The sequence below is a fragment of the Phoenix dactylifera genome, unplaced genomic scaffold (assembly GCF_009389715.1).
Source record: "Phoenix dactylifera cultivar Barhee BC4 unplaced genomic scaffold, palm_55x_up_171113_PBpolish2nd_filt_p 000319F, whole genome shotgun sequence".
Classification (NCBI taxonomy): Eukaryota; Viridiplantae; Streptophyta; class Magnoliopsida; order Arecales; family Arecaceae; genus Phoenix; species Phoenix dactylifera.
In genome coordinates, this window is record NW_024067788.1 from 379,484 (window position 1) to 523,662 (window position 144,179).

General features: G+C 39.3%; 2 protein-coding genes across 4 annotated transcripts in view; both read left to right on the forward strand.

The window, feature by feature from the left end:
* Positions 1-417, forward strand: part of LOC120105602 (pentatricopeptide repeat-containing protein At1g03100, mitochondrial) — a 4,875-nt gene extending 4,458 nt beyond the window's left edge. The window contains exon 2 of one of the 3 annotated variants that reach the window (XR_005507949.1): positions 25-407. The gene's annotated coding sequence lies outside the window, so the exon portion shown is untranslated. The other 2 variants (XR_005507950.1, XM_039118202.1) reach the window with 2 other exon arrangements.
* Positions 418-7,601: 7,184 nt separating this feature from the next.
* Positions 7,602-80,314, forward strand: LOC103695874 (cycloartenol Synthase-like). The gene is made up of 16 exons (XM_026800692.2): positions 7,602-8,009; positions 15,059-15,244; positions 15,435-15,524; positions 15,612-15,806; positions 15,896-15,980; positions 31,510-31,676; positions 32,608-32,796; positions 34,148-34,261; positions 69,568-69,690; positions 69,783-69,905; positions 69,974-70,072; positions 71,418-71,474; positions 74,655-74,701; positions 74,822-74,965; positions 75,127-75,304; positions 80,183-80,314. Exons 1-16 carry the CDS (start codon positions 7,812-7,814, stop codon positions 80,312-80,314), a joined length of 2,127 nt encoding a protein of 708 aa, XP_026656493.2. The 5' UTR covers positions 7,602-7,811.
* The last annotated feature ends 63,865 nt before the right edge of the window (positions 80,315-144,179 follow it).

Consider the following 144,179-nt stretch of genomic DNA (forward strand, 5'->3'; position numbering starts at 1 on the left):
TAAACGTAGCATTCTTTTGACTAGTATCAGCTGAAGCATTCTACAACGAGGGCATGACTTGGATTCTGCTGAATCACTCTCTTGGTGTTATTTTAGTGGCAGAAAGGAGGGCAATCTTTATTGTACTATGATTTGCCTGATAACCTAATTTGGCTAAATGCTTCCATCAATGGCTTCCATTCATGATGCAGAAGTTCTATTGGCTGATTTGTTATCCTGAAGAAATGGGTTCAATAGAAGAATTTGAGACCAAATAAGCTACTTTTCATACAAAATAGGAAAGATAGACAGAGATCAGTGGTATTTATGTACTATTGTTTTATACAAATACAAACTTTTATCATGTTCAAATTATTTGGTTATATGCATCAAAATGTATATTGCTTTTTAGCGTTGAATGGACTTCAGTTTTCAGCATATCTGGTTGTGAGTATACAGAATTCCGTTGAGTGCACTTGTTGTCAGAAAGAGTCAGCAAATTCAGGTAGAGGCCCCACCCGAGGTCACATTCAGGTGTGGGTTATTTGAAGGTTGTTTAATGCCTAACAGAAATGCCTCAGGGGTATTGCCATTTTGTTCACACTGGTCTGATCTTCTGTACTTGTTTTTAATTAGATAGTCTTGAAACGTGTAAGAGATGGATAGTTCTAAAGGTGGCAGTTGATTGACATCTTGACGGTTAGGCAAATATATCATGGGTTTCTTTGGAATGTTAAAGTGGTAGCAAGCTAATAATTTTGATTGAAATTGGATATAAAATACGCCTGATATTAAATAGAGGCAAGGGTTATTTATCTGAGACACATCTGATTTTGTTCAAATTGGCATCGAAGTTGTTAACCAAGGAGAGTTGCAAATTATTTTGGGAATTTTCATTCTTTTCTCTTGCACTAGCTCTTTCTCCCTCCTGATATGATGAAATGTATCACCCTGATATCAGGTGCTAGGACCTGACGGTTGTTAATCTTGTTTATAATGCTGTCACGCTCCCGCCTCTGCGAGGCACGTAAGGCACCTAGTGCCCATGTGGGGGCCACATGAGGGGGAAACACGGGGCTTCCCTGCCAGATATTGTCCGGTTCTGGGGCTTCACGCAAGCGTATTTCACCCCTCTCCGGTTTTGTTTTCCACCCAAAACGCGTCTGCAGGATTAGGAGACACCCGCCTCATATACCCAGGCTCTAGAACGAGTCTTTCCGATGTGGGACTATTGGGCCTCACACCCTTCCCTCCATTGGACAAGAGCCGAGGACGCGAGCCTGGGCATATGAGGCGGGTGTCTCCTAATCCTGCAGACGCGTTTTGGGTGGAAAACAAAACCGGGGAGGGGTGAAGGACGCTTGCGTGAAGCCCCAGAACCGGACAATATCTTGCAGGGGAGCCCTGTGTTCCCCCCTCATGTGGCCCCCACGTGAGTACTAGGTGCCTCACGTGCTTCGCAGAGGCGGGGGCATGATATTTGGTATCAGAGCCGAGGACGGCTCTTGTCCAATGGTGGGAAGGATGTGAGGCCCAATAGTCCCACATCGGAAAGACTCGTTCCAGAGCCTGGGCATATGAGGCGGGTGTCTCCTAATCCTGCAGACGCATTTTGGGTGGAAAACAAAACTGGGGAGGGGTGAAGGACGCTTGCGTGAAGCCCCAGAACCGGACAATATCTGGCAGGGGAGCCCCGTGTTCCCCCCTCATGTGGCCCCCACGTGGGCACTAGGTGCCTCACGTGCCTCGCAGAGGCGAGGGCGTGACATTTGGTATCAGAGCCAAGGACGACTCTTGTCCGATGGTGGAAAGGGTGTGAGGCCCAATAGTCCCACATCGGAAAGACTCGTTCCAGAGCCTGGGCATATGAGGCGGGTGTCTTCTAATCCTGCAGACGCGTTTTGGGTGGAAAACAAAATCGGAGAGGGGTGAAGGACGCTTGCGTGAAGCCCGAGAACCGAACAATATCTGGCAGGAGAGCCCCGTGTTCCCCCCTCATGTGGCCCCCACGTGGGCACTAGGTGCCTCACGTGCCTCGCAGAGGCGGGGGCGTGACAACATCTATTATATGCTCTTGATTATTGCATACTTATTTATTAGATAGATCTTGTATGGTTTATATTTATTGATGCATGGATTGTTTCGATTTTTGATTTGTCGTAGACGTAACCGGCACGATAAATACTTAAATGTTGAATTCATGTTTTCAAAGTATATATCCCATGCTTAGAACTATTCTATCTAATTAATTCTTAATCAAGAATCGCAAAATTTAATTGTTGAAAATAGCATTGTCAAGGGAGAATCCAGATCCCTAGCCTTATCTATATTTTTGAACTTTGTTTAATTATCGATTATTCTCTGCTTTTGATTTCTGAAAATCAACTAAAAATTACATCTAAAATTACGCTGATAATACCTATACCGTTTCCTAAGGATTCGATCTCGGATTTCCGAGTTTTACTACTTGTGCGATTCTCCTGCACTTGGAAGAGCAGTTGTATTTTTGCATCATTTATATCTTGAATGTATTATTGTAAAGGGGGAATTTGGATCCCTAACCATCATTATATTATTGAACTTTGTTTAATTACTTATTATTCTCTACTCTTAATTTCTTAAAAAAAGGGCTCAAATCACATATGAAATTACGCTAATAATACATAGGTCGCTTCCTGAGGAATCGACCTCGGACTCCCGAGTTTTACTGCGATTCTCCTGCACTTGGGAGAGCAGTTTTGCGAATGCAACAATCTATGACATTCATATAAAATGAAGATACTCATGTGGAATTGTTGTTGAAAATATAGTATTATCCCAATTTTAGTTTTTTTAGTATATTTGAAGTACCTTTGATTGGAATGTGGATTATTGTAAATGTAATATTGTTCTGCAGTAATTTGAACTTTTATCTAGCCTCCTTGGTACTTCAGGTTTGTTGATTAGTTAATTCAGTTTGTTTTGAATTTACCTTGCTCAATCTGTTTTTGATATCCCCTGTTAATAATGATTTTTAAGTCTAGATAAATGGTTATTATAAATTTTCTTAATAAAATTCTATTATTAAATTATGCATTCATATAAAAGATTATGCATTTTCATATTAAGTCCAGCTAAATGCATTATTAAAATAATAAATTAATAAATCAAAAGAAATATTTGATGACTTGGAAACGTAATGGTTCTTCGACTGGTCTGCTACTCATATGCAATATTACTTACCATTTGTAGTAAGCATTCATATAGAACATTCATCATCAGCAGTATTGCTTATGCATAATTCAGTCATAGATCACAAGCATTCATATAAAATGATTCACCAACCTACTAGATAAAGAGAAAAGAAAGCATGCATAATTCAAGAATTAATAATTCTTGCTTGTTCTTCTAATTGATTGCATTAAACTCAACCCTATCTTTTTTCCTCAAAAAAGGATGCAGCTTTTTTTTTTTTTTTTTGAAGAAGCAAAATTTCTTATATACTCATATCTCTTCAATGATTCATTTTTTGTCAAAGTTTGCTCTTAACTTCTTGGACATTATGATTTTCTCAGTTCATTCTTCAAAAGGTAAGACAATTTCATTGGTGTGAATAATTAAGTATCTACCACTCGGTTGGTTTTATGCTTTTCAACTATTGCTTCTTCTGAAAAGAACTTGGCCATTGATTAATCACTTAATTTTTTCTTATCCTTCTTTTATATCTCTAACAAACAAAAAATCCATGCAATGCATGATGTAACTTATAATTATTTTAACTGGACAAGAGGAATTAAATTTATTTTAGATTATGTTATCGAAAAACCCATTAGTTTTAACAAAATGTCTTGTCTGATTATAGGGCATCTTTTTAATTTCATTTTTCCAATTTTTGAATTGATCTATTTGTTTTGAGGGCATCAACTGCTGGAGCTGGGTAAAGTCTCTTATCTCCTGGGTTCGATCCCATTCTTGCATCAATAATCAGCCAATATTTTATCTAATCAAGTTCTTAAAAATCTTGTTTCTGACGGTTTTGAATTGCTTGATATATATCAAACACATTTGATGGTTCTGATATATTATCCAATTATAAGGTCCATCAGACTGACATAGCTATCATCCGAAGTGCTAATAATAGTGTTGGGTGCATGCTTGTGTCTCAAATAGTCTGCTAAGGAAGCTGTCAGAAGTCTCCATTGAGCAAGCAAGCAGCCAGAGCTGTAATTGAAGACTCATATTTGCGTCTCATCAAATAAAAAAAAAAAAGAAAGAACGGAATCCTACTTGGGCACAAGTTGCTTGAGCCAAATATGGTTTTAGTGGCACTTGAAAACACTATAGGAACCATATCAACTTTGGAGGGAGCAGCAGCAAACTCTTCATTTTGTCTTCAGCAAATTGGAATGTCGATATGGTTAAATCTCTCTTCCCAAGGAAATTGCAGCTAGGGGTGGCAATTTTTGACCGGATCCATCAATCCGACCTGCGAACACCTCGCTTTAAGCATCTTTGGGTTTGATCGTAAATGGGTCAACCCATCTAAAGCTATTTATTAAATCGGTTGGGTTCAAGTTTAAACATTTGATCCGTTTAACCCGTTTTGACCCATTTAATAATTAAATTGGGTCATAATCTGACCGTTCAATCTATTTAGAACCTGCTTGACCTGTTTTCGATATGTTTAACCCAACCAACTTAATCTGTTTAAATTTATTTAACTAATTGAAAACTTGTCTAACCTGTTTAACTCATTTTACCTAATTTGATCTGCTTAATAAATATGTTATGTTGGTCAAGTCTGGTTACCTATTTAATAAACAGATCAGATTTGAAATTTTAACATGTTTAATAAGCAAGTTAGGTTTGGGTCGATGAATTTTTGACCCGACCCAATTTCCACCTCTAATTGCAGCTAGAACTCTACAAATTGGCCCAATCTGGATTGTTGTCATATATTTTATTGGTTCTATTGTTTTGGAACTTGTATTGGAATCAGTTGTCAACTACATTAATCCTCCATGAGAGAGGCATGGCAGATTTTAACGTGGAAGGCATGTTGTGACTTATCAGAATTTTGGATTAGGTACTGGTTTGTGTTTTAGCCGTTAACAATAAAGAGAGATTTAAACATACATTTATATGTTAAAATTTAATGAACAATTTTCTTTTGTGAAATTTCTTTTGATTTTTTTGCATTTTTCTATATTGTATTGTTGATTTTTTGTTGACTCTAATTGTAGCCATATGATTTTGATAATACTATTAACCACAAATTTATTGACCTATGTAGAAAGCAATTCCATGCCCTTGGCAAAAAAACCCATGGTAAACAAACATCAACCAACACCATATGATTCTCCTTTTTTTTCACCACTCTCCTCTAAACGTTAAATCTCTTTTTTTTTTCAGTTCATCAAAAAAAGTTACAGAAATTAATAAATAAGGCAGCGGCAAGTTCCATCACTAATAAATAAATAAATAAATAAATAAATAAATAAATAAATAAATAAATAAATAAATAAATAAAAACAAAAAACTCTAAATAGCAATGTAATAATCTGCAGTATATATATTTGATAGGTTTTGCTCTATTATTTTCCAATGAAATTAATCCAAAACTGTTACGCAGCATGGCTACCTTGCTAGTTTTACATGAATATTAGTTGGAGATATCAATAAACAATCTCAAGTCCAACCAGCGTTTCAATGCAGGATTGGTGAGTTGGGCTCCTGTCGTGGGTCCAATTCACTTTATTTCTTAGGCATCAAATAGGACAAATAGTTAGTTACGTAGCGCAACATTTATTGCAACTTATCAATTCCATTCATTTACTGATGTGCCGATTGGAGCACGCCTAGCAGCACTAGACATGACATGCATGTGATCGCACCATGATTATCTTGGTATCGTTTGGAAAGCATCCCTATCACCTGATTAAGGTGGAAAAAAAGTTGTTAGAGTAGGGGTCCAAATTTATTTTTTTATTTAAATTTATTTATATAGAGATTAAAATTTATGGATAGACAAATAGCTGATCCGTATCTGAATATCCGATTCTAATTGTAATTCTATTAGTTTTACGCAACATTCATAAACTTTTAATAGTTATTAACTTGATTTATTTTTACTTAGTTATATCTTTAATTCTATAGTCATAAAGTCTAATCAAGCAACTTGTATCCATATTAATTTCCATATTTATAGTATGTGACTCGTATCCATATCCATTTAAAATAAATATGGATATAATTTTTACGTCTGACCAACATCCTTATTCATATTTATATTCATAAAAAAATGAATATCGATATGATAATGTTCGGTTCATATCCGATCTTGTTTCACCCCCATCATGAAGGTTGGTGGTTGGTCATTTTTTTGGATAGCTTAGATGTTTAATGCCCCGTTTGGCAAAGATTTTGGTATGCCAGAAAGTACTTTTTAACCATCCAAAAGTACTTTTAGATGGAATAAAGTCATCTAATAAAAAAATCGGAAGCTGTTTTAGCTTTGCCAAAAAATTGAAAATGTTTACTTGGGAGAAGATCCAAAATGGAGCTTTTTCGGAAAAATATTTTTAGCACACGTTGGAAAGCTGTTTTAAATTTATAAAATTTTCTTTTTTAGACCAAAATGCTCATGATAAAATTATATAGTTACAGAAAGTCTCCCTTTATATCATAATGCACGAAGAAAGAAATCAGCAGGAGTTCCAACAGACAAGGAACCCTAATCGACTTTGGCTTTCTCCTTTGCCATGTGATCAAGGTATTATTTCTTTTCTGCATTTATTTACCAATCATTTTGAACCAAAAAACCATTGAAAAAAAAAATCGTAGAATCTCACTTTTGCAAGTATGATTGTATGCCTTTATATTTTTTTCTAAAAATTAGTTTTAAAAATATTATATTATATTATAAAAATAATATTATGTTATATTATATTATAATACATTGATATCTTATGTTATATAATATCAAATTATATTATATTATTATGCTATAATATATAATATTATAGTAACTATATTAGAATAATATTATATTACATTACAATAATATTATATTATATTATATATTTATATATTAATATGTATTATATTTTGTTATGATCTATTGTATAATATTATACAATATTTTTTATGATTGTTTTATCATACTAAAATATTTTTTAATTTATTTAAAAAATATATATTAAATTTTTACTGTACTTTAAAATATAGTTACCAAATAATAAATAATTATATATATATATATATATATTAATTATAGCATGAATAATTAAAAAGTACCATCAGACTATAAGATAAGTCATAATCATGCGGTACAACAATTATTTGTACGCCACATCAACAGTGACGCGCAACTACTGCAATTAGTTGACTGTTGCACACTTGCGTTAATTTGCCATTCCTCCAACAGCATTCTAATGGCTCACCTAAAGAAATTATTATTGACAGAATGACAGCATCGTATGATTCTCTCTCAGCAAATCTTCCACTATAAGTGAAGCTTGCCGGCAATCTTGAGAACTCCAAGCAAACAAGGAGCAGGGAAGAAGGAGAAGAAAAAAAAAAAAGAGAGTTAGTTGTGTTTCTTCTGTTCTATTGTTTCTATTCCGTCTTCTTTTATTGCACTGCAGATCAAACTGAACCATAATTTTTGATTCTTTTTTCTTATCACGGCTTTATTTTATTCTCCTGTTTATAATTCTGCCCTCATCGCCTATCAAACTTGTTATAACATAGTAAAAAGTATTGTGCATAGTTCAGCAGGCTATTGAAATTATTTTAGATGCGACGGGTGGTTCTTTCATTTTGAATTGGTAGGTACAACCTTTGATTAAAAGATGTGGAGGCTAAAAATTGGGGAGGGAGGCAATCCAATGCTCCGGACGGTCAACAACTTTGCAGGGAGGCAGGTATGGGAGTTTGATCCAAATTTGGGTACGCCCGAGGAGCTTGCTAAGGTTGAGGAAGCACGCGAGAACTTCCGCAAGCACCGATTCGAGATGAGGCACAATGCAGATCTAATCTTACGAATGCAGGTAATTAAATTATGATATTAGCTTTTCCTTGAAGAACAACATGCGTTACATTTTTAATGGAAATATGTATTGTGACAATCAGCACGGACATATATTTAGTTTCATATTGGCTATACACTGAACAAATCTTAGATACTTATACAAGATCAAAAAATCCAAATAACATCTTCTAGTTAGTTTTTTCGGATGAAAACCTAGATTGTTACATGTACTATACTTAATTCGATCGCAGATAATTTTATCATATACTGAAGCGGAGAATTATGGACATGAGAGGAAAGAAGATAAGAGAAATGGAGTTTCTTTTCTCTCTCCAAATATTTTCACTTGGGGAGAGATTAAAATTATGGACCGGAGAGATGCAGTCAGCTATGGTGGCTATTTGTTCATAGTGGACGTAAAAGGGACCTCTACAAGTGAGTTCGAATTTATCAGATGTAGACGAATGCATCATGTTGTGTGCAAGGGTGCAGTTTAGTAAACTTGAAATTTGTCAATTCCTATGTTCAAAACCTGAATAGTTCATACTTTGAAATCTAGCCTTATGGGTTAAGTATGAGTTTGAAAGGAAAGCTCAAAATCCAAATACTATAACTTAAATAAAACAATTTCATTCAGGAAGTTGATGATCTTGATAAATTCCTATGGTAGGTCAACGGATTATAGGAGTTTTTAGCTTATCATAGTCAAAAAAAAATCTGGAACTACTAAATGGGCTATTGGCATTCCCACTTCAAAATGATTTTTTGCCTGCTGCATGACTCATATGGGAAGGATTTGTATACATACTACAAATCCTTGTGGGGACTAAAGATAGATTCTACCATGTTGAGAGCTAGCCGTAACCCAAGCTGACCTGACCACCAGTTGAGATTTCTTCAACCAAAACCTATATCATGATAAATTGAGATTGCATTGGGTTAGACTAGTTTTAGGTCAATTGGGTTGTGTTGGGTTGTGTAGGTAAAGATCGGACAAAGGTTTCTTTGTTAGGTTAATATTGAAGATTGGGATGTCGATCGAGTTCATTTACACAATGTTATAATTTATTAAGGCTAAAGATTTTAGATATATAATATGTGAAGCATAAACATGAAGTTAGCTTAACACTAACCAACTGGGTGTAAATGCAACTTGGATCCAACTGGTATTAGCTTAACACTAACCAAATGCAACTTGGGGTTAGATTAAGATTATAAGCTAAAGTCCAATCCAAATTCATGAAACTTCAATTCAATGAACAGATTAAGATGGTTGGGTTCAGGTTTAGGCATCTTTGGTCTCTGACCACTAGAAAAAAGACCCTCAACAAAAAGAAAAGATAATAGGGTTCATAGTGGACTACAAAATGGTTGGATAATGAATGGTATATTCATATTTTTTTATGCATATTCAATGTATAAATATATAATTGGATAGTAGTCAATTTTTAATTTTTCTTAATAGATAATAATATAAGTCGATTATTACTTTGGATACAAATTGAACCTTTTGAGCAAAGCTAAATAAAGAAAACTAAGATGCTAACCAGCCTTAGCTCAGCTGCTTAGAAGCCCCATCCACTTGGAAGAGGACCAAGGTTCAAACCCTAGTGGTGGCATCCTCATATTTCTTTAAAAAAAAAGTGACCACTAATATTAAATGATAAATTCATAAATGTTAAGAAAGTGTCACAATTTAAGCATTTAACTATAATTTCAATAATCACAAATTGGGAAGCTTGATTTAGATTACAAAATCTAGATATGTAGATATTTTCAGAGAAAGGAGAATCATAAGAACCTTCTACGGAGAATTCATATAATTAACAACCCTCTCTCTAGTCATTATGAACATGTCAACTAGAATGCAACACGTGCAATGTATATACTTTCTAAAAGATTTTTTTGAAAAAAGATCATAAATAGTAAATGTCTAAGAAAGGATTTAAGTTAAGCCTTATATATAGAGAGTCCAAGAGAATTTCCTTTTTATAGTAAATACATGTTAGGCAATCCGACACTTAGCACACTTCTCTAAGTTTTTGCAGATATTCATGTATCAAAATCCAAATCTAAATAAAAAAATGACATTCGATTACCTGAATCTGCATATAAAAACCTTAAAATTCATACTTGTATTCATATATTTGACATTTTTTTTAATCATATTCAAGATTATATCCAAATCTAATTAGATGTATATTTTTGTTGTGTGCCTCCAATCAAGTCCGACTATGTATTTGAACCTAGTTGAATAATTAGTGCTACTAGAACAACTCCACTAAAGAGCTATAGTTTGGAGTGCCTTATCTTATCCTCAAACCCCATATATATAGAAGTCTAGTTTGGCTAAAAGTGGAGGATAAAGTCACTTAATCAGCGGGTTACAGGATAGTAAACCTTGGGTTAGCCAAAACTCTCTCATAAATGCACCAATATTGTTTGGTTCAATAAAAAAAAAAATCCCAATTAGCTGGGTTAAATGGGGTAACTTGGAGAAGAAAAGGAGACTTAAACTATCTCACCTTTTCTAAGAGTTAGGCCCCTAGTTGGTTCCCTAATAAACCAACACAAAGTTTTTTTTTTCCCACTTTTATTCGGCTATACATATGCAGCCACGCAACTTTTTGGACGCTCAATTATCCTCCAATAATGAGGGTTACCTTTGAACTTTTACATAAACTAAAAACTATTTCTTTGGTATTTTATTCAAATTTAACGTGGTCAAACAATTTAGAAAGAAGGGATTGAATAGTTTACGTAGCTAAGAAAGAACAACTATCTCTTGGTTCAAATATTCAAGTTAAGATTATTCTAGACTAAGATAGCCTGGATTATTCCTAGGTTAAGTGGGATAAAAGTGTTAGGAGGAGAAAAGGTAACGCAACTACTGTCTTCCAACATTTCAAAATATCTATTTTGCCTTCTAAAGAGGTGATTTAACCCAAGTGCTGAAGTAAATGTTTAACTAAATAAGGTACAACAAATGGAATAGAAAGCGTTGATTCTGACCTATCTCCTAAACAAATATAGCTTCTATTAGTCATGTTAATGATCAGTGTTGCTTTATTAAAACTCCAAGCCTAGTGGGATAAAGTGACAAAAAATGGAAGACTAAGGATACCATTCTTCAACTTTTTGGATGTTTGACCATTTTGGCTCCTACCTAAATAAGGAACTATTATGTTACTTTCAGATAGGTAGGCTACAAAACCCAAGTCCAGATAATAGTTAGATGAAGATCCATTGTAGCTTTGAAGGATCATGTATTGATTAGATCTAAGAGCTTGGGAGGGGATGCCTCAGGGTGGTCTACAATTAAATCACAACACTAATGTCACACCTCCGACCCAAATTTCACAGCAATCCCCGCATACTTATAGAGAACTCTTCCTGCGAGCATGTAAGACATCTCATCATGATATCAGAATCTAGCAACAAAAATAATTTAAATAATAATATTTAAATTTTAATTAAATAACAAAATTAAAAGTCCTACAAAACTAATAATATTTTAAAATCTTGCATCAACTCTAAAATAAAATTTAACCTAAATAAAAATGTCAAAATCTTATCTCTAATCGCTCTCCCATGATAAATCCCCAAGTCGAGCTATTCGGATCTTTAAAACAGTAAGAAATTGTATAATGAGCTAGACAGTCCCGTAAGTAATGAATACCTTAACTAGATAATTTATATAATAACATAAAATATAAATACGAATTATAATGAGTCAGTATAAAGACATAATTAATTCTGTTTCAAAACAAAAATTCATTAAAATTCATATCTTTTAAATATTTATATACATAATAAATAAATCCGATTCAAAACAAATCATATTCAATTCAATAGCCTTAAACTATGGCCACATTTATATCCTGTGGCTAGTCCAAAAATGGAACCGCACTTATATCCTGCAGAGTGGGCTAGAATACCACACTTATACTATATGGAGTAGGCCAGAATACCATATTTATATCTTATAGAGTGGGCTAGAATACCACATTTATACCTTATAGTAGAGCCAGAAACAGAATCAATAAGCTCAATAATAATCATAGTGCATAACTAGGTTGAGAGTTCAAATATGATACATATTAAAGATCTTTTTACAAAATAACATATATATCATAATCCAATCAAAATATGCATATACGACGTAAGATCATTAAACAATAAAATAACAGTCTAGAAAATATTACTCTGGATTATATATCTATTTTTTTCATTCGAAACACCATCTCATAAAATTCATAAATCACATATAATCAATTAACAATTTTTTTGATGTAAAAATAATATTATATAAATAAAAAAAAATCTAGAAAAGGTAGATCATTACTTATTTTGCATGAACAACAAGCAGGCAATCCAACTAATCCTGAAATCCTCCTTCAAAATCTAATATCCAAAATTATATTATTATTTTATTAAAATTTAATCATGATTAATTTAAGACTAAAAATTCTAAGTCCCAATACCCTTGTAGGCTGACTAAGAGAAAGTTTGTGACATCTCGGTCGGTCCAATTAAAGCGGAATTCATCTGATCATGCTCAGACTAGGATATAGGTGGTTCAATAGAGATCATGGATGACTAAATCTTACAGTATTTGGCAAGAACCAAAATAGGGGCTGGCACGCTGTCCGATGACCCTGAATCAGATTCCTTCATTTAGATCGATCTAGAAATCACAAAGAGTCATACTTACGGAGTCTAATCAACTCTAGAGAAAGAGTTAAAAAAAAGAGAAAAATAAGAGAGAGAAAGGATGGGGAAAGGAAAGGAAAGAGAAAGAAAGGAAGCTTCTCGCTCTCACCAAGGAAGAGGAGAAAGAGTATGACTGTTGGTGGTGCCCGAGGTTAGGGACCTATGGCCGACCAATAAGCGATTAGCGGCTGGCAGTGCGAAAGACGGTAAAAAATAGGGGACCCCTCATGTCATGAAATAGGGCAAACTGGGGTCAGGCTATGACCATAATCCATCATGGGGGGTTAGGAGGAAACCCCGACAATGAACGCCGACAGAGGAACCTGCCGAAAAACAAAAGAAGAAGGCTAGTTTTCACAAAAATAGGGGAAATAGGGCTATATCACTTTACGACCAAAATCTAGCGATAACCGGTTGGAATCAAAGCTTCCAAGGATGACTGAAGAAGGAGAGATAAGCTAACTAAAGGTTTCCAGATTCTTACCTGGCTTCCGGCAATGGTTGGTAGCGGCAACGACGTTGGAAGTGGTCGACATTCGAGGAGAAAAATCAAAGAATTCCAATGATGATGTCGATCGGGGACTTGGGCTCTTCGATGTGGTAGAAGAGAGATGAGGGGGAAGGCTCTAAATAGAGTCGGAGAAGGCTAGAATCCACCCCTAGGTTAGATTCGATCTGATGGGATCAGGAGGAAGAAGACTCCCAATCTAAATAGAGCTGGAGAAGGCCGAAGTCCGCCCCTGGGTCGGATTATGTCCGATGGGATCGAGAGGAAGAAGACTCCCATAAGAAGTCTTCTTCCTTCTTCGCACGTGCCAAGCACATGCGATTTGTTTTTTTTTTTTTTCATTTCTGGGCCAAATCTTTTCCAATTGGGCCCAATAAACTAAGGATGGGGTTTTACAACTAATGATCTTTCTTTATTTAAATACCATTATATGTTGTAGCTCGTTTTGTCTTACATTTCAATTTCTTAATGAAATGAATGATAAGGGAACCTATTTTCTACTTAAAAAAAGAAAAATTAATGAATGAGCATGCCAGCCCATCAATACTACCATTAAGAGTCGAACAAACAAAAGAAAAAATGTAAATGCTATCATTAATAGTCCCAAAATAGTGAAATACAAAAAATTGATCCCATAATTTGATTAATTGTATAGGGATAATGGAAAAGAATAGAAGAATAAAAATTTGAAATTTATAAGAAACTACATCAAAATGGGAAGGAGGGAGAGGAAAGAAAGTGGATGAATAACAAATTTCTTTTTCCATGTGCATTGCAAATGCCAAATGCTAGTATATTAGCATTGAGCACTTGAAATGCAAGTGAGAGCATCTCTATTTGCTAAGAACTGATTATTTAGACACATTGAGTTCATTGGCCTTCTCTCCTCTTAGAAATTAAAATAAATGGGAAAGCATAAAGCAGCAGGAGTTGGGCCATTTGAATTTTCTTTCATTTTATTATTTAATTTTTTTTTTCACTTTTCTACTATATCTTGACATCTATAAAAATTGAGAGTCTCACATATTTATATTGTATATAGAAATGATAGTTCCGTAATCATGAAATCTTCCCTCTTAATTTTATTTATCATTTTTCAAATGAGAATACCCCTCCTATTTATCTTTTTTTAAAAAATATTAATGAACCCATTAGTTTTCTCACCTATGTTAATTACCACAAGCACTCATTCTCATGCTTTTCCAATCAAGTTAGACCCTTTTCATAAAACTCTTCAATAGGTTGTATTAATTTGATTCCTAAATAAATTAAACTCTTTGATTCAACTCCTAAACAAACTGGACTCTGTTATGCACTTTCTCTTCTCTTTTCCTCGAATGTGCATTGCACTTGCCTAGTTACTGGTATAACTAAAACAAGAAATATATTACCAATAAAATTCTGGCTATGAAAAGAGTCAAGTGACAAAATGGTGGGCTTGGTCATAGAAAGCCTTTTCCAATAGGTAATAGAGATGCAAGGAGAATATTAAAAAAATGCATTAGAGATGATTCAATAATTCAGAAATTCGTTTTGAATTGGATCAGGTACCCATATTTTAGCCAGGATAAGTATGTTGCATGTTTCTATTAATGAATGGGTTAGCTCGGTCCATCAGCCACTTAAAGTATTGGCCAAACTTCAGCCTAACCTGAATCAGACTCATTTACATGCCTAGCCATAACTAGATTGGTTCATGTTGGTTGATGATGTAAGTAAAATCAAGAGTGATTTTGTTGAAGGTTCAGATTTTTCTTTTCTCCATGTGTGTGTGTGTGTTTTTGCAAATGTGTTATTTTCATCATATCCTTTACTCTAAGATATGATTTTTGGTTCTTGATATGCAGTTTGAAAAGGGGAACACAAACAAACAGACTCTCCCCCAAGTCAAAATAGGTGATCGTGAAGACATCACAAAGGAGGCAGTGCTAGTAACCTTAAGGAGGGTCATGATTCGTTATTCCACTCTACAAGCTCATGATGGGCATTGGCCTAATGATTTTTCTGGTCCAACGTTCCCTTTACCTCTTTGGGTAATTTTTGATCTAAAATTGAGAAGATTTTTCCAATGCTCCATTCAAGTATCTCTTTCCATGTAGACAAAATCACCGAAAAATATAATCTTCTCTAAGAATTGCTTAATCAGCTATGAAAATGACTAGTTTTGTAGTAGTATGGCTGGAGTTATTATTATAATATTGTTTTATATAATTTTTCATGCAGATTATTAGTTTACATGCTATTGGAGAATTCAATACAGTTTTTTCATCGGAACACCGTAGGGAGATGCTTCGCTATATGTACAACCTACAGGCATGGATTTTTTTTTTATCTGAAACCCTTGAAATTTAACTAAGCAAAGACCATAAACTTCCTAAGAATGTATATATGAAATTGTAGAATGAAGATGGAGGATGGGGCGTTCAGTTTGAAGGTACAAGCAACATGATTGGCACATCCATGAGTTATGTTGCTTTGAGGTTGCTTGGTGAAGAGCCTGAAGGTGGAGATGGGGCGATGCTGAAAGCACGAAAATGGATACTAGATCATGGTGGTGCAACTGCTATATCAGCATGGGGAAAATTTGCCCTTTCAGTAGGAGATGAGACCTTTACTTTTAGAAAATCCGGTGATTCTAATCACTTGAATATATATTTGATGCCATTGTACTATTATGACTGCAGATGCTTGGAGTATATGAATGGTCTGGAAGCTACCCTTGGGTCCCAGAAGCATGGTTACTCCCATATTTCCTACCATTTCATCCAGGTTCATGTTCCTTCTTTGTTCCAGAAAGAACTCTGCCTTTTTTTTTTCTTCTTTTGACAAGGATATAAGAGTTAAAAAATAAAATAGATATAATAAATCTATCTTGTCATTTGTCTTCAAAATTTCTATCATAGATGGAATTCCAAAATAATGCCTCTTGTATTTAATTTACTTTCTTGAGCATTACCCAAAATGTGAACCCGATTTCCATCTCCAAACTTGGTGCATAAGAAGCACACTGAAAGCTATAGGAGAGTTAAAATATATAATCATACATTCTACCACATATTTATATTTTGAACTTTTCCCAGGCTAAAAACATGATTCTTTCATTAGTTCAAAACCAACTATATCACAAGCTCTTGTGATAGGTCAAGGGTATCATGCCTGGCCTTTGAAGCCCTGCATTTTGGATTTTTTTTTTTTTTTTTTTGTTTTTGATAAGTCAACCGCAATGGGCTAGAAAGAACTAAAAAAGCAACCAAACCTACCTTAACCATTAAGGAAAAAGATAGATTATATAAAACACCTCGTAAGACATCTCATAAGATGCCTCTTTAGAAATAAAACCTAGAATAACAAACAATATTCTGATAAAACCACATGAATGCAAGCAACTCAACCAATCCACTCCAATAAATGGTATGCTATTGAACTTTATGCCATCCCTTACATAGCCAAATAAGCCAAATGCCATTATGCTTAATGGGTTAGTTGATATGTGTTGAGCCACTTCATCATGTGATTATCTTTTTTAGTAGAGTCGAAGCTTTAGATGAAACATCCTATCATAATTTATTAAATAATGGAGAGGTCTTTGGTTTTTGGAGGCCCTCTTAGGGAAGGCATAGCTTGTAGTATTTTCTACACCATGGTAACTTCAATAGAGGAGTTAGCTTGTGACAGTCTTCTCGTAGAATTAGTACGAAGTCACCACAAAGTTTTCAAGGAGGTATAAGTGGATAACAAATGTTACTATTCTTGGATGTAGAGTGATTCTTAGGGTAATAAGCCTTAAGGAATAGCCAAAGTTTGTTTGTCTAAATAATCTTCTATTTTTATCTATTTTCACCCAGAGCAAAAAAGATCAATTTTAGGCTTAAAACAAGGGAAACGAGAATATATGGATGATTCTTACATGCTTTAAGGAAGAGGGATGTGACTAAGGTGTAACCATAAGGAGTATATGGAAACTTTTCACCATTTTTTGCATCACTTTCATAAATAGATTCCAGGTTATACCTCTTGATAAGAAATGAACATACGTTCTTCTTCTAGCAAACCACAGCAAAATAAGCCATCTATGAAGCTCCAAGATATTTTAGTATATGTCACTTGATTGTAAATGCGCATAATCAAATCAAAATCTATATATATGCACAACCATGGCTATGTTGTTCTTCAAAAAAATACAAATATAGTTAGAGAGTTGTAGTCTTAACTCAAACTTAGAGCCTCTATAAAGAGGAGAGCTACACCAACTAATTACGATGTGTCTAATGGGCATAAGACAAACTAGTTTACTAGAGCTTGCAACTAATTTAACTACTATGGAGTAGATCTTTGATAAGAATATTAGGGTTGTCCTAATTTAAGTAATTAAGTTTAGATTTAGCAAAAGAAGAAACTATATATGTAATTGATATGCAATCTATACAAACTCCTCACAAGGCCTAATTATTTCAAGTATGTATTTGTATTGAAATTTGGAGATCCATCATTTACGTCATTATTACAAGTAAGTATCTATTGGAGAAAGTGAGAAAAGGAGGACAGGACTTAAGGTAACACTAATGAAAGTGGTGAGAAGAGATAAATAAAAGCTTAAGATAAAACTAGAGGGAGCCCTAAATAGGAACACTTGGTGAAAGGTGGATCCAAATACTTGCAAGAAGGCTTGATGTTAATGGTTATGGTCATGACAATGAACTTTTCCAAATTATTTTTTTAATATTAAAGCAAAGGGAATGGCAACATATGAATGATTCCTATATGTGTTGAGAAAGAGGGATGTGACTAAAGTGAAACCATAAGGGGGTATGAAAGATTTTCACCATTTTTTGCATCACTTTTATAAATAGATTTCGGGTTAGACCTCTTGATAGAGAATGAACAAAAGTCCAATTGAATGAGTCCAACTGGCATTAAAGACACTAGTCTGCTAAAGCTTGCAACTTATCTAACTACTATAGAATAGTTCATTTAAAAGAATTTTAGGGTTGCCCTAATTTAAGTAATTAAGTTTAGAGTTTGCAAAAGTAAAAACTATATATGTAACTAAAATGTAATTATACCAAACTCTTCACAAGGCCTAATTATTTCAAGTATGTATTTGTATTGGTATATAGAGATCCATCATTTAGGTAATTATTCCAAGTAAGTATCTATTGAAAAGGAGGAGAGAGCTTAAGGTAACACTGATAGAAGTTGTGAGAAGAGACAAAATGAAGTCCGAGATAAACTAAAGGGAGTCCTAAATGGGAACTCTTGGTAAAAGATATATAAATCCAAAGAGGGGGATCCAAATAGTTGCAAGAAGGCTTGATGCTGATGGTATGATATGAAATAACTTTTTCTTGTGAAATTTTTAAACTATATTGTGCTAATTTATTTTAAAATATCAAATAGTTTTTGAATTATTGTGCTAATTGATTTTAAAATATCAAATAGTTTTTGAATTCCTTCTTTTATGGTTAAAATATAACCATGATTATCTCATTTGTACAATCTTTTTCTAAGCATGAAATTTCTTGCTTTTGTTTGCCTTTTGTTGCACTAGAGATTAGCATTAAGGATCACTGAAATATATCTTTTATATATTGGGCTTGCAGCTTTTGAACAATCTTAGTATTGTATATGATCTTAATTAATGGCCCAAGAGGCCCTTTAGGAGGAGGCATACGGAAATATCTCTAATCTTCTATTTTATAGCTATATAAAAAGTATTTGATTACCTTATGATGATTATCGGAGAACAAACAATCTTACCTCATGGACATGACAAGGATATTTGCTAGAGCTAAATCTATTTTCCTATAGGCAAAGAGGACTATGAAAATTTTATCTTTTTGAAAAAGAGAGGATATCTTCACTGGCTTCACTCTTTTGGTCACCTTTGCCATTTTGGCATATTTCCCTTATGCCATCTTCAATAATAAATATCATCGATTCCGAGATAGGCCCTTGATGAGTGCACGATATATTGCTGTTGCAAGTCATTATAAAATAACTTCGTTGTTATACAAAGTTAGTCACATAGGGGCTTGGTCACTATCTTGTTGATAGACATGCTTTAAGATACCTTGGAGACCCTCACATGAACCATCATAGCATATTCATATAAAAGTATGTAGAAATACACACACAACAACTTTGAATTTGAGGAATATTCCATTTTGATTCTATCTATCATTTTTTTTCTTTTCAAAATATCCTTATAACTCCCTTAAATACATAAGTAATTTCTATATTATTTTAAAATTCAAATAATCAAATAATTTGTATATTGTTTTTAAAATTTTATTATTCTCTTTAAAAGTTGCTTGCAATGCAATCTCAAATTTTATATTTATGTTTCTTCGCAAAATATATATTCATGCATGTAATTAATCATTATGTGTCTATCTTTCTATATAAATGTACAATGTAATTTATGAAATATTTTTCCATTTTTTGCAAATGACACCGAGTTGCACATAAAAGAGAGAGAGAGAGAGAGAGATAAAATATTAATAATTGAATATTACAAAATATTTTGATTTAATGAAAATAAGATCAAAGATAAGGAGACTTTTGTACTAATATTCTAATCTAGATACCTAGGCAGCTATCTATGCGATAGGCCAAGTTCCTTTCATAAGGTTGCCTAGCCTATTTAGTAGCTACAACAAAATTAGAGAGTCTAATGAGAACCATTTTTTTAATTGTAATGGGCAGTTCCCCATCATAGTGTTAATTAGACCATCTTACCATATAATAAGATAGATTAAGCCTATGCTCCCACCTTGATGCTCCACCAATCCTTATAGACTTTAGAATGACATAAAATAGTCAAGCTAGATTAGTTCACTCTTTTTTAAAATATAATGAAATACCTCTCAAGTTGTTTCCCCAAGCATGTAGACTTAATTGAGCTATCCTTCTCTATTAAGCCCCTCACCCCCTCCCCCGAACAAATTCTAATGGCAACACCTTGTACTGCTTGATCAAATAGATGAGGCACAAGTTAATATCAAAACTTGGAATCTATTTAAAAATCACACAAAATTTTGGAGGAATATTATCTTCCTAAATATTTAAGGCTAACCCCATAATGTCTAAGGAGAATTAATAAAATTATCCCTATTCAAATGTGATCAGTTGTTATTCATAATGTGAAATAATATCAACAATGCAAAAACCAAATTTCATGTGATAAGAGCTTGTTGTTTCAATAATCTTAATTCTTCTTTACTCTTGTGTCAATTTTTCTTATTGAAATCTCTTTTCTTCTTTGCTCTTGATGTCAAATTTTCTCATCATCTTTTCCCAAAAGATAACCACATGTTTTGATGGTAAAGTTTGTCTCTAGTCATTGGTTTTATAACATTGATAGTCTAAGTGGCAATAAACGGGTTTCTAACTTGAGAAATCATAAAATTTGAGGATATAAATATGTAAGTGTGTCGATATGAATTATTCAAAAAAATTACGTTTGTCTCTTTTCCTTCGCTCATTCACAAATAGGGCCAAATATTATCTTTATCCTTATATATATAGGCTAATAAGTGTTGTCTAATCGCATCATATGATCGAAAGTTAATTACATTAATGGCATCAAATAACTTTGTTGCCCAGTAGATATAGCCCAAGAGGGGGAGGGGGTGTGAATTGGGTCTTTTAAAACTTTTTAACTACTTCTGAACTTTTCAATTAATTAAGATAAGTTGTATGGATGCACAATGAAATTTAAACTTAGCAACAGTTTGATTCTAATCTGATCAAGATTAAAACTATTAAGCAACGGACTCAATAAACGATTAGTCTAAGTTTTTCCAAGCATGCAATTCAATACAATAAATCTTAATGCAGTTTTATTAAATGAGACTTGATTAAACAATTTAAATATACTTACAACTAAAGGATGTGTGGATAAGAGTTAAGCAAGCAATTCAATTAGACATTTATCTAAGTAAGTAAGTAAGAAAATTAAACAACAAAGAAGCATCACAAACACAACAAAAGTATAGTGGTTCGATGCCAACTGCACCTACATCCACTCCTCAAGCTCTCTTGGAAATTTCACTATAATCCTAAGACTACAGTCCGGTTGTTTTACAAGCTCACAACCTAACTTGTTGTTTTTCCAGGATCATAACGAACCCAAGTTAGTTTTCCCAGGCTCACCAACCCAAAAGCTATCCCGATTGTTTTCCGGGTTCACAATCAACCCAGTTGGTTTTTCCAAAAGCTCACTAACCAAAACCTTTACAACGTTTGTTTTTTGGGCTCACAAACAACCTAGTTAGTTTTTCCCAAGGCTCACCAACCAAAATCTTTCCGTTTATTTTCCGAGTTCACAATCAACCTTGTTGATTTTCCCAAAGGCTCACCAACCAAAATCTTTCCATTTGTTTTCCGGGCTCACAAACAACCCAGTTGATTTTTTCCAAAGGTACACCAACCAAAACCTTTTTCCTTGTTGAATCCTCCTGATTCTACAACTTCCAATTTAGGTTTGAAAGAACCTTTACAAGTGCAAAAATTGAAAGAATTAAAGCACAAAAGCTATTGCTCTACAAATAAAATAATAATTGAATATGGAGAGCAATAGAAGATGTTGGTCGATTGATTGCAGTCATAGATGCTTCACCAACTTCCAGAGCTGTAGACTTGATGTTGAATGCTTGCAATAAGACTTTTAAGGCTTTCACTTGGTTGCTCACTCTTATACTTTGGTTTTTGGGGCTTTTTTATAATCTGGACATTTGAGCAGTGGAGCTCTCATTTAATCCATATGGTTCCCTTGTATTTATAGCTTAGAAGTCCTTGGAAACTGTTTTAGAGCCGTTGGAGATGAAAGAGCCGTTAGAGATGAAATACTAGCCATTGGAGCCGTGAAAAACTAGCCGTTATGCGTCCCAGCAGTGCTCGAGTCAACTTCCGCAGACCTTGAGTCAACTCGGCTGAAACAGGAGTTGGCTAGAGAATAGGAGTCTGCTCGGCACTGTAGTTGGAGTCGGCTCGACACTATAGCTAGAGTCGGCTCGAGCATTGTAGCGCTGAAAACTGCTTTCTGTCCTGACTGAGAGAGAGAGTTGACTCGAATGAAGTAGGAGTCGACTCAGCACTGTAGCTGGAGTCGGTTCGTGAATAGTAGGAGTCGGCTCGAGCACTGTAGCACTGAAAACTGCTTTCTGTGCCATTGCCCTCCAAAGTGCTAGAGTCGACTCTAAGCTTCTAGGAGTCGACTCGAGAATTATTTTTTTGAATTTTTTTTTAGAATTGCTCCTCCAACTTGAATTTTTTGTACTTGAAACTTGGGCCAATGAAGTGTGGCTTTCTTCCAACTTTTCTTGAGAACTTTTGAGGCCTTCTTGCATTCTTCCAACTTGCTATATTCCTTGCAAAACAAATTATCTTTCTTCTTGCAACACAACCATTAGTAATTATACTTCAAGATTTTGTGATCATCAAAATCAATCTTTGGATCAACAATCTCTCCCTTTTTGATGATGACAAAACTTGGAGTATATGCAATATAAAATAGATTATGTTCTAGAACTAATGCATAGCTAAGTTACATGAAGTAGAAAATATGTATCTTTAAAATATACTTCATGATAATGCTTTAGATTTAATCAGCTTAACCCAATCAATACATTTCAATCTAAGCTGATTTATATTCCATTCAAAATACATAAAGTATTATGACATGTAAAGCATTATGAGCATATACTCTTACTCAGATATTTCTTCCCCTTTTTGACAACATCAAAAACAGTTGCAAAATAATGAAACATTAAGCGCAAAATAACAAATTATACTAAGATATTTCTCTTCCTTATTGTACTCTGATTTTCAGTCGATGCATGTTGAATTGTTGCAAGAATATGAATCATATAACTCAAGGCAATAATATCAGAACAAGAGTAATGAGCATAGATCAAAGCCAATTAAGATGATTCCAGAGCAAATTATAATGAGAGCACATCGAATGTGATTCCAAAGATAGATTTCAAATCAAGTGCAAATGGAATCTTTTTCAGGTTAATTCAAAGAGTATCAAGAATGATATTCAAAGAAAGCATGAATGAAAATCCAACCTCTTTCTTTTTAAAAGATCTTTAAAAACAAGTACGAAAGCTTGTTCATTTAAGATCTTTGGCCCAATATATTAAGTATATAGCAACATGAGAGCAATCTAATTAATTTTTAGAGTATAATATCAAAACATATATATTCGAAAAATATAACATCATGTTGGATCATTAATTCTTAATGACTTCAAAGTTTGTCGCACAAATACCAAAACATGAATTCATGCAATTTATGATATATCTTAGAGCATACATAAAATTCAAAGCTTTGAAAGTTCTTTTGGAGCTTTTTTAAAGACTTTCTTTTACTCCTTTAAAAAGAATAGCATCAAAATCAATTAAAATGAATTGGTACAGGATTGAAGCTCTAAAGTGCAAGCCAATAAGAACTCATTAGTAGATTCCAATGTAAATTTTCGATACCAAGACAGATGAAATCTTCTTTAATTAGTTTTCAAAACAAATAATTTACCAATTAAGTACGGATGGAAATCCAACTTTTAAAAGATATTCAATGAAGCACAATGTCTGATACCAAAATATGCTTGAATTGATATCAATTTTAAACCAATTAGACATTAAAAGTATACTAAAAGTCCTTTGCCAAATTTACATAGAGTAATCTTTAATGATTTAGCATTTAAGAACATTCATTTCTTCTTTCATCTATGTAAGACTCTTGAGATCTATTCATGCTTTTCAGATATCGACAACAATGATCATGAATCAAACATAAAACATTATGTTCCAAGCTGATTTCAAATTATGAATATCACAAAAAGAAAAATGAAATTACTATTGGTAAAAATATGTTTCAATCAAATTGTCCAAGCATGGAGCATTACAAATTATATTTAGAGAAGATCTTTATTATATGAATATTGAAAATACATAATCTAAAATATTATGTCACATGCACAACATAATATGCATATGTTATAACATTACGTATTAAAGCATTAAGAACAAACATGTCAAGGATCAAAATCAATTCTTTTCAAATATGCTCCCCATATTTAAATATGTAATTTTAGTATTAATTGATCCAATTATAATCCTTTCAGTTTGAGTGTGATCTTTTATGAAATAATGTCTTATTTTCATGTAATTAAATATAGAGAGCAGAATTGGATTCTTCATTAAATTTTTGACATTAGAATCATTACATCTTTTGAGAATCTTGTTTGATGTCAAAACTCTTAAGTATTTCATTAATTCATAACCTTAGATTTTATTTTCTTAACAGATTTTTTTGAGTCTTTTGATATCAATTAAATGTGATTCATTAGAATTAATTTGATATCTTTGCATATAAGTACAAAATGAGCATACAATTTGGCCTACAAGCTGTATGATACAATAATACAGCTTCAAATAATAGAATTTACTTTGCTCATCATTTTCAAACTGTATAAGATGGGTCATAGACATACTTTTCTTCATGCCAAACTTCTATAAGAATATTCTTGTGAATAACTTACTTTGGCCAATGAAGATCTCTTTTCTTGTTTGTCTTAGTTTGGAGTTCGAAAGGAAAGTTATTTCATCCATTTTACTCATTTCAAACTCACCCTACATGAACTTAGTAAAAAATTCAAATAAAGCTTCATTAATAGCACCATAAATAATGTCATCAATATAAGTTTAAGCAATTACGATATCAAAACTTTTTTAATACATAGTTTTATTAATATTACCTTCTATCAAAAAGTTACTTAAAGTTTTATATCATGCTCTTGGTGCTTGTTCTAAATCAGATAGTGCTTTATCATGTTTGTAATAAATATTTTTCAAATATAGGTGGTTATTTTTACATAGAACTTCTTAATGATATAACCATACAGAAGTGCATTCTACACATTCATCTGACAAAATACAAGGATTATAAAGCAGTCAAATAAAAATGGTGATCTTTTGGCTTCTAATCATGCAAAGATTTCATCATGATCTATTTCATCTTTTTTTAATTGACTCTTTTAGTAATCACCAATTCGTCTTCATTAAGTACAATTTTGAGAAACTCAATTTTGTTCCAATTATAGCCAATTTTTCAGATTTTTCAACAAGATTTCAAAATTTCATCCCTTTTAAAAGATTGCTCACACAAGTCTCACAAATGTGCCGAGTATACTTTGCTTGTTTTGCTTTTACTTAAGATTTGAGTATTTATTTTTACTTAGCTTTTACTTGCCCTGAACAATGTTCATTTTCTTTTCTTTATCTCTCTCTTTTTGTTATTTTCAAGTGATTTACATAAAAGAGCAGAATAAAAAAATAATCTAATATGTTGCATATCATATAAATGTATATCATGCAAGTAAGCAGCATTTTCATTATGCTCAAGGATCACAAGTTACTTTGAATCAAAGTTTGAAGCATAAACTTGTGTATTTTATGGTTATGCATCGCATAGGCAAAGGTATTTTTCAATTTAGGCAAACCATGAAATAATCTCCAAAAGCATAAGTTAATCAATACATACGTAGACATGATATCAAGAAATTAGTAATCAAAGACTTTAATCATGTCACAATAGGATTTAAGTTATTGACCTTGCTCAGCTAATTTGCAAGAGAGGTATATGAAATTACCGATTCATTTTGTATTCTTCAAGTCAAAACCTACTAGATTTCTTATGTGTAAACTTTTGGCTGAAGAAGGTCCTCTCTCTTGTTTGCATGTAAATATTTATTGTACCTTATGTGGAGGTATTTTTCAAGTTGAAATCTCTCATTTCTTGCTCATAGATGCTGCATTATTAATAAAATCTTTTTCTTTCTTGAAGAAAAATTATTAGTTTCTTCAAGATACAAAATATTCATACAACATATTTCTTAACTAGATAACTCAACATAAGATACGATAATAATTGAATATTGAATCACTCTACTTAAGAGATTGCCTAAATATAAGCAAGCACAAGTCACTTGAACTAAAGAGATAGTTTCATGAAGCAAGATAGTTCAAGGACAAACATGTGAGGCAATAGGAAGATTCATCAAGATCAAATCAATTTCTTATTTTTAGAATCAATTTAGCTTAGATTCTATTTGCTTAAGATAATTATGAATTAGGTATACAAGTTAAGTTCTAATCAAATTAAACAGTTGTCTCTATCAAAATTTTGATTATGATTTAGCTCTCAACACATATAATCATGTTTCAGGAAGATAAGCAATCTTCTTTTAGAGCAAATAAAATTTTTATTTTTGACTTATGAGAGATAGTTCAAAAGAATTAATATTCATGCTTTAAAAGATTTTTATGCTCAGATTAAACATGACGAGTTAAAATTAATCAGCGAAATTTGAGATAATTTTAGAGATAGATATTAATCATGGATGCAATGATTATGCTCAATGAAATACTTTAAAGATCAAATTTATTATTTTTGAATTCTAGAATAGTCTTGAAAATTACTTGTAAGAGGGAAAACCAATTCGTTATTGTAAAATTTTTAAGTGAGTTTCTCATTATGATCGTTACACATTAATCATTCATGATTGAACCAATCTGAGATGATTATGATTTAACATATATTGCACACATGAGTCTTATAGGGCAAATCATAATACATTCTAAATAATTACTTAAGGAATGAATGAAACAATGATATCATGATAAATTGCATTCATACCTTATCAAAAGATGAAATAAAATTTTATAAGAATTATGCTCAATAAAATTTTAGCATGAAGGCATGAAATCAGCATCAAACATTGATACTCGAAAGAGAATTTAGATTTTGAAAACTCAAAGTAGAAAGTTATAGATATTCATTCACTGTTTTCTTATCATCATGCACTAGAAGATTTCATAATAAGATTGTTGAGATAAAATTTATCATACATATAAGACATTTAGTAAACATTCAATAGCATAATTTGAATTTACAAAGTTAAGCATGACAATCTAAATTATATTCACAAATGATGAAATAAATTTCATTTATAAGTCACGTATCATGGCACCTAGTTAAGAGTTTCACATGAGTTTCAAGGGCTGCTTGACACATTTACAAGATAATCTTTGTTATTCATTTTAGGTACCCAAGCTTGCTTGGATCTTTGGGAGTTAGGACATATGGTTCCTTTTGAAATCCAAATTTGTTTAATTGTAATAACTTTACTATTTGATTTAATTGTGTTAGAACTATAGGTAAAGTTGTTATGCCCATTCTTTTCATGTTTGAAATAAGTTATCTTATTTGATGGTTTGATTGACGAATTTATAATTTTTTTTTCTTTAGAGGTTCATTGTTAAGCAAGGGAGTCAAGCCAAGTTTTGATTTATCAAAAACAGTATGTTGGCTTTCAAACATCATTTTTAATCTTTCTGAACTTACAGTGAATTTGTTAATAAGAGATTTCAGTTAAATAACTTCTTCATTAAGTTTTGATTTTCTTTAATTAAATTTTGACTTTTTTGAATCAATTCTTCTGAATTTAACTTTAATCTTTCATTCTCAGAATTTAATTTGTCTTTTATTTTAGCAATAGAATTTCTTTCTTCTGAAATTTTCAGATTTAACTTTTTAAGATTTTTGTTCTTCATAGATAGTTTTCTAAATTCACCATACAAATCATGAAAAACATTTAGTAGTTCATCAAAAGAGAATTCTTCTTAAAAATCACTAAATGTAAAATCAAATTCAAATTTTACCTTATCTTCTTGTGCCATGAAGCATAAGTTAGTTACCTCTTGTAATTCTTTGGAGCTGATTTTATTATTATTGCTCCTAAATTTTATTTTTTTGCTTGATTTACTCTTGGTCAAGGCTTTCTTGCTTTTTATCTCTTTCTTCCTTTCTTCTTGCTTCCTCTTCTTCTTTGTCTTCAGGAAGCTTTTGAATTTTTTGGTGTTTGAGGATGGATCCTTGTTTTCATTACTAAATTCTTCATTTGTTGTTCTTTCTTTCTGACTGGGAGATTCAAAATTTTTTTCTGTAGATCACTATTAGTATGTAATTGAAGCACATGTGAACTAATCTAGAATTTGTCATAAATATTTTTTAAAGTATCCCGAATCTCCTTAACAAATAAATATGCAGAAATTTCATTAAATACAGTTTCATGGATAGCATATTATAGTATGTTCATAGCCTTAGCATTCAATTGTGCTAAGTATTTTTCTTTAATAGCTTGAGAGAGTGTGTGAGGGCCATTTGTTATGATATTCCATAACTCATAGTTTTATGATTGAACAAAGATTTTCATTCTAGCTTTTTATTGAATATAGTTATTTTTATCAAATAGTGGAGGTCTATTTGTGAAAAGTCCCTCAGTGAATAGTACATTATGCGGGGCTGCCTTCATCTTTGGCTCTAGTCGGTTAAGACTACAAATAATAAGAGAGCCCCTTCTTTGATTCCACTTGTCGCCCAGTAGATACAGCCCAAGAGGGGGTGAATTGGATCTTTTAAAACTTTTTAACTATTTCTAAACTTTTCAGTTAATTAAGCTAAGTTGTATGGATGCACAGTAGAATTTAAACTTAGCAACAGTTTGATTCTAATCTGATCAAGATTAAAACTATTAAGCAACAGTCTCAATAAACGATTAATCTAAGTTTCCCCAAGCATGCAATTCAATACAATAAATCTTAATGCAGTTTTATTAAATGAGACTTGATTAAACAATTTGAATATACTTACAACTAAAGGATGCGTGGATAAGAGTTAAGCATGCAATTCAATTAGACATTTATCTAAGTAAGTAAGTGAGAAAATTAAACAACAAAGAAGCATTACAAACACAACAAAAGTATAGTGGTTCGATGCCAACTGCACCTACATCCACTTTCCAAATTCTCTTGGAAATTTCACTATAATCCTAAGACTACAACCTGGTTGTTTTACAAAGTCACAACCTAACTTGTTGTTTTTTCAGGATCACAACAAACCCAAGTTAGTTTTTTCTGGCTCAGCAACCCAAAACCTATCCCGATTGTTTTCCAGGTTCACAATCAACCCAGTTGTTTTTTTCCAAAAGCTCACCAACCAAAACCTTTACGACGTTTGTTTTTCAGGCTCACAAATAACCCAGTTGGTTTTCTCCAAGGCTCACCAACCAAAACCTTTCCGTTTATTTTCCGGATTCAAAATCAACCTAGTTGGTTTTTCCAAAGGCTCACCAACCAAAATCTTTCCGTTTGTTTTTCGGGCTCACAAACTACCCAATTGGTTTTTCCCAAAGGCACACCAACCAAAGCCTTTTTTCTTGTTGAATCCCCCTGATTCAACAACTTCCAATTTAGGTTTGGAAGAACCTTTACAAGTACAAGAATTGAAAGAATTAAAGCACAAAAGCTATTACTCTACAAATAAAATAATAACCGAATGTGGAGAGCAATAGAAGATGTTGGTTGATTGATTGCAGTCGTGGATGCTTCACCAACTTTTAGAGCTGTAGACTTGATGTTGATTACTTGCAATAAGACTTTTAAGGATTTCACTTGGTTGCTCACTCCTATACTTTGATTTTTGGGGCTCTTTTATGATTTGGACATTTGGGTAGTGGAGCTCTCATTTAATCCACTTGGTTCTCTTGTATTTATAGTTTAGAAGTCCTTGGGAACTATTTTAGAGCTGTTGGAGATGAAATAGAGCTGTTAGAGATGAAAAACTAGCCATTGGAGCCGTGAAAAACTAGCCGTTATGCGTCCCAGTAGTGCTCGAGTCGACTCGCGCAGATCTTGAGTCGACTCGCACAGATCTTGAGTCGACTCAGCTGAAGCAGGAGTCGGCTCGTGAATAGGAGTTTGCTCGGCACTGTAGCTGGAGTCGGCTCAGCACTGTAGCTGGAGTCGGTTCGAGCACTATAGCACTGAAAACTGCTTTCTATCCTGACTGAGAGAGAGTCGACTCGAATGAAGTAGGAGTCGACTCGGCAATGTAGTTGGAGTCGGCTCGTGAATAGTAGAAGTCGGCTCGAGCACTGTAATGCTGAAAACTACTTTCTGTGCCATGGCACTCCAAAGTGCCAGAGTCGACTCTAAGCTTTCAGGAGTTGACTCGAAGACTGTTTTTTTGAATTTTTCTTTTGAATTGTCCCTCCAACTTGAATTTTTTGTACTTGAAACTTGGGCCAATGAAGTGTGGCTTTCTTCCAACTTTTCTTGAGAACTTTTGAGGCCTTCTTGCATTCTTCCAACTTGCTATATTTTTTGCATAACAAATTATCTTTCTTCTTGCAACACAACCATTAGTAATTATACTTTAAGATTTTGTGATCATCATAATCAATCTTTGGGTCAACAAACTTGAATATGTAGATAAATCAAAACATTATGATTATAAAGTCATTAAGTACCACTTAGATGTATGACACAAGAGAGTATATATATGTGCATACATCTACTCAAGAGAATGCAATGAATATGAAATTCATGTGAAGGTTTATTATGTTTAGCCTATATATGTTGCTTTGATATGAATGCTCTTTTACTAGGATAGTGAGTCTGAATGAGCCCCTTAAGGAGAGGGTGTTTCTATTGATTATGTATATATTTTTTGTTTTTAATTCCTTTTGAGTTCATATTTTTAATCTTTTATCTTTCATTGTTCCTTTAGGATTTACATGTGACTTCCCATTGTATTGACAAGTATATGCACTTTGTAGTCATTACCATTGTACTTTTTGATGGAGCTTTATCACTTGAAAAGGTATACAACACTGTGAACATATTTTATACTCCTAGCTTATCAGCACTTTGTGAACATATTTATACTCCTAATTAGACATTAATTTTTATCGATAATTACTTTTTGATATTTGAAGAAAATTATAACCATATTTATCTAATTGAACAACTACATTCTCTCTTCTTTTTCTTTCTTTTTTCTGCTTTTCTTTGTCCATGCACATAGTACTAATCATTATATTGTTATTGTGTCATATTCTCTTCTCAAGTAGTGTGATCAATTAACATGTAAAGAAACTGGCACATTGGTTGTCTTAGTATATTGATGTACCTTCCTAATAGTTGTACTATTATTTAAGAAAATGCAGCCACATAGAGCCATATTGGACGGTATTCTTTTTAAATTTGCTTCCAACAAATGCAAATTGCCTGATAGTGATATATAGGACAATGGATGGATTTTAACATTCATCTTGAAACTAAGACCTACATAGAATTTGACATGTCAAATTTGCTAATGCAACTTAGTTTACTTCCACTATTTATTTATTTAATCTATAGTTATAAATTTTGTTCCTCTCATGTTGCAGGACGAATGTACTCTGCTTGCCGAACAGCTTATGCGGCCATGTCATATATATATGCAAAGCGATTTGTGGGTCCAATTACACCAACGATATTATCATTAAGGAAGGAGCTTTACACTACTTCCTATGATGTTATAGATTGGAAGCGAACCTATAATCAATCCGCTAAAGTTAGTATATATATTTTTCTTCGTTTTGTTTTCACGTTCTTGGAAAATTGGCTTGTTGTGGATTCCTCCTAACCAATCATTTTGATAAGCCTAACATTTTAATAAATAACTAACTTCTACATATGAGTGGCTCCTGCATAATTTTTTGTACCAATAGTGTTCAAATTATATAGATATTTAACTCTTGTGTATAGGTGAAACCAACAAATTGAAACATTAATCATGTTTCCTAGTTAAGACTACTAGTATAAAAAAATATGACTAAAGAACTATTTAGATAACTCCATAAAAGTTGCCTTTTGACAAGAAAAGATGATATGCTGCATAGCCTTTATAATCATCTTCGTTATATTATATTAACTTCAGTTCAACTAGTTGGCAAACTAATTAGTTATGGGATATTAGGCTACACCATAATCATTACCATTTGAGTTCAATAGACTAGAGAAGCAAGTGGTGGGCAACTAGTCCAAACTTGGTAAGTCTTTTTTGAGTCTAAAATTTAGTCGAGAAAGATTGAGTAGGCTAGATTGTGTATCATAAATGTTTGATTCTGTGTTATCTAAAAATCTCATAGTTACTAAAAGAAAAGTTTAGAAAGAGCCCTTGATGTTTTGGCTTTTATAGATAAAAGCTAGCCATTTCTTGAAAAGCAAATCAGCTCTTTTGCATGATCTACTTCTTTTCTACTACCCCTTATATTAGTCATAATATGAGAAGATAAGAATTCCAAGATGTTCATATTTCTATAGTTTCAACAAATAAACCATTACAAGTGAAAAATTAGATTCCATACAGCCAAGAAATATCCTCCATAACCGTATGCATTATAGCAGAATTCTAATATGACAAATTAATTTTTAGTTTGTATTGTTAAATATAAACTAAAATGTTATGTAGATTTAAAGGTTTCTTGACTTTCTCTTTGCAGGAAGATTCATACAATCGTACTTCATTGGTGCAAAATATCCTTTCTACATTTCTTCAAAGGGTCGTTGAACCAATATTCATAAGTTGGCCCGGCAAGAAGTTGAGAGAAAAGGCTCTCAACACTGTCTTGCAACACATTCATTATGAAGACGAAAATACTCGGTATATTTGCTTCGGTTTTGTTAACAAGGTAAGCACCAAAAAAATGGCATCATTTCTTTTTTATCTACTTAAAAGTTACTATATTTTGCCATGGAAGGCAAAGTGAAGGGGCTCTTCATGTCTATCATGCCAACGACAAAATAATGAGAAATTTATTTGAAGGATCTTTTTTTCAAAAATTCACTTAGATTCGTGGAAGTTTTGATTGGGTTTCTGCATGAGCCATGCCAAACATTTTCATAGAGATAGCTAATATCTCAAGTTGCTGATAATAACCAATATTTGTATCCTTAAATAATTAGATGACAACTTATGATTTATGCAATAGTTTGTGGCTTCAACTTTTAGCCACCAATTTTATTTTGAAGAGAAAAGGCACTAGGATATGTAAGGGAACTCCGAAAAGGAGGGGGGAAAGAAAAGTAAGCTATAGGATTACAACTCAAAATTCAAAGTAATGGAGCCAAAAGAATCCAAACTTTCTCTAAACTCTATAAGTAATTTCTAGTGGCAAGTGACTTTCAGTTATCAAATAATTAATAACCATCTCAAGCATTTCTGTCACACTTGAAGATTTGTTAAGAAAGAGAATTATGCAACTCTCTCTCCAAACAAATGCATCTACAGACCACCAACACAAAACAAACTAACACAAGTGAAACCCTTTAGGAATTCTTTTCTTTCTTTAATCCATGATGGAGATAGATGTTCTGATGTTAAGTGTAGTGTTCTTTTTTAAGAGTAGTGTTCTTTTTTCAGAGTAGTGTTCTTTTTTAAGAATAGGCTTGCCTATTTAACACTTGATGTGCTAGTTTAGGAGTCCTCCTCCCCTTCTACCTCCTCTTCCTCTTGGATGTTTGATCAAATAGTGTTATTACTTTATATCTTGGAGGTTATATTATAAGATTGATAGTGATTTGGAATCCAGATTCATGCAGTATCATGTTAATTCTTCTCTCCTCTTGATAGTAAATTTCGCTATCATCTTTAGTCTAGTAGTACCTGAAGCTCAATATATGTGTACTCAAGTGAGAATTATACATGCATTCTTAAAAATAATTGATTCAATGCCATATATTAGTAAAAGAGGATCTTCTAGGTAGATGTTCTAGTCAACAATGTCTCACTGCACACATATTTCTCATTCGCAACTTGTAGTAGATGTAACTTGCCACTTTAACAATACTTCTTAACTTTTTTCCCTATTAAGTTGCCATATTTGTAAGAATATCAATTTCTTTCCACTTACAATAAATTGTATTATATGCACCAATATCATTTAAGAGCGAGAAAAAACAACGTTATAGGGTTGATTTGTGTTCTTATACCATCATGGAGCTGATAATGCTAAGCTGTGGACTGCATCTTTAAACTTACAGGCACTAAATATGGTTGTGTGCTGGTTGGAAGCACCAAATTCAGAGGCATTTAAGAAGCACCTTGCAAGAATTGATGACTACGTATGGGTTGCTGAAGATGGCTTGAAAATAAAGGTTTAGAATAATTTTTAAATTGAACTTGCCTTTATATATGTCCACTCATAAACATAAGTGATATGCATCATCTCCTCATGTCATGTTTGCTGAATTTGATTTACTTTATTGTTTGAGAGACTAGTTCTTAACATGACACTTGCCTAGTTTGAAATTCTTGTGGATTTAAATCTTACAGTTAATTCATATAATAAAAATAATAATAGGTTTCATAGAGACTCTTGAGTTCGGGGCAATAATGGCTTTCAGAGATTTCAATTACAGAGGTCCGATAAGCCCCTGGTAAACCTGAGGCATCCTCTCAATGTATTGCTAGGATTCATCAATTAGGCAATACATTTCCAAGCTAAGTAATCCCCATGTGAATCTAGGTTAATCATCATATCAGTCAATTAAGCCCCATGTCAAAACACTATCTTCCTAAGCAATCAACAAGAGCTGAATGCAAGAAATCATGCCTATGTTAAAGCACTTGGACTCAAATTGCAGTGGACTATTAAATAAAGGTAGACATTGTTTTAAGATCTACATGACCTCGATTGTGATATCATGACTCTCGAACTAAAAGCTAGGACCAATAGTATTACTTGAACCCCTCAATTTTAAGATTTTTAATGGTAATGTCAAACTTATAAACATTTGGAGAAGATATCACATGGCATTGCACTTAAAAGATAAAAGAAAAAAGAACAAAATAAAAGGGAGATGGCTTGTAGGACTGTCAAACAAGCAGGCTATTCATAGCCAGCTAATGTTCAGCTAAAAATTTGGCTAGCTTGGTTAGCAAGTGAGTATAACTAGAGCTAATAGCTCACTCATTCTCAGTTCGATTTATATAAATAATTTAAATTAAATTGTTTCCATTATTATTATGATCAATATAATAACAAATTTATATTTATTATTATAAATGAACATAATTAATGAATAGTAGAATATATTTCAACCGTAAGATTAAAATATAATTAAAAAAAATAGTCCAAATAAAATAAATTAGAACTTTTACTATATAACTTAAATGAGTTGTTCATAAAATAGCTTAAGTTCAATCAAAATTAAATGAGTTGGCTTAAACTCGACTTGTGATCCGATTGGAAAGAAGAAAGATTTTCTTCAACCCGCTCCACTTAAATATCTCAAAATTAAGATAACTAGAAGAAGATGGAGGAATCTCGAAGGTAGTGTTTTAAGTCTTCTTTTCTTTTATTGATCCTTCAAAAAATGAGATACATAACCTTTATTTATAATGTAAGGTCCGACCTAACACAATTTAGGTCGGATTTCTCTTTCTAATCCTAGTAAAACTTTTTTTTTTCTAAAATAGACATTTCTAATAGATAAGAGCTAAAAATCTCGAGAAGGTAGATCTCAACTTCTACATCAACTTCGTCTTCTGTCGCTCCGTCGAATTCTTATCGAATGAGAGCTATGCCTGGCCAAAGTCTTATTCAAAAATAGATGGTTTGACTATCCTCTTTTGGGGTCTAATGGTGGAATTTCATCCTAATTCAACCTCCTAGTTATAATTCTCGAAAGGATATCCAATTTCAAACAAAAAAAATCATCTTAATGGGGCATCGTATACCAAGTTACGATCTCTAAAAGTTTGGCATACAATTCGGCTTTCCAATATGGTGGGTCTCGCTCCTGAATCCTGTCTAGCCCCGCTTGTATTGGTCAAAATGGTTCACATCGAGTCTGGTGATCCTTCTGGATCAGGGCTCCCCCTGTTTAAGAGATTTAGCTCTCGCTAAATCAAAACTAGAGGTGGGAGAAATGCTACTTTTCTGTCTCGCAGTTGAACCACCTGGCTTTGCTTGGAGATGATTTTTGGCTAGATTCTTCTTTTACTCTCGAGTCTCGAGAACCACTAGCTCTGCTCCTTTTGGACTTCATGGTAGTGACGCTCCTTTCTTATCCTTCCTCGTCGATGATGACAACGGAGGACTCCTCAATCGTTGATCAGGGTAGATCGGTCAGTGGAACTAAAGAACGAGAGCTTGGCCTCTCATATGTAGCATCTAGAATTTTGGACCGATTACCGCAAACCTATGTCAAGCATTAGCAAGTTGCTTCGCTTGGGCAGGGCAATTGCAAGGTCTATGTTTTCTTGTATTTTGGAGGCGTTGATCTAACTTCTTCCCATCTTTCATGAACTGGATACTTTTTCGGATGCCGGTAGAAGATTGCATCTCGATCTCAAAGGTACAGGCTTTGAAAGATACTTAGGCAAACATTCAAAGGAACAACTTAACAAGTTACCTCGTCGATATATATACCTCTCAGTTATAGCAAATTTGAAGGTACACTACTTCGTAATCTTCCAATTTGATGTCTTCTAGATCCAACCAAGAGGGTAGGACGTGGATGAGGCTTGGTCTGCAATCTTAGCTTATGAATTTGATTTTCAGAGATGAGATTCTTCTGGCTTTTAGGATCTATAATAGCCTCCAATGATGTTTTGTTTCAACTGGATCTTCAAGTGAAAGAGTTTCTCTCACACCTCTAATCAGCTTTTAATAATTGTCGCGGGTTTCCTCACATTAGGCTCAATTTGGAGTCTACATCCTCGAGCTCAGCGCTCCTCGAAGTGAGGTTCCAACACTTCTTCTTAGTATGTCCAGAGAGGTCACAATGATTGCAGTAATTTCTTTGAAGTCGTGTTGGCTTGCTTCTTACCTCTGCTCTCTCTTTTGGTTTGATTTTTTGTTGTGTTTCTTAAACTTGACACCCTTTTACCTTCTCTAGGCTGATTCTTTCTCCTCAATCCCTATGGTCTTCAAGCTAGCTTCGCTAATATCTTCAGCTTTGAAGAGTTTTAGCTCCTTTGGATGCTCTTGTGAGACCTCCGATGTATTTCATAAACTGCATCATTGTCGATGGAGATTCCGAGAGAGATTGTTTGCTTGTGAAACTCAGTGGTGTGGTAGTCCTAGACAGACTGATCATACTTCGCCATAGGATCTACCACTTGATCCACCAATTCTCCTCGTGGCAGATTGGGTAGAGTTGTTTTCTTGATTAGGCTCTTGAATTTATTCCATGTCAGATTCGAAACAGTCGTTGTTCCTTATGTATGAATTTCACCAGGTAAGAGCATGGTTTGAAAGCTTAAGATGGGCAAAAAGCTACCTTCTGAATGCTTGAGTATCCATAGATTGTAAAATATGTCTCTAACTGGTCTAAGCCAACTGTAGCTTTTCCGCATCAACTACGCCATCATATACAAGGATCTCGATTCGAGCCTCATCTTTAAACAATTGAAGAGAGATATTTTTTCAACCTGTAGGTCACTTATCCTCATCCTCCTCGCTGGACAGTGGTTCTTCATCTCAAGCCATAGGAGACAGCTTTGCAATAGGAGTTACTGCTGCTTGTGATGATGGTATCGCCAATCTCGAGACGATCTCGGTGAGTTGGGCAATCTTTTTTTCTAGTTGCATGAGACATTTCTTCGTCTCATCATCACCCATTGAGGAATAACTAGCAGCCATACTCACTTTGTCCTTCGATGTACTTGAAGCACAAATAATTGTTCTCCTAATTGCTTATATTGCTCGCATGTTTGGACCATGAATAGAGGCTTCCCATAGATATAAAGGACTGAAGCTCTGATACTACTTGATCCAATGAGGGAGAAAGATGATTTTCTTCTATCTTCTCCAATTCGAATCTCTCAAAAGATTAACGAGAAAAAGATAGAGAAATCTCAAAAGTAGGGCTTCAAGTCTCCTTTTCTTTCATTTATCCTTCAGAAAAATAAGGTACATAGCCTCTATTTATAATATAAGATTCTTTCTAGTATAATTTAGGCTGGATTTCCTTTCTAATCCTAGTAGGACTCTTTTTTCTAAAATAGACATTCCTACATCAACTCTGTCTTTTATCGCTCTACCCGAATTCTTGTTGGATAGAGAGCTATGCCAATCAAAATCTTACCCCAAAAAAAAAAAATTGGTTTGACCAACCTATTATGGGGTCTACTGGTAGAATGTCTATCCCAATTTAATCTCTAAAAGGTACCCAATTTAAAAAAAAAAACATCTCAATCGGGCATCGTATGACCAAGTTATGGCCTCTAAAAGTTTGGCATTCGAACTCGGCTTTTTGATATAGTAGGTCTCACTCGGCTGGACCCTATCCATCCCTGGCTAATGTAGTGCTTAAAGTGGTCCAAGCATCGAGCTCTGGTTGAATTCCTTCGTGGATCAATTTCGATTATAAAATGAGGCTTAAAGTTTTAGCTTAGGTTTACACTCCCTCGGACCTGACGATTGCAACGGGGTTATGTAACTAACCAGCATACCTCCACGTAAAACTTTTTCCGCAAGCATGTAAAGCATCTGCGTCACGATATCATAAAGTAAGCAGCAGTATAAATTTATAACCAATGTTCAAACTTTAATTTAAAAAACTAGTTGTATAGTTAGGCTAAGAGTTCAAAATAATTTGCTGTTCGTATCTCAATTGACAAAAGTACAATAAATCATGTGATATTGAAATCAATTAAGCATAATCCATCTTGAGATCATACATCATCATAATATTGTAAAATAAAATATCTTCAGCAGTAAAATACCGTTCATCCAAATTCATGCATCATGAATAGTATGATTCAAAATTTATTAATATAATAATCTTATAATTTATTGATAAATCTAGAAATAGAGTTACAATACTTACCTCATAAATACTTTAACAAAACTGAATAATTTTAAAATAGACCATATTGCATCCCACCATTGGACATCTTCCCACCTAAACAATTCTACCCCTACATGGAAGACCAGCGGCCAAGCATGGCAGTAGCACGATAGCCAAGCAATGCAAGAAAGAAAAAAAACAAAGCCGAGCAGGGATCTCTTGGGCTCTGTTGATTCTGGATCCCAGCTTGCTTGCCAATATTCAGGCTTGGCAAAGGCTAGAGGCCAAATGCGGAAGGGGAGAGATTGAGGGCGCTTGCCGGTGAAGACTCCGGTGGGCTAAATGACCGAAAAAGAATAAGAGAAAGAAAAAATATGGGCAATGTTCTTGGCTCGATTTTTGGTGATTTTTCGATAGAATCCAACTAGCAGTGGCTCAATAGAAAGGGGGGGGAAGGCCGGAGAAGAAAATACATAGGGTTGGGGTGGTTTCATACCTCATCTCCAATGAGGTTTTGCGGCCGACATGGTGATGTGTCTTTCCAAAAGAAGAAGAGGATGAAAGAGAAATTGATGGTAGTTTCTAGTAGTGCAAGGCTTAGAGACCGATGGTGAGGCTCATGATGGGGAGAGTGGGTTCCTTAAATAGTCGGCGGAGGCTGGGTTTCCTAGCCCCCCTTGAAGATTGGGGATCGAAGAGTCCATCTCCTCCAAGTCGAACAAGACATTGCCCTCTTTTTTTTTGTGGGGTTGGGGGCTAGTTCTCTATTAATGCAATTGGACTGGGCGTTACAATCTACTGCCTCCAAAAAAAATTTCAACTCCAAAATTTTGTACCTATAGTTTCAAAGAGCTAAAGATATTTCTATGTAATTTCATTCTCCAATTTTTAATTAACTTTACTTTCATTAATAAAAACCACCTCTAACATATAAACCAAATCAAGTCTTTCAATATAGCACTCCTGGAATCAAATTATTATTCTGATCAGCTTAAAAATAATCCAAACAACTACACTTCTACTATGCACTCTGGTTTAAAATACTAATATTCTCTAATCTTATTAATTAACTTCAACCAGAATACTACTTGGCACCAGGATAACTTCTACATAAATCAATATAAATTAGCGTCTCAATGTTTCTGGTGTCTTCGCACCTATACTTATTCTATGTCTGATTTTACGTATTATGATTTGTCCACTTATGTTTTGATACCATTTTATTTGTCATGCCCCCATCCCAAGATCACAAGCTAAGAGTCACGGCAACTGCCGCATATTCATAGAAAACTCTCCCACAAGTATGCAAGTATCTTATCATGATATCATAAAGCAAGCAACAAAATAAATTCAAATAACCAACATTCAAACTTTAATATAAATAATTAGAACCAAATTTTAATGCCTTATAAACCAGTCATATTCAAAAAATCTTACATCAAACTCTAGTCAAATCCTGATTTAAATTTAAGATGTCAAATTTCCTCTAGTCACTCTCCCGATCATAACTCTGTACCATCTTAGTTCTTAGAATATGTAAAAACTGTAAAATATAGAACAATGAGCTAGACAACCCAATAAGCAATGATCACCAAGACTAATCAAGCACTAAATTAAATAATCATTTATAGAAAAATAAGTATATGGAATTCAATAATTCGAAATCAAATTCAAATATGCATCATTATCAGAAATCGAGCTATGAGCTATGACCATATTTTTCTGTGGCTGGATCATGATATCATGCATCTTCTTGTGGTGTGTTGTGCATCATCTTGTGGCAAAGTCTTTCGAGACTGTATATCTATTGCGGTATGTCGTGCATCTTCTTGCGACATAACCCTTCAGGACTAATCAAGTGTCAATGTTTTAGTCCCCCATTGGCAGGATCCTTAAATAGCTGGTAGAGGCCGGGTTTTCTAGCCTCCATTGGAGATCGTGATAGAGTAAGAGTCTGTCTACTCCTCCAAGTGGAACAGGGCAATGCCCTCTCTATTTTCTTTTTTCGGGTGGGGGGTGGGGCGGGGCGGGGCGGGGCGTGGCGGGGCTTTTTTGGGGGGCGGCGGGGAGTGGGGGGCGGTGCTTTTTACACTAGGGTGTAACCCAATTGGGCTGGGTGTTACACCTAGCCTGGCTTGCTCCTATTTGGCCTTTTGCACCCATACTAGCTGTTTACATTGCTTGTAGGTGTTGCAGTTAGTTTAGTATTTTGAAAGTCTTTTATAAAAGACATTTTTGCCTAAAGAATGTAAAAGATATTTTAATGCAAGTTATGCTACTTAAGCACTTGACTACTTCAAATGTGAAATGTTAGTAGCTTGAGGTGCCACACTTATAGTGAAACGTTGCACATTTTCATTTTCTTTCTAACCTAATTTTTGATGAAAGTTGAAAATTTCTGGCCAACCATTAACAAGATAGTCTAGCATATCTATATTTTTTGAAAAAAAAGAGTTGCAGGGATGTGTCTAGATTTAATTTTGCTTAGAATTTAGGGTTGAAAGGTTATAAAGGAAGAGGGTTTTGTTGTTTGCAGTCCTTTTAGTAAACTAGAATTGCATGCCAGGTGCCATTCTTGTGGTTGGATGGTAAAACTAACAACTCTCGGGCGGAGCTTCATGCATTGCTTGAAAGTTTGCTTTTAATAATAGAGATTTTGAGGTTAGGTTTATTTAAGCTCTTCTACATTAAGTTGACCATTCTAAGAGACTTCCGTCAATGTTAGATTTGATCAATTATAAAAGACTTATTTATTGATTTAAGTCAAATCTCTATGTATGTTAAATCGATACAAGAGAAATCATCTCCCTCAAATTCACAAAAGGGCTAAAGAAAGAAAGTGACAAATATATCATTCCTTCAACTTGGACGTTCATCTCCTTGTATGTAGATATATTTTTGGGATTTGTTTAAGTTAGGGCAAAGCATGTCCAGCCCAACCATCAAATGTCCAACCTCAACTTGATTCAATCCTTTAATTAAGATATAGGCCATCCCCAATCCAAATTTCAAACCCAAGACAGATTTGATCCAATCAAATTAGGTTGGTTGAGTTACGCTAAACCCTATACTATAACTCAACCATAGTTCAAATTTTAATCCTAGCTAGATCTATTACGTGCCATGACTATATTGGAATCCAACCCTCTTCTGACATTTTAACATACACAAGTCTAGTTCCAATTCAAAATTTTAGACTCAAAAACATAGTTGATTAGGTTAGACCTATATTGATTAAATTATGCCTTGCATAGAGTACTCAGTTTCCTTTATTGTTGTGTTTTATGTTTTATTTTTAATTTAAATTATCAATATATATTATATATATATTATAATTTGCTGATTTGATTGCCTTGTAGTTAATATTTTTAAATTATTATTGTTGCCCCAGATATGCAGCCCCCAAGAGGGGGGTGAATTGGGTTTTAAAAATTTGTTGCTAGATGCCAGCGAATAAATAAAGATTTCAGTTTGGAAGATATAAGTGCTGAAGTAATTAATGAATAATAGTAGAGTTTAAAGAGCAGAGTGTAAAGAGACAAGCACACACACAAACATAGAGAATTTATCGTGGTTCGATGCAACCCGCATCTACATCCATTTCCCAAGACTCTTGAAAATTTTTACAATAATCTCCCTGATTACAGTGCGGTCATTTTCGAGCTCACAATCCAACTCGTTATTTTTTCAGTATCACAACGAACCCAGTCGATTTTCATAGGATTGCCAACCAAAACCTTAATCCCTTTGTTTTCCGGAATCACACAAACCCATTCGGTTTACACAGGTTCATCAACCAAAATCTTTACACATTTATTTTGGGCTCACAATAACCTAGTTGGTTTTATAAATTCACCAACCAAAACCTTTACACATTATTTTTCGAGCTCACAAACAACCTAGTCGGTTTTCATAGGTTCACCAACCAAAACCTTTACCCTTGTTGAAACTCCTGATTCAACAACTTCCCAATTCAAGTTTGAAAGAACCTTTACCAATTTCAAAAATAATTGATACTGTTACAGCTGAGTTAAAGCAAAGAATAAATGCTGTGACTAAGTAAACAAGCTTCAAAGTAATAAAAATATAAATGAGGATCAGAAGCTTTGAAGATGGTTGTTGGCTGCAGCTGAAAGTCTTGATTGCACAGCAGCAACTTGCTGTGAATATTCCTACTGATTCTCTCACAGATGGATTTCTCTTTTACGGCTCTCTTGTGAGGATTTGATCTTTGGAAGCTTGGATTCTTTGTTTTTGGATTTTCTCTCTTGTTCCTCTCCTTCTGCTTCTTGTTTCTCTTGGCGCTTCTTTGAATTTATGGGCTTCTACCTGAGCAGGAAGTATAACTAGCTGTTAGACCCAAAAAACTATTCGTTGGCACCTAGTAAAAATACTGTTGAAAGTAGCCGTTGGAGCTGTCAGGGTAATAAGGGTCGTTCCTCCAAGTTTAGGGGTCATCTAATGTGCTGAAGGGGACGGCTCACCAGGCATAGGAGTCGGCTCTTTCCTTCAATCCATACAAAATTTCTGCGCTAGGCCCAAAGGTTGACTCTTCAATGTCGGGGGTCAACTCATGTAGATAACGAGTCGGCTCTTTAAACACAAGGTCGGCTCATCTAGTTAGTCTTAGGCGGTGATTTTTCTCTATTTTCTTGAGCTACACAAGGGTCGACTCTTTAATATAATGGTTGGCACACTCAGTTTATAGACAGAATTTTTAGAGTTCTTGATTTGTTTTTTTGATTCTTTGGAGTTATAGGTGCAATTTTCATCTTGAAATTTAAACCTTCACATTTAAGCCAACATCATTAGAGTCACATTTAACTCAATATTTTTGTAATCATCAAATCAATCCTTTAGGGTAACAATTTTCTCCTTTTTGATGATGACAAAACTATTAAGTTTAAAAGAATTTTATAATAATTTCAGAGCACTTTTGCAATAAGGTTCACAGCAAAAAAAATATTCAGAATTTCAGGACATGTGCATTATTGAATCTAAAACTTTCAATATGTGATTTTATATGTTTATGAGAAAATCTCCCCCTTTCTAATATGATCAAGTATATTATGCTTCTCCCCATTTTTATTATAAGAGTTTAAGTTGAGCAGGAGATTTAAAATTCTTGATACCACTTATTCTCCACAAAGAATTTCTTTTTCTTTTCCCCTTTTTTTGAAATTCTTTTACCCCTTTACTTCTCCCTCTTTGAAATTCTTTACCTCTTACTTCTTCCTCTTTTGAAATTCTTTTACTTCTCCCCCTTTTTGTCATCAACAAAAGGGTGAGGGGGTAGAAATTTTCTACTTTCAGTTCATGAATGAGGCATTAAGAGTTAAGAGAATAATAAATAGAAGGTTCAAATCTGATGGTAATGCTATCAGGGCAGCAATTAGGGCAAGTAATTGATGAGTTGATTAGCATCAGAGCACTTTAATTTATAAACGGATCAGAGCTTATAAACGTATCAGAGCTTTTTAAATGTATCAGAGCTTCTTTTAAATGTATCAGAGCTTCTTTTAAATGGTATTAGAGCTTCTTTTAAATGCATCAAAGCTTCTTTTAAACACATCAAAGCTTTTTAATTTGTAAATGTATCAGAGTTTTTTTATTTTGTAAATGTATCGGAGGATGTCTTTGTAAATGTATCAGAGCATGTTAACTTAAGAATGTATCAGAGATTTGGAGACCAAACCAAAATTACAAGCTTGAACTGCAGTGAAGACATATTTCAGTGAAAGGACCAACTTTCATTGATAACCAAGCCAATTGACAATAGATTAAATCAAAATGTAGAGCCAAAAGTATGCAAACATTTGAAACACAAGAAACGATCATATCATTGACACAAAAACTGTTTACAGAATGGGATGATGTTTACATGAAGGTAATTGTCCAAAATGAAAGACAAACAATGTGAAAACATTTGGATAAAGAGTTTCAGATTTAGATAGGAGAAGGTTTCAGTCTAGGCAAAAATAAAAAATCTAGACCTAAGAGATGGTCCAGGTTGATCGGCTCCTTTGTCCCCCAGAAGTTTATTGACTATGGAATTTTAGAGTGAAGAGGGATGCAGTCAACAGAGAGTTTCCTTCCTTAATTTGCTGTAGTGACCCGTGGATTTCAGTTCCTGTTGCCTAGCATTTTCTTCCAATAACTCCCAAGTCTTCTTTATTGGGTGCAGCAAGTATTCTTAAACTTTCCACTCAGTTTTTATTCTTTCACCATCACAGTCAGATCATAAACTGGTTCCCAACGTACTCCTGAGTGGAAAAACCTTGCAGAATGTGATCCCCCAAAAACTTCAATTGGTCTCTTTCCCAAGTCTGAGAGACTGGAACATGTGCCTTTTCTCCTTATTGCCACTAGTGCTAGATGTCCTCTGAGAAGGTCCTGCACTAGCTTGCCTTGCTTTAGCTGGCCTTGTGTGCCTCTTTCCTTGGTTTTTCTTGTCTTTCTTCTTCTTTATGAATCCACTGGTTATTAGCTTTAACAAACCCTATTCTTATTAATGATTTTTCACTATAGATGTCAGGTGCTTGAGTTCCATTTAGCTTCTCCTAGAGTACTGACATCATAACAAATGAAGATAAGGCTTAGAACCATCCATAAAGGAGTGATGCTCCCTTTCTCTGTCCAAGATCTGTCATGTGTCTCATCATCATGGAAGGAAGGTTCAATGGTAGCCTCTGAGTAGGTTGTGCATTATTAGAATATCCCTTTCAGATACATGATCAAATCGGCTTGTTTTTGGGAAACAGTATCCAACTAATAATGTGATGAAAAGTCTCATTTTGCATTCAGTTGATGGCCTGACTTCTTCCCCTTTACCGACATCATCCTTAGATAGAATCAGCTTGACCCCTTCATTTCTATCATCCAATGCATCTCGGTCTCTCCATCAATCGGAGTTCTAATTGCATTTTCTAAGATTTCATTCGTGATGAGAATGGGAATGTCCCTGACTTGGATGAAATCTGTCCACTCCCATACCAAGCATTGGCATAGAATTTTTTCACAAGGTCTGGGTAGGTCGGTAGGTCTAGAGAGCACAAGTATTCCCAACCCATCTCCTTCAAATTTACTCCAATGTGAAATCCTCCTTTTCTAAAAATCGAAAATCGACCTTTCTCGCGGTAGACACTGTTCAGTTTGAGAGTGTTGAGAATGGAATGAGTCTCGGAACATAAAAGATGGTGACAAACAGGTGAGGACGGAACGGGTTTTTATGGGATGGTGAAGGATTTGTGGGTTCCACCGCTCTGTCCATTCATGCCTTGGATCTTCTTTCTTGATGCACGACGGGTTCCTTTCTCTTTGGAACCGCATGTCACTTGCTTCCTAGGAGCCATAAGGGACCGGCTGGGACACAACTGGAGTTTTAGGATTTTTGGTTTTTGGAAAGGAAGACGGTAAGAGAATTTTTGAAAGGGGACGACTCAAGCAGCGCTATGAAAAAAGAAAGTACCGTTTCAGGAGAAAACTATTTCGGAATAGTAGGGGTCGACTTATTTATTTCATGAGTTGACTCAAGTAGAGCGGGGTCGACTCCCCGACTTGGATGAGTCGTCCCTTCTACTTGAGAAGGAGTTGAATTAGGTTTCTTTATTATTCAAACTCTCCCCCTCGCTTCATGAGTCGACCCCTCATTGTCATGAGTCGTCTCCTCATCAGTCAAGGAAGAAAATTGTGAATAGATTTTCAATTTAAAGCACTAAAAATGTGAATCAACCATGCCAAGTAATCAATGTAAACATCCAGTCATATGCATTTGAACAACATTTGTACTAAATTTAACTAAAATGGCTCACAAACATTAATTCTCCTCTTATTTCATTAAACCTTTCTTCACTTAGAGGTTTGGTGAAAATGTCAGCAATTTGTTTTTTAGTGTTGACGAATTCAATTTTAATATCTTCTTTTTCAACATGATCTTTTATGAATAATATCTTATTTCTATGTATTTGGATCTAGAGTGCTGAATTGGATTTTTGGTTAAGTTTATGGCACTAGTATTATCACATCTTATGAGAATTTTATTTAGTTTGATGCCATTAGTCCTCAAATTGTTGCTTAATCCACAAGATTTGAGCACAACAAACTTCCAGCTACAATGTATTCTGCCTCGGACTATTGACAATGCAACTGAATTTTGTTTCTTACTAAAGCAAAAAATTAAGCTAGCTACCAAGGAATTGACAAGTTCCACTAATACTTTTTCTGTCTAATCTACAATCGACAAAATCAGCATCTGAATAGCCAATTAAGTCAATTGTAGAGTCCTTAGAGTACCATAAGCCTAGATTTTGTGTTCCAATAGATATCTCATGATTCTTTAACAACAATTAAATGTGATTCTTTAGGATTAGATTGATATCTTGCGCACAAACAAACATGAACATTATATCAGGCCTACTAGTTGTAAAATAAAGTAAGGATCCTATCATGCCTCTATACAGCTTTAAATCAATAGATTTATCTAGCTCATCTTTGTCATCTTACAAGATGGGGTCATAGGCGTACTTAGTGACTTTGTATTCTCCATGCCAAACTTCTATAAGATTTCTCTTGTATACTTACTTTGGCTAATGAAGATGCCTTCTCTTATTGCTTAATTTGGAGTCCGAGAAAGAATGTTAGCTCACCCATCATACTCATCTCGAACTCACCCTGCATGAGCTTAGCAAAATCTTCACACAAGGTCTCATCAGTAGCATGAAAAATATCATCAACATATATTTGAACAATCAGATATCAGAATTTTTCTTTTTGATAAAGAGAGTTTTATCAACATTGCTTCTTGAAAAATTACTTTTTATCAAAAAGTTACTTAATCTTTCATATCAGGCTCTTGGTGTTTGTTTCAAACCATATAGTGCTTTATTTGGTTGATAAACATGATTTGAAAAAGCATGATTTTCAAATCCAGATGGTTGTTCTACATAACTTCTTCAGCAATACCACCATTTAGAAAAGCACTCTTTACATCCATTTGAAAAAGTCTAAAGTTCATACTCATATCGATCTCACCCTGCATGAACTTAGCAAAATCTTCACACGAGGTCTCATCAGTAGCACCAAAAATAATGTCATCAAAATATATTTGAACAATCAAGATATTAGAATTTTTCTTTTTGATAAAGAGAGTTTTGTCAACATTGCTTCTTGTAAAATTACTTTTATCAGAAAGTTACTTAATCTTTCATACCATGCTCTTGGTGTTTGTTTCAAACCATATAGTGGCTTATTTAGTTTAATAAACGATGATTTGGAAAAGCATGAGTTTTCAAAATCCGGGTAGTTGTTCTATATAAACTTCTTCAGCAATACCCACCATTTAGAAAACCACTCTTTAACATCCATTTGAAACAGTCTAAAGTTTATAAAGCAATTCAATAAAGTAATAACAGATCTTATGGCTTCTAATCTTACTACAGGTGTAAAAGTTTCATCAAAAATCTATTCTTTTTCTTGATTAAACCTTTTAGCAACTAATGCTAGCCTTATTTTCTTTCCACTAATCCTTCTTCATTAATGTTTGTTTCTGAAAACTCATTTTGTTCCAATTATAGAGGAGTTTTTAAGTCTTTCACAAGATTTCAAACCTTATTGTCTTTTAATTTGGATTTAGTTCATCTTGCATTTGCCATTATCCATTATTATCTTGTTCCAACTTTCTTAATATCTTTTGTTCAATTTGTGAAATAAGGGCAAAATGATTAATTATATCCTTAACAACAGATCTAGTTTTAAACACCTTGAGTAGGATCACCAATAATTAAATCTTTGGGGTGATGGGTTGCATACCTCCATTCTTTTGGCAGGTCATGCTTACCTTGCTGAGTTTGATCTTCTCTTGATCACTTTTCTGTTCTTCATTAACCTTTATCAACATTTTTTGATGCAAAGCCATCCTTTAGGGTTAAGTTCCCTAATTTCTTTTTCAAGTTCTCCAGCATCATCATCAGCATCTACATCCTTTCTTGATGAAAGATCATTAGTCTCATCAAAAATGACATGAATTGATTCTTCTACAACTAATATTCTTTTATTGAATACTCTATATGCTTTGCTTAATGATGAATATCCTAGAAAAATACCTTCATCAGATTTGGCATCAAATTTTTCTAAGTTATCTTTTCCGTTATTAAGAACATAACATGTACAATCGAAAACATGAAAATATACAACATTTGGTTTTCTGTTATCATGAGTTCATAAGGGATTTTCTTTAAGATAGATCTAATAGTAACCCTATTAATGATATGAGAAGCTATGTTGATAGCTTCAGCCAAAAATATTTAGACAAATTACTATCACAAAGCATTGTCCTTGCTATTTCTTCAAGGGTTCTGTTTTTTCTTTCTACAATCCCATTTGCTGTGGTGTTTTTTGGTGCAGAGAAATTGTGTTCAATTTTATTTTCTGTGCAAAACTTTTTAAAATCTTGGTTTTCAAATTCAGTGCCATGATCACTTCTGATTTTACAGTTTGTAAACCTTTTTCATTTGAAACTCTTTTATAAAATTTTACAAATGCAGAAAATGCTTCATTTTTATGTGCCAAGAATAAAATTTATGTAAATCTTGAAAAGTCATCCACAATTACGAAACCATAATGTTTGCCTCCTAGGCTTGCAGTCCTAGTAAGTCCGAATAAATCCATGTGGAGAATTTCTAAAGGCCTAGTAGTAGAAACAACATTTTTAGATCTAAAGGTGGTTCTGGTTCGTTTTCCTAGCTGAATGCATTGCACACTTTGTCCTTTTTAGAATTTAACTTTGGTAAGCCAGTAATAAGGTCTTTTTGAATAATTTTGAGATTAAGCCCATACTAGGATGAGCAAATTTTCTATGCCATAACCAACTAGTTTTCTTAATCTTGATATTCATGGCCACTAGACATTGCATATTTTTCATAAGTATATGATCTAAATCTATTATGTTATATATTTCATGCTTATATCCAGTAAAAACAATGCCACTATTATGGGGACTAGAACTTAAGCACATAGAGGATTCAAAAGTAACTTTATAACCTTTATCACAAAATTGAATTGGCTGATACTTAGTGGATTATGTTTTAATCCATCAACTAATAAAACATTTTCAATATAAGAGGATTGAGTGATTCGAATATTACCTATACCAATTACTTTACCTTTGCCATTATCACCAAAGGTAACCACTCCCCTACTTTTCTTTTAAGATGAACTGAGTTTCACTCCCTGTCATATGTCTAGAACACTCGCTGTCCAAATACAATCTTCTGTTGGATTTTTGGGTTGCTAGACACACCTGCAAAATATCAATCAAGTTTTTATCCTAGGTACCCCAGCTCTCTTGGATCCTTGCAGGTTGGCAATAATGGATCCTTTTAGATCCCATATTTTCTTAATAGAGATGTTTCTTACAAGATTGATGATTTCATGATTACAAGGTATATATTGCAGTGTATTCTTGTTGAATTTAAACAAATTAGTTTCAACATAAACAAATTACAGATTTTTAGAGATGTTTTAATAGATTTCTATTTTTGTTTATCAGATTTGTAGCGAACTATTTCAAGATAAACAGAGGAGGATTTAACAATCAAGTTCTTGAAAGATTTTTGCTTGTTCCAAGGATGGCATCCCAATCCAGCCTTGTCAAACATAGCTCTTTGATTATCTAGAATTAAGTTCAATTTTTCAGAGATGAGGATAAATCTTTGAACATAAGGTTTTAGCTTATTAACTTCTTTGGTTAACTTTTCATTAATTTCTGAAAGCAGCTCATTAATTTCTGAAGTTTAACATTGCTTTCAGTAAGAAATTGATTTTTCTATTTTAATTCTTTATTTTCTAAAACAAGTTTTTTGTATTCTAAGAGAAGATCAGAAAAGGCATCATGAAGTTCTTCAAATAAAAAGTCATTTGAGTTTCAGCACATACCTCATCTTCATGTGCCATAAAGCATAGATTTACAATTTCTTGTTGTTGCTCTTCTTCTTTCGAGCTTGTTTCATCACTGTCACTCCAAGTGGCCATCATGGCCTTCTTCTTATACCTCCTAGGAGCCTTTTTTGAGTAGAGGGCATTCAGTTCTGAAGTGACTTGGATTTTTACACTAAAAACAGGTCACCTGGTACTCTTTTTCTTTCTCTCTACTTTGCCCCCCCTTGATCACTGGCATTTTCCTAAAGCCAGATTTCTTCTTTCTGAAGAATTTTCTAAATCTTCTTGTGATCAAGGCCATCTCCTCACTGTCTTCAGATCTAGAACTCTCGCTTTCATCTTTAGCTTGAGTTGACTTTAGAGCAATGGTTTTGTGCTTCTTTGACTCGTCCTCTTCTAGGCTCTATTTCATGAAAAGTTTGTGAGTCATTAGTGAGCCCAAGAGTTCCAGCGGGAGTGTGTTGAGGTCCTTGGCTTCTTGAATGGCAATAACTTTTGCTTCCCAAGCTCTTGGAAGTGACCTGAGAACTTTGCAGATAAGATCACTGTTAATATAAGATCTGCCAAGATTTTTCAGACCATTAATAATATCAATAAATCTAGTAAACATTTTAGATATAGACTCTCTGGGTTCCATTTTAAACAGTTCATATTTATGCACTAACATATTAATTTTAGATTTTTTAACCTAGTTAGTGCCTTTGTGTGTAACTTACAGCCTATCCCAAATTTTTTTTTGTAGATATGCAGATGGATATGCGATTAAATTCATTTGCATCTAATGAATAATATAAAATATTCATGGTTTTTGCATTCAGCTGAGCCATTTTTTTATTATGATCATCCCATTCTCCTTCAGGTTTGAGCAGTGAGATGCTATCAATAATTTTCGCGGGTGGGTACGGGCCCATTGACTATGATGTTCCATAGATCATAGTCGAGTGCTTGGATGAATATATGTATGCATGCTTTCTAATAAGTGTAGTTTGTGCCATTAAAGAGTGGTGGTCTATTTGTAGATTGACTTTTGGCAATAGAGGTTCCCAATGGTGCTGCTATGATCAATAACTCTTGATGGTTAGATCAAAGAAAAGGGTTGAGTACCGAGCTCTGATTCTACTTGTTGCCCATATATGCAGCCCAAGAGGAGGGGTGAATTGCGTTTGAAAATTTTTTTAGCTAGATGTAGCAAATAAATAAAGATTTCAGTTTGGAAGATATAAGTGCTGAAATAATGAATGAATGATAGCTGAGTTTAAAGAGCAGAAGTGTAAAGAGACAAGCACACACACAAATATAGAGAATTTATAATGGTTCGATGCAACCCACACTTACATCCACTCCTCAAGACTCTTGTTGCCCAGAGATGGTCACCCAAGAGGGGGGGTGAATTGGGTGTTTTAAAACTTTTGTCTAATTAAAAAATAAAACACACAAATGTATGAGCTAAAGCTAAAATAAAGCTATGAAGACAAACAATCGCAAACACAAGCTTTATAGTGGTTCGGAGCCTCCACTGCTCCTACATCCACTCCCCAAAGCATCTTTGGGAATTTCCACTATAATCCACGATTACAGTACGGTAGTTTTGCGAGTTCACTACCCAACTCGTTGTTTTACACCGAGCTAACAACAAACCCTATAACCCCCAATTTCACTTAGGCTTGGGACGCCTTTCCCTTGTTCCAAGTCCCTTGACTGGAACAAGCACCACAATGAAAGGTTTTACAAAGGATTGAAAAGCTCTAAATAAGCAAATATGACAATGATAAATAATAGAACCCGGAAGAATCTTTTTGCCGTTGGAAGCGTGGAAAATGATGATTCTTCCGATGTGGATCGCGTAGGCTTGAGTATGAGCTTTGAATTCCGAGCGGAAGAGAGTGGTTGAGGCTTGAAATCACTTGGGAAGCTTGAAAGCACTTGATTTTTTCACTTGAATGCACTCACTCCCTTGAACTTCTCTCTCTTGCTTCTCTCTTAAATGATCTAGCTTTGGGTTGGTGAAGAGTTGTTGAGAAGCACTTAAGAGGTTCCTTTTATAGCCCAAAAAGCAAATATAGCCGTTAGAGATAAAGTAAAAGAGATTTGAAATTCAAACCAAACCTGCAAAAGTTGTCAGTCGCGTCCCAGGCGCTCCGGAGACGTCTCCGCTTCAACGCGAGACGTCTCGGCTGTATAAATTTACTTTTCACTTTGTTTGGGGTCGACTCGGCACTTTACGGGGACGACTCTGGAATTGTATCGTTTGAATCCTTGTTTTTCTGTTTTTCTGAGAGGGTCGTCTCTGTACTTTACGGGGACGTCTCGGCTTGTTTGCACTTTTTGCATGGGGACGACTCCGCTGCCTTGGGGACGACTCCGCTGTTATAACTCCGAAAAACATGTCTTCTGGAATTCTCTGAGAGAGTCGACTCTGCTCTTTCAGGGGACGTCTCCACTGCCTTATCACCGAAAATGACATCCTCTGGAAAACCCTGAGAGAGCCGACTCCGCTACCTCGGGGACGACTCGGAAAGTCTGCTTTTTACTTGCGGGGACGACTCCGCGTACGGTGGGGACGTCTCGCGCATATCTCTTGAAAACTGCCTTTCTGCCGCCACTGAGAGAGTCGACTCCGCTATCGCGGGACGACTCGGCAGGTGCCGGGGACGTCTCCAGACGTGCCAGTTCTTCCTGTTTGTGCCAGAGACGTCTCTGAGACAACCCGGAGACGTCTCGGCTGTCCCTGAACTTTTTCTTTCATCTCAAAAATTCTTCAATAAGTCCTTAAAAAATCATGGGAACTTGCCTAGACATTTCTTAACAATATTCTTAATAAAATACATGAAATCCTCAATTAAATTGTTAAGATAAATGGAATTATACTCTAGTGTTTTGTATTCATCAAAATCCATTAGGGGGTCAACAATCTCCTCCTTTTTGATGATGACAAAACACTGAGTATATGCAAAATTCGAATTTTAAACATATACACAGTATTTGATCAGATGTACAAGCATAATGTTTTGATTAGAGCTAGATACAGTGTGCATAATTCAAAATAGTGCATAAGATTGATCTTTATAGCTCTTAAGCAATTTTAGCATATCAACTGAATTTGAATTAAGTTAAAATTTGAAAGCTAAGTTCTTTTTGACTCCCCCTTTCTTTTTCAGAAGGGCAATTATCTAAAAGCCAATATTTTTCAATTTTATCTTTTCTAATTCAACTTTGGAGTATGAATTTTGTATTTTGCATTCCAATGTATCCAATATCCATATTGGTTCTACTCTTGGTTCTACTCCCCCTTTTTGTCATCAACAATGAAGGGGACAAATTATCCTTCTATGAACTACTCAAGGAGATTCAAGTTGTGCTCCCCCTGTCCAAGTTATTTCTATTAAAGAATTTTAGTCATTCATATCACTCCCCCTTTGTTTTGGAATTCATTTCAGACTCCTCTTTTTGTTTAACATAGTTATCACAAGATGTGCTCCCCCTGTGTCATATGCATGGATAAGTTGTGTTGAATTTGAATACTTAAGGTATGTTATGAGATTTTTATGGCACATCACAAGAAACACATACACAGTCACAGAATCACATACACAGTAGCACATACACAAGGTTTCAAAAGAAATTATATTCATGTATCATTGTAAACCTTTGAAGTCAGTACATAGTTAAAAGAAGAAATCATTACAAGTATTGATTTCTACTACAAAAAGTGTTTCAAAATAGCCTAGGGTATACAAAAAGAAGATCCCTAGATGTCTACAAAAAGTTCCTTATCGGCGACGTTGCTCATAAGCCCTACAAGCTGCATCTATAAATGCATTGATTGAATCCATTAGGGTCTTGAACTGATCTCCCTGTGACTTATGGAAGGCTGCCACGAGTGCTTCAAATTCTATGGTTGCCATTTCAATTCTTCCTCTAAGTTGGGCAACCAAGGTGCCCACATTTCCTCCTGGGCTTGTCAACTCTTTAAGACTCTTTGAAATGGTCTTCAAGCTGTCCTTTAGCTCAATTGATCTGATTGTTTGGGTGGCACCCACACCAACTATTTCTTGCGTTGTAGCTTCAATTTGAGCTCTAATTTCCTTCAGCTCTTGTAGAAGCCCTTCATGTGAAGCTCTGATGGGGGCCAACTCAGTAGAGATCATGGATCTCATTTCCTCCCTCATCTGCTGGCAAATGACAGATGCTAAGGTACGCATCTGGTCTTCTGATAGGAAGGAGGGCCCATTGACTAGAGGAGGTGGTGGCATGGATGTGGAAGGTCCAGCTGAGCTGGAGGGTATATCAGGAAAATCCATGTGGCTGGGTGGAGGAGAGTGGTGGTCAGACTCCTGATGTGGGATCTCAGGCTCTAGGGTTTGAGCTTTTCTTTTTGGTACCTTGACCCAAGACCCATCTACCTTTTGAAACTCCATTCTTCGCATTGTGCCCTCATTATAGTAGTCGGTGTTTCTCAAGGGTTTTGCAGGTTCATTTTCGGGAATGTGAACCTTAAAGTGTTTAAATACTAGGGTAAATATCATGCCATAGGGTATACTAAACCTAGAATACCTATGACATAGAGCAATGTAGTTTAACATGAGTCTAGGGAGGTTTAGAGGAATCCCTAGTAGGATATGGTGCATGATAACTAAATCTCGCTCCGAAACAAAATCGAAGCGACCGGTTTTAGGAAACAAGACCCGGTTGACTATACTTAAAAGTAATCTCATCTCGGCATTTAGGTCTTGTGAGTTCACTACATCAAGAGGGCCGCAGTCCTCTCGTCCTAAAAGTAAGTTTAGGGCTATTTCCCTTTGGGGATGTGAGGTTGGAGCCTCACCGTCCTTAGGGATTTGCAAAACAGTGGATAAGATGTCCTCATTAATTTCTACTAATGTCCCCCGGACATATGCAGTGTACCCTAAGTCCCCTAAAGCCATATTACTAAACATTTCTCTAACAAGGCCGGGGTAGGTCGAGGTATTGAGGGTACAAAGGTGCTCCCACCCTTGGGCTCGGAGTCTCTCTCCAATAGAGAACCCCTCATTATCTAGAAAATAAAAATCTATGTACCTCCCGGTTGTCACTGTGCGATTTGCACAGGAAATGGTTGTGGTCGGCGGAGCAACCGGAGGAGACGGCGCGGAAGGTTCTTCCCTCCGTTCCTCACCGTCGGCCGCTGCCCTAGGACGCCTCCCACCAGTCCTCCTAGCTCTTTTGGATGCCATTGAATGGAAATCCTAGGGAAATGAGGAGAAAGAGGCTAGGGTTTGTGTTGGAGAAAAATGGAGGCTAGGGTTTTTGTTTTTGTCAGGGATGAAAGGGAAAGCTCGGGTCGGCTCGAGCTATTTCGACCTATTTTAAAAATCCTCGTTCGGTCCCCGAGACGTCTCCACGACTAAGGCGAGACGTCTCGCCTGGGGACGTCTCTGCGATTTGCCAGAGACGTCTCCGGCACTGAAAAATTTCAGACTGAATTCTATCTTTTCCAATTTTTTATTTAATCACCCTAATCAACATGATTTCTTTTGATAAACACAGAGTGAATTTGTTTGTGATCCTCCCCCTTAATAATACATCCTATAATAATTTGATAATGATTTTTGAATTATTAATATTGAAATGAGGAATGTTTGACCAAATTTCGAATACCTATGAAATAGGCTCTGAAAATATCTCCATGAAGAGTCCAAGGGAGGGTAACCATCCTCCGGAAAGTCAAACAGTTCGTCATTTAGCTTAGATGAATTCATGCTTTCACTTATGTTTACCTTGAGGTGGATTACTAGTTTGAGTAGCAAAGCAATGCAATACAAGTTCAATTTATTTGCTAGGATCATACAAGCTCAAAGCATTCCTTAAGAAGTTGAATCTATCTTTACAAAGGGGCTTTGTAAAGATATCGGCCAATTGATTTTCAGTACATACATATTCAATCATCACATCATTTTTCAGCACATGATCCCTAATAAAATGATGCCTAATCTCTATATGCTTTGACTTAGAGTGTTGGACAGAATTTTTTGTTAAATTAATTGCACTTGTATTATCACATTTAATTGGTATATTATCCATTTTGATACCGAAGTCTTCAAGTTGTTGCTTAATCCAAAGAACTTGGGCACAACAGCTTCCAGCTGCAATGTACTCAGCCTCAGCTGTGGACAAGGCAACTGAATTTTGTTTCTTGCTAAACCAGGAAACCAAATTAGCACCTAAGAATTGACATGTGCCACTTGTGCTTTTTCTGTCGAGTTTGCACCCGGCAAAATCAGCATCGGAATAAGCAATTAAATTTATGTCAGATTGTTTAGAATACCATAAGCCTACATTAGATGTCCCTACCAGATATCTAAAAATTCTTTTAACAGCTTGCAAGTGTGATTCCTTAGGACATGCTTGGTATCTAGCACACATACAAACACTGAATACTATATCTGGTCTACTAGCAGTAAGGTAAAGTAATGAGCCTATCATACCTCTGTACAATTTGCAGTCTATATTTTTACCTTTTTCATCTTTGTCAAGCTTGCAACTTGAGCCCATGGGTGTGCTGATTTCCTTTGCATCCTTCATCTTGAATTTTTTCCAACATTTCCTTGATGTATTTGGACTGACTGATGAAGATGCCTTCCTCTGATTGTTTTATTTGTAGCCCAAGGAAGAAGTTGAGCTCACCCATCATGCTCATTTCAAATTCTCCCTGCATAAGCTTGGCAAACTCTTGACAAAGACTATCGTTAGTAGCACCAAAAATTATATCATCCACATAAATTTGCACAAGCAATAAGTCATTTCCTTTTCTTTTAATGAAGAGGGTTTTGTCTACATTTCCTCTCTTAAATTTATTTTCAATTAGAAAATTACTTAATCTTTCATACCATGCCCTAGGAGCTTGCTTAAGTCCATACAATGCTTTATGCAATTTATAAACGTAATCTGGATGTAAGTGGTTTTCAAAGCCTGGAGGTTGTCCTACATAAACTTCCTCCATTATATAACCATTTAAAAATGCACTTTTTACATCCATTTGATAGAGTTTAAAATCCATGAAGCATGCATATGCCAAAAGTAGTCTAATAGCTTCTAATCTAGCAACAGGAGCAAAAGTTTCATCAAAGTCTATTTCTTCCTTCTGATTATAACCTTTGGCAACTAGTCTAGCTTTGTTTCTTATGACTATTCCATCTTCATCTAGTTTATTTCTATACACCCACTTGGTGCCTATAATTGTAACATTAGGGGGTCTTTTCATTAGAGTCCAAACTTCATTTCTTTCAAATTGGTTTAATTCCTCTTGCATAGCATTCATCCAATTATCATCTTTTTCGGCTTCTTCTAGTGATTTAGGTTCTATTTGTGAAACGAAAGCAAGATAATTACTGGTATTTCTTAGAGAGGATCTTGTCCTTACCCCTTGCGAAGGATCACCAAGGATTAGATCCCTTGAATGACCATGTGCATACCTCCATTCCTTAGGAAGATCTTGATTTCTTGATGGAGGTTGATCTTCTTCATCTTGCTGAATTGTATCTTCTTTGATCTCATTCCTCATGTTGTTTGTCTTGTATGGAGAATTCCTTCATTCGGTCTTCAAGTATACCTGCATCACCATCTTCTTCTTTTCTAGAAGAATCTCCGTTAGCTTCATCAAAAACAACATGAATGGATTCTTCAACAACAAGAGTTCTCTTGTTGAAGACCCTGTATGCTCTACTAGATGAGGAATAATCTAAGAAGATCCCCTCATCTGATTTAGCACTAAATTTGCTTAGATTGTCCTTTCCATTATTTAAAATAAAGCACGACAACCGAAAACATGAAAATAGCTTATATTTGGTTTCTTACCTTTTATTAACTCATAAGGTGTTTTCTTCAAGATGGATCTAACTAATGCACGGTTTAAAATGTGACATGCAGTATTTATTGCTTCAGCCCAAAAATATTTTGGTAGATCCGATTCGCACAACATGGTACGAGCCATATCTGCTAGTGTGCGATTCTTCCTTTCTACCACCCCATTTTGTTGGGTGTCCTAGGTGCCGAGAAATTGTGATTGATACCATTTTCGTCACAAAACTTTTCAAAGTGCTGATTTTCAAACTCGGTACCATGATCACTCCTAATTGCTTTTAGTTTAAGATTGAGTTCATTCGAAACTCTATTATGAAACTTGATAAAAGCGGAAAAGGACTCATCTTTATGTGCAAGAAATGAAACCCATGTAAAACGTGAAAAATCATCAACAATTACAAGACTAAATTTCTTACCCCCTAGACTAGCAGTTCTAGTGGGTCCAAACAAATCCATGTGGATTAGTTCTAAAGGTTTTGTTGTTGAGACTATGTTTTTAGACTTGAAAGAGCTTCTCGTTTGTTTCCCTAATTGACATGCAGCACAAATTTTGTTCTTTTCAAAATCTATCTTTGGTAGTCCTTTGACTAGATCTTTTGTAATCAATTTAGAAATTAAATCCATGCTAGCATGTCCTAACCTACGATGCCATAACCAACTAGTCTCATTGACTTTGGGACTCATGGCTACAAGACATTGGCCATTCTTCATGGTGAGATCATCAAGATCAACCATGTAAACATTTCCATGCCTATGTCCTGTGAGTATGATCTCATTGTCAATTGGACTACTAATTATGCATAGTGATGATTCAAATGACACTTTAAATCCCTTGTCACAAAATTGACTTATACTTAATAGATTATGTTTTAGTCCATTAACTAACAATACATTGTCAATAAAAGAGGAGGGTGAAATGGAGATTTTACCAACACCAATGATTTGACCTTTAGCATTGTCTCCAAATGTGACTACTCCTCCTTCTTTTGATTTCAAAGTGACGAAGAGATTCTTGTCACCGGTCATATGCCTTGAGCAACCACTATCAAGATACCACATTCTCCTTTTATTCCCGGCTGCAAGGCATACCTGCAAAATGATCATGTGAAGCTCTTAGGTACCCAAGTTTTCTTGGGTCCTTCGTGGTTAGTGTAGTTGGTTTCCTTAGGCACCCATACTTTAGTTATGTTTTTAGCTTTCACAAATGTACTCTTGTTAGTTTGGATCTTTCTTTGAATACAAGAGTAGGCTTTATGTCCATTCTTTCCGCAATGAAAGCATGTAGGTTTTTCAGTTTTTACATCTTTTGCTTTTACAAAGAAATTCTTTAGATACTTTTGTTGTTTGTTAGTTTTATATCCTAATCCGGCTTTATTAAAAACAGCTCTTTGATTTGAAAGAATAAGATTTAATTTTTCAGAGCTTTGTGTAAATTTTTCAACAATTGGTTTGTATTTATGTACCTCATTCTTAAGATTTAAATTTTCTTTAACTAGTTCTTCCTTATCCTTTTTAAGGGATTCAACATTTTGTGCAAGTGAGGTATTATTATCGAGTAGAGATTTTACTTTTAGATTTAATTCCTTAATTAGTGTTTTTTTCCGTTTTATTTTCAATGCTAAGTTCTAAGTTTCTATTTTCTAGGTCAATGGTGTTAATATTTTTAACGCTCTCCTTCTCAATCAATAGGTTTTCAATATCTTCTTTCAGTTTTTGATTGGAGGCTTTTAACTCTTTATTCTTTGCTCCTAACATACTACAATCACCCATAAGTTCTTGAAAAGCTTCATACAATTCTTCTAAAGTAAAATTTATAGTTGAGTTTTGACATACCTCGTCGTCTTCGAATGCCGAAGCACAAATTGGCGGTCTCTTCCTTCTCTTCCTCGGAGGATGATGAGTCACTATCATCCCATGTTGCCTTCAATGCCTTCTTCTTCTTCTTTCCAAAAAACTTCTTTTGTTGAGGGCATTCGGAACGAATGTGTCCCGGTCTCTTGCAATCATAGCATATGATTGGGTCTCTTTCTTTTTCTTTTTCTTTTTCCCAATCATTTCTCCCTCCAAACTTTTTCCTTGGAAAGGGTTTCTTTTTCCTCATGAATTTTTTAAACTTCCTAACTATTAAACCCAAGTCCTCGTTCTCACTTTCTTCCTCACTCTCACTACTTTCTTCTTCACACATACTCGAAGTAGTCTTGAGTGCAATTGTCTTCTTCTTTGGCAAATCATCTTCATGTTGCTTCATCGTGAGCTCATGCGTCATCAATGAGCCCAAAAGTTGTTCTAGCCCCAAGGTGTTGAGGTCTTTGGCTTCTACGATCGCCGTGACCTTTGCTTCCCATGCTTTCGGCAAAGACCTGAGAATTTTACTTACAAGTTCCGGATTAGTATAAGATTTACCCAAACTCTTTAGACCATTAATTATATCGGTAAAGCGTGTAAACATGCATGTGATGGTTTCATTGGGTTCCATCTTAAACAACTCATATTTGTGAACTAGAATGTTCACTTTGGACTCTTTGACTTGATTTGTACCCTCGTGGGTAACTTCAAGCCTATCCCATATTTTCTTAGCGGAACTACATGTGGAGACTCTATTAAACTCATTTACATCTAGAGCACAAAATAATGAGTTCATGGCTCTTGAATTGAGTTGAGCCATCCTATCATCATTCTCATCCCAATCCTCCTCAGGTTTGGGAACTTGAATGCCATTAACCATGTGTGATGGTTCTTGTGGTCCCTTGACTATAACCCTCCACAAGGCATAGTCTTGTGCTTGAATGAAGATTCTCATTCTAGTCTTCCAATAGGTATAATTTGTCCCATTGAAGAGTGGAGGTCTATTGGTTGCTTGCCCCTCAGCAGGAACATTGTTAAAGGGTGTTGCCATCTAGATCTTTGGCTAAGACGGTTAGGTCTTTCAAGAAATACACAGAGCACCTGCTCTGATACCACTTGTTGCCCAGAGATGGTCACCCAAGAGGGGGGGTGAATTGGATGTTTTAAAACTTTTGTCTAATTAAAAAATAAAACACACAAATGTATGAGCTAAAGCTAAAATAAAGCTATGAAGACAAACAATCGCAAACACAAGCTTTTATAGTGGTTCGGAGCCTCCACTGCTCCTACATCCACTCCCTAAAGCACCTTTGGAAATTTCCACTATAATCCACGATTACAGTACGATAGTTTTGCGAGTTCACTACCCAACTCGTTGTTTTACACCGGGCTAACAACAAACCCTATAACCCCCAATTTCACTTAGGCTTGGGACGCCTTTCCCTTGTTCCAAGTCCCTTGACTGGAACAAGCACCACAATGAAAGGTTTTACAAAGGATTGAAAAGCTCTAAATAAGCAAATATGACAATGATAAACAATAGAACCCGGAAGAATCCTTTTGCCGTTGGAAGCGTGGGAAATGATGATTCTTCCGATGTGGATCGCGTAGGCTTGAGTATGAGCTTTGAATCCCGAGTGGAAGAGAGTGGTTGAGCTTGAAATCACTTGGGAAGCTTGAAAGCACTTGATTTTTTCACTTGAATGCACTCACTCCCTTGAACTTCTCTCTCTTGCTTCTCTCTTAAATGATCTAGCTTTGGGTTGGTGAAGAGTTGTTGAGAAGCACTTAAGAGGTCCCTTTTATAGCCCAAAAAGCAAATATAGCCGTTAGAGATAAAGTAAAAGAGATTTGAAATTCAAACCAAACCTGCAAAAGTTGTCAGTCGCGTCCCAGGCGCTCCGGAGACGTCTCCGCTTCAACGCGAGACGTCTCGGCTGTATAAATTTACTTTTCACTTTGTTTGGGGTCGACTCGGCACTTTACGGGGACGACTCTGGAATTGTATCGTTTGAATCCTTGTTTTTTCTGTTTTTCTGAGAGGGTCGTCTCTGTACTTTACGGGACGTCTCGGCTTGTTTGCACTTTTTGCATGGGGACGACTCCGCTGCCTTGGGGACGACTCCGCTGTTATAACTCCGAAAAACATGTCTTCTGGAATTCTCTGAGAGAGTCGACTCCGCTCTTTCAGGGGACGTCTCCGCTGCCTTATCACCGAAAATGACATCCTCTGGAAAATCCTGAGAGAGCCGACTCCGCTACCTCGGGGACGACTCGGGAAGTCTGCTTTTTACTTGCGGGGACGACTCCGCGTACGGTGGGGACGTCTCGCGCATATCTCTTGAAAACTGCCTTTCTGCCGCCACTGAGAGAGTCGACTCCGCTACTGAGAGAGTCGACTCCGCTATCGCGGGGACGACTCGGCAGGTGCCGGGGACGTCTCCAGACGTGCCAGTTCTTCATGTTTGTGCCAGAGACGTCTCTGAGACAACCCAGAGATGTCTCGGCTGTCCCTGAACTTTTTCTTTCATCTCAAAAATTCTTCAATAAGTCCTTAAAAAATCATGGAAACTTGCCTAGACATTTCTTAACAATATTCTTAATAAAATACATGAAATCCTCAATTAAATTGTTAAGATAAATGTAATTATACTCTAGTGTTTTGTATTCATCAAAATCCATTAGGGGGTCAACAACTCTTAAAATTTTTACTATAATCTCTCTGATTACAGTGTGGCCGTTTTTCGAGCTCACAACCCAACTCGTTGTTTTTTGGGATCACATCAAACCCAATCAGTTTTTACAAGATCACCAACCAAAATGTTAACCCATTTGTTTTTCGGGATCACAAACAATCCAATCAATTTTCACTGCTTCACCAACCAAAATTTTTATACGTTTGTTTTTCAGGCTCACAAACAATCCAGTCGATTTTCATAGTTTTACCAAGCAAAACCTTTACACGTTTGTTTTTCGGGCTTGCAAACAACTCAGTTGGTTTTCACAGGTTCACCAACCAAAATCTTTATCCTTATTGAATCCCCTGATACAACAATTTTTAATTCAGGTTTGAAGAACCTTTACTAATTTCAGAAACAATTGATACTGTTACAACTGAGTTAAAGCAAAGAAATAAATATTGTAACTAAGTAAATAAAGCTTCAAAGTAAATGAAATAATAAATGAGGATCAGAAGCTTTGAAGATAGTTGTTGGCTGCAGCTGAAAGTCTTGATTGCACAATAGCAACTTCCTGTTGAATATCCCAACTGATTTCCTTACAGAATGAATTTTCTCTTTTACAGCTCTTTTGTGAGGATTTAATGTTTGGAAGCTTGGATTCTTTGTTTTTGAATTTTCTCTCTTGTTCCTCTCCTTCTGCTTCTTGTTTCTCTTGATGTTTCTGTGAATTTATTAACTTCATACTGACCAGAAAGTACAAACTAGCCGTTAGACCAAAAAGCTATCCGTTGGCACCCAGCAAAAATATTGTTGAAAGTAGCCGTTGGAGCTGTCAGGGTAACAAGGATCGTCCCTCCAAGTTCAGAGATCATCTCATGTGCTGAAAGGGACGGCTCACCAAGCATAGGAGTCGACTCTTTCCTTCAATCCACACAAAATTTTTGCACTAGCCTCAAAGGGTCGACTCTTCAATGTTGGGGGTCGACTTATGTAGATAATGGTTCGACAGTCATTTTTCTTTATTTTTCTTAAACAACACAAGGGTCGACTCCTTAAACATAAGGGTAGGCTCACTTAGTTTACAGACAGAATTTTTAGGATTCTTGATTTTGTTTTGCTTGATTCTTTAGAGTTTGTAGGTGCAATTTTCATCTTAAAATTTAAACCTTCACATTTAAGCCAATGTCATTAGAGTACACATTTAACTCAATTATTTTTGTGATCATCAAAATCCATCTTTTAGTGTTAACAATTATAAATATAATATTATACTTATTGACATTTCTTACTTTTATCATTTCTTTACTTGTAGTGTACCTATATTTGCAAAATTATTTTCATATAATTTTCAAAATTTATGTAAACAACTAAAATAAATTATATTGTTATTAGAGTTGGACTATAATGATAATTAGGGGTGCAAATGGGTCAGGTCGGGTTGGGTCATGAGTGACCCTGACCCAACCTAGTTCCTTATTCGGGTCCTAATTTTAGATCTAAACCCAACGTAATAGAAGATCAGGTTGGATCGGGTTGGGTCCACCGCTACAGTTTTTGACTCAACGGGTCATTCGGGTCAGGTCGGGTCCATGTATAACCCGGACCCAATCCAAAAAATTCAGATCTGGTTCGGATCCAGGTCGGGTCTGGTTTGGGTCAACCAATCCATGGCTTCAGAACTTACTTGCACCCCTGTGGGCTGCGGCCTGTGGGACCAAATAAATTACAGATTTAGGTCGGGTCGGGTCGGGACAAGTCATATGATTGAAAATCCAAAATTATCCAAATTTTAAATGGGTTGGGTCGGGTTGGGGCTGAATCCAGTAAACCCAGACCCAACCTAGAAAGTGGAGCAGGTCCAATTTTAGGACTCGACCCGGCCCCACGAGTCTTCTAAAATGGGTCGGGTCGGGTCTAAGCGAGTCGGCTTGTATCGGGTCACGGGTCAACCCAACCCATTTGCAGCCTTACCGACAATATTGGTGGAAATATTTCTTATTCCTTTCCAAACCAAAGCATTGGTTTATATATAAGTACAAAGGACGACAAAAATGGTAAGTCTAGTTGTGACAACTATGAAATATTTACAAACATAATCAAAGGAGAATATTCAAAGATAGCACTACTGATTATGGTTTAAGTTGACCCTTGATTGTTGAGATTCACCTGAATGTCGAAATCATAGCTTGATTCTATTCTTGGTTCCTAGAGATATTGTTGATAGAAAATTAGGGGATAATATTCAAAGATAGCACTCTGATTATGGCAGATTATGGCTTAAGTTGACCCCTGATTGCTAAGATTATAGTTGACCCTCGGTTGCCAAGGTCATGGCTAGATTCTATCCTGGATTTCTAAATTCTGTCGACACTCCCCCTCAAATCGATGCTAGGAAGGTAAAAGCATCAATTTGCAACTAGCAAATTATATCGACTTCTAGTTATAGCCTTGGTAAATATATCTAGAGTTTGATGTTCAGAGCAAACATGAGATAAAATAATAGTACCTTCTTGCAGAAGTTTCCTTATATAATAGCAATCCACTTCTACGTTCTTAGTACATTTATGAAAAACAGGATTGTTGGCTATCTGAATTGTACTGACATTATCAGCATAAAGTCTTGTGAAAGTTTTCAAGTGTACCCTAAGGTTGGCAAGTAATCTATGAATCCAGATAATTTCAGAGCATGCTATAGACATAGAACGATATTCCACCTTAGTAGCTGATTTGGAAACATGATCCTGCTTCTTACACTCCCAAAATATTAAAGATTCCCCTAAGACCATACACTAAACAACAGTGGAGCGACGAAAATCTGGGCATCTAGCCCAATCAACATCAACAAACTTAGTGAAAGTGAGGATGAGGAAGGAGATAAGAGTCCATGCCCTGCCCATGAGTGCATTTAGGGTTACGAAGTACCCGATGAAGTGCAGCCAAATGAAGTTGATAGGGGTTGGACACAAATTGTCTCAGGATGTGGACAGTGGAGGATATATCTGGCCTTGTCATGGTGAGATATACCAAGATTCCAACCAAGCATCAATAATATGTTGTGTGAGATTAGGATTTTCCATCGTCCTTTTTGTATTTGACATTCATTCCATGGGGGTAAAAACAACTTTGTCATTAATCATGTGTGCTTCACAAATGACATCCTTTGTGTACTTGGTTTGGCTCAGTGTTGACCCTTTAGAAGTTGACGAAACTTCAAGGCCCAAGAAATAAGTTAATGCTCCAAGGTCCTTCATTTGAAAAGTAATTGTTTAAGGCCAAAATACCTGTATCATCACTGTCAGTGATAATTATATCGTCGACATGAAGCAATAAAATGATCAAGTCAGCTGAAGAGCTGTGAATAAACATTGAGCAGTCGTATGGACTTTCGTGAAAACTTGCACTGAATATGGTAGTCTGAAATTTCTCAAACCAATCTCGGAGAGCTTGTTTTAATCCATACAAAGATTTACGAAGTTGACCAATATGATCAGGATGGGGTAATTGATAACCAGCTAGGGGCTTCATGTATATTGTTTCCTTAGGATCCCCATGAAGAAAAGTGTTCTTAACATCATCCATTTGGTGTAATGGCCAATGATGAACAGTAGCAAGTGCCAGAACTTCGTAATCAATTCCATATTGCTACTCATACATCCCTGCTCAATGAGTCTTGCATGGTACCTATCATGTGTCCCATCTGCCTTTAGCTTAATTGAATACGCCCATTTGCTGCCAATAATTTGTCCATTTAGGGTGGTGAACAAAGATCCCAACTATGATTTTCGTCAAGTTCCAGTAGTTCCTCGTCCATAGTTTTCCTCGAACACTTGTTCTGTTGCTTGTTTATAGGAGGAAGGAATAGGTGTATTGTGTAAAGTAGCAAATAACGTTGATGACTTGCCATATCTTTTAAGTGAGTAACCATGCCTCAGGAGGTAGTTCACAAGAAATATTGGGTTCAACTTCAAGGACTGGTTGGGGGAAGGCATAGGTACGACATCCCTGCTCTGCTCATTATTTTAAAGAGATAATATTTTTTTCTTATTGGAATTAATATTTTTTGAATTATTATAATTATGATATTATACTTAATGACATTTCTTAGTTGTATCATCTCTTTACTTATAGTGTACTTGTTTATTCAAAACTATTTTCATATATAATTAGTATTTTTTATTAGAGTTGGACTATACTAACATTATTGGTGGAAACATTTATTATTCCTTTCCTAACCCAAGAATGGGTTTATATATAAGTACAAAGAATAACAAAATGAGAAGTGTGGCTATACAAAAGTGGTAACTATGGTTGTACAAAAATGGGAACTTCGGTTGCGATAGCATTGCTGATTATGGCTGACTATAGCTTAAGTTGATCCTTGATTGCTGAGATTATAGTTGACACTTGATTGCCAAGATCATGGCTTGATTCTATCTTGATTCCTACATTTCGTTGATCAATATATACATTATGTTAACTCATTGAGAATAAAGTTAGTGATTTAAAATCATTGATACACCATCCAAGTTGAAAATCCAAATCATCGAACATGCTCTATACTAAAAGCATTCCTAGAAATCAAAGTATATATTTTAGTGGTCTTCTAGAAGCCAAGATTCGTATATTTTATTGGTCTTCATATAATTTGAGTAGATTTAAATTCATTGGATTTTGATGATTAGACTATAATAAAATAATACATCATGCTATTAAAACCATCTATATTGGTATCCACTTGATGATTATATCAAAGACCACCAAAGCATATTTTGAATTTAGGATTCTAGGCTTTTTTTTTTTTGAGAGGAAAATTGCAATGCATTTTTTTAAGTGTAGATCATGTTCAATGTTTTTTAGCTTAACTTTGGATAGTCCATCTTTGATTTTGAATTGTTCACTTCTTTTTCTAGGAGTTAAGGTGTGTGGTCTAACTATTTTTATTATATTATATTCTTTAACTTTTTGTTGCTATTATATACATATATGAATAGCTAAAATATTTACCTTTATTTTTATTTAAACTTAGCTTGTGATAAATTTATGCTGGAGGGTTTTTTTTTACAAGCGTTATTTTGCTGTAGGCTAGTTGATATTATAAATTATATTGATTGTGTGGGATCACAAATTTTAAGCAAGCTAGTACTGGTTTTTGAAGTCCATTTTTCAAAATATTATCATTGTTATTCACTTATATCTTTTTAAAATAAAATTACTCATCAAAAATAAAATATTATTTTTTAGATTGAAATTTTCTGCATCGAATTTCTCTGAAAAGTAATTATACAATCAAAAACTAATAGCTTTCATTCAATGAAAAGTGAAAGAAAATAGTATTATTTATTTTACTGTTATTTTTTGTTGTTAAAACACTATTATAGTAGTAGTTATCTTAATATATAAATGATGGATGTTATAATCATTATAATGGTTAATGATGCTTTTAGTAGGGTGAGTTAACCGGATAATGCGATTTTAAAACCTTGATCTATATTATAATACATAATAATACTTTCACTCAAGATGGGGTGGGAGGCAAGCCCCAATTCACAATATTCTCTCTCTATATTTTTTGTGAATATATCATATAAATCATAAAAGTGCTGCTCTGTTTCCCCATGCGAAGCCACAATGGCCCTTGAAATGACCAAAACTCCACAAGTTGTCTCTTGGGGAAGCTGCTAAAAGAAATTTGCACTTCAGGAGAACTTCACAAAATTTGGGGATGGATTCTTGGAAACATATCTGGTTCGCACTGATTCTTTGTTGTTATACTCAGATTTGTCAGTCATTCAATCAATTCACAGCTCCATCTTTGACTTTAGTTTGATTTCACCAATCTTGATCAATATTCCTTGCTATCTCAAAATCTATTGTAATTGTCGTGTTCATGCTTGGTTTGCCTTGTCAAAATCCATCTTAGCCATCATTCAAGTTTCTCTAGAGCAAGCCGATAGCTTATTGTTTCTAGCTCCAGGGTAGAATTCCTTGATCTACTTACTTCCATAACTTAGTCCTTAAGATTCATTTTTAATGTTAGACCTTTCATCATCAATGTCGAGGAATAATAATCCCACATCAAATAGGTTCATCCATCTAAATACTTGGGTTATTAGATAGGATCTTAACATGGTATCAACAGAGCCCACCGATCCTTCTTACCTATCAAATTCTCCATGCTCCTACTTACTAATCTATGTATTGTCTCTAGTTATATGATATAATTTGGGTTAGAGTGTCGAACACCGATACATATACTTTTAATTTGAATAAGTCATAGCTTCATGGAACATTGTTACTGGTCTTGCTTTGTAAAGTATCATTCAGCACAAATAATCAATTCATGATTCATAGCATGAACTGCAGGCAGCGGTTGGCAGCCAATTATGGGACACAGCTTTTGCTGTTCAAGCAATCATTTCTACTGGCCTTTCTGAAGAATTTGGCCCTACTCTTAAGAAAGCGCATGAATACATAAAAAACTCACAGGTCTACTCTCAGTTTATTAGTTCTTATTCTGATGCGTCAGTCACACTCATGCCACCTTTGTGTACTTGACCTATTTCTAACTTGTTTTAAAGATTCTTGAGGAGTATCCAGGTGATCTCAAGTCATCGTACCGGGATAGATCAAAAGGCTCATGGCCCTTCTCGATGGCAGATCAAGGATGGATGGTTTCAGATACCACAGCAGAAGCATTATTGGTAGCCATTTTAGTGCCCTCATTTATTATTCTCTAGTTAAGATAGTGATATTCTTCTATCTTCTGCAGGCTCTACTCTTATTGTCACAAATGTCTCCAGCACTTGTTGGCGATTCAGTAGATGTGAAACGACTTTATGATGCTGCGGACATCCTTCTTTGCCAGCAGGTAACTCATGTCTGGCCTCTAGAAAACCAAATTTGAGTAGCTCTCCTTCAAGTGCATCACTTATTAAAGCTTCTACACCATTGATCTAATAAGGTAAAGCATGCATTTCTGAATATATATAATTGAACTGATGAGTCTTCTAAACATTAATGTCATAGAATTAAGGTGCATTCGACCAAGGATAGTTTGCGTAATCTATATAGTTATACTGGATTTTCTACTTCCATCCTGTTTATAACATATCTACGACTTTTGTATTGTTGGAGTTGAATGTTGGTGGAAAAATAATAATTTCTACATTATTTGCTTGATTTCCTACAAGCAAAATACTAGCCAAAAGAAAAAACCTTGTTGGATGTGATCAAATAATGCAACTCATTATTTTATAACCTCTTATTGTTTATAAGAAAGAACATCAGTGATATGTTTCTTGATGACTTATAACAATTAGCATATTTGTCCAAATGCAAATAATCAGAATAAGCATTAAAGGGAATCTATCACAGTATTGTACCTTGTTGAAATAAATTTTGTTTTTATTGTGTAAAAAGAGATTTAATTTGTGATAAACTTCATGTACAACATTTATTCTCAGCTGCTAGGTGCAAAATTTTACAATAGAGGATCTAAGTATACTTACATAATACACAAGTTACCTACCTTACCTTGCTATCTAGATATGATGTAGGCTTGTCGGTTCGACATGGTTCTATAAAACTTGTTGGGTCCATCCAGTCTAGCAAATGCACGCACACCTGACTAAGTCGTATATAATACATTCTAGTATGGGATTAATTTTTATAAATCTAACCTGACCTTGACCTAGAATCGATTAGAACCCAATAGTTTCCCCAGTATATCATGTGTAATTTTACTCCTATACACATCACTTTTTTTATAAATTTTATTAATTATAATTTTTGAAGCTATGTCACAAATAAGTTATTTTGAGGATATGAAGGGGTTTCAGCTAACCAAGTAATGGTATTCGCTTGGGACATAACCCTGATCCAAACCTAATGAGTGCCAATTATGTTACAGAACTTAATACACACGAACTTGACTTGTAAATAGAGTTGTATGTTCTCTCCTACCCTAACTTGGTCTCAACCTGATACCTCGATTAGTGAGTTTTAGAGAAAGTTTAGGCCCAGACCTTCCATAGGTCTGAGTTTAGATTGAGATGTACCCTAACTCAAGCCAACCTGATATCATTTCCTAGCTATCACATAGGAATTATCTTTTATTAACAATTTCAGTAAACTCACATGTAATTTTAAGGTCTTTCCTCTTCTGTTACATTAGCAAATTCAATAGCTATTAAATATTGTTTTCCTTGTTGTAGGAGAAAAGTGGTGGTTATGCAAGTTTTGAACGAATAAGAGCCTCTCCTTGGTTGCAGGTCCGTGCTCTTAAATGCATATTCCTTTACTATTGCTAGTTCTTTCTGTATTGTTCCCCTATGGAGTTATATTTTGAACCTAAAAGATGCCAACCTCTTGTCTATGTGCATGGTTAAGAGTTAAGTATTGCATATAATATTTATGCTGATCAAGGACCAACAAGCATTCGTACCTCACTTTGTCTATGTGTGTTTACGTGTATGTCTATGTGAGAGTTAGAATGCTATTGTATGATAGTTATTGTTACTAGTGTTGTAGTGGTATAAAACTATATTATTATTCATCCTAAATAAGTTGGACTACACTCTTGACATTAAAGCTTAGCTAAAAGATTTAATGATTTCAATATTAATGATTTTGAAAACTTAGTTCCTAGCAGACCTGCTGATTTTTGGTTTTGGAAGTTCAATTGAGTCTTTATACCTTGCTCAAATAAAAAGAAATTATGATGAAATGAAAAAATAATGGAGAGCACTGCACAAGCAGAGCATATACTTTAGCATATATATTAGCATATAACCACGATTCATGCAGTACAGTTTTTCCTCCTTTTCTAACTATTTTTGAAATATAATATTGGAATGCAATGAATTATAGTAAATAGAAAGCTTTTTGTTGGTACAATAAATAGCAAACTTCAATAGTTAAATTTCTATTGTACTTTAAGCAATGAACTTTAAATAATGGCTGAGTAGAACTTTCGGCATCAGTACTAGCATCATTGATATATACCAGCTTTAACATGGTAAACGGAAAACTCTGTATAAGGGCCTCTATGTACAAACGTCAGTCACTAATACCATCCCTACATGATATGTGGGGTATGGTTTTTTCAATTTTCAAAAAATATAGTATTAATACTAATTGCACAAAAAATATATTATTTTGAGAAATAATGAACCATATTAAATAAGAACTTATAAGCTGAGCCTCATTGAGTATTAATATTGTTCATTATCGATATGCCAATACTTATTGCACATTAAGCTCATTGAGCATATCACAAATTCTATATCATAATATAGACATGACTATAACAATTTAATATGGTATTTGCTTTCATATTCGTAAGTGTTTTTGACCAATAATAATAATACTCATATTATTAGTATCATTTCACATCAAGCTTGATCTTATTTCATGCTATTTATAATAGATTTTTAATATTAATGTAATGACATACTTCCACTATACAAAATTCAAATGCTATATGCATATCTATTGATATAGTAAAATATACAAGAATAAGATCATGATCCAACCTACATATAGTAAGAAATAGAAAAGAATTTCATCTAGAGGATATTTAAATACAATATAGCGAGGTCATTAGTGGTTGTACTTTTACTTTTAAGTAAGATCATGATCATAAAAATACAAAATATAGGCATTCTAAATTATCGATGATAGAGAAAGGAGGTAGCTAGGTACAGTTCATAGTTTGGACCCTCATAGTATAATGGGGGTTCTAGTTTTAGGGCCTCCAAGGTGAATCTGGGCTACAGAGGATCTAGGTAGTGAGAGGTAGTTGACAGGGGTGCTAGTCGGATAGCGTCCACATTTGAGACTTTTAATAGCATGAAGAGAAAGAAGAGCAGAGGTTTACCAATTAGGGCACTTTATTCATGACTTGAATTCATATGTCTACCCTAGCAAGGACTCAAAGTAGTAGAGAATTGATTTGATGTTGCAAAAGAAGAAGAAAAAGGACATATAGAGAGCAATTGCAAAGTCATTCCGCTTGACCCACATACCTACAAATGTTGCCTCCAACACCGACTACTGCAGCATGATTTGTTCCATCCAGAAAGCTTGTCAAGGTATCGATCCTCCAAGATCGAAGGATATATATAGCAAGATTTAATGAGGACAAGAAGGAACTAGAGGAATGGATTAACCTTTCAAAGCAAATGGCCCACATATAAGTTGACTATGATGTGTGATGGTTGTATTAGGCCTATTAGGAGAAGAATCATCAATGTTTTGACATATTGTAATAAGAAGATATCCTTCTAGAAGTCAATACATCCAACAAAGTGCATGATGCCTGGTACATCTTGAGCTTGATGGAGAAAGTTATTGATCAGATAGGAGAGAAGCATGTCATGCAAGTGCTTATAAATAATTGATCATTGTACAAGGCCACCAGAGATATTCTAATGATTAGGACGTCACGTATTGTTTAGACCCCATATGCAGCCCACCATCATATGAAGTCTGTGAGTTCATCAGAACCTTAATTTTTTCCTCTTTACAACTAGTGTTAAAAATACCCAAAAGAAATTAAGTTAAAAAAAAATTGTGAAGCCATTGTTACTGGACATAGTTGAATTTGACCCTACAAAGTCAAGAGTCAAAGGCAATGGAAGAAAATCCAAATTCATTGAAATATTGTGACCAGATGCAATGTAGATAAGGAGCTAGTTGAGGAAACCACCAAATTCATTTAAAGAATGTGACCAGATGCAAGGGAGATAAGAAGCTAGTCAAGGAAAGAACCATTTCCAGCAAGAGGAGTTCCAACAAAGGGATCACTAAGATCTCAGTCTTTCCTAACTATTTGCTCAACTCTATTAGGAAAGATAAACACATAGTATTATACAAGTTCAAATTCTTGTACAGAATTATAAAGCAAACATGAATGGAAGTGTTCCCAACATGAATTGCAGGTAATGTATGCTAGTTACGTAAAATATAAAAGCGCAACGAATCAAAGTGAGTTTTAAAGAAGGAAATTTGAATAAGAAAAGAAACGGTGTTGTGTTGAAGGAACACACTCTAGTTAGTTGAATGAAATGCGCAAATTATGTGCTATGTTTTACACAAAATAAAACTAATATTTACACATACTGCCCATTGCATTCCCTCATTTTTAACTCTTGGTTTTTATTCACATTGAAAAACTTACTCTAAATCTTAGCCATGTGTGAGATGACAATCAATTTATTGTTGAGGAAGTATGCAAGTCATCCGGTAAATGATTGTGATGGAGCACATGATCAAGCCGCTACATACTTGGTGTTACCTATTTCCTCGAATGCTAGTCAAGAAACCTTACGCGTGACATATATAATGCACAAACTTAGTTTAGATTATACTACGAAACTTAAGTCTTTTGGTTTTCTTTTTATTTTGTTTGCTGGAATATGCTTCCAAATTTCATAATCTTCTATTTACAGATACTGAATCCTGACGAAAATATGGCAAACCTTATACTTGAAATTCCGTAAGCTTCTATCAAAATTTTTCGTGAATTATTTTCTCAAATCTTTCCTTGTGCTATAAAATTTTTAGGGATATGTTTCCCCAAAGTCTTGCTTACAAATACACAATCTTCATGTTGCAGATACGTTGAATGCACTGCATCCGCAGTTAAGGCTCTATCAGTTTTTAAGAAATTGTACCCTGACTATCGCAAACAAGATATAGAAACATGCATCACAAGAGCTGCAAATGCCATTGAAAAGATGCAAAATCCTGATGGATCCTGGTTTGCTTCCTTATTTCCTATTTTCCATGGGCATTTCATTTCCATATTATATTATTATTATTATTACTCTTTGTATCTGCATTAATCTTTGTGAGATATTGTGTCATGTTTCCAATGGTTTGTCTAACTTCGGGAAAAGTGACATGGATATTTTCCAACAGGTATGGTCGTTGGGGCATCTGCTTCACCTATGCCACATGGTTTGGGATAAAGGGGTTGGTAGCTGCAGGGAGGTCCTATGACAATAACTATTACATCCGTAAAGCTTGTGACTTTCTGTTGTCAAAACAGTTAGCTTCAGGTGGTTGGGGTGAGAGCTATCTATCATGTTGTAACAAGGTAAAGCTTTCAAAAGGTCTATATGAATCTTTTTTCCATTGTTTTTTTTTTTTTTGATATAAATCTTTTTTTCCCTTTTCTGAGGTTTCATATAATTGAGCTATTATTATTAGCCCACTTGTCTTTCTTTTTTATATCTGTAGGACTTTACAACCTTAAAAGGAATCTTATATATACAATATATATACATATATACATATAATTCCCGTTTTATGTGGCTCATCAAATGTTAATTTTTCTTGCAACACATAAGTCGGAATTTCGATTTACAAGACGACGTGAACAAAAGTGCAAATCATTATTGTAACAATCCAATATCTCATCCAAAAAGGCTAGCCTAAACATTTTATTTGGTTCCTTGGTCTGGTATAAGTACCCTAGATATACCTAGTGTGTCGCTGATGTGAGACTAAACACATGCCCGAATGGATTCTCGTATACTCCCTTCGTTTAAGCTCTGATATCCTTGACAGGTTGAAAGTCTAAATCTTTTCAACTCTAATCACAAGCACCATGATTGGCCCATAGTCAGCCCCAATAGGCTAGAGCAACATTATCCCTTAGTCCACATAGGCCATGGGCCACGTCTGCTCTGATACCATTTGTACAACCCAGGACCTCATCCAGAAAGACTAGCTGTAGGGTATTATTTAGCTTTCTTGGTCCGATATAAATGCCTAAGATCTACCTATTGCATAGCTAATATGAGACTAAATACATGCCCATACGGATTCTCACAATTATCTTTCTTCATCCTCTTATATGATCATGTGTTATGTTGTACATTGGAAAGTGTCTAGGATCAATACATCCGACATTCGCATATAACAACATCTCTAGTATTGTAATCTTTCCGCTTCTAGGATGCATATTCATTATCATTATCTTTATTTTTTGCAAGCAATGCGTCCTTCATATCCTTTCCTATTTTCTATCTTTGTTTTTTTTTGGGATCGCTGCTAGCTTCCTAATGTAGCATTTATCTAATGAGCTAATAGATTGAAGATCAGAAATCAGCTAGCAATCGGCAATCAACAAATTCCATTTTGGGTTTCACCCAAATACTAGATCTTAGCATTCTTTTACTCATTTGGAAAGATCTTATTAGTGTTCCTTGGATTATCCATCTTGGCCAAATTCAAATGTTTCAGAGTCAAAAATTGGTTAGAAGGTACAAGAAAAATATAGAGATGGATTTATTATAATGTTTAGGTTTATTCTTGTCAAGAAGTTTCATTTCAGGGTCCTAGATAAAATAGGATCCTGTTAATTCTGCAATTTAGAATAGATCAGGTTTAGTATTATTGGAGGTGTAGACAAGCTTCCACTAGAAGAGCTTTTGGTAGTTTATTGAGGACTTTGATTTTATTGACCATCTAGTGTAGACTTTGCATATGTCTTTTCTTATTCCTCTTTTCTCCTCATATTTTGATTTCTTTTTCATTGTAGCATCACTTAATGGCCCTTCACATTTACTAATGTGATGGAATTAATTTGAGTTATCTCATGAAGAGGTATTGATTTAATCTAGAAGAGTATCCAGCTTATAAGAAATTTATTTTCCTTTCCAAAGATTTAACCCCCTTTCTAAATTTTCTCCTACCTATGAAGATTCTAAAAAGTTGCTTCACTTCGAATTTTCATATAAAGATGAAACTTAGTTATGCTAACATCGATTGATCTATTTTATTTCAACCTTCATCATCGATCATTTGGAATTTACACAAGAATGATATAGAGAAGGATTTGTTGAAGTTCGCGACAACTCAAATAGAAGTAAAGCTTATGTCAAGCGCCACCCTTTCTTTTACCACCGATGATAGTTTAGGATTTTCATCCTATTCTAGAGTTGAAAGTACTTCTTCCTCCATAAAAGAGGATGGGGGAATGAGAACGCCATTGGAATTGTGTTAGGTTTGTGGTAGATCACCATTGAGGTACTAAGCAGTTATGAGGCAAGACATGATATAAATAGTTAGAACTGAGGGTAGCTATGGATATATTTTTGGTTTTCTTCATTCCAAAAATTTAAATAGTTATAAAGCAAGAAGTGATCCAAATTGTTAGAACTAAGGGTTGCTTTGACTTCTTTTTTTCGGTTTTCTTCATACCTAAAATTTTGTTCTCATTCAAGACCCTGAAGCTCTTAAGGGTGTCATTGGTGTGAGGAAAGGAGCCTGATTGTTATGGAGATTGGAATGATTATAGATTTAGAATATAAAATTTTGTTATTCTTTAGGTCTTTCTAGGTATTCCGATCCTTTAGGCTTACTCTCTTTTATTGGGATATAATTCGAGTTATGTGCTTGAGTCATTTGAGCCCCTGTTTGGGGGAGCTTTTGGAGGGCCAAAAAGCATTTTCTGGCCCTCCAAAAGTACTTTTAGATAAAAAATAGTGTTTGGTAAAATTTTCGGAAAGCTATTTCAGCTTTTGCGGAAAGCTGAAAACAGCTTTTGGGGAGAAGCTCCAATTTGGAGCTTTCCGAAAACGCTGTTTTTAGTTTTATCGGAAAGCTATTTTTTGGACCAAAATGCCCCCATTTAAATCTCACTTTTTTTCTTCAAAACCCTCATCCCATCTCTTCCTCTCTCACCCATCCCCTCCCTCTCCCTCTCTATCTTCTTCTTCCTCTCAACACCGCCGTGGGCAGCCACCATGTTGGCCACCACCCATGGCCGACGACCCCTCTATATTTTAATGAAATAAAATAATAAATAAATAAATAAATAAAATAAATAAATAAAAAGAAAAATAATGAGTGAGTGGCAAATAATCTGATCTAAATAAATAAATAAATAAAAATATTAGTACTTATTTAACCAATTTTATCACCTAGCTAGAAAATTTCTTAGAGAGATAAATGATTATTAGAAGAATGAAAATTAATTTACACTAATAATTATAATATTTTATATATTTATTATTGTATTATACTATAAATATAATATTATATTACATTATATCATAATACATTGATATGTTACATTAAATAATTTAATATTATATTAAATTATTATTCTATAATACATAATGTTATAGTACTATATTATAATAATATTACATTACATTACATTAATATTATACTATATCATATATTTATATATTAATACATATTACATTTTATTATGCTCTGTTGTATAATATTGGTAATGTCCTTTATGGTCATTTTGCCACACAAAAGTACTTTCTCAGTTTGTTTACCAAACACATGTTAAAGTGCTACAGCACTTTAGAAATATAGTTGCCAAACAGCAAATAGCTTCTTATAAATGCTCTACTTCCAACAGCTCTACTTCCAAAAGCTCTACTACTAACAGCTCCCCCAAACAGAGAGCCTGATTGTTATGGAGATTGGGATGATTATAGATTTAGAATATAAAATTTTGTTATTCTTTAAGTCTTTCTAGGTATTCCGATCCTTTAGGCTTACTCACTTTTATTGGGATATAATTCGAGTTATGTGCTTGAGTCATTTGAGTTTTATAGCTATACATGGATGTGATTATTGGAATTTTTTCACAAGGAAGAACTGCAACATATAGGAAGTAATTTTTTATCATAAATGAATTATTTAGCCAAGGAAACTGAACATTTGGACTCACCCTACTTTATATTATAATTTCTTTTGATTTATTTGTATTTGAGATGTAAATTTGACTACAATTCCTTCCACTTTTTCTATAGAAATGGAAGTTCAATTGTTAGCTACTTTATCATTCTTGCTATGAATGATTTAGTGCTAATGCTCAAGGTGTGCCTTCTTTATTGTTTTATTAAATGAGTGCAAAAATGACACCGTATATGGGCTAAAGATATGGTTCAAATATAGGTAGATCTGACAAATAAATTGCTTTTGCTGCTTTTTGCATATCCTCCACATACAAGAATGCATTAATAAAACTAACGTAGGCTGGGCTAAGTAAAGATGTGTCTTTTGAGTGATATATGTTTGCTTAGTGCAACTAAAGATTAAAGATAAATTCAGACATCTATACTACAAGACACATTGAACGAATACATAATTCAAACGTCATGTAATAAGGAGGTGAAAGTAAGGTTGTTGGGTTGAATTTGTAAGAAAACATGGAATATCCTGTAACAACTAAATCAATGGATAGTTATGACTGGTATTAATAAATAGTAAGGTGATAAAAAAAAATGGTTGATATACTTCGGACATGCGGCAGCATTAGTATGTGTTTCATAGTTAAGATCAAAAAAGACATGGACGATAGGATTTGTAAATGCTCTGAGATGTTTTCCATCCCAAAGTGCTTGGTATTGGTTAGAATAATATTAGAGTATGTTCCATTTAATACTACCCATTTTGATGCTATTAATTATATTTTTTAAGCTTACAACTACAATTTTTTACATTCAGATTGGTCGCATAAATTGTCTTTTACATTACTTCATTATCATAATTCTATTCATAGGTTTAAATTTAAATAAAGACTAGAGTTCATTTGAGTTATGATTCAAATATTAATTATTCATGATCAAAGACAAATTGTTATTTTCAACTCCATCTATATAACTTTCAACAAATCCTCACCCTTTTGCATATTACTTTGATATATTATGAATTGTTGGTTTTCATATATTTAACATGTAAAAATGCTATTAGTTATATGACTGAACTTCATTAGCTGGCTTTACTATTCATAGCCCATAAAATAATATAAATTAGACTACCACTGGTAAAAAATATTATCTTTTCAACCATAACCTAAATATATTTATCAAAATTGTTTGAACCATATTTGGGTAAGAGATTAAATATTTTTTTGACACAGTTTGAGATATTAAAGCTGCATTGGTATCTTTAGATTAGTTCAATTTATCATAGTTGTAAACCACTTTTGCTTTTGATATAGGTGTATACAAATCTTAAGGGAAATAGAGTTCATGCGGTGCAAACTGGATGGGCCATGTTGGCGCTTATTGATGCTGGGCAGGTTTGTTTATATAATTTGTACTTAATGTCATATTTAGATAAACTAAGATGATGACACCTCAAATGAAACTATATTTTCCAATATTATATCTTTTTCGACTTTGCCTATCCTATGCAATATTTTGAATCAATTAAAGTTATAGATATGTCATAGGTTTTCATGATTATGACCAATATTCCTTATTATAGATATATTATGTTGCTTTGCTAATCATGTTCCACAATTGATTCATGCCTATGTCCATATCTTTCTTTTCATGTGCCTTCTTAATTGAGAGTCTCTGGCTTTTTCTTTTAAATTAGAACTCCATCAATAGTGGTGATTCATTTACAAAGGAGTTCCTCGATGCATTAAAATGATAGAGTATTACTCTTACTATCAAAAGGGTGAACTTATGTGCAAAGATAAGGTTACTCCATTGTAAATTAGAGGTCGTAGATTTGGAATATGAAAATAGCTTCTCTTCATGCAGTGCTACATCTACGTATATTTGGCCCTCCTCAAACCTTGCAATGGTGAGAGTCTCATGCATGCCATTCGTTTTATGATTGGCCTTACAATTAGTATAGAAAAGAGACTATATCATAAGCCTTCAGCTCTATTAATCTGCTATCACCATGAAAGACCTTTGTGTTTGCTAGTAAGAGATGAAGATCATAAAACAACATAATTTCTTGCCTCTGCCAAGTATAATTGATCTTAGTGTTCTAGGGCAAGAAGGTGTCAGTTCAAGGTTCAGAGACACAACAAAAGTATGAAGCAAAGAACTAAAATTAAATTATACTAGAAACTTGTCGGATTACCCCCAAACGCGTTGCGACGATCGCAGTGGAAAGATACGTGCGGGGTCGTTCATCTCATGAACATTTTAGGGAATGTAGATTTCAAAAATTTTCTAGAGTTTCCTAACTCAGATTTATGAAATCTAAAGGGAAGATTAAAATTAAAAGACTAGATTAATTTCAGATCTACAACAATTCCTAATTGCATAGAATTTATAAAGATTTAATCTTTACCTTTGAGCGGATAGAATTTCACCGCTATCTGATGATCGTAGGATTTTTGGTTCGCTTGAAGCAGTACAAGTGTCCAGCCTCTACAGGTATTCACACGAGGTACAGATCACTCCAAGATCTCATCGGGGTGCTAGTTTTCTTGCAGAGATCATCTTTGATGGCTGAATTCCTCTTCCTTTAATCAACTCCTTGATTACTTTGAGAGGAAGAAGAAGGAAGACGATGAAGGACAAAGAGGAGGAAGAAGATGGCGCAGCTCTTCTTCCCTTCTTTCTTGCTCATGCCAGGAGGAGGAAGGAGAAGGATGGTCGGCTGCAAGGAGACTCCAATGCACTTATGCCTCACACCTGGTCCCTTTAAATAGGCATCTCATGCCTATAAAAACAAGAAATAATTTAAAAGATCAATCACTCCTTGATTTATCCCTCCAAAATCTGCAACACTCCTTACTTAATTCTATCACAACCCTTACTTAAAAAAGATTGGAGAGAATCCAAAGGACAAGCTTGTGCCATGTGGCAATCCGCGTGGATGAGGAGGAGGAGAGGCATCAGCCCTCCATGTGGCGTGTGGACCATGAAAAGAAAGGAGGGGTGGACGCCCCTCCTTTCTTGGTGCGTGTGAGAAGGAGGAGGGGCGGACGCCCCTCCCTCTTTCCTTCTTTACCTCACATGCATCGAGGAAGGGCTCTCTCCCTTCCTTCCACGCATGGGTCACCTAATCCAATTAGGTGTTACATGGTTCCACCTGATCAATTGAATCTTAATCCAATTAGAATCCAATGTGTCCTCTGAATTGATTTATGTGAATCCTAATCTAATTAGGATCCAAATTGGACTTCATGAATTAAGTTCCTTATCTAATAAAGAGTTCTAATTAATTAAGCATTCGCATCCTTATCTGAAAAGGTTAAACGTAATTTAATTAGGTCCAATTAAATCAATTAAATTGTAATCCAATTGCAAATCCTTCTTCAATAACTCTAATTGTCTATCAAATTGACAATCAACATCAATTGCAATTCTAAACCGCTATCCAACCATCGGAACGATCAAAACCTCTAATGTGTGTGATCCCGTAGGTTCTATTCTGACTGGTAGTGAGATATATTATGATCTCTATCATAATATCATCGAAACTCCTTTCAATAGATTGAAACGATTTCGACTTTACTCTTAGGGTTCACTGATCACCAAGTGAATACCTTTGAATCTCACAATCCACTAGTGACACCTAGCAGCATATAGTGACAACCTAGCAGAACTGAATGGATGAACCTCTAGGTGCAGTTAGCATATGATACAGTACCTCTATCATGGATCCCGACATGACGGAGGTTATGGATAACTCGTCAAATTCCATCGTCTGTCTTATGTCAAATTTATTTGACTCAAGTTCGAGATTGGAAAACTCTTTTTCTAGAATTGCCCTGGCCAAGGTCTTTCGAACTTAGTCTCATAAATCACATAGGACCACTCCTAATCTATCAAGGTCGATAGATCTCATATAGATGCAACTCTAATCCGACAGTGAACTACTGCAGCCAATCTGCTCCACAAGGATCCTTAGGGTCCATGTTTATGTGCTCGTCAAACTACAGCAACCTCATTGTGATTAGCTAAGGCATCGCAGGTCTAAGTACTAGTTATACAACTGCAGCATCAAGTAAGTCACTGACGAGTGGATAGACATCCAAGTGACTTCTTACTTTGGTCATGCTCAGTACTCTTGTTCTCTAGTAAGCACTTGCACAATTACCCCAGTGTCCCCGCACTATAGACTTAAGACTCGTACATCAAGAAAAGAGATTTGTGCACTAATCTTATCGGATCGATCACCGTCCTTCGTGATGATCCATCGATCAGGAGCAATTCAGGAATTAACTATTAATTATACATGCCTTAAATTCTCAACTCTTGAGAATATGTGTTATCATCTTATTAATTTCTAGGATGATTCATGGACACATAATAACATGAATGAACAAAATGCCTGATTTTATTAATTAATAAGAGATCAAATACAAATTTCATGCCTCCAAAACAATTACAATGCATCTGACAAATTGGCTTTTAGGGCATACTTTTAACAATCTCCCACTTGTACTAAAGCCAATCAAACATATATCTAGGCCCCATCTTCTCAAGATGTGCTTCTGTCTTTTGCTAACTCAGCTGCTTAGTGAATGGATCCGCCACGTTATCTATGGAGTCTACTCTCTGCGCCTCTACATACTTCTTTTCGAGGTAGTCGCGTATTAGGTGATATCGCCGCTCTATATGCTTAGACTTCTGATGAGACTTGGGCTCCTTAGCCAGTGTTATGGCGCCATTGTTGTCACAGTAGCGTGTGATGGCATTTGATGACATCACGCCTAACTCTTCAACAAATCTTTTGTACCAGAATGCTTCCTTTACAGCTTTAGAGGCGGCAATGTACTCAGCTTCTATGGTAGAATCTGCAATTATCAGTTGTTTGGAACTCTTCCAATTTACCGAACCATCATTGCACAAGAACACATATCCTGATGTAGACTTTCTATCATCAATGTCAGTTATAAAGTCCGAATCTGTGTATCCTTCTACCTTTAATTCTGATCCTCCTCCAAAGACCAAGAACATATCCTTAATTCTTCTCAAGTACTTAAGAATGTTCTTCATAATTATCCAGTGCTCTTCGTCTGGATTCGACTGATATCTGCTCGTGACACTCACGGCATATGCTATATCAGGTCGTGTACATAGCATGGCATACATGAGGCTCCCTATAGCCGAAGCATAAGGGATCTTGCTAATGCGTTGAGTCTCTTCAGATGTGTTGGGGCACATATTCTTAGAGAGATGAATCCCATGCCTAAGAGGTAGCAATTCCCTTTTAGAGTTTTCCATGCTGAACCTCTTCAGCACTTCGTCTATATACATTTTCAGTGACAGGCCAAGCATCCTTTTAGATTTATCTCTATAGACCTTAATCTCCAAAATATAGGATGCTTCCCCAAGGTCTTTCATGGAGAATTCCTTAGACAACCATACCTTGACCGAAGTAAGCATTGGAATATCATTCCCAATTAGGAGGATATCATCCACATACGATACGAGGAATACAATAGCCCTCCCACTAATCTTCTTATAAAAATACGGTTCCTCTTCGTTCTTAATGAAATCAAACGATTTGATAACATTGTTGAAACGAGTGTTCCAACTCCGATATGCTTGCTTTAGTCCATAGATGGACCTTTGCAGTTTGCAGACCTTGGGATCACTATCACTGGAAGTGAAACCCAAAGGCTGGTCCATTAGATATCTTCTTCAAGATATCCATTTAGAAAAGCAGTTTTCACATGCATCTGCCATATCTCATAATCATGATATGCTGCAATGGCAAGCAATGTTCGAATGGACTTCAGCATAGCTACAGGTAAAAAGGTTTTCTAATAGTCAATGTGAGGATGATAGTGTTATTTCGATGATTAACACAACCATTAAGGGAATATCAAATTAATAAAATAGTTTAACATGATACATCACTAATGAATACTACACCCTCAATACATTCATGATATACTGAGAGAATGAGATCAAGACGTCTTCCAATGATTAACAACGAGATAAAATTTGTAGTAGAAAAGTAATAGAGAACTTTTAAACCTAATTCAGCAAAGTTTCAAGTGTAATATACTCTTAAGGGCAAAACAGCAATTTTCATTATTAAGGGTATGTAGCTCTATCGTGGCATACACTTAAAATTACTTGAAATATATTTTATTGATTATATAAATTAGTCTAACCTTAAGATGCAGGAAAGTGTGAATTGAGTCGACCCCAGAGGAAGTGGAGTCAACCTTGGCACACCTTGGAACCATCTGGGACACCCCTGCAAAAATGGCACAGATGAATAGTGAGTGGAGCCGACCCCATGTATCTTCAAGCCGACCCCAAGAGAGGAGCCGACCCCAAAGAACCTTGAACCGACACCAGTTTGAAGCATCAAGAAAACAACTCTCTGAAATTTACTGAGAAGGTCGACCCCAAGTTTTCTTGAGCCGACTCCAGATGGAGCCGACCCTAGGAACACTTGAGTCGACCCAAATGAAGCCGACCCCAACTGAACATGAGCCGACCCCAAGGATATGTGCTCAAAACCATGTCTCTGGAATCCCTGAGAGGGTCGACCCCAATGGAGCTTGAGTCGACCCCACGGTAGCATGGGTCGACCCCAAGAAAGGTTGAGTCGACCCCAGTGAAAACAGCCGAAAATATAAGGTTCTGTGGTTCCTGAGAAGGCCGACACCACTGTAGCAGGGGTCGACCCCAGTAAAGTTTGAGTCGATCCCAGAGTAAGTTGAGTGGACCCCAAGTCTAATGAACAGTAAGTTGAACCGAGCCTACAAAAGTTTGGGTCGACCCTAGCACGGACAAGGGCATAACGGCTAGTTCTGCAGAAGTACCTTTTGACCTCCTAACGGTTAGTAACGGCTAATTTCTCAAATCTAACGAATGAAAAGTGACCAATAGAGGTTGGAAAGTATTTAAGAAATACTATTCATTAGTGAAAAGTATCTTTTGCAAAAAATAGCATATTCAAAAGAAAGCAAGCCCTAGTGCTCTTCATCAAGGTTCTTCATTCAAGTCTCAAAAAGGAGGTGGTTGAGCAATCTGAGTGTGCATTCAACAGCTCCACCAACCTATTGTGAAGTGAAACAACCTTAGCAAAGAAGAGAAGAGCATTCTCAAAGCGATAACTATTTCTCATCTCTTCTCTTAGTGTAAAATTGTTATATTTTCTCATCTAGGAGTTTCAAATCCTTTCTTCTTACTTACTCTTATAAGATTTATTGGTGAGCCTGTAAAACCAACAGTGTAGGTTATTGGTGAGCCCGCAAAACCAATATAGGTTATTGGTGATCCCGAAAAACCAAAGTGTAAAGATTTTTGGATTGTGAGCCCGAAAAACAATCCAACTGTAATCCGCAGAATTATAGTGAATTCCCAAGGGGACGCTTGGAGAGTGGACGTAGGTGCTTAGGAGAGCACCGAACCACTATACTTCTTGTGTGTTTGCATTGTGTATTGTTCTAACTTCACTACATGCACTTAATTAATATTAACTAAACTACTCACTCATCAATTGATTTAATTAAGGGATTGAAAAATTTAGAAAAACCAATTCATCCTCCCCGCTCTTGGCTTGTCACCTTGGGCAACAAGTGGTATCAGAGCAAGGTGCTCTCAGAGTATTTGTTGATCTCATGATCAAAAGTCAAAGATCATGGCAACCCAAGTAGGATGCTCTATGAGCGAGGGGCAATCCACAAATAGACCTTCTTTGTTTAATGGCACGAACTACACATATTGGAAAGCTAGGATGAGGATATTTGTTTAAGCCCTAGATTATGACTTGTAGAACATCATAACTAGAGGACCACACACACCCACAATTAGCATAGAGGGCACAATCATTCCTAAACCTGAATTAGATTGGAATGATAGTGATAAAAGACTAGCGCAATTAAATGCTAGAGCAATTAATGTACTTTACTGCTCACTAGATATAAATGAATTCAATAGGATATCTACATGCACCTCCGCTAAAGAAATTTGGGATAAACTAGAGGTCACACATGAAGAAACCAATCAGGTTAAAAAGTCAAAAATAAATATGTTAGTACATTGGTATGAATTGTTTAAAATAGAGCCCATAGAGTCCATAACTGAAATGTTCACTCGATTTGCGGAAATCATAAATGGATTAAAGAGTTTAGGCAAATCTTATTCTAACTCTGAATTGGTGCGAAAAATTTTCAGATCTCTACCAAGAGTTTAGGAGGCCAAGGTAACCGCAATTCAAAAAGGAAAGGACCTCAACACGCTACAATTGGAAGAGCTTTTAGGATCACTCATGACCCATGAGTTGACTATGAAGCAAAACTCAGAAGAAGAGGCCAAGAAAAAGAAAAGCATTGCCTTGAAGTCCACGACTCCAAAATAAGACACTGAATCAGAGGAGTCTAATGTTGAGGAGAAATATGATGAAGAATAAATGACCATGTTCCCAAGAAAATTCAAAAAATTCATGAGAGGTAAGAAGAAATTCCATAAAAGAAAACCTTTTCTTAAAGGCAGCTCAAGCAAGAAAAAGAAAAAGGATAAAGAAAAGAAAAAAGAAGTGCCAATCTGCTATGAGTGTAACAAACCCGGGCACTTCAAGATAGATTGTCCGAAATTGAAATGGATGGCTAGAAAACTTAAAAAGAAGATTCTCATGGCTGAATAGAGTGAAAGTGAGGAATCAAGCTCGAAAAAGGAAAAGCAACAAGAGACGGCCCAAATCTGCTACATGGCCAATAATGATGAGGTAGATTCTGAGCTTGAGTGTGATTTTATAGTAGAAGAACTATATGATGCATTTTTAGATCTTATGGAAGAGCACAAGAAGCTAATCAATAAAAATAAAATTCTAAAAGATGAAAACCAATCTCTTATGAAAGAAAAGCTAAAACTATCTAATGACTATGAAACACTAAGTAGAAAGTTCACCAATGAAACTAAAAATCTAACTACTGAAAATCTCAAACTAAAAGAAGATGGAGAAAAATATAAATTCTTAGTGGACAAATTCACACTTAGCACAAGCAAATTAAATATGATTCTTGATAGTCAAAAGTTGTATATGATAAAGCAGGATTAGGATATAAAACAAATAGAAAGCAAAAATACTTAAAGAACATATTTGTCAAAGCTAAAAATAAAAATACAATTTGTCATTGCTGCAATAAAGTAGGACACAAAGCATTCGAATGCAATTTTAGGAAATTCAGCTATAACAAATTAAGTAAAAAAGGCAAGCTAAAATACAAGAAAATTTGGGTTCCAAAAGGAACATTAAAAACTAACCCTACAGGATCCAACATAGTTTGGGTACCTAAAGTATATTCTTAATTTTAATTGCAGGTATGTCTTACAGCCAATAAGAGGGATAGACGATGGTATCTAGATAGCGGCTGTTCAAGACACATGACAGGTGACATAGAACAATTTGTCACTTTGGAATCTAAGGAGGGTGGAGTGATAACCTATGGAGATGATGGAAAAGAACTTATCATTGGAAAGGGTAAAATTTGTATTACTCCATCCACTTTTATAGAAAATATTTTATTAGTTAATGGTCTGAAACATAACTTACTTAGCATAAGTCAATTTTGTGATAAAGATCTTAAAGTCACATTTGAAGCCTCAGTATGCATAATCACAAATCCTAAAGATAATAGCATTGTACTTATAGGACATAGGCATAGAAACATCTATATGGTAGATCTTCATGACTTAGCCAAGAAAAATGGATTATGCTTAATCACTAATGAAGAAAAGAAAAGTGAAACAAGTTGGCTTTGGCATCGTAGACAAGGACATACTAGTATGGACTTAATATCAAACTAGTCAAAAAGGATTTGATAAAAGATGTGCCAAAATTGATTTTTGAAAAAGACAAAATCTGTGGACCATGCTCATTAGGAAAGCAAACAAAATCATCTTTCAAATCAAAAAATGTTGTATCAACCACTAGGCCTTTTGAACTCATACACTTGGATCTATTTGGACTTACTAGAACTACAAGTCTAGGAGGAAAAATGTATGGACTAGTTATAGTAGATGATTTCTCAAGATATACATAGGTCTCATTTCTTGCACATAAGAATGAAGCATTTTCAGCATTCTGGAAATATTATAAAAGTATCATAACTGAAAAGAAGCTCACCTTAATTGCAATTCGAAGTGATCATGGAACTGAATTTGAAAATCAACACTTTGAAGAATTCTGTAATGAAAATGGTATTTCACATCAATTTTCAGCACCTAGAACGCCTCAACAAAATGAGATTGTTGAAAGAAAAAATAGGACCTTGGCAGAAATGACATGCATGATGTTGTGTGAGTCAAATCTTCCAAAGTACTTTTGGGCTAAGGCGAGCTTACAGGCGTATCGGAAATAGAGGAGTGCGTTAGCTGTGATATACTATATGCTGAGCAGAAAAAAACTCTTTTACGGGCTATTCTCCAAGCAGCACGACCTCGCTACCTCCCGAAGCTGCCTAGTCACACAATGCAGTCGGAGCTAGAGACGAGGATGGACCAGGCTTATCCAGAATCGACCAAGCTAAGCAAAGAGGAACCTCTTCCAAGCGGAGCATCCACTATGAGAAACATGCTCCCTACAGCTACGAAGGAAGAAGAAGATAGACAATGCAGAGAAGCACCTAGACCAAGAGAGAGAAAGAAACTTTCCTCACTCAGAAAGGCCCAGACCACGCTGGGGAAAGAATGGCATTTTACAACTATTTCTTCTGCCTTATAACGAGCTGGACTCGAACCAGCACTGCCAGATTCGAAAAGAATCAGGGTTCAACCTAAGAATGATCGTTATTTGTTAACCCGGTTCGCCGAAAAGGCTACGTCCGGGGGGGCTTCTATTACAGTCCCCCCTTTTCCCCCTCCCCACCGTTCTACTTCTTGGATAACTTTCACAGTCGCCTTGAAAAAGGCGCTCTCTTTCCCTTGCTCCTTTATTTCGTTAAATAGGGAAAGAAGTTGATCCCAATTCTTGCCATCATTATTGGTGACATGATTGATGGCCCAACGCCACCGAAGAGGGTGTGGTTGGTACGGAAAACTATCCTTGGTCATATCTTATAATTGATGGATAAGGCTTTTCCGTATTTCAGTACAGAGCGTCTCATCTTTATCTCTGTCCCTTTTCGGAATTTTTCTTGCCTTATTTTTTTGTCATCTTTTTTTGGGGGGGTCCCATCAGCACCACTATTTGAGCAGGCGACAGAAGAGGTTTTTCTCCGCTTCTAATGCTGTTGTCCGGCATCAGTTTCCATGAAAATAATAATAATCAAGATAAAGATTGTACTACAAATAAAAAGTAATATTTTATCATCGAAATGAAAGGACTCGAAGGCAAAATGGATGGTGATCATAAGAATATAATACAATATGTCCATGTGTTTTTTTTTATTCTTTTTCGGAAGCAAAGGGAAAAAATAATGCCTAAACTCTAAACTAAAGTCAAAGTCAAAGGGCTAATCTGTTATTTCTTCCATGGCCCCTAGAATGCCAATATTAGCACGGATCGTACGGAAATGTAACTCACTATTCAAACAACTATTCAGAGTTCCTAGAGCTCCTTGTAAGGCTTGTTGAAAAACTCGTTGTCGGACCTGATTAATCGCTCTTTGTTGTTCAAAATGAAGGGTTTCATTTTTGTAATTTTCTAATCGTTCCAAAGTGTCACAAGTGGCATTAATAAAATTTTCTTTTTCTCGTTCTATCTCAGAGTATCCATTCATTCGATACTCATCTGCTTCTATTTCCACTTTCCGTAAGCGAGTCCTGGCTCTTTTGAGCTGCTCAATGGCCCCTCTACGTAATTCTTCCGAATTTCGAATAGTACTCAAGATCCTCTGTTTTCGATTATCTAATAAATCATTTAATGAAAGTAGATTATCTTACCATTAATTTCACAACTTCCATAATCTCTTCCCGAACCAAAATGAATCTTTCGATTCATTTGGCTCTCATGCTCAATTATTTATTTTATGTTATGGGCATTCCCATATCTTTTTTTTTAATGTAATGAGCCTACCCTCTCTTTCCTTATGAACTTTGGAAGAATAAGAAACCAACTGCTAAATATTTTAGAGTATTTGGGTGTAAATGTTTTATTTTAAACAATGGCAAGGAGGATCTAAGCAAATTTGATGCCAAGTCAGATGAGGATATCTCGTTAGGATACTCTACTTCTAGCAGGACATACAGAGTATTCAACAAAAGAACTCTTGTAATTGAAGAGTCAATTAATGTTATTTTTGATGAGTCTGATAGTGAGTCTCCTAGAAGAGAAAGTACTCTTGATGATGATACAGAAATTATTGAGTTTGAAAAATTGAATCTCAATGACGTGCCAAATCAAGAAAAGAAAGATGATCGTGTGCCACCGCAATCTCAAAACTTGCCAAAGGAATGGAGGTACGCACATGGACACCCCAAAGACTTAATCATTGGTGATCCATCTTAAGGGGTAAGAACTCGATCCTCTCTTAGAAATTTGAATGACTATCTTGTTTTTGTTTCACAAATAAAACCTAAAACTTATGAAGAAGCTGAGAATGACATAAATTGGATTAATGCTATGCAAGAAGAATTAAATCAATTTAAAAGAAGCAATGTATAGACATTAACTGAGAGACCAAAGCATAATTCTATAATTGGAAGAAAATAGATTTTTAGAAATAAATTAGATGAAAATGGGGTAGTTATAAGAAATAAAGCTAGACTTGTAGCTAAGGGATACAATCAAGAAGAAGGGATAGATTTTGAAGAAACATTTGTCCCCGTGGCTAGATTAGAAGCTATTAGATTACTTCTAGCTTTTGCATGCTTCATGGATTTCAAATTATATCATATGGATGTAAAAAGTGCCTTCTTAAATGGTTATATAGAAAAAGAAGTATATATAGAGCAACCTCCTGGTTTTGAGAATCATGAATTTTCTGATCATATATTTAGATTACATAAGGCACTATACGGATTGAAACAAGCACCTAGGGCATGGTATGATCGATTAAGCAAATTTCTATTAAATAAGAATTTAAGTAGAGAAAATGTAGATAAAACACTTTTTCTTAAGAAAAGAAAAAAATCTGCTAGTAGTACAAATATATGTAGATGACATAATATTCGATGCCACTAATGATAGTCTCTGCAAAGAATTTGTTGAATTAATACAAGGAGAATTCGAGATAAGTATGATGGGAGAACTAAATTTCTTTTTCGGATTACAAATCAAGCAAACTAAGAAATGCATCTTTATTCATCAAACAAAGTACACAAGAAAAATACTAAAGAAGTTTGGAAATGAAAATCATAAGGGAATAGGCACCCCAATGAACCCCACTAGTAAACTAGACAAAGATGAAAGAGAAAAAAGTGTAGATATGAAGCTCTATAGAGGCTTAATTGGATCTTTGCTTTACTTTACTACTAGTAGGCCTGACATAGTATTTAGTGTGGGAATATGTGCTAGATACCAATCAGACCCTAAGGAATCACATTTAAGTGCTGTCAAAAGAATTCTTAGATATCTAAGAGGAACCACAAATATAGAATTATGGTACTCTAGAGACTCTTGTCTAGATTTGCTTGCATATTCTGATGCAGATTTTGCTGGATACAAATTAGATAGGAAGAGCACTAGTGGAACATGTCAATTCTTAGGAAATAACTTAGTATCATGGTTTAGCAAAAAGCAGAATTCAGTAGCACTGTCAACGGCTGAGGCCGAATACATAGCTGCCGGGAGTTATTATGCTCAGGTACTGTGGCTCAAGCAATAACTAGAGGACTATGGAATCAAACTAGACAACATTCCTATAAAATGTGATAACACATGTGCCATTAACTTTACCAAAAATTCGGTTCAGCACTCTAAGGCCAAGCATATTGAAATAAGGTATCATTTCATTAGAGATCATGTGCAAAATGGAAATGTATGTATTGAGCATGTGTGTACCGAGAAACAATTAGCTGACATATTTACAAAACTTTTAAGTAAAGATAGATTTTGCATGCTCAGAAGGGAAGTAGGCACATGTGATCCCTTTGATTGAAAACAAATGAAACGAACAAGATGTCTAATGATACTCTCCTCCCATTTTGAAAATCCCATGAAACATTAGTAAAATTATTCATTTATAGACTCCTCACATCTATATCAATGTCCCATAAAGATTTGGTAAGGATCAGATAGAAGGAAGAATTAAAAAAAAAAAAATTGGAAGCCTGAACCAGGGCCGACCCGAGCCAGAATGGGGCCGACTACTCCTTGAGTCGACCCAAGCAAAAGCTGGGGTCGACCCAACGGCGGGACCCCCGTTTAAAGGGGACCCGTGAGCCATTTTAGGGCATTCTTTCCTTTTGTCTCCTTCATAAAACCCTATTTCCCACTCTCCAATTCCTTCCAATCACCTCCAAACAGTAATAGATTGCTTCCCCAAGCCGTTGGATCAAGATCTAAGTGAGGACTTGGTAAAAATGGGACCCAAGCGAGCTGTTGCCAAGGGATCCGGAAGGGTTTCACGGCCAACCATTGTAGAAGGGCGTCCTAGAGAGTCTTCTACAGTTTGTCCACCAGGTGAGACACGTGCAGAGCCTCCTCCACCTCCTTCCCCCTCAGTTCAACTTGCTAAATATGTGGGGAGACCCATAACCACGAGTAGAAGGATCCATTCCGAATTTTTGGATCAAGAAGGGTTCCGGTTGGGTGGTTGGATCCGAAGGTAAGGATGGGAGTATCTTTGCTCCCTAAATTTAGTGACCTACCCGGGCTTAGTTCGTCAGTTCTATACCTTTCTAAAAGTCGGTCCGGGAGGGCTTGTGTCTGAGGTCCGAGGAGTATGAGTTCGTATTTTAGAGGAAAGCCTAAGTGAGTTGCTTCATCTCCCCTGCGAAGGAGCCACACCAGAAAAACCAGAGAACAAGATGAGAGCTCTACAGCTGATTTTTGAGAGAGATGACTTTGATTACTCAAAAAATGTAATAGCTAGTTCTTTGTCAGCAGAGATGAGGCTATTGCATAATTTCATAGGTAGGATTCTGTTTCCAAAAAGTCGGAGATTTGATCATATATCTGAGCGAGACATGGACATTATGGAGCATGTTATTCAGGGTATTCCTCTGAATCTTCCAGCCATGATGATTAGGTAGATGCGTGTGGCCATATGCAAATCAAGAGTCTCCTTGCCCTACGGTATGATACTCACTTTGATTTTCAGGCATCATGACATATGTGTAGAGGGAGAGAGATCCAGGCATTTGCTATTTACCGACACCTACACTGCACGATCCCTAGTGCGCATGGGTTATGAGAAGGTGGACGGTCAGTGGGTGCGTGGAGGTGCAGGGGCACATGCACCAGAGGCTAAAGCACCAGAGCTTGGAGACTCTATCCCTGAGCCTGAGATACCTGCGGATCATCCTACATCACATTCAGAGGCAGGACCTTCATCATCCACACCTACGGGATGTACAGAGAAGTTTTGGAGTAGGATGACTGAGCTTGTGTCAGTTTAGATGAGGACTCTCTCTGATGGCATGATGAGCAGGATGGACAGTATGACTGCTGAGATTAGAGAATTTTTTGCTCAGCTAACAGGCCTCAAAGACCGGGTGACAGCATTAGAGGGAGAGAGAGAGGCTCATGATCCATATGTGCCCCGAGCAGCTGAGTCAGAAGTTTCGGCATAGAGTCACCCAGCTCACAGAGGTCCACGACAGACTCAATCCCATCAGGCCAGACCTCCCTTTGCCACTTATGCTAGGAGGATGAGGACTAGATCATAGCCTCTAGATTTCCTCTAGGATCGATAATAGCACTACAAGAGTACATCATGATTAGTACCTAGGATTTATTTAGTTCTCATATGAATTTTACCTTGTTGATGTATTTTGCACCTTATTTGATGAACATTGTACTTTTGGCATCAGTGTACTACAATGTTTCATTTTGATCAATGGAATTTGGATTTTATCATTTATTGCTTCTACTTATCTATTTCTATACATTCTTTTGATGATAACAAAAAGGGAGAGAAGTAAGAAAAGAGGAAAGTTGCGATATAGGGGGAGAAGTAAGTTTGGAAACTAAATAGGAAGAGATTATATTCACTTAAGGGGGAGCAATATGTAACATATTAACTTAAAGGGAAGCAATATGTAACAATGAAAATTTTCAAAATAAGAAAATCTAAATTTTTAATCAAAATTTCTGAATTTGGCACATACTCCTCATGCCTTGATGCATAACCTGAAATTCTTGCTTTATCTCAAATTTTTGAAGTTTCATCTTTAACAAAATACAAAAGAAAGGGGGAGAAAATCAAAAGTTCAAATTGACAATATTTGGATGAAAGAGGGCGAGCTTTCACTTTCAAATTTGAAAAGCTGAAATTTAGCAACTTAAGCTCTTTCTAAATCAAAACTTCTAATTTTAATATAAATGTCAATTTGCTCATGCTCAATATTTTGTAATCATCAAAAAGGGGGAGATTAAGGATGATAGTATTATTTCAATGATTAACACAATCATTGAGGGAATATCAAATTAATAAAATAGTTTAACGTGATACATCACTAATGAACATGACAACCTAGATACATTCATGATATACTAAGAGAATGAGATCAAGATGTCTTCCAATGATTAACAACGAGATAAAATTTATAGTAGAAAAGTAATAGAGAACTTTTAAACCTAATTCAGCAAAGTTTCAAGTGTAATATACTCTTAAGGGCAAAACAATAATTTTATTGTTGAGGGTATGTAGCTCTATCGTGGCATACACTCAAAATTACTTGAAATATGTTTCATTGATTATATGAATTAGTCTAATCTTAAGATACAGGAAAGTATGAATTGAGTCGACCCCAGAGGAAGTGGAGTTGACCCTGGCACACCTTGGAACCATCTGGCACACTCTGCAAAAATGGCACAAATGAGCAGTGAGTGGAGCCGACCCCATGTATCTTTGAGCCAACCCCAGGAGAGGAGCCGACCCCAATGAACCTTGAGCCGACCTCAGTTTGAAGCATCAAGAAAACAACTCTCTGGAATTTACTGAGAGGGTTGACCTCAAGTTTCCTTGAGCCGACCCCAGATGGAGCCAACCCCAGGAACACTTGAGCCGACCCAAATGGAGCTGACCCCAACTGAACATGAGCCGACCCTAAGGATATGTGCTCAAAATCATATCTCTAGAATCCCTGAGAGGGTCGACCCCAATGGAGCTTGAGTCGACCCCACGGTAGCATAGGTCGACCCCAAGAAAGATTGAGTCGACCCTAGTGAAAACAACCGAAAATACAAGATTCTGTGCTTCCTAAGAAGGCCGACCCCACTGTAGCAGGGGTCGACCCTAGTGAAGTTTGAGTCAACCCTAGAGTAAGTTGAGTCGACCCCAAGTCTAATGAACAGTAAGTTGAGTCGACCCCAAGAAAGTTTGGGTCGACCCTAGCACGGGCAAGGGCATAACGGCTAGTTCTGCAGAAGTACTTTTGGACCTTCCAACGGCTAGTAACGGCTAGTTTTTCAAATCTAACGAATGAAAAGTGACCAATAGAGATTGGAAAGTATTTAAGAGACACTATTCATCAGTGGAAAGTATCTTTTGTAAAAAATTAATAGCATATTCAAAAGAAAACAAGCCCTAGTGCTCTTTATCAAGGTTCTTTATTCAATCTCAAAAAGGAGGTGGTTGAGCAATCTGAGTGTGCATTCAACAGCTCCACCAACATATTATGAAGTGAAGCAACCTTAGAAAAGAAGAGAAGAGCATCCTCAAAGCGATAACTATTTCTCATCTCTTCTCTTAGTGTAAAATTGTTATATTTGCTCATCTAGGAGTTTCAAATTCTTTCTTCTTACTTACTCTTATAAGATTTATTGGTGAGCCTGTAAAACCAACAGTGTAGGTTGTTGGTGAGCCCGCAAAACCAACATAGGTTATTGGTGATCCCGAAAAATCAAAGTGTAAATATTTTTGGATTGTGAGCCCGAAAAACAATCCAACTATAATCCGCGGAATTATAGTGAATTCTCAAGGGGACGCTTGGGAAGTGGACGTAGGTGCTTAGGAGAGCACCGAACCACTATACTTCTTGTGTGTTTGCATTGTATATTGTTCTAACTTCACTACACACACTTAATTAATATTAACTAAACTACTCACTCATCAATTGATTTAATTAAGGGATTGAAAAATTTAGAAAAACCAATTCACCCCCTCACCCCTCTTGGCTTGTCACCTTGGGCAACATAATGCCTTCACGCTGACTATAACTTTTTGCCACTAGCCTTGCCTTATAGGTCTCTACCTGGCCATCCGAACTTAATTTTCTCTTGTAGATCCATTTACATCCAATCGGTACTATACCTTCTGGTGGATCTACTGAGGTCTAAACTTCATTGGTATGCATGGAGTCCATCTCTGACTTCATCGCTTCCAACCATTTCTTGGAATCGATGTCTACATCACCTCATTGTAGGTATTGGGATCCCTAGAATGATCCCTATTTCTCATGAGGGACACTTCCCCTACTTACTCTGTAAGCATACCTAAGTACGTTTCAGGAGGATGAAAAATTCTACTAGATCTATAAGGTGGAAGAGGTTCTACGTGTATTGGCTCAATGTGAATAGGTTCTATAGGCTCAGTGGCTCGTTGCTCTTTAGGGACTGTCTCTTCGAGCTCAATTTTCCTCCCACTGTCTTTATCAAGGATAAACTATTTTTTCAGAAAGATAGCATGTCGGCTCACAAACATTTTGTGATCCTCTAGGATGTAAAAATTGGATCCTAATGATTTCTTAGAATATCCTATAAAACGAGCATTAATTGTTCTAGCCTCTAACTTGTCCACCTGTTGTCACTTGACGTGGGTCGAATATCTCCAAATCTTGAGATAACCAAGATTTGGTTTCTTACCATACTATATCTCATACGGTGTGGTAGGAACAGACTTAGAGAGAACTGTATTCAATATATAAATTGCTGAAAATAGGAGGTCTTCCCAACAGATTAAGGATAAGTCAGTGAAGCTCATCATGGACCTGACCATATCCAATAGGGTTCGATTTCTCCTCTCTGACACTCCGTTGAGCTGAGGTGTACCAGGAGGGGTCCATTGTGAAACTATACCATTTTCTTTAAGATAATCACGAAATTCTCCACTAAGGTATTCACCTTCTCGATCTGATCGAAGAACCTTAATGAATTTTTCTGTTTATTTTTCTACTTCATATCTGAACTCTTTGAACTTTTCAAAAGCTTCAAACTTGTATCTCATAAGATACACATACCCATACCGAGAGCAATCATCGGTAAATATTATGAAGTAAGAATAACCTTCCCTAGCTTGCACATTGAAAGGGCCGCACATATCAGTATGTACTAGGGTAAGTATTTCAGTAGACCTCTCTCCGTGTCCCACAAAGGATAATTTGGCCATTTTTTCTTGAAGGCAGGATTCACAAATCGGATATGACTCGGAAGTCAATAAGCCTAGAAGTCCATGTTTCTTCAATTTGTTTATTCTATCTTCTCCTATATGACCAAGCCTGAGGTGCCACAAATACTTTTGATTTATCTCATCTCTAGATATTTTTAATCCTATGGTACTCACTGTTTGCTCAGATACATTTACAGACACATCCAAATGTAAATGATAGTGACTGTCAATCATAAAACTACGTGCAACCATTTTATTTCTCAAATAAATAGAACAGTAGTCTTTATTGACATTGAATTCCAAATCTTTCTGTGCTAGACAAGATACAGAAATCAAGTTTCTACTAGCAACAGGTATATAATAACAGTCCCTAAGTATCAAATCAAATCCGGACGGCAATTGCAGAGGGTAGGTGCCCACAGCAACGGCAGCAACTCTTGCTCCATTGCCAACCCGGAGGGTTATCGCATCTTCCGTAAGCCTTTTACTTTTCTTTAGACCCTGCATAGTAGTGTACAAGTGAGCACTAGAACCAGAATCTATAACCCAACTGGAAATAGAAAAAACTGTTAGATTAGTTTCAATAATGAGCATATCTGACATACCTTCAGAAGGCGTGTCACCCTTCTTGCTCTTTATACTCCCCATGTAGATTGGACAATTCCTCTTCCAATGGCCATCTTTGTTACAATGGAAACACTTTTCCTTGTATGCGGCCTTTTTCTTTGGAACATCCTTCTTTGGCTTCTTCTCGGTCTTCTGCTTCTTTGCAGACTTCTTCTTCCAGGTAGACTTTCTCTTGGAAGTAGAAGTCAACTCGGTAGCGAGAACTATGCCCCTTGAACTCTTTAAGGCTCCCTCAGTTGTTACCAACATATTTAACAATTCAAGTTTGGTGCATTCAATCTTGTTCATATGGTAGTTTACTATAAACTGCCCATATGAAGAAGGAAGGGATTGCAGGATCAAATCAGTTTGCAATTCGTTGTGCATGTTCATGCCGAGCTTCTCTAGCTCCTCCAAGTCCTTTATCATGGTCAGACCATGATCATGGATAAACTGCCCTTTGCGCAACTTGGCCTTGAAGAACCTCTTAGACACTTCAAACCGAGCTGTGCGACTCTGTTCACCATACAACTCTTGCAGGTGATTCAATATGTCCCGACAGTCCTCATGTTCTCATGCTGGCATTGTAGTTCATTTGACATGGATGCCAAAATATAGCATCTAACTTTATTGTCATCATCCATCCACCTAGCATGCATCACACGCTGCTCAGCATTCGGACGATTAGGTAACATTGGGGCGTCATGGTCCAGTACATACCCTAACTTCTCACAACTTAAGACAATTTTCAAGTTGCGAAGCCAATCCTTATAATTAGGTCTAATCAATCAGTTGTTCTCAAGGATGCGGGTTAAGGGATTAGAGGCTGACATTTTTATCTGCAGAGAGTAAAGATTCTAGTTAGAGTTTTGTACTTAAATTTTTATTTATTTTAGAAACTTTTAAAACAAACATCTTCCACTATTTTGTCGAATCTCCTACACTCCTCTAGTAGAGAAACGAAAACTGCGACTCTAGGTTTCAAGTGGGGAAGTGGGGTGCTACGGTCCTACCAATTTACATACCACTTCACCTAACAGTTATCGGAGACACATAAACGATGAGTGTACAACTTTTTGTACAATGCTTCTTAAGCAAGTTGTAGCCTACTTGGTCTCCAAATTATAACGGCCTTACCTAACAGTTATTGGTCCTATTCCTTGGTTAAGTCAGACCCACCATAAGTCTTGTAGAAGTAAAGTCGTCATTGGGGGTCCTCACCTAATAGTTATTGATCCCCAACCCCATCTTTACCCCACAACATCTCATGCTAATAGAGAGGTCCAGCCCTCCGATGCAATTTGCCTACTGTGTCCAGCCGAGACAAATTAACGCCGGAAAGACCTTAGCAACTCTACTATGGTGGAAGACCTCTAGACTTAATATTAGGTAATCTAGTCTTAGTGATTCTAACTTTGAGCTATTCATTGGAGGTAATCGATCAATTGGCTAGATAAGCAGGTGGGAGGCTTTCCTTACTCAGAGAGTAAGGTCCTAATTAAGTAACTACCTTTAATGCTTTTCTAGACACCAATTAGATCAATTAATCAAATATGACTAGCTTAATGTATCGTTCACTCTCGACTGATTGAGGAGATTGTAGGTCTCAAATAGGGTTTACATCTTAAATATGAAACTGCTTTCATATGTTTATGCGTTTACATCTTATGTAAATGTCATTTTGTTCAAGTTTACATCCTATGTGAATATGAAACCCTTTACATATGTGTTTACATCTTATGTAAATGGCATATTAGTTTAGGTTTACATCTTATGTAAATGTCTTAAGCTATTTGGGTTTTTATTCACATCTCATGTAAAGATTGCTTAGCACATATATATCTCATACATATATCAATTTCCTTTTAAGCATTAGCCTAAACAAAATCTTCCTTTAATCATCATGAATCCATAATTTGATCATATCTTATGCATATCATGCATATGTCAATTTTCTTTTAAGCATAGGCATAAATATAAATTTATCTTTTATGATCATGAATCTTTGATTGAATCTTATCACATGCTTCTTATGTAATTTCATATCTGAAAATTTTAATTAAATATGCTATCAACTGAAATTCTGATCATGCAAGATATGATTTTAATTATTGCAATCTTATTGTAATTAAAATTAATCATGCAAGATCTAGATTTTCAAACAAAAATCTGCATGCTAAAATCTGAAATTTCAGCACGCATAAACTTCAGCAAGTATATAAATTTTTCAGATCTTAATTAAATCCTAATCAAGCTCATCAATTTTAATCTAAATTTCATAAATGCGGCTCTGATACCACTATCGGATTAACCTTGCATGCGTTGTGACGATCACAGCGGAAAGACATGCGTGGGGTCGTTCATCTCATGAACGTTTTAGGGAACGTAGATTTCAAAAATTTTCTAAAGTTCTCTAACTCGGATTTATGAAATCTAAAGGAAAGATTAAAATTAAAAGACTAGATTAATTTCAGATCTACTACAATTCCTAATTGTATAGAATTTATAAAGATTTAATCTTTATCTTTGAGCGGGTAGAACTTCACCGCTATCTAATAATCGTAGAATTTTTGGTTCACTCAAAGCCACACAAGCATCCGGCCTCTACAGGTATCCACACGAGGTACAGATCGCCCCAAGATCTCACCGGGGTGCTAGCTCTCTTACAGAGAACACCTTTGATGGCTAAATTTCTCATCCTTTAATCAACTCCTTGATTACTTTGAGAGGAAGAAGAAGGAAGACGATGAAGGACGAAGAGGAGGAAGAAGATGGCGCAGCTCTTCTTCCCTTCTTTCTTGCTCACGCCAAGAGGAGGAAGGAGAAGGGTGGCCGGCTGCAAGGAGACTCCAATGCACTTATGCCTCATGCCTGGTCCCTTTAAATAGGCATCTCATGCCCATACAAACAAGAAATAATTTCAAAAATCAATCACACCTTGATTCATCCCTCCAAAATTTGCAACACCCCTTACTTAATTCTATCACAACCCTTACTTAAAAGAGATTGGAGAGAATCCAAGGGACAAGCTTGTGATATGTGGCAATCCGCATGAACTAGGAGGAGGAGGAGGGGCATCAGCCCTCCATGTGGCGTGTGGACCATGAAAGGAAAGGAGGGGCGGACGCCCCTCCTTTCTTGGTGCATGTGAGAAGGAGGAGGGGCGTCCGCCCCTTCCTCTTTCCTTCTTTGCCTCACACGCATGGAGGAAGGGCTTTCTCCCTTCCTTCCATGTATAGATCACTGTCAACCCTAAGGGATGAATTTTGATGATTACAAAACACTTGAGATAATGTTGTGTACTAATGATGTTGGCTTAATTGTGAAGTTCTATAAATCAAGAAAAATCAAAAGAAATGAAGCACTGCAAAATCATTGTCCTTAATTCTTCACAAACAGTTTATTGGATATGTTCTAAAAGAAAAATGATCTTAATCCAATCCATAGAGATCAAGGATGAAGTCTAAAGTTTTCTATTTGAGAAACCTGAGTCGACCCTGAGCAAAAAGGATAAGTTTGAGATGACTCTGGCACGTTTTCTTCAAGTGGCATAGTCAATGAGTCGACCCTCGCAAAACATGAGTCGACCCTTGTGTAGTTCAAATTAAACAGAGAGCTTTTACCGCCTGAGTCAAAGTTTGAAGAGGCAACTCTTGTTCCAAATGAGTCGACCTCCGAAAGTAAAGAGTCGACCCTTGCGTTTGAAGAGTCGATCCCAGTTTAGTCTCAGCGTCAGCCAGAAAAATTATTGGATGAGTCGACCCTTGTGTTTAAAGAGACGACTCCTAAAGAGGATGAGTCGACCCTTAAGGTTAAAGAGTCGACCCTTTGAAGTTTCAACAGCAAGAGCCGTCTCAATATCTTAAAGTGCCGATCCAGGATAAACATGAGTCGACCCCTGAGTTAAATAAGTCGACCCCTGTACCGCTGGGACCACAACGGAAAGCTTGTAACAACTTTTGTCTTCTTCTGGCAAAAAAGAAATTTGAATCCCTATGAAGAACTTATCTATAAATTCAAGGGAACCTTAGAAGGAAAACAACAAGGAAAGAGAGAAATATTCTATCAAAAAAAAAGTGTTCATAAAAAAAGAAGAAGGAAAAAACTAAAAAGTTCATCATCCTCAAAAGCTTGCTACTGTGAGAAAATCAGTCGAAGCTTCTCATCACATCAAGAAGAGCTGGTGTTCAAGCATTAGGACACTCTTCCACAGCCAACTTCTTCATCGACTTCAGATTTCATTTTTATTGATTCATTCTATATTCTCTAACGCTTTAAGTTTTTCGGTTATAGCATTCATTTATTTGGATTATTTGTTGCTGTAACAGTTTCACTGTCTAAAACCTGTAAAGGCTCTTCCAAGCCTTGATTGGAAGTTGCTGAATTTAGAGTATTCAGCAAGAAAAAAAAATTTTGGTTGGTTTGTCTGAAAACCAACTGGGTTGTTTATGAGCCCGGAAAAACAAACGATGTAAATTTTTGGTTAGTTTGTTTGAAAACTAACTGAGTTGTTTGTGAGCCCGGAAAAACAAATGGTGATAGGTTTTCGGTTGGTTGCCTGGGAAAACCAACTGGATTTTTGATTGTGAGCTCGGGAAATAATCAGGCTGTAACTTGTTGGATTACAGTGAAATCTCAGGCTAGGCTTGGGGAGTGGATGTAGGTGCTGGGAGTGCACCGAACCACTATAAATTATGGTATTTGTGTGTGGTTTATCTCTCTTCTTCCACTGCTTATTTCTAACTGCTTTCCTCATCTTATTCACTGCTTTATTTGTGTAACTTTAATTTCGCTGCTAAATCTAGAAGTTACTAGAAGATAACTGTAACTCATTCACTTCACATTATTAATTTTAAAAGATCCAATTCACCCCCCCCACCTCTTGGGCAGCACTTCTGGGCAACAGTCACCTAATCCAATTAGGTGTTACATGGTTCCACCTGATCAATTAAATCCTAATCTAATTAGAATCCAATGTGTCCTCCGAATTGATTTATGTGAATCCTAATCCAATTAGGATCCAAATTGGACTTCATGAATTAAGTTCCTTATCTAATAAGGAGTTTTAATTAATTAGGCCTTCCCATCCTTATCCAATAAAGTTAAGCCTAATTTAATTAGATCTAATTAAATCAATTAAATTGCAATCTAATTGCAAATCCTTCTTCAATAACTCTAATTGTCAATCAAATTGACAATCAAGATCAATTGCGATTCTAAATCGCTATCCAACCATCGGAACGATCAAAACTTCTAATGTGTGTGACCCCGTTAGGTTCTATTCTGACTAATAGTGAGATATATTATGATCTCTATCATAATATCATCGAAACTCTTTTCAATAGGTTGAGACGATTTCAACTTTACTCTTAGGGTTCACTGATCACCAGGTGAATGCCTTTGAGTCTCACAATCCGCTAGTGATACCTAACAGCATAGAGTGACAACCCAACAGAACGAAATGGATGAACCTCTAGGTACAGTTAGCATATGATACAGTACTTCTATCATGGATCCTGACATGATGAAGGTTATGTGTTGCCCAAGGTGACAAGCCAAGAGGGGGGGTGAATTGGTTTCTTTTAATTTTAACTATCTTACTTGTGTTAAATGATGAGTTAGTGAACTTAAACAAATCACAATGCAAACAATAAGAAGTATAGTGGTTCGGTGCTCTCCTTAGCACCTACGTCCACTCCCCAAGCGACCCCTTGGAAATTCACTATAATCCCGCGGATTACAATTGGATTATTTTCCGGGCTCACAATCCAAAAACCTTTACACTTTGGTTTTCCGGGTTCACCAAAAACCTATGTTGGTTTTACGGGCTCACCAACGAACCTATGTTGGTTTTACGGGCTCACCAACGAACCTTTACAATTGGTTTTCCGGGTTCACCAATCAACCTATTCCATTGGTTTTGCGGGCTAACCAACCAACCTTTACAAGTAGTTTAATAAACAAAGGAAGAAGATTTAAACTCCTAGATGAGCAAATATAACAATATAATCTACAAAGAAGAGTTTAGAGAATATTTATCGCTTGATGTGACTTCTCTCTTCTTAGTCAAGGATGCTTCACTCTTCAAGGGTAGATGGAGCTCTTGATGACTCTTTGAATCTGCTCAACCACTTTCTTTTGACTCTTGAATGAAGCACTTGGATGAAGAAGATTAGGGCACTTTCTCTTTCTTGTGTACACTTTGATATTCTTTGGAAAGGATGTTCTCTCTGATGAATAGTGCCACTTTAAATAGTTTTCTTCATCCATTGGACAAGCCCCAATGGTTAGAATTCAAAAACTAGCCGTTACTCACTGTTGGAAGGACAAAAAGTACTTCTGCAGAACTAGCCGTTATGCTTCTGCCCGTGTTTGGGTCGGCTCAACCTGTCCTTGGGTCGACCCAACTTTCACTTGGGTCGACTCAAACTTTCCTTGGGTCGACCCTCTCAGAACCACAGAAACTTGCAATTCAGCCTTCCTTCACTTGGGTCGACCCAACATTTCTTTGGGTCGACTCAAGGTTCAGTTGGGTCGACTCAACTTCTTCTTGGGTCGACCCTCTCAGGATTTCCAGAGAACCTTTTCTGTCATCTGTTCTGTCTTGCCTTTGGGTCGACCCACTCAGGGTTTGGGTCGACTCAAGCTTGGGTCGACTCAACTTTATCTTGGGTCGACCCTCTCAGTATTTCCAGAGAACCATTTTCTGAGTTGTTGAGAAGCTTGATGTTTGGGTCGACTCATGCTTTCCTTGGGTCGACCCAACTTACTGTTCATCTGTGCCATTTTTGCAGAAGTGTGCCAAATGCTTTCTTGATGTGCCGGGGTCGACTCAATCCACACTTTGCTGCAACTCAAGGTTAGATTCATCCAAGCAAACAATGAAATGCATCTTTAACTTATTATTCAAATATACTGAGGGTAACAGACTTATAAATGAAGTATCAATTTAACTTATAACATACTCTCGATTATTGCTTGTTAATCATCAAAATAACACTATCATCCTCAATCTCCCCCTTTTTGATGATAGAGTATGAGCCTATTGATACTTATCTTAAAATCAGTTTTAAAAGGGCTCAAGTTGCTGAATTTCAGCTTTTCAAATATGAGAGTGAAGTCTCCCCCTATATCATTCAAATATTTCCAATTTGACTTTTTGAATTGCTCCCCCTTTCATTTATATTTCATTAAAGATGAAACTCCAAAAATTTGAGATAAAGCATGAGTTTCAGGTTATGTATCGAGGTGTGAAAGGTGCGTGCCAAATTCTGAAATTCTATGTGCCAAATTCTGAAATTTGATAGAAATTTTTGATTTGATCATTTTCATTGTTACAAATTGCTCCCCCTTAAATGTATATGCTTTCCTTTATAATTTTCAATTTGTTTTACAAGTTATTTCTCTTTCTTTACTTCTCTTTCTTTACTTCTCCCCCTTTTTGTCATCATCAAATAGGTGCATGGGAATAGACACAATAAATAACATACATTCAAACTTCATTGATCAAAATAGGAACATTTCAGTACATTAATACCAAAAACAAAAGCAAATACAATGTTCCTCAATCAAAGTTTAAAGTACATGATAAACACAAAATACATATGAGAACTAGATACCTATCCTAGGCTCTAAACAGAAATACTAATATCAGCCTAGGGAGTATCTAATGGCTGGGATCTAGTCCTCATCCTCCTAGTGTACGTGGCGAGGGGAAGTCGAGCCTGATGAGACTGAGTCTGGCGTGGAGCACGATGAGCTGGATGACTCTATACCGAAATCTCTGACTCATCAGCCTGTGGCACAGATGGTCAATGAGTCTCTCTCTCTCTCTCCGTAGAGCTCCCATCTGCTCCCTCAGATCACTGATATCAACAGACATGATGTCTAATCTGCTCGTCAGCCCATCAGTGATAGTCCTCGCCTGAGCTGACAAAAGCTCTGTCATCCTACTCCAGAACTCATCTGTATCTCCCGCAGGAACAGATGATGATGGTCCAGCCTCTGAAGGTGCAGTAGGATGATCCATATGCTCCTCATCCTCAGGGATAGGGTCTCCAATATCTGGTGCATCACCCTCTGGTGCATCACCCTGAATCCCTGCTCCAGTATGAACCCACTGCCCGTTCACTTTCTCATAGCCCATGCGTATAAGTAATCATGCAGTGTATGTATCAGTATAAAGTAGCTGCCTCGAGATCTCCCCCTCGACAGATATGTCGTGCTGTCGGAAGATCAAGGTGAGTATCATACCATAAGGCAGAGATACTCTGGAGTTGCAGATCACCTTCCTCATCTGCCTCAGGATCATGGCCGGGAGATTCAGGGGAATACCCTGAATAATATGCTCCATCACTACTAGATCTCGCTCTGTGATGAGATCGAATCTCCCGCTCTTCGGAAATAAAATCCTATTTATGATACTGAGCAATAACCTCATTTCAGCAGAAAGAGAGCTAGCTATTACCTTCTCGGAAAAGTCGAATTTTCATTTTCCATTATCAACTGTAGGGCTCTCATCTTATTTTCAGGCTTTTCTGGAGTGGCTCCTTCACATGGAAGATGAAGTAGCTCACTCAAACTCTCCTCGGAAACTCGAACCCTAACTCCTCGAACTTCCGAAATAAGCCCTCTCATTCCAGTTTTGAGGAAGGCATAGAACTTCCGAACTAATCCGGGGTAGATCATCACATCTAGGGAGCAAAGATACTCCCAACCTTGCCTTTGGATCCATTCCCTCAAACGGAACCCTTCTTGATCAAAGAACTCGGAATGGATCCTTCTCCCCGTTGTAACTGGTCTCCCCGCAAATCTTGCAAGTATTACTGAGGGGGAAGGAGGAGGAGGTGGCTCTGCACGTGCCTTACGTTGTGGAGACACTGTAGATGGCTCCGTAGCATGTCTTCCTCACGTTGGATCCGTGAGACTCTTCCGGATCTCTTGGCTACGGCTCTTTTGGGTCCCATTTCTCCAAGATCTTAAAGTAATCTATTGTTTGGAGATGATTGGAGGAGTTTGGAGAGTGGGGAATAGGGTTTTCAGAAGAGGACAAGGGCAAACAGGGCCCTAAAAGAGCTCTCGGGTCCCCCTTTTAACAGTGGGGTCCCGACGTTGGGTCGACTCAAGAATTTTCTTGGGTCGACTCAAGAATTTTCTTGGGTCGACCCTATTCTGGGTTGGGTCGACCCAAGTTCAGAATTTTTTTTTTTCTCTTCCTTTTTGCTTCTAAAAATTTTTCTTGCTTCCAATCCTTATAAATTCTTTCTGGGACAATGATACATGAGTAGGAAATCTATAGATGACAAGTTTGACTCATGTTTCATGGGTTTTTAAAAATGGGAGGAATGTATCATGAGACAGCTTGCTCCCTTTTATATCTCTTCAATAAAAAGGATCACATATGCCTAATTCCCTCCTTAGCGTGCAGAATCTATCTTCACTCAAGGATTTTGTGAATATGTCGGCTAATTGTTTTTCAGTGCATATATGCTCAATACATATGTTTCTATTTTGCACATGATCCCTAATAAAATGATATCGTATTTCTATGTGTTTGGCTTTAGAATGCTGAACCGGATTTTTAGTAAGATTGATGGCACTAGTATTATCACACTTAATAGGAATATTATCTAGCTTAACTCCATAGTCCTCTAGTTGTTGCTTAAGCCATAGTACTTGAGCACAACAACTACCAGCAGCTATATATTCAGCTTCAGCTGTTGACAGTGCCACTGAATTCTGCTTTTTGCTAAACCATGATACTAAGTTGTTTCCTAAGAATTGACATGTACCACTAGTGCTCTTCCTATCTAATTTGCATCCAGCAAAATAAGAATCTGAGTATGCAAGCAAATCTAGACAGGAGTCTCTTGAGTACCATAATCCTATATTCGTAGTTCCTCTTAAATATCTAAGGATTCTTTTAACAGCACTTAAATGTGACTCCTTAGGATCTGATTGGTATCTAGCACATATTCCTACACTAAATACGATGTCTGGTCTACTAGCAGTAAGGTAGAGCAAGGATCCAATTAGTCCTCTATAAAGCTTAATATCAATACTCTTCTCTTTTTCATCTTTGTCTAGCTTACTAGTAGGATTCATTGGAGTACCTACTCCCTTATGATTTTCATTCCCAAACTTCTTTAGTATTTCCTTTGTATACTTAGTTTGATGAATGAAAATGCCTTCTTTAGTTTGTTTGATTTGTAATCCTAGAAAGAAACTTAGTTCTCCCATCAAACTCATTTCGAATTCTCCATGCATTAAATCAGCAAATTCTTTGCAAAGAGTATCATTTGTGGCACCAAAGATTATGTCATCTACATATATTTGTACCACTAATAGATTTTTGTCCTTTCTTTTGAGAAATAGTGTTTTATCTACATTTCCTCTACTAAAGTCATTATTAAGCAGAAATTTGCTTAATCGATCATACCAAGCCCTAGGTGCTTGCTTTAATCCATATAATGCCTTATGTAGTCTAAACACATGATTTGGCAATTCATGATTCTCAAAACCAGGAGGTTGCTCTACATATACTTCTTCCTCAATAAAACCATTTAAGAATGCACTTTTTACATCCATTTGATACAATTTGAAATCCATGAAACATGCAAATGCTAGAAGTAGTCTAATGGCCTCTAATCTAGCTACAGGAGTAAATGTTTCATCAAAATCTATTCCTTCTTCTTGATTGTATCCCTTAGCTACAAGTCTAGCTTTATTTCTTATAACTAACCCATTTTCATCTAATTTATTTCTAAAGATCCATTTTGTTCCAATTACTGAATTATGCTTTGGTCTTTCAGTTAATGTCCATACATTACTTCTTTTGAATTGATTTAATTCTTCTTGCATGGCATTTATCCAATTAGTATCTTTTTCAGCTTCTTCATAAGTCTTAGGTTCTAATTGTGAAACAAAAGCAAGATAATCATTTAAATTTCTAAGAGATGATCGAGTTCTTACCCCTTGAGATGGATCACCAATGATTAAGTCTTTAGGGTGTCCAGATGCATACCTCCATTCCTTTGGCAAGTTTTGAGATTGTGGTGGCACGCAATCATCTCCCTTATCTTGAATTGGCACGTCATCAATATTCAACTTTTCAAAGTTAATAATTCCTGTATCATCATCAAGAATATTTTCTTTCCTAGCAGACTCACTATCAGACTCATCAAATATGATATTAACTGACTCTTCGACTACAAGGGTTCTTTTATTGAATACTCTGTATGCCCTGCTAGATGTGGAGTATCCTAAGAAGATACCTTCATCTGACTTGGCATCAAATTTACTTAGATCCTCCTTGCCATTGTTTAAGATGAAATATCTACATCCAAATACTCTAAGATATTTAGCAGTTGGTTTCTTATTCTTCCAAAGTTCATAAGGTGTTTTCTTGGTTATTGGTCGTATTAAAACCCGATTTAGAATATGGCAAGCAGTGTTTATAGCTTCAGCCCAAAAGTACTTTGGAAGATTTGACTCACACAACATCGTGCGTGCCATTTCTGCCAATGTCCTGTTTTTCCTTTCAACAATCCCATTTTGTTGAGGCGTTCTAGGTGCTGAGAATTGATGTGAAATACCATTTTTATTACAAAATTCTTCAAAGTGTTGATTTTCAAATTCAGTACCATGATCACTTCGAATTGCTACTAAGGTGAGCTTCTTTTCATTTATGATATTACTATATAGTTTCAAGAATTCTGAAAATGCTTCATTCTTATATGCCAAAAATGAAACACATGTATATCTTGAGAAATCATCTACAATTACTAGTCCATATTTCTTCCCTCCTAGACTCGCAGTTCTAGTGGGTCCAAATAAATCCATGTGTATGAGTTCAAAAGGCCTAGTTGTTGATACTATATTCTTTGATTTGAAAGATGATTTAGTTTGTTTTCCTAATGAGCATGGTCCACAAATTTTGTCTTTTTCAAAAATCAGTTTTGGCACATCTTTTATTAATTCCTTCTTGACTAGTTTTGATATTAATTCCATACTAGCATGTCCTAGTCTACGATGCCAAAGCCAACTTGTTTCATTTTTCTTTTCTTCATTAGTAATTAAGCATAATCCATTTCTATTTTAACCACAATCTAATCATCAAAATCAACGAATCTAGTGGAAACTACCACTAGGATGGATCAATCACTCCTAATCCCCTCCTAAGCACACTAAACCTCTCTTCACTTAGGGGTTTTGTAAAAATATCTGCTAATTGATCATCAGTACAAACAAATTGTAGTGTCACATCACCATTCAGTACATGATCTCTTATGAAGTGATGTCTTATCTCAATGTGTTTAGTTCTTGAATGCTGAATTGGATTTTTAGTTAGATTAATGGCACTTGTATTATCACAGTTAATAGGTATTTTATCTTGTTTAATGCCATAATCTTCTAATTGTTGTTTGATCCACAAGATTTGAGCACAACAACTCCCGGCTGCAACATATTCAGCTTCAGCAGTAGATAATGCAACCGAGTTTTGTTTCTTGCTAAACCATGAGATTAGTTTTCTCCTAGAAATTGACAAGATCCGCTGGTACTTTTTCTATCAAGCTTACATCCAGCGAAGTCTGAAACTGTGTATCCTATTAGGTTTAGGCTAGATTCTTTAGAATACCATAACCCTATGTTCTTTGTTCCTATTAGGTATTTAAAGATTCTCTTTACTGCAATTAGATGTGATTCCTTAGGATTAGCCTGATATCTAGCACACATGCAAACACTAAACATAATATCAGGTCTACTTGCAGTAAGATATAATAAAGATCCTATCATACCTCTATACAGTTTCTGATCTACAGATTTACCTAATTCATCTTGGTCTAATTTGCATGATGAGCTCATGGGGGTGCTGATTGATTTGTTTCCCTCCATATCAAACTTCTTGAGCATCTCCTTGATGTATTTGGCTTGATTGATGAAGATGCCTCCTTCAGACTGTTTGATTTGAAGCCCGAGGAAGTAGTTCAGCTCTCCCATCATGCTCATCTCAAATTCACTCTGCATCAAATCAGCAAATTCTTCACAGAGGCGATTGTTAGTAGCACCGAAAATGATATCATCAACATAAATCTGTACTAGTAGCATATCTTGGTTTTTCTTTTTCAGAAATAGTGTTGTATCTACATTACCCCTAGAGAACTCATGTTCTAGTAGGAATTTGCTAAGCCTCTCATACCATGCTCTAGGTGCTTGTTTCAAACCATAAAGTGCTTTGTTCAATTTATAAACATGATTAGGGTATTGATGATTTTCAAAACCAGGAGGTTGTTCTACATATACCTCCTCATTAATATACCCATTTAAAAATGCACTTTTTACATCCATTTGAAATAACTTGAAGTCCTTAGAGCATGCAAATGCTAATGATAATCTAATAGCCTCAAGTCTAGCTACGGGAGCAAAGGTTTCATCAAAATCTATACCTTCTTCTTGATTATAACCCTTTGCTACTAGTCTAGCCTTATTCCTTATTACAATTTCATTTTCATCTAGTTTATTTTTATAAATCCATTTTGTACCTATAATTGGATATTCAGAAGGTCTCTCAACTAGATTCCATACTTTGTTTCTAGTAAATTGGTTTAATTCTTCTTGCATTGCATTTATCCAATTTACATCATTTTCGGCTTCTTCTATGTGTTTGGGCTCAAAGTGTGAGACAAAAGCTAGATGGTTATTTAAATTTCTAAGGGATGCTCTAGTCCTAATCGGTTGAGATGGATCATCTAGAATTAGTTCCTTAGGATGCCCGTGAGCATACCTCCAAGCTTTAGTTAGCCCATGATCCACAATAGCCTCTTGGCTTGATGATGCATCTTCAATCAATTTTTGATTGTCATCTTGTAATGTCATCTCATTTATCTTTTCTTCAAGAATTTCAGCCTCATCATCAAAATTACCTTTCTTACTAGAGAAAAAATCACTAGAATCATCAAACACAACATGTATGGATTCTTCTATAACTAGGGTTCTTTTATTAAAGACTCTATAGGCTTTACTAGTTGTGGAGTAACCTAAGAATATGCTCTCATCAGATTTAGAGTCAAATTTACCTAGATTATCTTTCCCATTATTATGAACAAAACACCTACATCCAAAAACATGAAAGTAATTAACTTTTGGTTTTCTGTTTTTCCAAAGTTCATAAGGTGTTTTCTTTATAATGGGTCTTAATAAAACTCTATTTAATATATGACAAGAAGTATTAATGGCTTCTCCCCAAAAGTACTTAGGGAGGTTACTTTCACATAACATAGTTCTAGCCATTTCCTCTAGAGTTCTATTTTTCCTTTCCACAACTCCATTTTGTTGTGATGTCCTAGGTGCAGAAAAATTATGGGTTATCCCCTTTTTACTACAAAACTCATCAAATGACTGATTTTCGAATTCGGTACCATGGTCACTTCTAATAGCTATTACTGAGGTATCTCTAGCATTGGTTACTTCTTTATGGAATTTCTTAAAAACAGAAAATGCTTGATCTTTATGTGCTAGAAACATGACCCATGTGTACCTAGAATAATCATCTACAATAACTAGACCATATTTATTTTCACCTAGGCTTGTTGTTCTAGTTGGTCCGAATAGGTTCATGTGTAATAATTCTAGAGGTCTAGAGGTAGAGACACATTTTATGGATTTAAATGAGTTTCTAGATTGTTTGCCAAATTGACATGCTTCACATATTTTATTCTTTTCAAATTTTAATTTTGGCAAACCTATCACGGAATCTCTTTTAACTAGTTTAGTTATTGTGTCCATGCTTGCATGACCTAACTTACGGTGCCATAACCAACTAGCATCATTATCCTTAGTTTCATTAACAACTAAACATTGGTTATGTTTGGCAAGATCTTCAAGGTCTACAACATACACATTCCCACGTCTAATTCCTTTAAAAATTAAACTATTGTCATTTGGATTTGTTATAATGCATAGTGATGGTTTAAACATAACATCATACCCTTTATCACATAATTGACTAATGCTTAATAGGTTATGCTTAAGACCATCAACATATCTAACATTATCAATAAAAGTAGAAGGGGTAATTTAAACTTTACCAATACCAATGATGTGACCTTGGTTGTTGTCTCCAAAAGTCACAGCACCTCCCTTCTTAGCTTCAAGGGTGAAAAATTGATCCTTGTCACCCGTCACGTGTCTTGAGCAGCCACTATCCAAGTACCAGCAATTTTTGTTGACCTTGGCTGCAAGACACTCCTACACAAGCAGATCATATAATCTTAGGTACCCAAGTTTTCTTGGGTCCTTCATGGTTAGTCATATTGGTTCCTTTTGGAATCCATACCCTTTTAATTTTTCTTTTAGTTTTTCCTTTCCTATAGTCACATACATTTGCCTTATGTCCTACAGTTCCACAACAAAAGCATATTATTTTCTTAGTTTTGCTTTCTCCAGCTTTAACAAAGAAGTTACTAAGAAGTTTTTGTTTATTTTTTGGATTATACCCTAAATCCGCTCTATTAAATACTGCTCGTTGACTATTTAGTATCATGTTCAATTTTTCAGAACTATATGTAAACTTTTCTACCAAAGGTTTGTACTTTTCAAGTTCTTTAGTTAGAGTTTGTTTTTCGGTTTTTAGAATGTTTAAATCTTTTATGAGTTTCTCGTTTAAGTTTTGTTTATTGTTTTTAAGTTCTGAAATTTTCTTAGTTAATTTTTCATTATCTTTACTCAAGGTATTAGTCTTTTGAGTTAAGAGTTGATTGCTTGTCTTAAGTTCTAAATTTTCTTTGATAAGAACATCTTTATCCTTAACTAATGAATCATACTTACGGATATAAGTTTGGTTAGTTACTTTTAGTTCTTTGTTTTTAGCATTTATAGCCTTATATTCAATCATTAGTTCATTAAAAGCATCATAAAGCTCATCAAAAGTAAAATCTAAAGGCGATTCGGACGTTACCTCATTTTCATTGGCCATGAAGCAGAAATTGGCCTTTTCCTCTTGTTCCTCATCCGATGAAGAGGATGATGAGTCAGAGTCGGATAGTGTTGTGACAAGAGCCTTCTTCTTCTTGTACTTGCTCCCCTTCTTCAGTAAAGGGCACTCAGCTCTTATGTGACCCGGCTTCTTGCACTCGTAACACCCAATCCCCTCATTTTCCCTTTCTTTACCTTTGTCCTTGCGGTAGGAATTTGAGGGGCCTCTCCTTTGATGATAGGACTTCTTGTGGTTGATGAATTTTCTGAATTTGCGCACAAGAAGAGCCTCACCATCATCTCCCCCAAGCTCTTCTTCTTCACTACTGCTGCTGCAAGACAAGTCTTTATTAGATGATGTAGATTTAAGAGCTATTACCTTTTTCTTATGGGAGGACTCTTCTTCGCTGTGCTGCTTCATTGTGAGCTCGTGAGTCATTAGGGATCCAAGGAGCTCTTCAAGTGGAAGCTTGTTCAAGTCTTTAGCTTCTTGGATTGCCGTCACCTTGGCTTCCCATGACCTTGGTAGACAGCGAAGATTTTTCCTGACAAGCTCACTGTTAGTATAGTTCTTGCCAAGGCTTTTTAGGCCATTGACAATGTCAGTAAACCTAGTGAACATGCATGTGATTGTTTCATTAGAATCCATTTTAAATAATTCATACTTATGAACCAATATATTTATTTTGGATTCTTTGACTTGATTCGTGCCCTCATGGGTCACTTCAAGTCTGTCCCAAATCTCTTTTGCAGAATTGCAAGTAGAGACCCTATTGAATTCATTTCTATCTAAGGCACAACAAAGCACATTCATAGCTTTAGAATTTAGTTGTGCCTTTCTCATGTCATGTTCATCCCAATCCTTTTCTAGTTTGGGTACCGTGACACCCTCTACATATATGGATGGGATGTATGGCCCATTTACTACAATGGTCCACATCTCATAGTCTTGGGCTTGGATGAATATTCTCATCCTAGCCTTCCAATATGAGTAGTCGGATCCATTAAAGAATAGGGGTCTTTGGGTGGACTGACCCTCAATGTGGGAAGATCCAAATGGGGTTGTCATTTCGATCTTTCACTCTTGGGTGGAAGAGTTTAAGCTCTGATACCACTTGTTGCCCAGATAGACAACCCAAGAGGGGGGGGTGAATTGGGTTTTAAAATAATTTAGCTATTTAAAACGTTGTGGATGACTAATTAAAACTATTGCAAGTTGTTTAATTAATTGCTATGTGCTGTAAGTGATATGAGAGTAAGAGAAAGAGAGACAATCAATCACAAACACCAAGTTTTATAGTGGTTCGGAGCTAACCCTTGCTCCTACGTCCACTCCCCAAGTCTCACTTGGGAATTCACTATAACCCCTTGGATTACAGCCGGTTGTTTTTCAAGCTCATAACCAAACTTGTTGTTTTACGAGCTCACAACGAACTCGGTCTGTTTTCCCTGGCTCACCGACTAGAACCGCCCCGATTGTTTTTCCGGGATCACAATCGAACCCTTACACATGTTGGTTTTACACTCGGCTCACCAACCAACCTCAATACCCTTGATTCAATCCCCCGATTGAACCAAGTAAAGACCAGGTGAAAATAAAAGGTACAAACAGAAAACACAGCTTCTCAAAATGCAGATAAATAACAATATAAACAGAAGAAAAGTTAGAAGCCCTCAAACACGTTTGAGTTGGAGTTGAGTGGGGCTTCTCGAACTTCGGGTCTCCTCTTGAATGTGTGGTCGACTTGAATGCAGGAGGAGGCTTCTTTAATTGCTGGGAAGAGAAAGTTGGATGGAGTTAATGCCGCTCTTCCCTCTTTTCGTTGAAGAACAGGTTGCAGAGATTGAATGCTTGATTACTTTAAGTAGAATAGTTGTTCTCTCCTTTGCTACAGTCCTCTGTGGCTATTTAAACCAACCCCCACGGAAACTAGCCGTTAGAGACCTTTTTCTGCCCGTTCTGCACACTCTGCACAGCCTGACAATATGTCCGTTGGTGGGTTGGAGTCGACTCGCGCGATCAGGAGTCGACTCGGCTGTAGCGGGAGTCGACTCATGCTTTTCTGGAGTCGACTCGGCAACTGTTTCGGATTTGAATTAAAGTAGCCTCTTCGACTGGGAGTCGACTCGTCTTGACCCGGAGTCGACTCGCCAACTTCTGGAGCTGACTTGGCATTTTCGGAGTCGGCTCATCCCATGAAGTCCACGGAGCCAATTTTCAACTTGGCCAACTCGAGTCGACTCGACTGTCCTGGAAGTCGACTCGGCGCTCAGAGCCCGAACTCCCGATCTTCTGTCTTTTGGCTCGTCCAGTCTTGGAGTCGACTCGAACTTCCCCGGAGTCGACTCGGCTCTCAGTTTCCGAAACTAAGTCTTCTGCCCTTTTGGTGTACCGCTGCCTTGGAGTCGACTCGAGCTTTCTAGGAGTCGACTCGGCTCTCAGACACAGCAGATTGGTCTTCTGTCTTCTTTGGGGTCGCGGTGTCTAGGAGTCGACTCGCGTATTGCGGGAGTCGACTCGAATCTCAGAGTCCGAAAAACGTTCTCTGACTTTTTCCTTGTGTTCCTCTGAGAGTCGACTCTCACTTTTTTTGGAGTCGACTTGCCAACCATCGGAGTCGACTCGCGTTCCACTGGAGTCGACTCGAATCTCAGACCCGAAAACTGCTCTCTGACTTTTCTGCCTGTGACTCCTAGGAGTCGACTCATACTACCCTGGAGTCGACTCGGTGAACATCGGAGTCGACTCGCGCAGTTCAGGAGTCGACTCGCTGACAGGTTTTGAGTTGATGCTTTCTGTTCGTCTGTCTGTTCTCAGTCGGAGTCGACTCGTACTGATCCGGAGTCGACTCGAGCTCGTGCCAGTGAACTTGATACGCTTGGAGTCGACTCGTGATACTCTGGAGTCGACTCGAGTCTCAGACTTTGGTTCAAGCTGACTTCTTAACTTATCCAAAATATTATGAACCAAGTCTAGAGACACTTAGACAAGATTTTCACTGAAACACTTAATTGAATTCATTAGTAAACAAGAGATATACTCAAATGCTTTGAGCTCATCAAAATCAAATAGGGTTTTAATCAATCACTCCACAGGGCTCACCAACGAACCTATGTTGGTTTTACGGGCTCACCAACGAACCTTTACAATTGGTTTTCCGGGTTCACCAATCAACCTATTCCGTTGGTTTTGCGGGCTAACCAACCAACCTTTACAAGTAGTTTAATAAACAAAGGAAGAAGATTTAAACTCCTAGATGAGCAAATATAACAATATAATCTACAAAGAAGAGTTTAGAGAATATTTATCGCTTGATGTGACTTCTCTCTTCTTAGTCAAGGATGCTTCACTCTTCAAGAGTGGATGGAGCTCTTGATGACTCTTTGAATCTGCTCAACCACTTTCTTTTGACTCTTGAATGAAGCACTTGGATGAAGAAAATTAGGGCACTTTCTCTTTCTTGTGTACACTTTGATATTCTTTGGAAAGAATGTTCTCTCTGATGAATAGTGCCACTTTAAATAGTTTTCTTCATCCATTGGACAAGCTCCAATGGTTAGAATTCAAAAACTAGCCGTTACTCACTGTTGGAAGGACAAAAAGTACTTCTGCAGAACTAGCCGTTATGCTTCTGCCCGTGTTTGGGTCGGCTCAACCTGTCCTTGGGTCGACCCTCTCAGAACCACAGAAACTTGCAATTCAGCCTTCCTTCACTTGGGTCGACCCAACATTTCTTTAGGTCGACTCAAGGTTCAGTTGGGTCGACTCAACTTCTTCTTGGGTCGACCCTCTCAGGGTTTCCAGAGAACCTTTTCTGTCATCTATTCTGTCTTGCCTTTGGGTCGACCCACTCAGGATTTGGGTCGACTCAAGCTTGGGTCGACTCAACTTTATCTTGGGTCGACCCTCTCAGTATTTCCAGAGAACCATTTTCTGAGTTGTTGAGAAGCTTGATGTTTGGGTCGACTCATGCTTTCCTTGGGTCGACCCAACTTACTGTTCATCTGTGCCATTTTTGCAGAAGTGTGCCACATGCTTTCTTGATGTGCCGGGGTCGACTCAATCTTTGGGTCGACTCAATCCACACTTTGCTGCAACTCAAGGTTAGATTCATCCAAGTAAACAATGAAATGCATCTTTAACTTATTATTCAAATATACTGAGAGTAACAGACTTATAAATGAAGTATCAATTTAACTTATAACATACTCTCGATTATTGCTTGTTAATCATCAAAATAACACTATCATCCTCATTATGGATAACTCGTCAAATCCCATCATCTATCTTATGTCAAATTTATTTGACTCAAGTTCAAGATTGAAAAACTCTTTTTTCAGAATTGCCCTGGCAAAGGTCTTTCAAATTTATTCTCATAAATCACATAGGATCACTCCTAATCTATCAAGGTCGATAGATCCCATCTAGATGCAACCCTAATCTGACAGTGAACTTACTACAGCCAATCAGTACCACAAGGACCCTTAGGGCCCATGTTTATATGTTCGTCAAAGTACAGCAACCTCACCGTGATTAGCTGAGGCATCGCAGGTCTAAGTACTAGTCATACAACTGCAGCATCAAGTAAGTCACTGACGAGTGAATAGACATCCAAGTGACTTCTTGCTTTGGTCACGCTCAGTACCCTTGTTCTCTAACAAGCACTTGCACAATCACCCCAGTGTCCCCACACTATGGACTTAAGACTCGTCCATCAAGAAAAGAGATCTGTGCACTAATCTCATTGGATCGATCACCGTCCTTCGTGATGATCCATCGATTAGAAGCAATTCAGGAATTAACTATTAATTACACATGCCTTAAATTCTCAACTCTTGAGAATATGTTTTATCATCTTGTTAATTTCTGGGACGATTCATGGATACATAATAATATGAATGAACAAAATATCTAATTTTATTAATTAATAAAAGATTAAATATAAATTTCATGCTTCCAGAACAATTACAATGCACCAAATTAGCTTCTAGGGCATACTCCTAACAAAACTAACTAGAAAATAAAAGAATAACCAAAAAGGAACAAGAAGGGATATAAGGATAACTAGTAGCTACACGTCACTATTAAAGGTCTTCGTCAATGCTTGAAATCCACTAGAGATCTTTGAATGAGGCTATGACTTGCTAGAATCCACCAACTTGCCATCAATATTCCTAGAATCCATAAAGGCTTTTCCCTCAAATCCACTAGAGCATGCATACATCCCACCGCACAGGGGAGGCACCACAATTGCATTCAAGAGAAAACATACTTCATCGATTGGAATTTTAGTATATAGAAGTGGTATTTATGGGTCCTCAAGCCTATTTTACAATGACAAAGACTCGAGGGTGCCCTTGGAATCAAATTATGACTTGATTTTACATCTAGAGAAAGAGCTTCTTGAACTAAAACTCATGAAACTATCAGGCATCAGTTATTTTGCCATCCAAAATGAAGAGATGGCACTCCAAATGCTGTGTGATATCTCCATGGATCAATAGGACTTAAGTTTGGATCTAGTGGTATGATTTCTACTATCCAATCAGATTTACCAATAAGGTTCTGGCTATTATGTTACATAGATACTACATTAGTAATTCAGCCATAACTTACTCATTAGAGATAGAATTGAGGTGATTTAAGATGTATTAGAAAGCTTATTCATTATTGGATTCAATGGATGTGGTTTGAGCTTCAAATTCCATTTGTGCTGACCAAGGTGAAGTTATCTTTAAAACTAATGTGCACTGAACTGCCTGTAACATTGTAAACTTGATCTACAATTGACCTATTTCACATAATTTAAGTCCACTGGGTACTAATGAGTCAAGTGTTACTTCATATTCCCTCTTATTGGACTAGAGGTGGTCTAGAGTTTGCTTTCAAAGGATGTAGACTGGTCCTTTGAGCTTGTTTCAACATAATTTTTTATTCATCCATGATGTTTTATTGAGACTTATAATATTTGACTTATTTCAACTATCCATTGAGGTCTTTGGTCATGGAATTTGATATTAAAGGAACCAGTGTCATGTTGCTAGAAGGTAGGTAGTTTGCGGCGTACATCTGCTCCCCTTGGCTTGGTGAATTTGGCTCATGATGAATAAAAGTCTTGCTAGTTCTCCCTCAAGGTTTCATTACTATACTCAATTTCTTTCTCCAGCATTGTAGGTTGCTCACCCAACCTAGGTAGCACTAATTGAGAGATCTAGTAGGGCATTGCACAATTATGAATCCATATCCCTTTCACTTGTAGTGTTGGATACCTGATTTGGATGTCAGGTATAATTGGGATCTACAACTTCTCAGTATCAAGCATGGATGGTCTACCCTTACCAAGAGTTATATGGGACTGGGTTCAATTATGCATATATTAGATGTTGATTTGACCCTCCATCTTGGAAAGGCAACTAACTGACTTCATTTTTTAGATGTTTTTCGACCTTTTTGGCTTCTTGATAGGCTTCTTCTAGATTCTCTATTTGTGTTATCAACATCTAAACTTGGATTTTTGGGTGAAGTCCATTATGAAACCTAACAATCTACTAGTTTGGGGTCTTGTGGAAGTAAACTCAATATGTGAGCTCGATAAACTTATCACAATACTCTTGGATAGATTTGGTTTCTTACTTGGTTGGAGCATCTGAGTATAGAGTTCCTAAGTGTAATTTCAAAGAATATAGTGGTTCTCCAACATCTCCTTTGTTGTCCAGAGGTGCAACCCAAGAGGGGGGGTGAATTGGGTCTCTTAAAAAATTATTAACATTAAAATGTATGGAGAGTATGAGTTACTAATATCTTATAGATTCAGCAGCGAAAATAAGGTTGCACAATTATGACAGTAAATAAAAGTGAGGAATGTAGTAAGGAATATGCAGAGGAAAGGAAGAGAAGAACCACAATCACAAGCATCAAGATTTATAGTGGTCGGTGCACTCCCAGCACCTACGTCCACTCCTCAAGCCTAGCTTGAGATTTCACTATAACCCAGCAGATTACAGCCTGATTGTTTTTCGGGCTCACAATCAAAAACCTAGTTGGTTTTTTCAGGCAACCAACCGAAAACCTTTTGTTTTCCAGGATCACAAACAACCCAGTTGGTTTTCAGATAAACCAACCAAAAACTTTACATCGTTTGTTTTTCCAGGCTTACAAACAACCCAGTTGGTTTCAAGATGAACCAACCAAAACTATCATCCTTGCTGGATATACCCGATTCAGCAACTTCCAATCAAGGCATGGAAGAGCCTTTACAAGTTTCAAATCAATGAAACTGTTACAGTAACAATTAATCCAACTAAAAGAATGCTGTTGCTGGTGGTCCAAACCGAGAACGATTGACACGACGGTGTGAACGGGGTTCCGCCTGAGTTGTCTTGGTTGGTGCTGGTTGCGCTCCACCTTCCGCCAAGGAACCTGCAAACAAGCCTTGCACCACCACCAGGGTGGTGATGGCCCTCCGACGGTCAAGTCAGAGGAGATTGGAGGAGGAGAGATGATAATCACAAGTGGGAGAGAGTGCTCTGGGAGGTATTGCTTACCCCCCCCTTCTCCCCCCAGCCGCATATATACCTGGCTGGGAGGTCTCTCAGGGGGGTTTGTCGTCGTGGGGCACGATAGAATGGCCACCGACATGGCCGTTACGGGGCGTCGTGGAGCAGCGCTGGGTACGGTCATGGCAGGGCGTAGTGGAGCTCCGCTTTGTACGGTTGATACAGGAGATCGTGGGCAGCATCGGGTACAGCCGTTGCAGGGAGTAGTGGAGCAGGAGGCCGCGGCGTGCCTCTGGAGAATAGCCTGTCGTTATCAAAAGATGTCCGACTCGGGGTCGGAGTGCTGGATCATAGGGCAGCCGACCCGGGGTCGGGCTGCGGAGCCGAGGAGGTCCGACTCGGGGTCGGAGTGCTGGATCACAGGGCAGCTGTAGCTTTCCTGGATACGCGTGCCGATCACGTGGGGCATGGCGGCTCAATTCCCCCATAACAGTAGCCCCCCACTTCCGAGCCTGGAACCAGAAGGGGAACAGGTGAAGGGAGTGATGTTTCGAGATTGCCGCCATCCTTCGGAGAGGCGCGCGCGCTTCAAGCTTCCCGCCTTCTTTATGGCGTATGGCGGTTGCTGCTGACCTGGCAACCTGAGGATTTCGGCGGACATCCTTCCTTAATGGTGTCGATTCGCCTTTGGGGTGCGAGCGACCCTTCGGCGGCCAGGCGTCTTCTGGCGTCATCGAGCAGCTGCGTCTTCAGGCGTCTGGAGTTGGATGTCTCTGACGTTGGGGCCGCCAGCTGCGTCTGTCTCATGTCGGTGAGTGTTCTTCTGGCCGTCTTTCACCATTTATTGGCTCTGTTGTTCTCCGCCTGACTCCCTTATTTTTTCTATTTCTTAGCTCGCCCAGTACATGATCCGTCTGGAGGAGTGCTACAAGGAACAGGCGGGGCTTTTGGCGAAGGCCGAGGACCGGCTGAAAGCAATGGAAGAGGGAGGCCGGGCTGCGGCAGGCAGGACGACCGGGGACCTCGAGGCGAGGCTCCGGGAGGCCGAAGAGCGGGCACTCGGCTTCGCCGCCCTGGAGGAGCAACTGTCAGAGGCTCGGGAGCAACTCAAAGCCGCCTCGGGCCTCGAAAGCAGGGTCAAGAAGGCGGAGGAACGGGCTGAAAAGCAGTCCCGGAAGATCGCGGACTATCGAGAGCGGTGGGAGAAGGCCCAGCGGTCTGCCGACAACGCCTGCGACCGAATCCGCTCTTTTGAAGCCAAACTAGGCGAACTGGAGTCGGCCCTGGAGAAGTCATGCACGGACGTCCAAGAGCTCCGTTCGCGCCTGAAGGAAGCCGAGGCCGCTCGGGTTGCTACCGAGGCGAAGCATAAAGAGGCTCAGGCTGATCTGCTGAGGGTCTCCTCTGAGGCCGAAGGCCGGATTGTGGCGAAGGTCTTGGAGGCCAAGGCTCAGATTATGGAGCGAGCTGAGGCGGAGCTGGCCGAGAAGAGGGCGGAAATCGGGCGTCAGGCGGTAGAGGCTTATCGCCAGTCCGCCGAGTTCGCCCATGATATGTCGGAGGCAGTGCGGACCTATCGCCAGTCTGACGAGTTTGTCCATGACGCGTCGGACGCGGGGGCCGAAGCCTTCACCTTGGGCTTCGAGGAGGGCCTGGCAAGGGTGTCGGCTAAGTATCCCGAAGTTGACCTGAGCGAGATCTCCCTCCTGGACTCCTCTCCGGCGCCATCGCCTGCTGGTTCTCCTGCTGCTTCCCTACCTCCCGCGGACGAGCCCGGCGTTCCCGACCCGGGAGTTCCTCCAAGCTGACCTCTTGTACCTTTCATTGTCTTTTTTATTTTTGTATGTCGGCGTTTTGCCCAATTGTATGGGCCTCGGCCCTGAAAATTAATGCACGTTGAATATTTCTTCATCTCGCCCTCGTCCTCTTTTTTTTTTTTTTTTTTTTTTTAGCTCTTGGTTGCTTCTTGCTGACTTTTGATTCCCGAAGTTCTTCCGGCGCTAGGCCAGGCATCCGAGGGTTAAACCTCAGGAAACTCTTCCGGCGCTAAGCCAGGCATCCGAGGGTTAGGCCTCAGGAAACTCTTCCGGCGCTAAGCCAGGCATCCGAGGGTTAGGCCTCAGGAAATTCTTCCGGCGCTAAGCCAGGCATCCGAGGGTTAGGCCTCAGGAAATTCTTCCGGCGCTAAGCCAGGCATCCGAGGGTTAGGCCTCAGGAAATTCTTCCGGCGCTAAGCCAGGCATCCGAGGGTTAGGCCTCAGGAAATTCTTCCGGCGCTAAGCCAGGCATCCGAGGGTTAGGCCTCAGGAAACTCTTCCGGCGCTGAGCCAGGCATCCGAGGGTTAGGCCTCAGGAAACTCTTCCGGCGCTAGGCCAGGCATCCGAGGGTTAGGCCTCAGAAAACTCTTCCGGCGCTAAGCCAGGCATCCGAGGGTTAGGCCTCAGGAAATTCTTCCGGCGCTAAGCCAGGCATCCGAGGGTTAGGCCTCAGGAAATTCTTCCGGCGCTAAGCCAGGCATCCGAGGGTTAGGCCTCAGGAAATTCTTCCGGCGCTAAGCCAGGCATCCGAGGGTTAGGCCTCAGGGAATTCTTCCGCTCGCTGGTCGGCCAAGGCTGGCGCAAGCCGAAGCGACCGGTCGGGGCTTCCGGCTAGTCTGCTCCCGGGATGATCATCGGGTTAGCCAGGCATCTGAGGGTTGTCAAGCCTCAGGGAAATTCCGCTCGTTGGTCGGCCAAGGCTGGCGCAAGCCGAGGCGACCGGTCGGGGCTTCCGGCTAGTCTGCTCCCGGGATGATCATCGGGTTAGCCAGGCATCCGAGGGCCGAGCCTCGGGAGATTCCACTCGTTGGTCGGCCTAGGCTGGCGCAAGCCGAGGCGACCGGTCGGGGCTTCCGGCTAGTCTGCTCCCGGGATGATCATCGGGTTAGCCAGGCATCTGAGGGTTGTCAAGCCTCAGGGAAATTCCGCTCGTTGGTCGGCCAAGGCTGGCGCAAGCCGAGGCGACCGGTCGGGGCTTCCGGCTAGTCTGCTCCCGGGATGATCATCGGGTTAGCCAGGCATCCGAGGGCCGAGCCTCGAGAGATTCCACTCGTTGGTCGGCCTAGGCTGGCGCAAGCCGAGGCGACCGGTCGGGGCTTCCGGCTAGTCTGCTCCCGGAATGATCATCGGGTTAGCCAGGCATCTGAGGGTTGTCAAGCCTCAGGGAAATTCCGCTCGTTGGTCGGCCAAGGCTGGCGCAAGCCGAGGCGACCGGTCGGGGCTTCCGGCTAGTCTGCTCCCGGGATGATCATCGGGTTAGCCAGGCATCCGAGGGCCGAGCCTCGGGAGATTCTACTCGTTGGTCGGCCTAGGCTGGCGCAAGCCGAGGCGACCGGTCGGGGCTTCCGGCTAGTCTGCTCCCGGGATGATCATCGGGTTAGCCAGGCATCCGAGGGCCGAGCCTCGGGAGATTCCACTCGTTGGTCGGCCTAGGCTGGCGCAAGCCGAGGCGACCGGTCGGGGCTTCCGGCTAGTCTGCTCCCAGGATGATCATCGGGTTAGCCAGGCATCTGAGGGTTGTCAAGCCTCAGGAAAATTCCACTCGTTGGTCGGCCTAGGCTGGCGCAAGCCGAGGCGACCGGTCGGGGCTTCCGGCTAGTCTGCTCCCGGGATGATCATCGGGTTAGCCAGGCATCCGAGGGCCGAGCCTCGGGACATTCCACTCGTTGGTCGGCCACTTGTCGCTCGCCGCCCATCGGGGTTTCTCTGTGCCCAGCCGCGACCGTGTTTCTCCTCTCCTCCAAGCGTTGCCTGGGAGGAACACGAGAAGAGTATTAAACGCTAATTAATGCGTTACCTGGGAAATCGGATCGCCAGTTGCTGCTGGTGAGGAGTGTTAGTTGAGCGGCCGCGATACGCGGGTTCTTCGAGGAGGATGCGGCCTGGGCGCGAGCGGAGACACGTGGACCTAGGGGTATACGTCACCCGGATCGTCCTTTTTAAATTGTCTTTCTGGCCTTGTTGAAGCGGGTGAGATAATCCCGCAGGCTCTCTCCCTCGTTCTGCCGGACATCGAAGAGGGAGTCGGAGACCAGTCTTCGCCGGCTACTGACGGCGAAATGGCTGATGAAGAGACGGGTGAACTGGTGGAAGGACTGGATGAAATTAGCCTCCAGGCCGGCGAACCACGCCCTTGCCGGGCCGCGGAGGGTCGCCGGGAAGGCCTTGCAGAGGAGAGGATCCGATGCTCCATGGAGGAGCATAAGAGTCCTGAAACTCTCCACGTGGTCCCGTGGGTCCGCCGCCCCGTCGTAGGGTTCGATCGCCGGCATTTTGAACCCCGGCGGGTTTAGGGTTCGCAGGATCCTTGAGGCAAGCGCCGGCTGGGAGGAGATTTCCAAGTCGGCGAAGGGATCTTTGGAGTGGCCCTTCAGGACCTGGAGCTGTCTGTGGAGATCGTCCACCCGCCGGTCCAGGGAGCGCGACCGGTGGGTGGGAGACAAGGAGCGGCGCGAGGGGGACCGACTGGAGTGCGGGCCCCTCGAGGACTGGGGTGTCTGAGAACGCGCCCGGGTCCGCCTCTCGTACCCCGCGCAGCTCCGATGAGAAGGTCCTGGCAGAATGGACCGCACTCGAGAATCCTCCCCGCGCCGGCGCTCCTCTCCATGGGAGAGGAAGGAGCGCGGGTTGTGAGGAAGAGGCGAGTGCTCGGGGAGCAGCGGCTCCTGAGCCCGCTGCGGCACCCGAGAGATCACACCCTGCAGATTCTGCACTGCCTCCGCGAGGGTGCGAACCTGCTGGGCTAGCTGGTCGAACTGAGCAGGTTCGACCGTCTGAATGGGAGGAGAAGCGGTGGAATGCTGCTGAGAGTGTGTTGGGGACGCAGCAGCCTCCCGGCCAGAGGCGCGAGAGGCTCCGCGACCGGAAGCATTGGAAGCTCCGCGACCACCTCGCCGTGCCATTACGATCGTTCTGAGATTCGGGGCCCTTCCTCTAGCGCCAACTGTTGCTGGTGGTCCAAACCGAGAACGATTGACACGACGGTGTGAACGGGGTTCCGCCTGAGTTGTCTTGGTTGGTGCTGGTTGCGCTCCACCTTCCGCCAAGGAACCTGCAAACAAGCCTTGCACCACCACCAGGGTGGTGATGGCCCTCCGACGGTCAAGTCAGAGGAGATTGGAGGAGGAGAGATGATAATCACAAGTGGGAGAGAGTGCTCTGGGAGGTATTGCTTACCCCCCCCCTTCTCCCCCCAGCCGCATATATACCTGGCTGGGAGGTCTCTCAGGGGGGTTTGTCGTCGTGGGGCACGATAGAATGGCCACCGACATGGCCGTTACGGGGCGTCGTGGAGCAGCGCTGGGTACGGTCATGGCAGGGCGTAGTGGAGCTCCGCTTTGTACGGTTGATACAGGAGATCGTGGGCAGCATCGGGTACAGCCGTTGCAGGGAGTAGTGGAGCAGGAGGCCGCGGCGTGCCTCTGGAGAATAGCCTGTCGTTATCAAAAGATGTCCGACTCGGGGTCGGAGTGCTGGATCATAGGGCAGCCGACCCGGGGTCGGGCTGCGGAGCCGAGGAGGTCCGACTCGGGGTCGGAGTGCTGGATCACAGGGCAGCTGTAGCTTTCCTGGATACGCGTGCCGATCACGTGGGGCATGGCGGCTCAATTCCCCCATAACAAATGCTATAACTAGAAATCTTAAAACTTTAGAGCATATAAAAATAAATCAATGAAAACAAAAGCTGAAGCCGATGAAGAAGTTGGCTGTGGAAGGATGTTCCTGTTATGGGGGAATTGAGCCGCCATGCCCCACGTGATCGGCACGCGTATCCTGGAAAGCTACAGCTGCCCTATGATCCAGCACTCCGACCCCGAGTCGGACCTCCTCGGCTCCGCAGCCCGACCCCGGGTCGGCTGCCCTATGATCCAGCACTCCGACCCCGAGTCGGACCTCCTCGGCTCCGCAGCCCGACCCCGGGTCGGCTGCCCTATGATCCAGCACTCCGACCCCGAGTCGGACCTCTTCGGCTCCGCAGCCCGACCCCGGGTCGGCTGCCCTATGATCCAGCACTCCGACCCCGAGTCGGACCTCCTCGGCTTCGCAGCCCGACCCCGGGTCGGCTGCCCTATGATCCAGCATTCCGACCCCGAGTCGGAGATCTTTTGATAACGACAGGCTATTCTCCAGAGGCACGCCGCGGCCTCCTGCTCCACTACTCCCTGCAACGGCTGTACCCGATGCTGCCCACGATCTCCTGTATCAACCGTACAAAGCGGAGCTCCACTACGCCCTGCCATGACCGTACCCAGCGCTGCTCCACGACGCCCCGTAACGGCCATGTCAGTGGCCATTCTATCGTGCCCCACGACGACAAACCCCCCTGAGAGACCTCCCAGCCAGGTATATATGCGGCTGGGGGGAGAAGGGGGGGTAAGCAATACCTCCCAGAGCACTCTCTCCCACTTGTGATTATCATCTCTCCTCCTCCAATCTCCTCTGACTTGACCGTCGGAGGGCCATCACCACCCTGGTGGTGGTGCAAGGCTTGTTTGCAGGTTCCTTGGCGGAAGGTGGAGCGCAACCAGCACCAACCAAGACAACCCAGGCGGAACCCCGTTCACACCGTCGTGTCAATCGTTCTCGGTTTGGACCACCAGCAACAGTTGGCGCTAGAGGAAGGGCCGAATCTCAGAACGATCGTAATGGCACGGCGAGGTGGTCGCGGAGCTTCCAATGCTTCCGGTCGCGGAGCCTCTCGCGCCTCTGGCCAGGAGGCTGCTGCGTCCCCAACACACTCTCAGCAGCATTCCACCGCTTCTCCTCCCATTCAGACGGTCGAACCTGCTCAGTTCGACCAGCTAGCCCAGCAGGTTCGCACCCTCGCGGAGGCAGTGCAGAATCTGCAGGGTGTGATCTCTCGGGTGCCGCAGCGGGCTCAGGAGCCGCTGCTCCCCGAGCACTCGCCTCTTCCTCACAACCCGCGCTCCTTCCTCTCCCATGGAGAGGAGCGCCGGCGCGGGGAGGATTCTCGAGTGCGGTCCATTCTGCCAGGACCTTCTCATCGGAGCTGCGCGGGGTACGAGAGGCGGACCCGGGCGCGTTCTCAGACACCCCAGTCCTCGAGGGGCCCGCACTCCAGTCGGTCCCCCTCGCGCCGCTCCTTGTCTCCCACCCACCGGTCGCGCTCCCTGGACCGGCGGGTGGACGATCTCCACAGACAGCTCCAAGTCCTGAAGGGCCACTCCAAAGATCCCTTCGCCGACTTGGAAATCTCCTCCCAGCCGGCGCTTGCCTCAAGGATCCTGCGAACCCTAAACCCGCCGGGGTTCAAAATGCCGGCGATCGAACCCTACGACGGGGCGGCGGACCCACGGGACCACGTGGAGAGTTTCAGGACTCTTATGCTCCTCCATGGAGCATCGGATCCTCTCCTCTGCAAGGCCTTCCCGGCGACCCTCCGCGGCCCGGCAAGGGCGTGGTTCGCCGGCCTAGAGGCTAATTCCATCCAGTCCTTCCACCAGTTCACCCGTCTCTTCATCAGCCATTTCGCCGTCAGTAGCCGGCGAAGACTGGTCTCCGATTCCCTCTTCGATGTCCGGCAGAACGAGGGAGAGAGCCTGCGGGATTATCTCACCCGCTTCAACAAGGCAACACTGGAGGTCCGGAATTTGAGCCAGGAGGTGGCTCTCTCAGCCCTGAAGCGAGGCTTCTGGAAGGGCAGACTCACCTTCTCCCTGGACAAACGCCTGCCGCGGGGCTTCCCGGAGCTGTTGTCTCGGGCAAACCAGTATGCAGACGCCGAGGAGGCAGCCTCCCACCGGAACAAGGAGGCCGCCGAGGCCCCTCTAAAGCCCGGGAAGAAAAGGCGAAAAGAGGCACCCCAGAGGAGGAGCCCGACGCCTCAACGCCGGCGCAGAAGCCCGTCACCAGCAAGGAACCACGGCGCCACACGCCCTCGTTCTCCGCACCGACGCTTCAACCGGTACACCCCACTCCTGGCCCCCCGGGCCCAGATCCTCATGGAGGTCAAGGGGCGGGAGGACCTCCCGGTCCCGAGGCAGATGAAGAAGATCCCTGGGAGGAAGCCTTCTCGGGCGTACTGTGAGTACCACCGAGACCACGGCCACGATACCGAAGACTGCTTCCAGCTTCGGGACGAGATCGAGGCTCTCATTCGCCGAGGGCGTCTCGGTCGATATGTAAACGACCGACGTCCCCCCGCAGACCCGCGTCCAGCCGACCCGGCCCCTCAGGAGCCTCGGGAGCAGAATCGACCCGTTGCGGGAGTGATCCACACCATCACTGGGGGCTGCTCTCGGCCCGTGAGGAACGCAGGGGGCTCGGCGGAAGTATCAGGAGTGGCCGTCGCGAAGAGGCAGCGGGTCGGAAATGTAATCACTTTTTGTGATGAAGATGTAAAGGGGGTTCAGACTCCCCACGATGACGCCATGGTGATCTCTCTCACTATGGCGGACTATGATGTAAGGCGTGTTCTTGTGGATAGTGGAAGCTCAGCTGATATTTTGTATTACGAGGCCTTCCAAAAGATGGGCTTTTCCCGACAATTGTTGCACAAAACATCCACCCCCCTCATAGGATTCACTGGAGACGCTATCTCGGCCGAAGGTGTCATCGAGCTGCCTGTGACTGCGGGCATTGCACCCGCAGAAGCCACGGTGCGGCTCGGGTTCTTGGTCGTCCGTGTCCCCTCGGCCTACAACGCTATCCTCGGACGACCCGGACTGAACGCCCTTCGCGCGGTGGTTTCTACCTACCATTTGCTCATGCGGTTCCCCACAGCGGCCGGGATTGGAGAGGTCCGAGGTGACCAGCCGACCGCACGGCAGTGTTTCCTAGCAACTCTCAAAGGGAAGAAGCCCATGGAGGCCCTAAGCGTCGAGTCACTTGACGCCAGAGACGAAGTGGCCTTGCGGCACGGGGAGCCGGCCGAGGGCGTAATCGAAGTTCCCCTCGAAGAAGGCCGCCCGGACCGCACGGTCCGGGTCGGTGCCAACCTCGACTTGGAAGCTCGGCTCCGGTTAGTGGAATTCCTCCGAGCCAATGCAGATGTGTTTGCCTGGTCGGCGGCCGATGTACCTGGGATCGACCCGGAGGTCGTTTCTCACGCCCTCAACGTCGACCCGACCCACCGACCAGTAAAGCAAAAGAAGAGACACTGTGCCCCGGATCGGATCCGAGTGGTCGACCAGGAGGTAGACAAACTCTTGGAGGCAGGTTTCATAAGAGAGGTGAGCTACCCCGAGTGGCTGGCAAACGTCGTACTTGTCCGGAAGGCGAGCGGGAAGTGGAGGATGTGCGTCGACTACACCGACCTGAACAAGGCGTGCCCCAAGGATAGCTTTCCGCTTCCACGGATAGACCAACTGGTCGACGCGACTTCCGGATATCAGCTACTGTCTTTTATGGACGCCTTCTCCGGCTACAACCAAATAATGATGGCTCCACAGGACGAGGAGAAAACTGCCTTCATAACAGACCGGGGGCTGTACTGTTACAAGGTAATGCCCTTCGGTCTGAAGAACGCTGGCGCCACTTACCAGCGCCTCGTCAATAAAATCTTCAAGGAGCAGATCGGCCGGAATATGGAGGTGTACGTGGACGATATGCTGGTAAAAAGCCGCCATGCAGACCAGCACATTGCAGATCTGGAGGAGACTTTCACCACCTTGCGAAAGTTTCGCATGAAGCTAAACCCAGCGAAGTGCGCTTTTGGTGCTTCGGCCGGGAGGTTCCTCGGTTTCATTGTCAACCAGCGCGGGATCGAGGCCAACCCGGACAAGATCAAAGCCATCCAAGATATGTCCCCTCCGACCAAAGTGAAGGAGGTTCAGGAGCTCGCTGGAAGGGTCGCCGCGCTCGGACGATTTGTGGCAAAGTCGGCCGAACGCTGCCAACCATTCTTCAAGGTGTTGAAGCGCCCAAAAGACTTCCTCTGGACGGCCGAATGTCATGCGGCGTTCGACCAGCTCAAGGAGTACATGGCGTCTCCTCCCCTGCTGTCCAAGCCGCAAGAGGGGGAGATGCTCTACCTTTACCTGGCGGTCTCCCCAACCGCAGTCAGCGCAGTACTGGTTCGGGAAGAGGCAAGACTTCAGAAGCCTATATACTACATCAGCCGAGTCCTCCGGGATGCCGAGACGCGGTACACGAAGGCTGAGAAGATCGCCTTCGCGCTGCTGACTGCGACCAGGAGGCTTCGCCCCTATTTCCAGGCTCATTCTGTCACCCTTTTGACCGATCAACCACTGCGGCAGATTCTCAGCAATCCAGAGAATGCGGGACGGCTGGTGAAGTGGGCAGTAGAACTTGGTGAGTTCGACATCCGCTACCAGCCCCGACCAGCCATCAAGGCCCAGGTGCTCGCGGACTTTCTCGCTGAGTGCACTGTGCAGGAGGCGGAACCTAAGCCGCCGGAGACACCCAGCCTCGATCTCCCGATCTGGACGCTCCACATTGACGGGTCGTCGAACCCTGAAGGTGGAGGGGCTGGGCTGGTCCCTCACCAATCCCGATGGAGTGATAGCCGAGTATGCCTTGAGGTTCGGATTTCCAGTGACCAACAATGAGGCGGAGTACGAGGCCCTAGTCGCGGGACTCAAACTCGCCAAGGAGCTCGGCATCCGGCGTCTGAAAGTCTTCACCGACTCCCAGCTGGTGGTCGGGCAGGTTCGAGGGGAGTTCGAGGCGCGGAGCCCGACCATGCAGAGCTACGTCCGGAAGGTGCAAACACTCATTCCCGACCTCGGCAGTGTTGACATTCAGCAGGTCCCGAGGAGCGAAAATGCCAGGGCCGACAGGTTGTCCCGCCTAGTGGACGCAGACGCGCACAACTTGTCGAGGGCAATCTACCTGGAGACCCTGGATGCCCCGAGCATTGACGGGGCTGGAGCGGTGATGGCAATTGATCCGGAGCCGTCTTGGATGGACCCGCTCGTCGCCTACCTCGCCGAAGAAATCCTCCCTGAAGACGAAGATCAGGCCCGGCGGCTTGTAAAGAAGTCCGCCCACTACGTACTTTATGAAGGGAGGCTGTATCGGACCTCGTTTACCGCCCCCCTCTTAAGGTGCCTCCGCCCCGCGGAAGCGGCCTACGCCCTCGGCGAAGTCCACGAAGGCATCTGCGGATCGCACTTGGGGGCTAGGTCCTTGGCGCATAAGATCATGAGGCAAGGCTACTATTGGCCGACCTTGTTGGAGGACTCGAAGGACCACGTGCGGAAATGCGACGCCTGCCAGCGCCACGCCAACGTCCAGAGAGTCCCCTCTGTCCCCTTGGCGCCAATCACCGCGCCCTGGCCCTTCGCACAGTGGGGAATGGATATCCTCGGACCATTCCCCGTCGCTTCGGCCCAGCGGAAATTTTTGATTGTCGCCATCGACTACTTCACCAAGTGGGTGGAGGCAGAGCCACTGGCCACCATCACGGAGGCACAAGTCCGGAAGTTCGTGAAGAAGAACATCATTGTCCGATTTGGAGTACCTCGGGTCCTCATCTCGGATAACGGTCGACAGTTTGATAACAAGCACTTCCGGGACTTCTGCGAGGAATTCGGGATCGAGCATCGGTTCACATCCGTGTCGCATCCCCAAACCAACGGCGAGGCCGAGGTCACAAATCGGACAATCCTCCAAGGTATCAAAGCGCGGATCGGCCGGACGGGGCAAGCTTGGGTCGAGGAACTCGAGAATGTCCTTTGGGCGTATCGGACCACACAACGGACTCCTACTGGAGAGACGCCTTTCAGCCTAACCTATGGCACGGAAGCCGTTGCCCCGTGGAGCTCGGACTCCCCTCGCCTCGGGTGGCCGCGCACCGACCCGAGGCCAATTCAGAGCAACTCCGAGGGAACTTGGATCTCTTGGAAGAGGCAAGGGAAATGGCTCAGGTACGGATGGCAATGTATCAGCAGAGGGTGGCCCGATATTACAACTCCAAAGTCCGACCGAAGCTTTTCAGAATTGGAGATCTGGTGCTGAGGCGAGCTAAGGCATCTCAACCTACGGAAGGTGGGAAGCTAGCGCCAAATTGGGAAGGCCCGTATAAAGTTCGTTGGGTAAACCGACCTGGCTCCTACCAGTTGGAAGCCCTAGATGGCCGAGAAATTCCAAGGGGCTGGAATTCCGCTAACCTGCGGATGTATTACCAGTAGAACAACAAGGCCAGAAAGACAATTTAAAAAGGTGCAATACTTTTCATTTCAATAATTTCTGGTTACAGTGGCGTGCTCGTGTGATTACAAGGAATTCCCAGAGGGGAATTAGGGAGTAAAGAAAGTAAAGAAGAGGTGGGGACCCAAACCCTCAACCCAGGGTGGCTGCAGTCCCACCAGAAGTGGGTGCTTCTAACCGGAGGCGCCATCCAGCACCTCACCAAAAAGAGGAGGAGCCGCCGCAGAAGAAGCTCCCGCTGCCCCCAGGGGAACGCCGCCTCCAAAGGATATTCCCATCTTCCCCAGTGGTAGGGAAGAGAAGGGATTCAAGGGGGGAAGAGTATATGGAGGCGCGGTCCCGGATTGAGCGTCCGGCGCAGAGCTCAACCGGGAGGCTGAACTTCAAGGAGGGGAGATGTGATCCCGGATGAAACGCCTAGAGCGGAGTTCCGCCGGGGAGACCCTCCTTGTTGATCCCAGATGAAACGGCTAGTTGGCTGAAGTTGTAAGGGGAGCGCCTCCCCTTTCCTTCGACAGGAGTCTCTCAGTCATATGCCAAGGAGGAGGTCCGCGATCCATGGCAACCTGCAGCTCCGGCTTGGCAAATTCCATCGTACCTGCACCTGTATTTATAGCCAAGCTGCGGCCCCCTGGTAGTTCCGATACGGGTGGCTCCAATAAATGCAGGCGCACTGAATCCGGAGCCGTTCCGGCTCCCGAGGCGTATCTCCCCGCGATTTCCTAAGCGTCATTCTCCTTAAATCGCATTCTTTTGTGCAGGACGATCCGGGTGACGTATACCCCTAGGTCCACGTGTCTCCGCTCGCGCCCAGGCCGCATCCTCCTCGAAGAACCCGCGTATCGCGGCCGCTCAACTAACACTCCTCACCAGCAGCAACTGGCGATCCGATTTCCCAGGTAACGCATTAATTAGCGTTTAATACCCTTCTCGTGTTCCCCCCAGGCAACGCTTGGAGGAGAGGAGAAACACGGTCGCGGCTGGGCACAGAGAAACCCCGATGGGCGGCGAGCGACAAGTGGCCGACCAACGAGTGGAATGTCCCGAGGCTCGGCCCTCGGATGCCTGGCTAACCCGATGATCATCCCGGAAGCAGACTAGCCGGAAGCCCCGACCGGTCGCCTCGGCTTGCGCCAGCCTTGGCCGACCAACGAGCGGAATTCCCTGAGGCTTGACACCCTCAGATGCCTGGCTAACCGATGATCATCCCGGGAGCAGACTAGCCGGAAGCCCCGACCGGTCGCCTCGGCTTGCGCCAGCCTAGGCCGACCAACGAGTGGAATTCCCGAGGCTCGGCCCTCGGATGCCTGGCTAACCCGATGATCATCCCGGGAGCAGACTAGCCGGAAGCCCCGACCGGTCGCCTCGGCTTGCGCCAGCCTTGGCCGACCAACGAGCGGAATTTCCCTGAGGCTTGACAACCCTCAGATGCCTGGCTAACCCGATGATCATCCGGGAGCAGACTAGCCGGAAGCCCCGACCGGTCGCCTCGGCTTGCGCCAGCCTTGGCCGACCAACGAGCGGAATTTCCCTGAGGCTTGACAACCCTCAGATGCCTGGCTAACCCGATGATCATCCCGGGAGCAGACTAGCCGGAAGCCCCGACCGGTCGCCTCGGCTTGCGCCAGCCTAGGCCGACCAACGAGTGGAATCTCCCGAGGCTCGGCCCTCGGATGCCTGGCTAACCCGATGATCATCCCGGGAGCAGACTAGCCGGAAGCCCCGACCGGTCCGCCTCGGCTTGCGCCAGCCTTGACCGACAACGAGCGGAATTTCCCTGAGGCTTGACAACCCCTCAGATGCCTGGCTAACCCGATGATCATCCCGGGAGCAGACTAGCCGGAAGCCCGACCGGTCCGCTTCGGCTTGCGCCAGCCTTGGCCGACCAAGTGAGCGGAGAATTTCCTGAGGCCTAACCCTCGGATGCCTGGCTTATGCGCCGGAAGAATTTCCTGAGGCTAACCCTCGGATGGCCTGGCTTAGCGCCGGAAGAATTTCCTGAGGCCTAACCCTGCGGAATGCCTGGCTTAGCGCCGGAAGAATTTCCCTGAGGACTAACCCTCGGATGCCTGGCCTAGCGCCGGAAGAGTTTCCTGAGGCCTAACCCTCGGATGCCTGGCTCAGCGCCGGAAGAGTTTTCCTGAGGCCTAACCCTCGGATGCCTGGCTTCAGCGCCGGAAGAGTTTCCTGAGGCCTAACCCTCGGATGCCTGGCTTCAGCGCCGGAAGAGTTTCCTGAGGCCTAACCCTCGGATGCCTGGCTCAGCGCCGGAAGAGTTTCCTGAGGCCTAACCCTCGGATGCCTGGCTTAGCGCCGGAAGAATTTCCTGAGGCCTAACCCTCGGATGCCTGGCTTAGCGCCGGAAGAGTTTCTGAGGCCTAACCCTCGGATGCCTGGCTTAGCGCCGGAAGAGTTTCCTGAGGCCTAACCCTCGGATGCCTGGCTTAGCGCCGGAAGAGTTTCCTGAGGTTTAACCCTCGGATGCCTGGCTAGCGCCGGAAGAACTTCGGGAATCAAAAGTCAGCAGAAGCAACCAAGAGCTAAAAAAAAAAAAGAGGACGAGGGCGAGATGAAGAAATATTCAACGTGCATTAATTTTCAGGGCCGAGGCCCATACAATTGGGCAAAACGCCGACATACAAAAATAAAAAGACAATGAAAGGTACAAGAGGTCAGCTTGGAGGAACTCCCGGGTCGGGAACGCCGGGCTCGTCCGCGGGAGGTAGGGAAGCAGCAGGAGAACCAGCAGGCGATGGCGCCGGAGAGGAGTCCAGGAGGGAGATCTCGCTCAGGTCAACTTCGGGATACTTAGCCGACACCCTTGCCAGGCCCTCCTCGAAGCCCAAGGTGAAGGCTTCGGCCCCCGCGTCCGACGCGTCATGGACAAACTCGTCAGACTGGCGATAGGTCCGCACTGCCTCCGACATATCATGGGCGAACTCGGCGGACTGGCGATAAGCCTCTACCGCCTGACGCCCGATTTCCGCCCTCTTCTCGGCCAGCTCCGCCTCAGCTCGCTCCATAATCTGAGCCTTGGCCTCCAAGACCTTCGCCACAATCCGGCCTTCGGCCTCAGAGGAGACCCTCAGCAGATCAGCCTGAGCCTCTTTATGCTTCGCCTCGGTAGCAACCCGAGCGGCCTCGGCTTCCTTCAGGCGCGAACGGAGCTCTTGGACGTCCGTGCATGACTTCTCCAGGGCCGACTCCAGTTCGCCTAGTTTGGCTTCAAAAGAGCGGATTCGGTCGCAGGCGTTGTCGGCAGACCGCTGGGCCTTCTCCCACCGCTCTCGATAGTCCGCGATCTTCCGGGACTGCTTTTCAGCCCGTTCCTCCGCCTTCTTGACCCTGCTTTCGAGGCCCGAGGCGGCTTTGAGTTGCTCCCGAGCCTCTGACAGTTGCTCCTCCAGGGCGGCGAAGCCGAGTGCCCGCTCTTCGGCCTCCCGGAGCCTCGCCTCGAGGTCCCCGGTCGTCCTGCCTGCCGCAGCCCGGCCTCCCTCTTCCATTGCTTTCAGCCGGTCCTCGGCCTTCGCCAAAAGCCCCGCCTGTTCCTTGTAGCACTCCTCCAGACGGATCATGTACTGGGCGAGCTAAGAAATAGGAAAAATAAGGGAGTCAGGCGGAGAACAACAGAGCCAATAAATGGTGAAAGACGGCCAGAAGAACACTCACCGACATGAGACAGACGCAGCTGGCGGCCCCAACGTCAGAGACATCCAACTCCCGGACCCGCCGACGGTCCTTCTCCAGCAACACTGTTTCGATGAGATTTCGGGCGCCATCGGTAGTGAAGGCAGACCCCGATTTCTCCCCGGAGCCGGATGGTGGTTCTGCAGCCTTACCCTTATCCATCGCCTGGGGAAGAGTCCGGCTGATCGCGCTCGGGGCGGGGGTCGCCCCAGGAATTGATAGGGTCCCGCTCGGCCGGGGCCTCGGCGCGTCCCTCCTCGAGTCATCAGGAGCCGACCGAGTCGAAGGCCGGGTCGGGGACCGATCACGTCCGACCCGTCCGTCTTGAGCAGGCTCAGGTGGCACCTCCGGAGTAGCGGCAACCTTACCACCGGAGGGCTGATACAGCGTCAGCTGCCGGTCGGTGCCCACGACATCTCCCTGACCGGTGGGCCCGGACTCGTCGGTCGGCATCGGAGGTATCTCCTTACGGGACTTCTTCGCCGGTGGGGCCCCGCTCGGAAGAGCTCGTTTCCTCCTCCGGACTGCTTCCAGCAGGGACGCCCTACCAACAGCCTTCGACTTCACCGACCGCATGACGTCGTCGACCTCTGCAAGAAGGACGGGATAGTCAGGGACTGAGAAACCGAAAGGAAGAAGGAACGAAAGAGAAGAAAAGAGCTAAAGAAACGATGGCGGACTCACGGTCGGTGGGGACCGAGCTCAAACCGACGTTCACCAAGGTATCCTCAGAAATAAGGCGGCCCACCGGGGGAAGCTGGCCCTCGGCGACCAACCCCTTCAAGGCGGCGACGCCCTCGGATTCCTCCCTCGACAACTTCGACAGGCCAATTGGGGACTTCACCGGCGTCCCCCAGATTGCCCTGATTTCCCAGGAGGGGTCTGCATCAACGAAAAAGAAGCGCTCCTTCCAGTGGTGAATGGAGGTAGGACCCTCCTTGACAAGGCCGCACCCTCGCCGCGCTGCGAAGCACCACCACCCTTTGTCCTGAGGGTGGCCGCTCAGGCCGTAGAGCTCCCAGAAAACGTTCAAGGTGGCGGGAATCGCATGCAAGCGACAGAGAACTGGAAGACCGTCAGAGCACGCCACGAGTTCGGCACCAGTTGCGTCGGTGCCATTCCTAAACCCCGGAGCACCTGTAAGACTAGGTCTGAAGGGGGAAAGCGGAACCCGGCCTGGAGGATGCCCTCATTGATGGCGATCTTCCCTCGAGGAGGATGAGACATCCTCTCCTCAGGCCCTGGGAGCGTGACATTGCAGGCCTCGGGAAAGGTGGTACCGAGCCACAAATCCGTCTAAGTCCTCGGCGACCAGTTTTGACTTGATGCTATCTGCTCCCACTTCGCCCATCCCTAATGGCCAATCTACGGTCAGGACGGGGTCAAGAAGGAGGGAAAGGCCGGAACGACTGGGGTGCACTAGTACAAAAAGAAAAAGTATGAAGAGCTCAAAGTAGAAGAGTGGGAAACTCACTTGAAGAGGAGGAAGAACGGCTCCGAGAGCGTCAAAGGAAAAGCAAGCGAACGTTTCGGCGGCAACAATGGTAGCGCAAAGGAGAAACTCGAAAATGTCCGTAAAGAAGAAGACGGACGGGGGAGGGCCCCCGATTAAATAGGCGAAAGGGCAAGTGACACCTCGATGACGCCAGAAGACGCCTGGCCGCCGAAGGGTCGCTCGCACCCCAAAGGCGAATCGACACCATTAAGGAAGGATGTCCGCCGAATCCTCAGGTTGCCAGGTCAGCAGCAACCGCCATACGCCATAAAGAAGGCGGGAAGCTTGAAGCGCGCGCGCCTCTCCGAAGGATGGCGGCAATCTCGAAACATCACTCCCTTCACCTGTTCCCCTTCTGGTTCCAGGCTCGGAAGTGGGGGGCTACTGTTATGGGGGAATTGAGCCGCCATGCCCCACGTGATCGGCACGCGTATCCAGGAAAGCTACAGCTGCCCTATGATCCAGCACTCCGACCCCGAGTCGGACCTCCTCGGCTCCGCAGCCCGACCCCGGGTCGGCTGCCCTATGATCCAGCACTCCGACCCCGAGTCGGACCTCCTCGGCTTCGCAGCCCGACCCCGGGTCGGCTGCCCTAATGATCCAGCACTCCGACCCCGAGTCGGACCTCCTCGGCTCCGCAGCCCGACCCCGGGTCGGCTGCCCTATGATCCAGCACTCCGACCCCGAGTCGGACGCTCCTCGGCTTTCGCAGCCCGACCCCGGGTCGGCTGCCCTATGATCCAGCGTTCCGACCCCGAGTCGGAGATCTTTTGATAACGACAGGCTATCCTCCAGAGGCACGCCGCGGCCTCCTGCTCCACGACTCCCTGCAACGGCTGTACCCGATGCTGCCCACCATCTCCTGTATCAACCGTATGAAGCGGAGCTCCACTACGCCCTGCCATGACCGTACCCAGCGCTGCTCCACGACGCCCCGTAACGGCCATGTCAGTGGCCATTCTATCGTGCCCCACGACGACAAACCCCCCTGAGAGACCTCCCAGCCAGGTATATATGCGGCTGGGGGGAGAAGGGGGGATAAGCAATACTCCCAGAGCACTCTCTCCCACTTGTGATTATCATCTCTCCTCCTCCAATCTCCTCTGACTTGACCCGTCGGAGGGCCATCACCACCCTGGTGGTGGTGCAAGGCTTGTTTGCAGGTTCCTTGGCGGAAGGTGGAGCGCAACCAGCACCAACCAAGACAACTCAGGCGGAACCCCGTTCACACCGTCGTGTCAATCGTTCTCGGTTTGGACTCCACATTCATGTGGTGTTTTATTTACAGACTTACTTGGAACCTTATTTAGAATATAGCAGGCTGACTCAAGAGCATATCCCCAAAAGGATATGGGCAGATTAGCAAACCCCATCATGGATCGAACCATGTCTAACAGAGTTCGATTTCTCCTTTCTGACACACCATTATATTGTGGTGTACCAGGAGGAGTCCATTGAGAGAGAATCCCATTTTCTCCTAGATATGTCAAAAATTCACTGGAGAGGTATTCACCTCCTCGATCTGATCGAAGAGTTTTAATACTCTTTCCAGTTTGTTTTTCTACTTCATTACGATATAATTTGAACATTTCAAATGATTCAGATTTATGTCTCATTAAATAGACATAACCATACCTTGAAAGGTCGTCTGTAAACGTAATGAAATATGAATACCCACCTCTAGCATCTGTGCTCATTGGCCCACATACATCAAAATGTACAAGGGTCAATAAATCACTGGCTCGTTCACCTTTTCCGGTAAAAGGTGATTTGGTCATTTACCAAGAAGACATGATTCACAGGTTATCAATGATTCACAATCATTAACATCAAGGATTCCTTCTTTACTTAACCTGTTCATCATGTTCTTGTTAATATGACCTAGCCTATGATGCCAAAGGTAGACATCCGTGACATTATCTATTCTAGGGCGCTTATTGAATTTATACATTACATGAACAGGCTGTGACAAAATGTAAATGCCATTACTCAGAATTCCATTCATTACAACAACACCATTCCAAATTACATTGCAATAATCCTTTTTTATTGATATTTCATAACCATTTTTGGCCAAAAGGCCTACAGAAATGATATTCAATAGAAAACTTGGACAATAGTGACAATCACTAAGGACATTTACATGAGAACTGAATTCAAGTTTAAGAATTCCTAAAGCTAGAACTGGAACTGGTCTTCCATCTCCAACATTCAGGAACCTTTCTCCTTCTTCAAATCTCTTACTGACTTGTAGCCCCTGCAACAAATTGCAAATATTAAAAGGACTACCGGTATCCAATACCCAGGTCGAATTATCACAAATAGAAAAATTGCAAGGTGTTATCATATAAGTACCTTGATTGGCAACTGATTGCCCACTTTTCTTAGGCCGGTTCGGATCGAGGGATGCAATGTAAAGAGGACAGTTCCTCTTCCAATGTCCTTGCTTCTTACAGAAGAAGCACTCCGCCTTGCTCTGATCAGCCTTTTTATTATTTTTCTGACTAGGCTGAGCATGGTGCACCTGTTTCTTTTGGATTTTATTTTTCTTTTTCCCTTTCTTAAAGGAGCAACCCTTGGATGAACCTCCCACTAAGTTCACCGTCTTCTTAAGAAGTTGGTGATCATTCTCAAACGTCTGTAGTAACCCCAACAATTGGTGATAATTCACTACAGGTTTCGTCATACGAAAATGAGTGAGAAAAGGACGGTATGATCCAGGCAATGAGTTTAGTATGGCATCCTTCCCCAATTGATCATGAAGGGAAAAAGCCAAGAGAGCTTAGACGCTCGATCAACTCAATCATGTACAGTACATGATCAGTTACCGAGGTCCCATCTTTCATTCGGGCGCTGAAGATGGCACAACTAGTTTTGTGCCTCTCAACATCGTCAGGAACGCCGAATGATTCATTCAACACTTGAATGATATCTTCCGGCTGCGTATTCTCAAAACGCCTACTAAACTCATCACTCATTGCTGCCAACATGATGCATCGAACAGTGATCCGGTCACTGAGCCACTTCTGATAAGTATCTCTGGCCGATCTTGATGCATTAGCAGCGGGCTGCTCAGGTGCTTGATCCGTTATCACATAAAGGATCCTCTCATGCTCTAGCACTATTTTCAGTTTCCTATGCCAATTATTGAAATTTGGACCAGTCAACTTGTCATTGTCCAACAATGAGCGAAGTGACAAATTAGTGGCCATTTCTGCATAAAAGAAAATTTGGCTATTAGTATATGAATTGACTAAACTCAATAGACTTGGACTTTAGTCTAAAGGTATTCCCACTATTTTATACAAATTGGTAGCCTCTACCTCTAATTCAAAAAATTACTCCTAATTCTTTAGTGGGCACTAGAACCCAATAGATCACATATAGGCCCGAGTGTGGCTCGGCCAACCTATATGCACCTATTGGTAGGTTCTTAACCAATTGCTTCACCAAGCAACTTCTAGTGATGATTTTGCCCTAGGTTTTCCGGCAGGCGTGTGGCGCCTCCACCGAATACCCTAGTCAGGTCCAACCATTAAATGATAGGGTTAAGTCTAATCAACTAATAGACGACCAAGCCCGAGTGTGGCTCGGCTCACCTGACCGCCTATTGAAGGTACACTTAACTCATCATATATTGAATGACAATTCCAATGCTTGATAAGTACCAGGCGTGTGGCGCCTCCAATAATTATCAAAACATTGGACCCATTATCATCCAACTTAATGGGAGGCTATGACCTAGTTATCCCCATAACCATTTCATTTTAAGGACCTAATAATTTTAGAGGATTTCATAATTAGGATAGATGAGAAGATCCGGTTAGTCTAATTTCTCCCACTGACTTCACCAAATCAGATTAGACTCAAACCGGTTAAGAAGCCACCTAAATCAGTCATACTGATTTTTCTTAAGGCATGGGCTAACTCGAATCATTAAGTGATCCAATCAAAATGTGATTGACCATGTCGGCCAGGTAAGTGAGATCGGTGGAAGGGATATGCCATTAACTCGACAAAGACGAATCAGTGCGAGTAGCTCCCAATTAAAAACCACCGGTCAAAACTGCCAAACTTACCTTAGACACTGACTGGTTAATCAATTTCGATTTGATACTCAAATGACTCGGGCTACACCTCTGAGCCTAAATCAAGTTCCATCTTGGTCTAATCAAAGACATGGAATTGATCAATCTACAATTATTGTATTTAACCTAGAGTTTCCTTGACCTAATCTAGTTACTACTTAATTAGATTTGATCAATTAACTCTAATTAGACCATGTTTGATTCTAACCTTAGGTCTAACCCAATCCTAAGAACTTGATTCAAGCTAACCCATATGCCCAAAGAATTATGCAATGTCAATTAATTGAGTTACAATTCTATTTCATAACACTTAATTCTCAAT

Excerpts from the sequence above, each read along its gene's own strand:
- LOC103695874 (XM_026800692.2), top strand. The coding sequence starts at position 7,812 with ATGTGGAGGCTAAAAATTGGGGAGGGAGGCAATCCAATGCTCCGGACG. Across the intron at positions 34,262-69,567 it reads AAGATGGCTTGAAAATAAAG|GCAGCGGTTGGCAGCCAATT; the intron begins GTTTAGAATAAT and ends CATGAACTGCAG. Across the intron at positions 74,702-74,821 it reads AACCTTATACTTGAAATTCC|ATACGTTGAATGCACTGCAT; the intron begins GTAAGCTTCTAT and ends TTCATGTTGCAG.